Here is a 112,808-nt window from a genome sequence, read left to right as displayed (position 1 = left end):
GTTGACAATTGTTTCCAAAAATGTGCAAGTTTCTCACAGCAAGACTCTGTAATTCTACTTTATCTTATAAAATACTGTCATAATAGTCTTTTAATGCATCTCTAATGAGCTCACACTGACCCTTGAGGCACATTTCATCTCTAATAAACCTGAAATACACCTATAGGGACTCATATCTTTGCTGTGACATTTGTATAATATCCTTCTAAAAATTTCAGCTGGATTGTTTCAACACAGTCCTCCTCCAGTGCCACATGTGATGCCCTCTGAATGCGTGGGGGGCGCTCTTGCTCTTCCATGGAGGCGTGGAGCAGAGGAGGGCGCACGTTGGTGAGCGTCTGGTGAGGTGGGGGGGTTCTTCTTCGGCGTTTGAAAGGAGGCAGAATAGAGCGCCAGGGAGTCCAGAGGTCCGAGTCGGGGGGCCCCTGAAACTCCGAGAGAAGGAGGAGTAGAGGAGGTGCTGAAAGGGACTCGATACCGCCCCCCCCGAAAAAGCCTGGAAGAACTGCGCTCCGTCAGTGCGCCCTGCCTGCCAGTCGGAGGATGGGGATTTTTTTTCCATTCATCCACGTCCCCTTTTTCCCTCCTCCTCCTCTCAAACAAGCCAGTCGGTCTGTCAATGTGCTGCGAGCATTAGGGCAAGTCAAACCAGTGGGATTTTGAGGCGGAGAGACGGATGAGATAACGAATGAAGCGCTCTGCTCTGGCCGAGGAACGACGCGTCTGTCCTGCTCTCCAAATGATGCGCTGCATCAGATAGGCGTCAATTTCCACCAGAGACTGATGCTCACAAGTCGCATCTTATTTTTTTTTTAATCACTCCACAAGTTTCGCGTCGGCCTTTGTGCCACATTCTGAGAGTGGGGATGCTTTTCTAGCTCTTTGGTTTGTTTCTCGCAGTTTTCTTTGAATTGATTCTTGGACTTCTTATCGATTTGGATCCTGATTTGTTTTTTTTTCTTTTTTTTTTAATTTTCAACGAATCCGTCACTGAAGGATTTGCGGATTTACAACCTGTGTTTTACAAAGAGGAGAATACGGATTGTAATGCGCACTGACTGAGCCCACCGAGCATCAACATGTCTTTATGAGGATGGAGCTGTGGACATGAGTGACATCTTTTCCATTTTAAACGCTTTACCTTAACAGTTTTTTGGCCTCATCTCGATTGTTTCTTTCCAACAGACTGACAATATTTCCTCTCAGCGCAGCCTGACATGTTGGAAGGTAGATCTGCTTGCGAGAAAACAAGGTAATGGGAGAGAAATCACACAGAGTCGGCTCAGAGAACAAGGGAACATTGTTCGGAAAAAGACAATTAGGGCGCACCGAAAGGCAACAGAAATAGCTCCTGGGTGGCGATAAATTTTCAGAAAATTCGATTGAGTGGAGTTATATTTGAGCCGAGGAGCGCTGCTTTGGAAAATCGAGGACTAATGACAAATTAATGGGAAAGTCATGGGATTGGCACTGAAATAGTACGACCGTGGACGCGCAGAAAAACCGTCGTTTTTGGAGACCCAGACGCACGGATTGAACAAGTTTCTCCTGCACGTTTCAGAGTCTGCTTTTTTCGGTTTGATCCAGCGCAATTTGCTGAATCGTGGATCCATGAGGTTGAATACTACAGCAGGCTCTCCCTTCACACTTTGACTGCCTCTACCTAGAGCCTGATCGGGGCTGTAGTCGCACATCCATTGTTTTGAGAGTCGCCTTACAAGCATTGAAAACACAGAAAATATCGCCCTTTTCTGTTAAATGGGGCTGCACGTGCTGGGTGTCAGGGTTGAAATGGCGTGTCGAGGGAGTGGGAATGGATTGGGGATCCTGCTGATATTCTTACTGGATTTACTGGGGACGGCGGCCAGCAATATGGAGCCCATCTACTGGAATTCCCTGAACGAAAGGTAAGAGCAGTTAATTTTTTTTTTTACTGGTTGCTTCATTGCAGGTTTGAACTTGAAGTTTCAGCCCACGCAGGAGCAAAAAAACTGATCGAATAATTAGTTTAATTGCACGTTTGAAATATGGCATGCAACTTGAGCTGGGAAGAGGGGATTTGGGTACTATTTAAAGAATCCAAGTATCTCCAAGTGTCTGGTAGGAATGCAACATGACAGAAAGCACCATAAAGTTCAATAAAGGCACACATCGGCACAGAGTACAGGCCTGCCACTGACACAGCCCCCTTTTTATTTCTATTTTGCCAATTTGTTGTATTTTCTTCCCCCAAAAAATCACATAATTCCATCCTTACTGTTTACAATCTAATATAAACAACATAATTTGATCAGTGCATCCACTCTGAGCTGGAACAGGCTGCTCCGTCTCACAGCTGTTCTGAATTTGTCACCCTCACGTTGATTATTGAGGATAATCCAGCTGCAGTTCGTCTTATTGGTAAAGTCCCTGTAAACTGGAACACATAGAAGCAGTGTGTGTAGGATAATAAAGACGTGTGTGTGTGTGTGTGTGTGAGATGCTCTAATTGCTGTTGCTGGATGACCTTGATTAAAGTCTAGGCCCCGGCCCGCAGGCCTCTCGAACACCCCCGTCTGCCCACCCGGCCACGCTCATTTGCATTTTTTTCTTTCCTCTGGAGAAGGTGTCAGGCATTAGCTGAGGAAATGTCATTTTAAACACCTCTCGGCCGTCCGGCCTTAACGACCGACACCACTTTTCTCACACCTCTGCCAATTTCCCAGTGTCTGAATAGACGCCCGGTGGCGGTGACGGGAGGGGGGTTTGGAGAATAACAAGGCGGCCTGTATGGAGGTGACACCAGGCTTCAATTCTGCACAGTCCTCACTACATTTCTGGGGACAAACTGGGACAATGTTATTTTCAGCTAATAAATACACTGTAAAAATAAAGTACTTAAAAAGTTAGTGTCCGGACTGACTTAAAAAATTTAAGTTGAGTGAATTTTGAAAGACAAATTAGGGCCATTTCAAATTGATTCAAAGCAAACAAACTTCTATAGTCAAATAATTTGATTAAATTCAGTTGTACTCAAACATGTTCAATAAGTTTAAAATATTAACTTTAACTAACGATTCTTAAGTTACAGTGATGCATTCAACTGTCAAAATAAACTATTTCTTTTAACTTAAAAAAGTTAGTGTTTAGGCCGACTTAACATATTAAGTTGACTGCATTTAGTAAGACAAGTTGAGGTAATTTTGTAATGATTCAAAACAATTAAACTTTCTAGTCAAAACTTGATTTTAATTCATTTGAATTTGAGAAAATGTGTTCAATAGGTTGAGGATATTAAATTCATCAACTCTTGATTCACACTGACATGTTCGCTGTGAAAATTTGTGTTAACTTAAAACAAGTTTTATGCGCAGGCTGTCTTTAAAATTTTAAGTTGTCTGAATTTTGAAAAGACAAGTTGAGGTGATTTTGTAATGGTTCAAAGCAAGATCAAGTTATACTTGAAAAAAACATGTCAAATAAGTTTAAAATATTAAGATGAACCATCAAGTCTTCATGAGCATCGCAAACTTAAGTGTTATGAAAATAAATAAATCAACTTGATTTAACCAAACTTGTATATTTACATTAAGTTAATGAGAAAAGATTAGTTATCTCCACTAAATTCTTCTGTTTTTTAACAGTATAGTATATGTAGGCCACCAGGCTATCAGCTTGGTCCAGAGGAGCTGTCATTTCTTGTAAACTTGCCAACATTACTCACTTTATGATACAAAAAACATACAAAAGCAAATTCACTTAGGCTTCCTTTAGGCAGTCTACCAAACCTTGCCACCCCCAGCTCACACCCATGCCAGGAGCTTTTTCATAGACTAACAGGTTTTTAATGCGTCCATGTGCTGTGGGCTACGGCCTGCCCGGTTTCTCCCCTCTCTCCACAGATGTGACTGTGCGTGGGCCCCCGCAGTGGAGCCAGGCATGAAGCTCTTAATGAGGGCTTTTTGTCAGCAGTGGGTGGATTCACCCAACAGGGGAGTAGAGTTGGACACGGGAGGGTAATTTTCACTGAGAAGCTAACAGCCCGGGCTTTTGAGGCCTTACAGGTGATTCCACGCCATTGTCTGTTAATGGAGTTTAGTGTTAGGTGGGTGTCAGGGCTTAGAGTGAATGGGCCTGGCTGGCAATTAGAGGGGTGGTGGCTTTGACGCCAGACTCCATATTCATTTCCACAGATTTGCTCACTCATATATTCAAAATACAAAGCCTATTGTATACTATGAGGCTTATTCGTGAAGCTTACTATTCATAGTTAATCAGCTTAGTCATTCCTCCTGTTTATTTTCTTGGCCCTTTTACACTCTTTCCATGTACTTGCTTCTCCCCGGTCTCTACATGACAAGAACACTACTTTAGTTTCAGCTGCCTCGGGGCAAAATAGGTTTTGGCCCTGGGCTGAAATATGTTAAGAGGCCCTGCTCGGCCAAATAGCACGCATCTTCCAAGGACAAAGTCCGGAGCCCACACACATCTGGTTTGTACTCCTGAAATGAGGCGAAAAGTAAGCAGAAGCAGCAGTGTGTATCAATCAGGTGCAGCCTGAGCGCATGTATGGTTCACATCTCGTCTGTGTAGCAAATGGACTGTCACGTTGTTAACCTCTAGACCTCTGCTGGATGTGCTGCTTTGAAGTCCAGACCGTCCACCTGCAGCTTCCCTCCTTCACCTCTCCTCCCATCTTCCTTTCCGCCTCTGTGAGCAATCTCCAGCTCCTTCTCCTCTTCCTCGCCCTCTCTTTCACACCTCTCACCCGCTTTCTGCCTCTGTCTCCAATACCATCCATCTTCCGTCCTTGTCCATCTCCTGTCACTTTTCCGTCCGTCTCTATCTCTTCCTCGCCAGCCCTCCCTCCTCCAGTGCAGTGACCAGACGTAGCAAATTGGAAACATGTGTCGCATCCAGCCACTAATTATAGCGCTAGAGCAGCCATTGACGCACTCAAAGATGTGTTAGGAGTGACAGAGGTGAAGGAGGAACCAGGATGCACATGTCTCAGACTCTACCACCCGATTAATTCCTGGTACACAGTATAAACAAAATTATCTGGCTGCTGTAACTTAGAAATTATTTAAATTATTAATTAAACCACAGATTATTTTTACAATTAATCGTGTAGTCGAGCAATTCTCAACCTTTTTGAGCCGCGACCCCCAATAATAATAAGGTTGGTGTTCTCGCCCCCCGCCCCTCATTGCTTTGACTCTTACAAAACACAAAATTAAATCTCTTCTAGAGTAAATTATATTACTTTAACAGGCGATGTAAATTAAAAACGATTCCCCAGTCTAAATTATAGCCCTCATTTCCCATCATGCTTGCTGGACTGAGTAGTTTAATTTAGCTATTGTAGGTTACACAATGAAAATTTTGTTTTTTGCTGATGTTGTTCAGAACATGGTCGTTTATACTGGTAATTGTCATTTTAGTGTTGGTTTATAGTTTTAACCATTAGTGAGGTGACTGCTAAATTTCTTAAAGCTGTATTTGTTTGTGTTTGCATGTTTTTGAATACTATTCCCTAACGTTGAATGTCTCTAGGGGACTGATGTCACTGAGAGCTGCTTCCTGGTTCTCATTCCCTGCTGCTTGCTACAATATCTTATTTCATCTTATTTACCAAAACTATCTGGCGACCACCAGAAATTATCTTGCAACCCCCTCGGGGGTCTCATCCCAAGGTTGAGAACCACTAGTTTAGCTTACAAAATGTCAAAAAAGTGTGAAAAATTCTCATCACAATTTCCCAGAGCCCAAAGTGTTCTCTTCAAATGCTTTTTTTTGTTCAATCAACAGTCCAAAACTGAAAGACTCTTCATTTACTGTCATAAACGACAAAGAAAAGCAGCAAATTGTCACATTTAAGAAGCTGGAACATGCAAACGTGTGACATTTTTGATTGACTGAAATGATGAATCGATTATCAAAATCGTTGGCAATTTCCTTTTGATTGACAATTCGCTGCAGCTCTTTAAGTTACAGTAAAGTATAGTATCAAAATTGCTTACGGCCATCAAGCACTGCATCCGCCCTTTTATTGACTGCCCCATCAGTTGAAATTACTCTGGCCCCGGCAAGAAAGAGAATAGACAGAGTTGTACGGGGAGGAATATAAACAGAGACAGGTGCCAGAAGGTGAATGAGAAACAGAAGGAACGGCGGCGAGAGCAGAGTGGGGGTAGAGACAGTCCTAACCCTAAGTAAATCAATACCAGTTAAGTCTCAAGTGCCAATACAGGTTCTGCTCGAGGAAGAGAGAACTGAACCAGAACGATCACCTTGGGAAGAGCTTCCCCCCTCAGACATACATTATCCTTATCTCAGCATCTCCTATTATCGGCCTTACACGGACGCCCTAATGAAAGATCGAATCTTACATTACTGCTCCAGAGTTTGGGGGTCGGGTGGGAGTGGGAGTGGGTGCTGGGGATGGCGGGGCAGGCGACCCACACATACACGCACGCACACTGGGGATCAAAGAGGTCACACTGATGGACACACACGCAGAAAATGAATTCAAGTAAAACGAATGTTGGCTTTGGTCACTCTTCTGATCACAGCATATGGAGTTTTGTAGTCCTTGGCGCTTTTGCAAGTTTGATTTCAGCGTCTGTTCTTAAGGCCAAGACCTCCCGTTCACCCCTCCCTCTACTCGCTCTCCCTCTCCCTCTTTTCCTCTCTTCCCATACTTTTAGTAAACGGCTGTAGATTATTGTAAACGGCTGCAGAGGGTGGGCGTCTCCTCGCTCGGCGCTCCCGGTGACTTGTAATACAACTATTCCCCCTAAGATCCACATTAAAATTTAATCCCCCCTTCCCGTTTCTCAATAATTCATTAATCGCCGGCTAATTGGCGCCGGATAAAAGACTAGCTAACTAGGCTAAGTGTTTCAAGTACAAAAAACCAGAGAAAAGACTCAAAAAAAAAAAAAATCACTGGAAATCTTCTTTGGCGAGGGTATTCTGGGACCGAGCGCGGAGAGTGGAATAAGTGTTAGTGGGTCAAACGGGGTGTCATATCAAAGAAGCAGCATTCCAACACCCATTTATTGATCGTTTGCATGTTCAAAACTCCACACCCGGTTTCACACACACACACACACACCCCGCAAAAATCCACCCGTAGGTTTCCCATTCATGAATAATTCATGCATGAACCGAGGCTTTTCTGGGCTGTGTGGATAAGTAAGCAGGAGCCTGGTAAGCCTACACGCATCCTTAGGCTAAATGATTAGAGAATATCCACTGGGTACTTATTTTTTTAGATTTATTTTAGGAAACAAGAGAAGGAATGTAGTGGAGAAAAGAAAAGAAAGGGTGAATACGAACCATATTGCTCAAGCTGCCTGTTAAAGCAAGCAGGCAGGAGCTCTCTTTCTCTTCCGACCTCCCTTTCCCTTGGTGAAAAAGAGGAGTGTGTGTAAGTTTACGAGCTGAGAGCAACAGGAGCTGTGAAAAGAGGTTTCAGCTGATGTGGCAGAATGGAAAGGCCAGGGGAAGGAGAAGAAGTAGAAGAAGAAGAAGAAGAAGAAGGCAGCCAATCTGGCCAGAGGCTGAAATCCTTTTCTTTCGTTTTTTCTTTGGGCATCGTAGGCAGGCGGGCAGATGGAGACACAAGTACGCAGTCGGGCTGTGTGAATACAGACATGTGAACAGACAGATGTGTTCTGAACAGATGCCTGCACATGTAAATGACCCTCAGGGGGCTCGACCTCCCCTCCCATCTATGTCGGACATGTGTGTAAAGACCATGTGTGGTCTTAATGTATCTGTTTTTTTTCCAGAGGTGTGAAGTAGCGAATGGGGTTGGGTATTATTTGGACTTTAACGATTGCGATCCATTGATTTTGGTTCTTAATTTTTTTGAGAGCCTTCTTTTATGCAATACCAGTGCTAAACGATACTTTTACACAACATGATCCACATTAATGGATAGATTTTTCATTGTTAAGTAACATTCGAATCCTTTGAAGTGTAATACAGTGACATTTTAGACTTGGCTTGGCATTTACGGTAGCCACTAGCTAACAGAAGGCTACCTTTTCTTGCTGCTGGAGCCACATAGACAGAGTGCTGCTGTAATGTTAACTAGGCACATTTGGTGATGTGTCTTTAATACTCTTACCATAGGGCAGCCATTCAATTGACAGCACTGGCATCTAGATCCTAAATCAGGCACCATAATCTGCGTTCACGTGCAGATTGCTGGGTTTTGTTACCCAATCCTCGTCCCTCCTGCCCTCTTCACAGCAGATTTGTGTGAAACACTAGTTATCATGGATACATGCTACCAGTGGAAACAATGAATTAGACTAATGTTAGCAAGATAACCATAAGAACGGAGGTCTCTTGTGGTTTCTATAATATTTTGGGGGTTTACTTAGGTTACATTACTGTGATAATCCGTCCTTGTAAAGGAGTTTGTTGCATGGCATTTGCTAAATTTAGGTGATTGTTACAACTCACACAATTTGTGATATTCACCTGCTAGTCAAGCAACTTAGCAACAGCTGAGTAGGTTAACTGACAATAATGCTGTTTTAAAGGCACAATATGTAAATTCTGCTGCTATGGGGTCTGTCACTTTAAAATGATAACATAAAATGCAGTTTGATGAAGTAGTGTGGGATCATGTAATTTTTCTGACAACTTTTAACTTTTACCCCCTACATATACACACATACGTACTTTATGCTTATTAGTTTTTCCAAACGAGCTTGTAATAAGACCAATTTCTACCTAAATGGATTGGACAATAACACATAAAAAAAAAAAATTATTCGTCAGTACTTATCACACATGACAGACATAATAAGACAAAACAGAGTGAGACTCTACGACGGGGAAAAGGTTTAGTTAACTTTGCAGAGAAACAGCTGGTATTAATATCTTTCAGATGTCTACTTTTTACGGGTATATTTTGAGTACATCTCAGAGCTTGTACTTTTTCACTTTTACTTGTTGTTGAATCACTACTTTTACTTTTTTTTTCTTCTTTTCTTTTTTACACAAGTATCTGTACTTCTACTCGAGTAAAGAATGCGTGTACTTTTGCTGTCTCTGTTTTTGTTATATGTGCGAGTGAGCATTAGACATGCAGCCACAATGAAGACCATACACATGGGATGGCAGATGCACACCCACATATACACACACACACACACACACACACACACACACACACACACACACACACACACACAGGAGAGAGGTGAGGAAATTGGCAGGCGTCACGGACTGTTGTTCCACTCGGAATTCATTCATTATTTTATCACTCGATTATAAGTTTATTTGGCAGGGGCAGTGCACATTCATCAACATCATAACAGCCATAAAGCGGTGTTGTAAATATGCTGGGGTTAGCTAAAGAACTAATTTACTTCCCCAGTCCCGGGGGCTTTAGAAGTGACTTTGGGATTTTGGTAATTGTTAAAAGTGCTGATGATTAGGATGAAGGAGATTAAAAGCGTGTGGCTGGCTGAGCTAGTTCACAATGTTGGAACACATGCAGGAACAAGCAACTTTTCTTCCCTGGAAACACATGTATACACCGCACACACTCACACATCCACAATGGTGGTGGTGGTAACAGTAATCCAGGCCGTAGGTCTGACGGGGTCACATGTGTCCCAGCATCACTGGGCAGATTGCCCTGGGTGGCTGAACCCGGAGCCCCTTAGCAAAGCCAGCCAACACACACACATACACACACCCACACACACACTTGCCTCTCATTAGCTTGCTTCACAGCACACCCTGCCTAAGCAGGATCATCCAATCCTCCTGGCAGCATTTGGACTGGGCCAGGTCAATCCTCCTCCCCCCGGGTGACACAGAGAAGCGGACTGGTGGGATGAGAAGCCAGTCTGAAAGTGTGTGAGGCCAGAGGGGGGTGCAATGTCAAGGCAACCTCTGTCACACCGTTCATCACCTTCTCTATCCTTACTTTAACTCACGTTTCAGTCTCTTAGTTCTTTCCCTCCCTCCCCCTCCTCGTCTGTCATCCCTCCATCCTCCCCTCCTCCTTGATCTTTAGTTTTGTTTAGGCTGAGTATCACGAGACTCCTTGCTCTGCTGCTGCTCCACACATCTCCACAACATCGGGTCGGGCTCGTATTGCAGCAGCTACTGAGGCTCCGGCATCATTCCAGATAAACGGGATAGCAGCAGGAGGGAGTTGATGCTGTTGTCATTTCGTGTTTGTGTGTGCGTGTGTGTAGATTCTGGTTTGTGATGGAGGACGTGCTGGCATGTGTGTGTTTGTGCTATGAATACTAAATTGTGTGTTAAGATCTCCAAGCTCTAAGCTGTTCTGATGTATGCCACGAGCACTTGCACTGCAAAAAGTCTCTGTCTGATCTTTTCTTTTTCTTTTGTCTGTAATTGAGTTGTAAAGCCTTATTTTCTCAAAACAAATGAAAGAATCTGCCAGTGCAGTGGGACTGTTCAGAATCCGAATTGCCTCTTCCTAAGTACCGCCCCCTTTTGCTCTGCGCTCCAATAACAGTTGAGCATGCTTGATTAACAGCAAAACCCCAGTCAACTTTCTCCTTTCCTGATTCCTGTACTTCAGATATGCTGTATGCTATAGGCTTGTGTGTTGAAAAGAAAACCAAATTTTGAAGCTGGTTAAAAGATGTCTCTGGGGGACCTGTAAAAACTAAGGTTCACAAAACACTAGCTAACATGCTAACGATTAATGTAAATTAGCTAGTGTTTTGCGTTTTGCATGAGCTAATTTGTCCCAGCAGCCATCTTCAAAAGCTGTTTTTTTTTTCATAGCATATAGCATATCTGAGTACAGGAAATAGCGAAGGAAAAGGTTGATCAGTGTTAAATAACTTTGACCGAGGTACCACTACTAAGCTTGCTCAACTGTTATTGGAGCACAGATAAAAAAGGGGCAGGACTTCTGGTCAATTCCATATTCCATGTTCATATTATTTCAATTAAAACAAATCAGCTTGCCTCAAGTATTTTCTACATTTGCAGTTATCCCAATGCAGCAGCCTGCATTATCCTTACTAGACAGTCAGGTGTGGAAAATTCTTTAAGGGGTTGATTTCTGCTGGAAAATAAGTTGAAATGTTCTTAAAGTTTGGGCAGATTTTTGAAGAAAGTAAAAACTGTTAAGTGACAGTTCACCCCAAAGTCAAAAGTACATATTTTTCTCCTTACCTGCGGTGTGGTTTGTCCATCTAGATTGTTTTGGTGTGAGCTGCCAACTTTTGTCCATAGAGATGTTTGCCTTCTCTCCAGTATAATGGAACTAGATGGCACTCGGCTTGTGCCAGAAAATCATCTGAGAAAGTCAACAGCAATGTCTCTTTCCGGAAATCATTTTCATCACTTTCACAAGAAACAATTTTTGTATCATCAAAAGAAAGTAGTTCCTACTACTTTTTTTTTTTTAAATCAATTTGAGCCCCACAAGCAGAGTGCCAACTACTTCCATTAAATTTGAGACAAGGCAGACATCTCTGCCACAGATATCTTTAAAACTTGACACTCACACCAAAACAAAGATGGATAAATAGCACTATATATTTATTTTTGATTTGGGGGGTGAACCATCCCTTTAAGAGATTGAAATCACTCGATTTGATGGAGGTCTTTTGCAGTGCATGTGTGTGTTGTTAGGTCTTTTCACACCTGCCCTCCCCTCAAGCAGTGTCGAGGTGGAGTCCTCCTTTGCATGCAGTCCTACACATCATTATGCAGAACTTGTAAAATGCAAAACAAAAGACAAATGTTTTGTCCTCTTATCTGCAAGTCACTCCCTCAGCAGCCAGACTTCACTCCAGTGTCAGCCTCTTTGCGTCCCGTCACTTTCATCAGCCCTGAAACTCCATCACTCTCTTCTCGTCGTCTGCCTGTGAACGTCAGAGCGGCGCTTTGATTGGATGCTGGCCCAAAATGATTTTGTAACTGAATGTTAAAGAGACGGAGAGTGTGTGTCTCTACACAAGAGAGACAAATGAGCTGGTTGCTGGTGGACAGCTGTGCCTTGTCACAGCTGAAGTTTTGGCAAACATCTTGCGACCGATATGAGCAGAGAGGGCAGAAAATAGAAGAAGTGGGTGTTGTCAGGGTGAGATGAGGGGAAGATGGAGGAGACGGGAGGAGAGCAGGGAGCTGGCAGGGTCGGAGAAGGACACAAAAAGCGTGAAAGACAGTGAGGGAAGGCGAGTTAAGAGGGAGATGGATGGTTTGGGAGTGCAGCCCGGGTTGACAGTGGTACTGGCTGACGTGACACATCCCAGACAGGGAGAGTGACTGATGATCTATAGGTCACCACCATGACTAGCTGCTTCCTGCTCGCATACAACCGAGCCGGCCCCTCATTCCTCATTACTGACACGTCCCATAATATTTATCCCTGTGAAGTCCGGCATGAAACCCGGTAAGCTTTAAAGGAATTCATTGACTTTTTTGGGTAGAATGAGCTCTTTGATCAACTTAGCGTGGAGCGATTAAGATAGTGGCAGCTGTTTCCACTCTCTGTATTTACCACAGTTCAAATGATAAGATGAGATGCAGCTTTAACTTCACACACACACACACAGTATGCAGGAATCACAGAGGCAGAAATGATGCCAAATGCCTCGTAGCAGACCAGTGTGTTGATAGACTTAATTTGCCAAAAGCTAAATCAATGCCTTTAAAAGAAAGCTCCACTGTTCTACTGTATAATCAATATTTGAAGTTCATTGCACTCCAGGATGAAGTGTTGTAATTTACATTTGGTCGGTGAACCCACCTTTTCTCGCCTACTTTCTCTTCAGTTTCTGATTTTCTGGATTTCACACTGTAAAAACTCAAAATTTCAAAAAGTTTCAAAAGATGTACCACCTAAAAAGGTTGCTGTTGCTTAGATAATTTTCTTTTCTTCTTTGGATAAACTTCAATCTTTGAGTTTTTAGACACCAATCAAATCTGAAAACTCAAGTTGTTGGGTAAACTCATTAAAGTGAAAGTGAATAATACTTAACGATTTAAAGCGACTACAAGGAACTTTCATATTGTGTTAATATGAAGGATACAAGCAGTAGTCTTTCCACAGTAATATCCACAAAATATAATGTTAAAAATTAAAAAGGATCTAAAAAAAAAAAAAACTCTCCTCCTACTTCTTTTTAATTGACTAATATGCTTCACACTTTAACCTTGCCTTGGAAAATGTAAACAGGCTCATTTCATCAGAGAATCTGACCTGGTGGCAGCCATTAGTAATATCTATATAGAGATAACCAGTCTTCTTGCAGATGGTCCTGTTTGCTTCTGTCAGTCATATAGGGGCATCAGTTATAAATTGAGACTATTTCCTTACCAGTTCAAAACTCTTTTTAGTAGCTTTAATATTCTCCAAATGCAATCACCACCACCCACTTCCAAGCACCCAAATAATTACAATTAGTTTTTCATTTTATCAAGTTGTTTTTTACAGTGCATAGAGAATCATCAGTTGTGTTGTTTGTCGGTGAAATGAGGGACAATAATACAGTTAGTGGAAGTTCCTCTGAGGCATCCTTCTTATTCAGAAGTCAACTTTTCTTTTGGTCCGTTGAGGCTCCAGTCAAACGGTGTCTCTGGCTCATCTTTGATGGATTTCATTCTGTGCGATTCTCAGTGAGTCTAGGAGTCCTTGCTCTTTGATTGTGCAAAATACACTCCAAAACCTGACGTTTTCCTGCATGCTTTTTCCTTTTCATTGTGCTCCATTGTAACTGAGGTGCAACACAGTCTCTTTAAGTCATGTCGGGAATAACAAAAACACACCGTCAAACGTCGAAATGGACCTCGAGATGCAAGGCACACAGCCGGTAGCTGCTTGTGCAAGTGATGAAGTAGTTACAGGTGGCGTTTTCTTTAAATATCTCATTTTGCATTTATATTTTTGGCATAAGAAAGCTGTTATCCAGAGATTTGCCGAAACACACAGAGCCGCAAAAGTAAGCATACATGAATCACTGTGCCTGCAAGGAGCCTGCTAACAAAGCAGAGCAACTATTCACTGCTCGAGTACAAAAAGATACATGGCTTTTATTTGTGTGGGGGCTGGTTGGAGGGGGTGTGGATCCTCCTGGCTGTTGCAGTAGATGTTCGGTCTCTTGTGTGGGAGATGTGGAGACCTGTTACTCCAAAGCATCTTAGCTTTAAGATAATCTTTACCCATTGACTTACAATGGGTCAGCGATGATCCCTCATGCTAAGAGGCTTTGGTGGGGGAACCCTGGTCTGCACTGCCCCGCTGCAATAACAACCAGTCATCTTGAAACTTGGCTCACTCATAAACAAACACATTTATTACCCCATATGAGCACAGGCCTACTTCTCTACCTCAGATCTTTTGTAATGTTCTCCATCACAGGCTCCCAGCACCTTGATTATTTTTCCAGGCTTCACGCTTTCTTCTCCTCAGATGCTCGTGTGTGTGTGCGCACATATGCATAGTTCTAATTAGGAGGTAAAAGACCGTACAGCGAGCGTGGTCCATCTGGCTTTGGCATTAGCCCATCATTCTTACAGTCTATGGGGGAAACTGACCTTGGCTAGCTGTGCAGGGAAAAATCATGCTCCATTTCCTGGGTTCTGCATTAAATACAATTTAAGTAGGATTGACGTTAAAAATGTGAGATTAAGATGAAAATGTAAGATAAAGATTAATTCATTTTTGGATGCAGAGGGTTTGAGCTTCATGTGGGGTAGTGTAGCTGCTCTCAGTTTGCAGAGATCAGATATGGAAGGTGGCATAAATTGCTTTTGTAATTTAAAAACCTCTCACTTGTGGGTGAGCGCAAGAAACAGTTTGTGTCAAGGTTTTCTGCTTCTATGTTTCACTGATGTTGAGAAAAGAACAGAAACTGTGAAAGCAACAGAGTTCACAATATAGCCTATATTAATTTCAGTCTCACATTACCCTCAGAACATTATTCTCTTAAGGGAGCACTTCAACATTTTGGGAAATAAGCTCAGTTGCTTTTTTTGCTGAGAGTTAAGATAGATGAGAAGATCAATAGCACTCTCATGTCTTTGCATTAAATCTGGAGCTGGAACTAGGAGGCATTTGTCTTAGCTTCGCATAAAGACTGGAAGCAGAGGGAAACGGTTAACCTGACTCCTTCAGTTCTTTAAAAATCCACCTACGAGCACCTAAACCTCAGTAAATAATATTACACAGTTTACTCTTCACTGCCTATTGTGGCCAGAGAAGACTTGTGTGGTTGAAAATTAGCAAACTAATTTAGGCTACTGTCTAAAGTTTGCTACCATAGGCTAATGGTCATATCAGACTAAGGAAAGCTGTAGCAGCAAAAACTGTGAGTGTGTGGAAATGAGCAAAGATGCATTTTGTAGCGCCATGTCATTGTTCTGATGGGGACATTGTTTCAAAATCCCAATCCCAATAGTCCAAAAAATGTCCCACTGAACAGCTGCTCTCATATGTAACTAACAAGACTTAGCTGAACCCAAATCGTGATCTTTTTCTGAATTTAATCAAGTAGTTTTGGTGCCTAAGCCTCACCAAACTGTGACCCTTTCACAATGTTAACCACACCAAATGTCACCTGAATTTGTCCTTTCTCGCACATCCAATATATGGCAATATTATGCCAAAAAACTCCAGGGAGAGAGAGTATTTTGGGAACAGCAGGCCCTCAGAGTCACTGGCTTTTGTTTTTGAGATAACAGGTTGTTGGACAAATGGGTTTTCTGTCCAATGGGACATTTTTCTGACGATTGGGGTTTCGGAATAATGGTCTGTCAGAATAATGGACAGTCCCCTATTTTGTTGCTAATGAATTTAACTTTTCATTTGCAAGAGAAAGAATGTGCCATTTTTTTTTTCTTTTTAAAAGTTATATAATCTCACATTGACAGGTTATATTGTTCTCTTTGGACTGAGACAATCCAGACTCCTGGGTTTATGAACCTTTTTTTTTTCAAACCTGCATTGGATAAACTCAAAAATACATGGTTGTCAAACTCAAACAAGGCTTGTTTCTCCCATTTCCTGAAACGCCGACGTTTTGCCGATAAAACCTGAAGCGATGATTTAAGGCCAAAGTACAAAAGTAAACTAGCTGACTGCCTCCAAATGGTCGTTTTTTTTTGCAGCATAAGGAGAGCAGCTCAATGCTTTGTTGTCTAGGACAAGTAACTCTAACAAGATCCATCTTGTGTAGAAAGAGCGCTGGAGTGGATTGTTGTTGCCCCGTCCACATGCCATCATCTGATACCCCGGCGCTGGCTATAATACACAACTCTGAGCTGCTTTTTAGTGGTTTTACCCTCCTTTACTCTCGTTCTCTTTGTCCTCGTGTCTTGCAGTCAGCGTTAACACACACCAGCATTCGTATACACGCAGCCAGGCATGCATGCACACAGTGGAGAGCTTGTATACACACACATACACACACATACTCATGCATGCACAGATGAAAAATGTTATTGCTCTCGGTGCTGGAAAAAGTCCAAGTGGAAGGGTTGAGTTTCTTCAGAGGTACCCCCACCAGCCCCCCCCCCCCCCTTTCTCCGTCAGTAGCATATCCCTCACTCCTTCCTTCCTTCCATCCCTCCTTCACTTCACCCTCCTCTCTCTGCTGCTCCCCGTGAACAAAAGAGCTCTCCCCCCTGCACACAGCACTTCCACTGAAAGCCCTCACACACACTCGGCTCTCCGGCTTCGCACTCTCCCACACGCACTCTTACCCCTCTCGTCGTCTGTAAAACCAGTCCACTTCTCCACACTAATCCCCCCTTCATTTCTTTTGTCTTTTCTTTCACTTTGTCTCTCGCTGCCTGGCTCACCACCAGTGTAAATTTCCTTCTCTGCATATCCGAGCCGTTATCGTGTTACAGCTAGTTGGCAGACAGTAAAATTTATTCCCTCCTTTTTTAAAATTGCTCTCTCCCTTTTTTCCCTTTTTGTCTCTCTTCGTCTTTGTGGGTGGTTTTTGATGTGTAGTCTCTGTTTCTCCTCATTCGCTCATCACCGTCAAGCAGTAAATAGGTCCTCTGTAGTGAAGACAGGATGAATAATCATGATTGCCTATCACTGCGGTGTCAAAGTAATTTGGGAGCAACTGTGAACCAGAGCTCAGCCTGCACACACACATACACACAGACGTACATGCATGAGCAGATGTACCACTCCCTCAACATTCTCATGAAATCAGGAAGCCATTCCCTCATTAGCTATCCCATCTTCTAACCTCCACTCCAAAAAAAAAAAAATCTTTCTGTCTTTCTCCCTTATTCTTTATCAGTCTTGTTCTCTATTGGAGTGCAGCTGTATTGCAGGTCCCCAGCCACAGGAGGGGGGAAAAAAACAGATGGAGCGCCCTCCTTTCTTCTTTTCTTTCTTTCATCCTTCCTTTCTTTCTTTCTTCCCTCCTTCCCCACAAAGAAAATCAAGCCAGAAGAATGCTGGTGTGCGCAGGGTGGGGGGAAAAAGGGGAGGTGAGGGGGGGTGGGTGGGACAAAAGCCTTCCTTTTCGACAGTCTCTTCTCTTGTGTTCTTTCGTTTTCAGTTGATGGATTGGTGGCACGGCTGTGGGTCACTGTGCCGAACATGTGCAGTCCTGTACCTTGTGTGTGTGCATGCATATTTGCATGTGAAGTTTATTGCAGTTACGTGCTGGTTGGGCTTTAAAAAGTAAGGATGACCAGGGGCGGTAGTAACACTTTTCGTTTGAGCTTCAGTCACCCAGTCCTTGTTTGCGCTAGATTTCTCAAACTTTGATACATGGTACCTACATGTGTCTGCTACAAACAAAACTCTAAATAAAACCCTTACTAAGTCCCGCCTCTTTTTCCTCTGCGCTCCAATGACAGTTAAACAGGCTTAGTACTATGGTCAACTTTCTCCCTATACTAGTCTGTGCACTTAAATATGCTATATGCTAAGCTAGTCTATGTTGTAAAGAAAACCGAAGTTTAAAAACAGTTGAAAGATGTTGCAGGCAATGCAGAAAGTCTCATAATTGTAATGAAGTGTTGTTATAACTATTCCCATCCCGAGCCGCCATTACACAGATAACTATTTTAGCATGTGGTGCTTGAAGGTTTAAAGAAATTGCTAATTTAGATTATGTAAGGCCAACCATTGTATCTACAATACAATAAATACTGGTCAAAAAGAATCTTGATAAAAAATCTTATTTTTTTGGTTGTAAAATCCACAAAGTTGTTCACAGAGACATGCCTGCCGTGAGCTCAAGAAAGGAAATGGGAGTGTAATATATTGATGATATCACTGCAGTGCTGCTGCAGGGATGATATATATTTTGTAGGCAAACTTGAAAGTTTTAAGTCATGAGTCATCTCTCATTTAGCCACATGTTAGTTTGTAAGACACATAAAAACTTAACAAAATTCACAAATGGGGTATTTACTGAAATATTTATGTTGAAGAACAAAACATACAAATGTTTTAAGCTTGTGTGAACCACAGACTTTATTTCAGGCAAATAATGAAAAACCCGTTTGACTTCAAGACAAGGGAACTGGAAGTGCTAATATGCTAACTATTTCTGGGTTTTTGGATTCATTCGTGCAGCACTCTTTTAGTAAAACTGTCAATGTTATAACTTACCTAGTGTTACAACACTCCCAGGTCTCCCCTACTTGCGTTTATCCTTGCTAGCTAACTCACACAGCTGCTGTTTGTACTGGTTTTCCCATTCTGTGTGTTTTCAGTAAAGCCACTGGTCACAGTTAGGCCCAGCCCATCTGGAGCCTTTAGTCCTGGGTGGCCGTTATATTAGATATGTGTGTGGTGCGTGTGTACACAGCTGAGCACTGCAACACGTCCAGCCTCTGAGGTGTGTGTGTTCTGGCACTTGGTTAATAACACGCATTATCTGATTTCTTAAAGCCTTAATATAGCCACTGCAGAGAGGCCAAACAATGCCACTATCGTGCATAAGTGCTGTAATTCAGCTGTATTTTTTATGTTATCTCCTTTTAATCAAAACCTCTGCTTTCTCCTTATGTTTCTTCTTAAATGTAATCACTCTTGTGATGGGCGAGCTAACTCTATTATGGTGGTACTTAGCTAGAACAAAAGAATTCACTCAAGGTCTTGTTTAAGTGCTCATGATGCCCTTGCATGCTGAATAGAGCTGAGTTTTATGTGTGTGTGCACTTTGCTTGTGTGTGATTGTGTGGATGTCAGGCATGCGTCATGCGTGGGTGCGTGCGCTTGTGTACATGCCCTGCGTGGGTTTGCGTGTACCCCTCCTCCCCTCCCTCCCTCTCTGCGCTGCTTACAACCCCCCACCGCCCCTCCATCGCCACATTAAGCATTATTTGCAAAACAACACAATCATGTGAGACAAAGCAAGGTTTCTGGGCGAGCATGAAAAGGGAGAGTGAAAACAACAGAAACTGGCCTGTACCACTTGACCCTATCGAGGGGGGGGCGATGAGGTGGTGATGAGGTGGTGTGGAGGAGTGGGGGGGGGGGGGGGGGGGGGTGTTGTAAGCCAGGGGGGAGATAATCCCTCCAGTCATGGCGGCCCCCGTGTGCTCAGCTCTAACGTGGCGCGCTAGGCTGTCAATCACTCAACAAAGCTGTCTGTAAGGGGATTATGAACCCGCGGACCCTCCCTCCTCTCCCTCACCCCTCTCTTTTTCTCCTCCCATTGCCTTTTCCCCTCTCTTCTTTTTCTCCCCATTCATTTCCCCCTCTTTCTCCTGGGCCATCTCTTTGCATCCCGCCCCTGTTTTTCCACCTTCAAACCTGCCTGTCAGTCCCCTTGTCCACTGTCCCCACACAACAAAGTGTGTCTTTTTCTCCCAGCACACATTTTGCTTTGCTGTCTGAAGCTTAGTTTATCTTCAGCTTTCCATCCGTCCTCCCTCTGTCCTCCGTAAGCCCTGTTTCTCTCTCTCTAAAGCCCCCCTCGCTCTTTCTCTATCTCTTCGTCCCACCCGTGCGTTATTGCTCACCTAGACAAGAGACAGGTGTTTGTGTGTGTGTGTGTGTGTGTGTGTCTGTTTTTAGGTGGTGACAGGTGTCCAATACTCTGAGACTGAGGAAATCAGCCTTGCACCTATCACGCAAAAGAAAGAACTGGAAAACCAAGGACAGATGAGCACAAGTTCAAATAATCAGCTTATTCTCTAACTTTTATTGTCACGTAGAAACAAATCTACCGCACAAGGGAAATGTGGCAAATAAACTTGTAAGGGTTCCAAAAGAAGCATCTTTGAATTATTATTACACTCAACAAAAATATAAATACAACACTTCTGTTTTTGCTCACAGTTTTCATGATGTTGCAGTAAAAAGTCTCAGATTTCTTTCATTCACACAAAAGGTTTATTTCTGGCAAATTTTGCCAACAACTTTCCTAAAATCTGTGAGCAGCTCTCCTTTGCCAAAGATAATCCATCGTCCTGACAGGTGTGGAGTATAGTGTAGAGATGCTGATTACACAGCAGGATCATTGCACAGGTGTGCCTTGGATTGATCACAATAAAAGTGCAGTCTAATGGCCTTTTCATTGTCACTTTTTTTGGTCAAATGTGCAACGCTGATTTGCACTTCCATTTTGTAATGATAAAAACTTGACACTTCCTGATTTGCAGCTTCATAATATAAGCATTTAAATAATTAGGACATTTCAATGTGAAGGATTTATAGGAAATGAAAATGTTTATTCACTGTTTTTTAGTTGCTTGACTCAAGATAACTGCATCATCAGTTAAAAGACATACCTTCAAGCAGGTAGCCTTGTAATGGATATGCAAATCCCTGCCATGCAGTGAGTCAAAAATTCATTTTTTCCCCCCAGGAGGGTAAAGTCATGACCCACTCTACTCTGCCTCTGATTGGCTTATCCTGATATTCTTGACCTAACACCAACCAATCACTCCTTGTGCCAACGAAGGCAACAAGTACTAGTCTATCAGAGGTGGAGCAGGGCAAGCCATGACCTTACCCTCCTGGGCAAAGAAATTGGATTGGGGTGGTTTAGGCATGAAGACTGATTGGTTAGGTTTAGGGTAAATTTAACAGGGTAAGAAGATCAGGGGCAAAGTAATGACTTGCCCTAACTTTGCCCTCCTGGGGAAAAAATGCTTTGTGTAGCCCTGGATGCTTTTGTTGGTTAGGTTGGCTTGGTTTAGGCATGAGGAGTGATTGGTTAGGCTTCCCCTCCTTGGGGAAAGAAAAAAAAATGTATTTGCATGTAAAATAGCCATAGTTGAGTGCCATTTTAGAGTGTCCTTTTATTTTGACCAGCCCAAGACCCACTTGTGCAATAACCCTGCCGTTTAATCAGCATCTCTGTATGCCACACCTGTCGGGTCGATGGATTATCTTGACAATGCAGAAGCGCTCAGCATTTCAGCTTGACAAAACAAAACACCTACATTTTCCCCTGCAAACTTGACTCACACCTTTTTTCTTCAAACTCTCTTTCCTTTTTGTTGCCTGTGCGCCCTCAAAACACACATGCACCAAGCTGTCGTCTGGCTAAATGTCACCGCTCCCATAAATGTGATGAATAGCTCACAGTGCTATCTTATCTCCCTTTTCTTAACCAGGCTGTTTTAAACCCAACCAATGCTTCCATCAGCTCCTGCAGGTGGTGACAGAAGCCCCTCCTTCTGCTCCCGTGGTCACCCTCCATTAAATCCTCGTTTTTCCTCATGGACTATCTCTCCATCTACTCGTCTGTTAAATGTCTGTTTAGCTTAAACGTCTGTCAGTGCTCAGACGAGCTTTCACTCTTCACCTCCTTTAACCGGTTTCCCCACCTGTGGTCCTGTTTTATCATCTCACTGTTGTTTTTAACATCACTATCTCTCTCCTCGTTTCCTTGCTCGGTGATAATCTGACCGGTTTGCCCAGTAGGTCACATTAACTGGTTAATCTGCCCCAATCCTACAAATAATCTCACTGCTTTAATCCAACATCCAGCAGTTGGCCCTGCGTCGGAGAAATAAAGATTTGTGTTTCTGTTGGCAGTGAAAAAGAGATTGAAGGGTCAAGGTTTTTACAGATTCACAGCAACTTTTAATTAAAGTTCTGAAAGGGCTCCCATTTTTAGGTCAGTTAAAGGTTTAGTTTTAGCCTTTTTTTTAATAGAAGTTATTTCTTTGTATAAAAAGTATACTTCATTCCTTTTTTTTGTTTTATCTCTGTATTTTGGCAGAAAAGTAATTTTTAGTGTTTTTATTTTATATTTTCTCAGGCAAAAGTCTAGATTTTTTTTCTTTGGAAGTTTTTAGATTTGATTTACTTTTTCAATACCACATTTTAAAACCTTATTTTAGTTGATCCAAAACTGTGTTTCATGGCTAGATTTAGACATCCTGTTAACAATAATAACCCTGAAGGAGATTATGATGCAAAGAGACTTCAATTTAAAAAAAAAAAAAACATTGATGGAGAGATGCTGAGATTTAGCAGCCATTCATTTCAGCATTAGGAGAGTTAGACACGTCAACGATGAAGAGTGAAACTGAGTGAGAGGGGAGACAAGGGAGACAGAGAGAGGGAGAGACTTAATGTGGGTGACAGGGTTGTTATCTAGCAGGCGGCTGATGGTTTTAACAGCTGTATTATCTTGCGTATCTTATATTGGATTAAGCTTCATTCTCTTACATGCATCGCTCTCTGATTGACGCTCTGATTAAAGACATCCACTGGCAGAGACGCAGAGACAGACAGAGATGAGGAAGATGGGCGAGGAAGGGAGAGGGGGAAGTTGAGGGGGAAAAAGGGGGGGGAGACGGTGAGGAGCATTGCTTGAATTGGGCCAGTACCCATTAATACGGAGTACTGGCAAAGTACTACTGGATGCACAAAGGTGCTCATTAGTGCAGTATTCTAATGCTCATATTTGGCTGTAAAGACCTTATTTTCAGTATTGTAGTCAAGAGCGCCTAAACTCAGATTAAATCATGACCAAGACCAGAGTGTATCAAGACCAAGACTTTGAGGGTTTGAGGCACTGCTTCTGTATTTGGGTACATTTCACAATTTCAGCTGTTACAGTCTGTCTAAAACTGTTTGACATGGTGACAGTTGTCTCACTTAGTGCTTCTTTGCAGAATAAGAATTATTTTTGCAGAGAAATACTTTGTGGTTTAGAAAGCTGAATTATATTACAAAAGATTTGGCTGGCAAGGCTGTGTAAAAAGGCAGAGACCTTCAAAATACGGTCTTGAGTACTACAGAACTATTAATTTTATTTAAGTACAGTACCACCAGTGAAGCCCATTTAACTTGACAACAGATACGTCATGCATTTCCTATAGACGACTCATAGCAGAAGGCTTCCAACCTTTTAAAGTAAAGCAGAAGGAAACACCAGTTTGCACTGGCAGTAACTTTACACAGTATTCAAGTACAGAAGTACTGATATCTGAGACTTCTAGAAAACTTCAGCCGCTTGTTTGAGTGGATGATAGTCATGGGTTGGTCAGCCGTGCTACCAAGCAGGACCACAGCAACATGGCTGTCCTCTGCTGCAGTAGATCGTAGTGGAAACATTCATGGCTTGGCGTGGTTTGGTGCAATTAAAATGGGTTAACCCCAAACCCATGGAAAAATAATATAAGCATCGGCCAAAATAGGCCCATTTCCTGCTCAAACAAGCCACGAGAGGTGAGAGGCGAGAGGTGACCGGAGGTGTGAGGTACAATATGTGGTCTCTCTGCTGGATCAGAGCTTAGATTTCTCCCAAATCCTCCAGCCATAAACATTATGGACAGAGCCCAGCAGGTAATTTGTGCACATGAAGCACTACTAGAGTTTTGTATCACGTATTAGCAATTCATACCCTCAAATGAATAATTCTTGCACATAATTCGTAATTCGCTGCATGTGTATGCTATTCAGGCACCTGGTTAAGAGCACCGGCTGCTTTTTTTTTAACTTCAGTTCGAGCACTGATGAAGAGCAAAGACGAGAGATGGAGAGGTGAACAGAAAAAGAGAGGTGGGGGCGGTAGAGAGGGAGAAAAGAGGGTTAAGAATAAAGATGGAAGAAAAAAAAGGTAAAAGATGAGAATGTGTCATACCTCTTATTAGAAACTGTGACTCTGATCTATTTGGTCTCATCTCACACCTCCGCCTTTGCACGTCACTTTTCTACCTCTCACTTCTTTTCTTACCCGCTCTCCTCTCCCCCCTTCTCTCCCCCGCTTTCTCTTTGTCACACTTGTATCTATCTCTCGCTATTTCTCACTCTTTTCTCTTTCTTTTCATACCCTGCAGTCTCTCACCAGCAAAAAACTTCTCATGCTCAGTTTGGTGTGCAAGCCTGTCAAGCTTGCTTTGAATACACACACACACACACACACACACACACACACACACACAGCAGCATATACTCGTATAACTCTAGCATACAGCCAAGGGAATAATAGAATCAAGGAATACTCTGAGATAAAGCGGAGAAGGGGGGCGAATAAAAGGATAAAGCAGACTGAGAGGGATAGAGAGCTTCATATTATTAATTTAGCTGGAGAAAGAGAAAGAGAGGGAATTTCTTTCAATCCCTCCCCCTACACCGCTGCTTCCATAGAGCTCTATAGTGGCACACAATGGAGAGATTGGAGCAGGAGGGGGGGAGAGAAACAGAGAGGTAGAGATAATCCATCCTGCTGTATAAACCTCCGAGTTTAACTGTTTCATAGCAGCGGCTTTTATTCCTCCGTGATCATGCTTCTCCATCTAATTTCCGTCCATCTTTTCTTTCGCTACCTTTCATTTGCTTTATCTTTTTTTGCCCTCCTTCTTCATCTCCATCCCTCCATCCCTCCCGTAGCTCCTCCATCTACCTCTCTGTGGGCTCTCTCCCTAATCCCTCCAACATTTCTTCCAGACCTATAGACGAGAATAAACCTGCCCACACCCAGCCAACCATGTGTGTGTGTGTCTGTGTGTGAGCAGAAACACACATACACACACTCACACATGGCTCTTTGTGTCCTATACACTTAGAAATAAAGATGCTAACTAGAACCATGGAGGTTCTTCCGCTGGTCCCTATAGGAAAACCCCTGTTGGTTCCTGGTCTGGAATCTATCCACCTTATGCTGACAGGGATTTCTACTGAGAACTATTTTTAATCCAAGGGTTTTATCTAGAACCCACCCATGGACTTCTACCATGAACAGAGATTTCATCCAGAACCCAAGGATTTCAACATCCTTGAAAAGTTCTTTCTTCCAAAAACGGTTCTTCAGAAGCAAATGGATCCAGATAGAACATCAGCCCTTTTGTAACCCTTATTTCTAAGAGCGTATATGCATGCATCACATGTATGATTTTGGTGTGCGGTTGCAAGTGTATGTTCGCAGTTGGCAGCCCACTTGAATTTGGCAGAATATCTCCTCATCTGGCACAGGAAGAAGGGAGGGCGTCCCATAGCGAGGGATTACACCGACTTACACACACACACATACACACATTTATTGGCACATATTTGCACATTAAGAAATGCAAAGCCCCGCGCTTTCAGCCACACACAGACTTATTTGGGGGTGGCTCACTCATTCAGACAGTGGGATATCAGTTTCTCTAAATTTATTAGCAAGTATTATGAGCTGAAAAAGTTTCAAGAGACGCTCAGTCCTTCAGAAGGGAAAATATAAACCCACAAAAGGTGGTGTACATCACTCCTCCAGGCTTAATGTGTTGCAGAAAGAGTAAATATTTTTATCCACATGCAGAGAGAAGTCGACACTTCTTTATGTTGCCATAAACCGAGCTGTCTCGGCAGGATGTGTCTGGCGTTGTGAAGCAGCTTTCTAGCCTCCCTGCCCAACAAGAAGCGAAATGCCAATGAAATGCATTTCTGTAATGGGCCTGCTGACAGTGCAGCAGCTACATGCACCGGGAGGAAATAGTCTCCAGAAGCCTGTTACTGTAAAGTGTTTCTTTGTCTCCGAAGAGAGATGGAGGGAGCTGGTGGGAGGGAGGAGGGCTGCAGGGGAGGGGGAGCTAGATCCAGCCCTTTGTATGAACCTGATTGATAGGTGTGTCTGACCTTTAGCACCTCTTGAGAAATCCTACAAGTCATTCTCTCACCTTATATTTAGTCCCCCTCCGTATCTGCTTCACACACACGCACACACACACTTTCAGACAGGCTCTGGATGGAAACCTAATTCTGTCTTTTCTTTCTCTCCTTTTCAAAAACCTCCCAATTACAGCCACTCCATTTTCCACCTCCCTTCCTCTCTCCTTCTCCCCCCTCCCTCCTTTCTTAACGAGCAATCTCGTTAATGTCAGAGCGCCTCTTTCTCTCTCTCTCTCTCTTATTCTTTCTCTCATTCAGGCTTTTGGCCCATACAGAGAAAGAGAAAGATGAAGAAGTAGAGATGGAGAAATCAGAGCTCCGCAGAAAGAACAAGTGCTGGATGAGAGAGGGGTCGAGGGGAAGGCGAGGCGAGGCAGGGTGCGGGCACGGAGAAGCCAGAGTCTCCATAATAATGGCCAGACAAGTGTGTGAGATTACCGCCCTGGTTTCAGGGGGGACATAATTATATGCTGCACAGGCTGTCAGAAAGAACGAGATGAGGGGGGCTGTATTTAGTGATGCACCAGTGAGAGATTGGTGAGGCGAGGGCGATGACTAAATCTGCACCACAGCCTGCGCGGTTCCAGACCTGTGTGTGTGTGTGTGTGTGTATGTTCGCAGGATGAGTAATGTTAAGCCATTGAAAGCTGTAAATTATTCAGAGGCTTCATGCATGGAAACATTATAATTCCGTGTCTGAGTGTGAATTACCCTCCGTTTTACCCCCAGGCACATATCTCACTCTAGCCCCAAGGCCTCATGGGAGATTAAAGGAAGTAAATACTATGGAAGCTGGACCAGCATATAAACCACATGGAGTGGCCAGATATCCCAGTGGGATGTGGCACCTCAACTGTCCTCTGAATGGACTTGGTTTGAGTCCATGTCACTGCTGCTCACTGTACGCTCTAACCGAGAAGAAATGACCATATTAAAACCAGGCCCTTCTGGTGATTGGATGGGTGGTTAAAGCCTGGGCTTCCCGCAGAGTAAAGGCTGGAGAGGTTTCCAATTCATCCACTTCAATTACTGCAGGGTCTACATACTGGGATGTTATTTACTGTCCGTGCCTCTCCTCACATCTTCCTTATTTGGACTCCTTTAGTTAGTAAAAGCTCTCGAATGAAAAATTTAGTCTGGGATGCAGCAACAAAGATTCTTTTCAGCTAAGATTAGTTCTACTCAGAGTTTAGCTAAACTAGGATTAGAAGAACAATTAAAAATTAATCTCAGTTGAGTAAAATCTGTATATAGACGCTTGCTCAAAAAATTGAGTCCTGTTACCTTGTACGTGTAAAAGAGGGGGGAAACTTTTAGCTGCTCTGTAAGCTAACAAAGCCAACAAAATGCTGCAAAATGCTAGCTAGCTAAAGAGTTACCAAAACGCAGTATTGTGTAATAGCTAGCTAAAAAGTTTTTTTTTTAATTACATTGTTTGCTAGCTAGCTAAAAAGTAAAGAAAACCCTACATTGTTTAATAGCTAGCTAAAAAGCAAAGAAAAGACATATTGTTTGGTAGCTGAGTAAAAAAAAAGTTAGTTAGGCTACTCATGATGGTTGGTCAGAGGCTTTAATTTCTCCTCTATTTAGAAAAGCTTGTTGGCTTAATTATCAATTGGAGTGAAAACAAAGAGAGGCATCATAAAAGTCAGCTGAGTTGAGTCCGTCCCTTAACTTTCTTTGAGGAATTTGATTATTTTTCTCAATCCATCTAAAATGAATCAGTGTTCAAATATGAGTTTTGGTCTAAGAATAAAATTAATTCTAGGTTTAGAATAAAAAGTAAATTGAGGTAGGTTTAAATTTAATCTTTATTAATTTTAAGATAGTTTAAAAGTTTGGTGAAGCATAATTTAAAGTTAAGCCATGATTTAATCAGGTTTAAAAATTAATCCTTGATGGTGCAACCCAGGCTTAGTGTTTTAATTTTTGGATCCATCACGGCTAGTATCAGACACCTCAAACTGTTAATTCTGTGGATTATCTGTTTAGCTCCAATGTATTGGGTACTGATTCTGCAAAGAGATCTTGAATTTTAAATGCTTCCGAAATGCTCCGAGCATCACAAATGAAATTCTAAAAGTTCATCTCCTTGAAGCATGAAGTCCTACAACACAATAAAACTCCAAATAATGAATATGCATCTGCCCAAATAAGTTGTCTGTGCTGTTGACAAAATCTTCTTATTAGTTGAATTTATCGTGTTCTGAAACAGTGAAAAACTGTCCATGCATAATGATGGTTTATCTAACTACAGTAACTTAAACTTGAATGATAAATAATTCATGAAGTTACTGTTGTTGTGCCACATGGGTGACTGCTCACAGCACCTCACTCACTTTAGAGATATCATCATTATCACATCGATCCTGCTGCTGTATGGCAGCTACAGGTATTTAATGAACTCAGATGAAAGACTGGTATAAACAGCTATAAGCAACAAGCAAAACTTCAATGGCTCTTTTAACATTGTGGCAAAACCCGAATTACATTTAGTGGTGCAAGGAGACATTGGTCTCATTAATCTAACCTGTTAAAGGCAACTGCAGTCGCATTAATAGTCGTGATTTATGGACTTTTTGTAACACTTTCAATGAAGGTCATATCTATAATGCATTATAATCACATTCATAAGACATTACAATATATTTATTAGCCTTTATAAAAAGTATCATAAGGAGTAGACACGCGTTATAAGTTCAGTATTCATAATGGTTTGCCAAAACGACAGAAGAATCTCAGTCCTGGGTGACACAGCTCATTATAACTACCATCACTTCAGCCAGTTACAAAGACCCATAGTCAGTTGCTCTAATGCATTATAATAGATTATAAACTCTTAACTTTCTGAAATGGAATACTGTCATGTAAGCGTTAATAATACACTAGCATGACTTTGTGAGCGTTACGTGAAGTGACCATGCCGTATAAAATATTAGCAATTATATGGTGTTATAAGACATTATTTCATTTCGTCCTTTGTGCTGTATAATGTTTATGGACCAATATTAGTAAAATATGGAAAAACCTCAGATGCTCTGATGTGAGACTTTGTCCTGTGTGCAGAGTTCTAACTATATTTTCATGCAGAAGTGATTCAGAAGTCATTGAAGCTTCTTTGTATTTGATGTGAGATTTGTTCAGACAGCGTCAGAGTGCGAGACAGAGCCTGAGAGCTGGTGTCTCACACCAAAAGGGTGACAGTTAGCATCCCTGGGCTAACCGTTCCTCGCTCAGCAAGCTGGAGCAGGCTAATGCTAGTCAGTTACAGTGGCACTTCAAGGCAGCTGGGACAGTGAGAATACACAGTTTATGCAATGTATCATATTTATAGAATTGTCACTTGTCTTATTAAATGTCTGAAGCTATGCCTCTTTTGTGAAGCAGTTTATAATCCAGCACAGCGGGGTATTTAAAAGTGGATGATGCAACACAGCTAAGAAGCTATGTTAGATTTTTCTCCACTTTGTCCACACTTCCTTCAAGGTAATCTTCACAAAAAAAAAAGAAGTTTATATATTATACATATTAACTGCTGACTTTATTGCAGGCAACTAACCAAAAGCTCACTCAGAAAACCCATTAACTGATTGGGGAAGCGGAAGTTCTAGTATGCTAATTCATTTCCAGGTTTTAGGACTCATTTTTCCTGCACTGTATTGGGCTTTTATTCAAAATCATAGCAGCACAGCATCATAGTGTGCTCACAAAGTCAGCTGTGAAAGGGGATATAAGGTTGATGGTGGATTTCTAGATTTTTCATTGAGCCTATACTATACTTTTGTAATGTTAGTGCTACTGTGTTCACTTGCAGATAGTGATAAGTACAGTTTTATGGCCGTTCATTTGGAGCTGTCTAAATACGCTGTGGGAAATGGACTGGAGCAAACCATTAACTTATGCTGACATGACAAGGAGAGCAAATATGGGTTCACCAAAGATTTAAATTGCAACACAAGATATTAAACATCACTGACTGGTAATATATAGCAAAATGCTCCTTTAATCTGCAGCTGGTACTTTGTCTTTTTGCCCTCTTCTGACTGTATTGTCACATTAAAGCCTTTTTTTCTCACAAGTCTCCTCACATGCAGCTGACAGGAAGTGAAGTTTGGGAGAAGCCGGGTTGGAGTTGTAGGATGTGTGTGTGTGTGGGTTGGGGAGTGTTGGGTGTGAGTGGGAGGTGAACTAGCATGCAGCATTAGTTCTGCTTGAGCTGATGTGTTAATTAGCCAGCCGGGTGCATAGATAATTAATGAGAATCATGATTAATGACTGTACAGTATGCATGGCTAAGGCGGAACGCAACTCACTGATAAGGCGGAAGGAGGAGGAGGATCACTGGCTATTCACCCTCTGCTGAGTGCCCGGCGTGTGTGTGTGTCTCTGCGTGTGTTTGCTTGTAAGTGTTTGCACATGCGAGTTTGTGTATCTGACCGGTGTGTGTGTGTGTGTGTGATGCCAGGCATGGGCGTTGATGCCAGTATGAGTTAGCAGGCATGGCAGTGGGTAGGCCTAATAACAGACTGCAGCAGGTCAGGGGGGCATTTAACACTTCTAAACACACTGGCAGAGCTGCCCACTGTTGCCAGAAGAGAAGAAGGACCTCACACACAGATCAACAGCAGAGTGAAGGACAACAAAATTGATCTGTCGTTGTTCAGCATTCTATCTTGGGCTGACTGTTTTTTTAATTCTTTCAGACTGCAAAAACTGCCCTTCCTGTCTGTAGTCAAGTCCTCCAAGCCTTGAAAGTTATAAAATCTTTGAGATATTTCAAATGGTTTCCAATAAAAATCAACTTGTTCTGCTTAAAGTCTCAGTTTTCTAGAGCAACAACTGTTTCAAAATACATACACTAAAATAAAGTGATAGAAATATTCTTACACTGTAAAAATAAAGTTTTTGTTTTAACTTAAAAAAAATTGTGTATGTATTTTTTGTAATGATTAAAAAAAACTTTTCTAATCAAATAAACTTGATATCATTTCAGATATATTTGAGAAAACATGTTAAATGAGCTCAATACATTCAGTTAAACAAACAACTCCTCAACTTAGTAAATAAATTTGATTTCCTTTGACATTTTCTCAGTTTGATAAGTCTGTTAATATGGTTATCAAGTCTTTAAAAACTAAATTAAATGAGTTGACTGAACTCCATTTAAATTAATTCAACTCATCATGTCAAGTCAAAAGAAAGATATTTTAAGTGTGATAAGCCTGAATAAATAAAACTTGCATATGTAAATAGTTAATTAGAAAAGATTAGTTGACTCAACTAAATTCCTTTATGATTTTTTACAGTGTAGTGCACTGGCAGAAAGTTCAAGGACCCAGTTTAGAGAGAAATTACTCAATAAAATAGATATTCTTTGGCAGTGGAAGAGGTTTTTTTTTTACTTCCAAAAACCACAAAATGTAAAAAGGAAAAAAAAAACTGTTTGAAATGAAAATGTTAAATCCATATGCTGATAAAGTGTGTAATTTGATTATTTATTTTGTCCAAAGAAAGATTGATGCTTTGAACTAACAATAGTTATCCTACTTATCAGACGATCACTCCAGTTCAAAATCTGTTTCAGGTGACTGAGTGGTGAATTAAAAGAAAAGAACATGCAGCAGTTTTGATAAGGAATGAATCCTTCATTGATTACTTATTAAGGAAAATTATTAAGGAAAAACATTTGGTGGTTTTAGCTTCTCAAATGAGATTTAAACGTTCCTCTGTTTTATGTCACTATAAATGTATTATCCTTGGTTGGTTGGTCAAAATGAGCAATCTGAAGATATCAAATTGGCAGGAATTGCAACGAGCATTTCTGACATTTCATAACATTCCATAACTTAAATAATACTTAGTTAATATATATTTTTTTGAAGCAACACAGAGTCCTTGTGTTTTGAAAAAAACTATCCTTGAAGTGCAGATCTCAGGTTTGCGAGGCCATAGCACAATTTCCCCTCTGAGGAGATAAAATATTACACAGTTTAATCTGATAGCATAAAATGAGTTTGTACATTAAGCCGTCTTAAATTCCTTGCCTGTGTGGGGTCAGACTAGATAACTAAATGAAATTAACTTCAGATAGCATTCTTGTGATTCTTACTGAGTTTTGAGACTGAATTGAGTTGAACTTATGTCACCAGCACATGGTTTAGTTTCCATCTGTGCCATATTAAGTATGGATAATAAGATAAATGTGTTTTTGGCAGAGAGGAGCATCCACGAAACAGCAAACATGACAGTCTGAGATGAGTAAGAATGCACAGAACAAACAAAAAATCAAGCAACAACACCAGATGACGCCCACTGTTTATCTGCAATTTGTTCACTATGAATACTAACTCGGCGGTGACATCAGTGCCCGTGGCAAGAGGTGGTTTGACCGCTGACCGCACGCACAATCAAGGCCTTGACCTCTCATTGGTGCAACCTGCAACTTATGATACAATCTCACCCAATGAGACCGAGGCTTGGGAACAAGCTGGGAGCGGGAGGGGGGGGTTAGAGGGGCAACATACCACTGCTCACCCTGTGTGTGTGTGTCTGTGTGAGTGTGTTAATCTGCTTTGTCTGGCAGGATGCACCATCAGCACTCAAGCGTGACCCTTAACCTCTAACCTCAAATAAGGGAGGACAGGGTGTGGAGACACCCCCCCTCCCCGACACCCATTATCAGAGAGCTGGAGCATTTTAGATCTGTGGCATGCAGATGGAGAGGAACAATGTTTAACACTAGTAGTTATTACTAGAACTGCTGTAAGCTGTAACTCTCACATCTCTTATGATAAATACCAAATAAAGAATTTAATTCTGTTATTCTGATGAAATAACACCAAAATGTACATTTTGATTGTATATATTCACAACAGCATTTTTCTGGAGGGTAATAATTTGAGAGCTCTAACACAAAAATTCAGTGAATTGATGGTGCTAAGACAAAATGTGTTACAAATGTCCCCTGTCTCCCCTAATGTATGTTCCCCAATTATTCAATTATTCTGCAGATTACGAAAATTTGGTCTAATTATTTGCATTTTAATGTAGGCAAATTAATGGAACTCAAGACTACTTATTAAATCTCATTTACAGAGACAATGATAGTAACCAGAATGCATCTCCAACTGCATAATTGCAAAAAGTAACAATATAACAGCAGTTCATATGCGTACTACATTTTAGGGGAAATAGAGACACTTCCAGGAAAAATCAGGTACCAGCAGCATTGCCAGAATGTCTTTTTACACCTGAGTCTAAATAGGCATGTGGCAGCTATTTGGCTATTCACAATGACCCCCTCATTAGGGCAAATGCTGTTTGCACTTGGGTTGTGCAAGTGTGGCTATTTACACCTGCGTGTATGTAGCCTGGCATGACAGAGACGAGCACTGAGATGTCTGTAGCCAACAATACTATTTGCACCTGAGGTGTAAATAGCCAGTTCATCCACTACATTAATCCAACACAACAGTTTATCAAGGGATTTGTGGATTATTTTTTGGAATTGTCTGCCTTATTTTAGCTGCATAGTGTTACAGCTGATGCAATTTGCACCCACGTTGGAATAGCCAATGTAGCTATTTACACCCTGGTGTATATAGTGTAGCATGGCAGAGACAAGCACACAGGTGTCTGGAGCCAACAGTGCCATTTGTATCCGGTGTTAAATAGTAAATTTATCCACCACATTCATCCACGCATTCACCCACTACCACCGCTTATCAATGGTGGATGTGTCGCTCTTTATAGCGAAAATAAAGGAGCTGCATGTGAATAGCCTACTAGCTGCTGTGAGCCTATTTGTACCCAGGCACTCCTGATTTTACTTAAACATTACTTCAAAAGTTATTCCACTTATAAATTTGAAAATGGTCAAAATGGCCACATTGTCCATTCCAGTGTTTTAAGGCTGTTTGTGTATGTGGCTTTGAGTGGGGAGGGGGTGGTAAAAAGCGAGGTTGAGGAGGATGGAGGAGATGAGAAGCGAGAGAAGAGGAAGAGACATGAAGAACAGTGTGTAGTGTACTTTCTTCTCTCGCTTCTGATGAGGAGACAAATAGCTATTGTCATCTAAGAGATGCTGGAAAAAGCGGCTCGCGCTCACGCTCCCTTTGTCTCCGGGCTCTGTGTTTGAGAAGAGATGACAAAGGCCATTTTCATGCTCTGCGTCTATCTCTGTCACCTCCTCCTCCTCCTCTTTCTCTCCTCTCACTTTTAAACCTCTGTCCTCCAGGCTGCCCTCCTCTCCTTTCTTCCCTCTCTCTCTCACGCTGAGCCTGCCATCTCTTTAGTCATGCCTTAGTCCTTTCCTTTCTTTTTCGCTTTCTCCTTGCTATGTCACCGCGTCCTTGCCTTCAACCCCTTCGCTTCTTCTTCATCTCCCTCCCATCCATTCATCTCTCCTCCTCGCCTTCCCTCCATCCGTCCTTTCACCTGCCACGCTCCTCTGCCGGGGGTCGGCTAATTATTCCTCACTCATCTTTTTTCCATCTCTCCCTTCATTTTCTGACACACACACCTGTAACCCAGCAGGACACCTCATACTCTTTCATCCATCCCTTCTTCTGCACTGTAAAAATAAAATGTGCTCTCTGGGCCGGCTTAAATTTTTAAGTTGACTGAATTTGAATAGACAAGTTGAGGTCATTTTGTAATGAGTCAGTTCAAATAAACTTTTCTGGCTAAATAAACGCATGTTACTGATTGGACAAGCCGGGCTAGCTGGTTCCCCCTGCCTTCAGTCTCTATGCTAGCTAAGCTAATTATGTTCTAGCTGTAGTTTCATATTTAGCATAGAGACATGAGTGTTGTATCAATCTTTTTATCTAACTATGGCCAAGAAAGAAAAGACTTAAGCGTATTCACACAAAGATATTTTCAGTTTTGGACAAGCCAGGTTAAATGCTTCACCTGCTTCTAGTTTTTATGCTAAGCTAAGCTGGTCATCTCCTAGCTGGAGCTTCATATTTTGTTTAAAGAGATGGGAAGTGTATCAATCTTTTTATCCAAACTTTTAAATCAAATAAGTGTATTTCCCCCATCCATTATTTAATGTAAAGATATTCATATTTTTCTCCCAAACTAACATTGCAAACAAATTTGATTCCCCTCTACTTTTTCCCAGTTTGAAGAGTCAGTTCCTCATTTCACACAAAGAACTTAAGCTCTGTATTAGAGACACACAACACGTTTTCATATTTGTTTTCTTCAAACTATAAAAAAGCAGGTTCTCGGTAGAATTTTAACTCTCAAACAATGCATGCTGGGAAGTCCACTAACATGCCGTTCATGTGTCTTTAGATACTTAAATAAATACCAGAAATTTTAAGTTTAATTAACTTGTTTGGTTTTAAATTTATTTCTTTTAGCATTTATTTGACCAGACAGCTTGTAGACAGAAAAGGGAGCTGTAAGTTTAAATTCTTGAACTGATTTTTGTCACGTTCATCAGTATGACTGAAGAGTTGTTAATATTCAAGTATAATATTCAATATGTTCAAGTTAATATCTTAAGCTCGTTGAACATGTTTTTCCAAGTACAACTGAGCTCACATAATATTACATTTATTTGACAGTTTGGGAATCACTGAGCGAGGACACAGTTAGCTTTACTCAGCAAAAACACTGGAAACGGGGGAAAACGGCTAACCTGGCCCCATCCCAAGTTCAAACATTTGCCTTTCCCTTAAGCTCAAAATGAACATGTCATATCTTGTTTGTTTAATCTGCATAAAAACTGAAGTGTGAAAATTACAAGTTGTCTCTGCTGGTTGCCTGACAACCTCACGGTGTCAACAAGACACCAGGAAGTCGCTGCTTAAGCGGATTTTATCATTGGACAAGCTAGGATAACTGGTTCCCCCTGCCTCAGGTTTTTCAGCTAAGCTAAGCTAGTTGTCTCCAAGTTGTAGCATCATATTTATCATAAAGATGTGAGATTAGTTGATTCTAAATCCTGTAAAATCCTGTAAGATTTTTTTTTTACAGTGTGTTCCCTCGTCTGCATGTTTTTCCCCCCTGAAAAAAAATTTCAGCCTATTTTTCACTCTTGCACAAACTTACATAAGTGCTGAACTCTCCGTGTTTTTCTCTAATTCCAGGTTTGCTCTCCTTTTCCTGTTCTCATTCTGTTTTTCCTCTCCCGTATCTGATGTTGCACCTGTTTATGCGCCTGCTGCCTCTCATTCTCGCCATCTTCCTCGCACTTTTAGCTGTCAATCAGCGAGTCACTGAGGTTCCTTTTTTCTGCCAAGAACATAAACATGCACCCAATTTGAACCAGTTGCACTCAATCCAATTTCTCTCTTTGAAGAAAAGGAGAGTGTTGCAATCCAGAGATTTGGGTGGCTGGAGAGGGAGATGTTCGTGGAAAAGCAGATAGGAGGAAAAACTGTTTCTCTTTTCCTTCTCTTCCTTCGTTTCACTCTCTCATTGTCAGCGGTGGTCTCTCCGGAGTTCCCACGAAACAAAGGGAGGAATAAAACAGTATTTTTAGACCCTTTCATTTTTCATTACCATAATGATTCGGGCTTTGTAGAATCTTTTCATGTATATTTGACTGTGTGTGTGTGTGTTTATGTTTGTGTGTGCTCAACAGGGTGTGCAGGGTGTTTCTTTTGCTTGCACCGCCGCTCTCCCCACACGGGAGCCCAGAGGTTGAAAAAGGGAGCACGCACACATGCACACACACCCTGCAAATCAGTCATACTCATCCCCAGCCGTGCCTCCTGTCTATTTATTCCTCGATTCATCCGATTCTTTATTTATTTTACACGCTGCTTCCTAATGCAAATAGGTTTGTCTGCTCCCTGCCGAACTGTGGGAGCAGCATGGGACCCGGCGTGTGTGTTTCCCTGTGTGTGTGTGTGCGTGCAAGCGAGTAAGTGAATCCGTGTGCGTGTGGGAGGATGGGTGAGAGTTTATATGTGTGTGTGTTTGTGTGTGTGTGTGCGTCTGTGGGACCCAGTGAGTAATAGAGCCAAAGTCCTTATCTGTCACCAGAGAGCTGCCTGGCTCTCTCTCAGCTGTCAATCATCCAGCCCTAGAGACAAACACTCCGCTTCAAACACTATGAGAGGCAGGGAGAGACGGAGGATGAGGGATGGATGAGGTAAAAAGAGAGCAGGGAGGGAGGGAGGGGAGAGAAGGAGCAGGGAAGAGAAGAAAAAGAGTGAAAGAAAGAGGAAGGAGTGCAGGTGTGGAGGGACAGGAGGAAAGTGAAGGACAAAAGGATAGAAGTTGTGATAAAAGTGGGGGAGAAGGAGGGGATTGGAAGGTGGAGGGTGTGTGTGGGGGGGTTGTTATTTCAACACCTCTGTTGTGTGTTCTTCAGGCCCCGCAGGTAAACGGGGAATGGAACTTTAAAACACTTCACCTGCATGAATTAGACAGGCCCCTTGAAAATACCCGGGCGACTTTTGAAAAAGCCACTCTTTAGAAAGTAAAGTGGGAGAAAAGTGGTGAGGTACGCGCACGGACGTGCTCAAGCACACACCCACACACACTCTTGCACAAACACACACACACACACACATTCTGCCAAAGCTATCAGCACTGAAATATTGGCATGACACACTTCAATATCCTGACGGGAGTGAATAGGATTTTTGATGACCTGGAGGCTTTCTCTTTCAGCATGTTTGTGTGCAGGCATGTGTGTGTGTATGTGTGATTGCACTTATGTGTGTCGGTAGCCCTACACTACACCCTGTCTGTCCTACTTTCGTGGACACATCCCTCCCTACCCCCCCCCCTCCCCAACTGGCTGCTCGGACGCTCTGCTCATGCAGTGGGCTAACTGTTGATTTTACCGCGGGGCTCCACAACCCCTGGGTCGAGCCGGGACTGCCGCTCCAGCGCTTTCTCCTAAGCCCTTAAAGCTTCCTTCAGCCGAGAACGGGAGGAGGAGGAAGAGGAGGAGGATGAGGAGGAGGTGTTTGGGTGGTGGTGGTGAGGGGTGGGGTGGCTGGAGAGCCAAAGAGGAGGGGGGGGAAAAAAAACAGAGGGAGCAGCAAAGGGTTTGAGCCCCAAATCGCTTCAAGATGCGTTCCACTGGAGTCAGAGTAGCTCAGATTCTGGGAGTTGGGTAGCGCTGCTCGCAGCCTGTGGGGAAACCGAATGGATGCCAGGTTCCCATTTCAAATGGTGGATTAAGCACTGCTGCAGATACACAAGGCCGCTGTTGGGATACATATAACAAACACGCACATATCATTGGACTTGTATACTTCTGAAGACCTTTTTTGGAGTATAATAATTCCCCCAGCATAAACTAACCTCATCCTTAACCTAAACATATAGATATTGGTAATTTAAAGCTGCGATATATAATATTTCTGCGTTAAAATGTATAAACATGCTAGACATATGTAATATATTTTGTTGTTGTGTACTCATTTATCCCAAATGTGCAACAAACTCAAAGAAATCTTATTTAATGTTGCTTTTCCGACCAGCTGTTGCCAGCTAGTTGCAATAACTTTCAGTAAAACACAGGATTGGTTAGAAGGTGAGGAGGAAAGTTTGCAGATGTGTCTAATTATAACATGAAAAAAACTTAAATACATTACCTCATCCATGAGCAAGATTTCTTCTTCAGTCATGTCAGATTCACTGTTAAACAACAACTCCCATGATCCAGTGTTACTTACTGATGTCATCAAATATGTGTTTTGCTATTGTTTTAATATGGGTGAGACCCCTAGCAGCAGAACTTATTGTGTATTTAAGATTTAGCAATAAAAAAAAATGAGGACAGAACAAAATAACCTGAAATGTCCCCACTTAAAGAAATAGTTCAACATTTTGGGGAGATACACTTATTTGCATTCTTGCTGAGAGCTAGATGAGAAGATCAAAACCATTGTCATGCCCTGGAAAAGGGGGGAACATTTGAATACCAGAGCCCCTAAAACTCACAAACTGTAATTACTTTCATTTGCATAAAAACTGAAGTGTTAAAAGTTGTGGTTTCAGAAGAGGTTATTTGAGTGTTGGACTTTCTGCTGGTTGCCTGACAACCTCATGCTGACAAGAAGACGCCAGGGAGTCGCTGCCTCAGCAGATTCTTTCAACTCTGGACAAGCCAGGCTAACTGGTTCCCTCTTCCTTCAGTCTTTATGCTAAGCTAAGCTACTCTTGTCCTCAGTGTAGCTTGAAATTTAGCATAGAATTTTAGCATAGCATTACTTTTCAAGGTAAGGTTGACACACAAATAAACTTAGAGTGTGTGCTCTTTTGCTCACACTCTCAGCAGCTTGGTTTAAAAAAAAAAGTGTCCCAGGGGCCCTGCATTCTTGGTGGCCCCTAGGGACCCCCTATGGATTACACTGCTCTCCTGACACCGTGGCCTGACTGAGCTTAAGTTGAGTCGCATGTAGCTAAAGTTTCAGACTCCCTGCACCCTGTGGCCTCTCCGGAGCAAAGTTGAGCCTCACACACACACACTACTGGCCCGCTCAGGTCACTGATGGGGGAGAGTGGGGGACCCTCCGGAGAACGCCTACATGCATGAACGCATGTGGATGCACTCAAACACACATACAGGGAGAGATCTGGAATTGTAGGTGACCCACACTGTGGCAGGTCAGCGTCTCACCTCACTCCTTCACTCCCAGAGGGACGGCTCTTGGATGGTTCTTTCTTTCTTTCTGTGTGTGTGTGTGTGTGTGTGTGTGTGTGTGTGTGTGTGTGAGGCATAAAGAATGAGAATGAGAGCCACTGCACGCATTATAACCTTCATTCCTCCAGAGCCCTGGGTGACCTAATTAAATTAGTGAGGTGGTTGGAGGGAACGAGTCGAAGCTCAAAGACTTTTCACACACCCGACATAAACACCAGCTGCCATCATCCATGTATGTGTGTGTGTATATATGTCATCATAAGCTATATACTTACACACACTAAAGACCTCACTGGGAGTTTTAGGGGGTCTATAGCATGAGTGTGTGTCTCAGGAGTCTCCTTCAGCCTCTGTTGAGGGGTTCACATATGTAGGTGTATCCATTTGTGAACTTGGGGGTGGGGGCTCTCAATCTCTTCCTCTTTCTCACACACACACACGCACAGAGCTGTCAGGGCCGTGGTGCTCTATCACCACACACCTACACTAGACCACCTTAATGGGACCAATCCAGACTGCTGCAAATCATCCCGAGTACATGCTGAAAAACGGGAGGAAAGAGGGGGAGGAGGTGGGAGGAAAACAGGCAGCAGGAAGAACTGGTGGTCAGAGACGGTTCAGGAGTGAGGACAGAAAAAAGAAGAGGTGAGGGATACTGTAGCCATGAGGAGGGACGTCAAAAGTATGATTTTATAGGTTCGTATGATCGCCCCAGAGGAACGGTTTGCTTTCACTGTGGAACAATTCCCACCACTGTGGCTTCATGGCTGCTGGTTAGTGCATGTCATCATGTTCATTTTCAGACGGAAGCATGAAATACTGCCCACGTTAACCGACACTGTTGAAAAATGACAAAATATTCACAGAGAGAAACAATGTGCCACAATTTAGCCCTCAACGGTTTTTGACACGAGGAACAGAACAGACAATATTTTGATAATTGATTAAAGGTCCCGTATGGAAGATTTATGTAATATCCCTAAAAAAATAACCATTTTAGAATGAGCCACATATCTACAGAGTATGTTCCACACAGGCTGCCATGTTGCATCGCCACGTTTCTACAGTAGCCCAGAACGGACAAACCAAACACTGGCTTTAGACAGATTTTTTTGTGAGAGTTTTGCATCCACCCTAGATTTCCACTCTTGGAAGGCACCGTTTTTGCAATCTGCAAAGTCAACGCTAGATGCCTTGAAACCTTACATACTGGACCTTTAAATGGAAAAGGGAAAAAGGACTTGCATTTGGTTGCTCCAGTTTCTAAAATGTGAGGCTTCCCTGCGTGACATCATTGTAAATGAAATATCTTAAAGATCAAATATGAAATCTTTAGTTTGGACAGAAAAAAATTGCCATTTGAAGACACTAAATTGAACTCTAGGACATTTGATAATATTTTCTGAGATTTTATTGACTAAAAGATTAAAATAACCAACAGATCAATCAATAAATAAGATAATCATTATTTATAGTCGCAAGCAGTGGAGATCTCCAATTTTTTTCCCCCCCAGAGAGATTAAGTCTTCCTTTATGGATACTTTTTAAGATAAATAAACCATATAATGGTACAGTAAGCGATTCTGAAAGATCATGTCTTCAAATACTGATGTTTTAGGAAGGAGACTCAATGATCAACTACCTTACTGATCTCTGATTTGCCAAGGTCTCCCACACTGGCTAGATTTTCTAAATCCTGTCAAAAACAGAGCGAAGAGGGGGAAGCAGAAGTCTAGTTTTCTCTCAGACCACTTGAATTACATTATACTTAAAGGTTATGATGGAACTTTTGCCCAGTGACACCAAAAAGAAACTACCTACCCCGGCTTTAATGAAAAATGTATTTGACAAAGGTAAAAACAAAGCTGTTTCTTATTGACTCATAAAAAGTTGATGTTTTGGAGATACATGGGTTTCAGAGGACAGGGACAGCCTTTATTTAATCAGGTCCCATCTCACAGAGACGTGTGTACATGGAAAAACACTTCAAGATACTGAAGAAAAATGCAAACAAGTGTTAGAATATTGTAAAAGTGGCAATACAAACCATAACACAAAGCAGAACATTAATAATAAACTAAGTAAAAATAGACATCACTCAGTTAAAGGAAGTACATTTAAAAAAGGATGTTCCTAAAAAGCCCCAGGGTACCATACTGTGGATTTTAAAGTGCATTGTAAATGAACATACAATTATTGCACAGTTTGTTTTTTTTAGTCACATTTTCCTGCCTAATATTTATATCTGCTTGTTTTTGCATTATTCAATTTCAGCTCCGCTAAAGTGTTTTTGAACAAACTAAAATCAAAGAAAAGCTGCAAGCAAGCGAGGTGACATATGGTTTGGCTGGAGAGAAGAGGAAGATGGGAACGAAGGAAGGTGTAGAGAGGTGGAGGAGTGAGAAATAGAGCAAGGAGAGGTAGGCTTGGTGAGACGCAAGAGATTGAATATGGAGCGGCGTCTAGAACTCACTTCTAGCGACTGTTTGGAGGAGTCAAAAGAAGCCGCGAACAAAAGCTCTGAGCTGGAGATGCAGGAGCAGAAACATGAAGAACAAAAAAAACAGGAACAAGGATGCAAATGAGAAAGAGATGAGGCGAAAGAGAGAGGGAGATGTTTGCTTGAGAAAAGTTTCTGTTGACCTGAATATAGCTGCGTTTGTTCAAAGAGGAGAAGAAGAAGTCTTTCTCCACAGTTGGTTAGTTAGTTGTAGTTTCTCTTCATGGTGCAGCTACAAGTTTCAACTTAATGCGATACGCTCATCTGCTGCATTGTATCATATGGAATGTATTGAACACGGCAGGAGCGAAGCAACAAGGGAGATGAAGGGTGTGTGTGTGTGTGTGTGTGTGTTTATGGGAGAGACAAACAGTGTGTGTCTCTGCGTGTGTGTACAAGCTCTTTGCAAATGCCAAGGCATCCAGCGTGCCTCCATCCCGCGTCTCCGTGGTTATGCTGGGTGTGATATGTACTGGATGTGACACCGACGCTGCAGCATTCTGGACCGCCTCCGGACAGGACGGCGAGTGTGTGTGTGTGTGTGTGTGTGTGAAAGTGTGAGAGAGTGTGTGTGTGTGTGTGTGTGATGACAAGGACGCTGTTACCTTCAAAGTCCCATGATGCCAACTAACTATTCAAACAAGGCTCTGCATCCCTACCTGCTGACTGCCACCTCCCTTCTCTCTGTTTCTCCCTCATCATCGGTGTCCCTCTGTCATTCTCTCCTCCACCTCCTCTTCTCCTCTCATCCCTCTCTCCTTCCCTCCCTCTCTCGCCATATGGAAGCTATTACTGCCGTTGTCGTTTCTCACCACCAACATTCCTGAGGGCTTTCCAGCGCTCACCGACTTTACATCAACCTTGTGCTCCTCTCCGTGTTCACACTGCTCTTCATAGTTGGCTTATCTCTCCTTCGTTCTCTCCTCTGTTTCTATTTAACTCTTTAACATCCACTCTTCCCATTTTCATTTCCATATATGTGACTTATAAAGCTATAACATAAAATAAAATATTTCTGCGTTTAAATGTCTAAAAACAGTAGACATTTGTTATATATTTTGTTGGGTTGTGTACACTCATCACAAATGTTTCAAAGATAGATAGATAGTTTTTTATCAGCTGTGGTGGTTTTTGAAAATTGCTTTTTATTGTTTTAATATGAGAGCATCAGAATCTTGCAGCAGAATTTACATGCAGTAAATTGCATTAAGGAGGCAACATAACAAACCGAAAGCCCAACAATATGATTATTGTGAATATGATTATTTAATCAAATTTTGCCAGGTTAGCATTAATTGTAAGTTTGTGTTTGCCTGATTAACATAAACCCAGTGTGCATCTCCTCTTAGCTCTGTTTTGGTCTCCACCACCTCCTGAGGGAAATATGTTTGTCCCTCTCCTGTGAAAATCACTTGTCTCCAAATTTGATTATTCTGAATTTTTCGATAAAACTGAAGGAGTGAGTGCTCTTTTACCAGCCATATTCACCAGCTAGTTGTAACTTTCATGCCTGCCGTTTGGCGCTGTGCAGGTAGTTGGTTTATTAGAGGTTTTTCACTAAAAACAGCTTGCTGGGACTGTAAATGAGGTTAATGGGAGCAGAGTTTGTGAGCTACAAAACCAAAAGGATGAGTTAAAAGATGTTAAAAGGCTCTTCGGAGCTGAAGAGAAGTGCAGAGTTGTGAATCATTCTCTGTGGGTTCATCATACAAGTGACCCTTTTCATATTATGAATTTTATCCATTGTCTATATTAAAAGTATTAACTGGTTCAGATTTGAGGTTGAAAAAAATCTTATATCATTGACATTATAGAAGCTCTTCATTGGTGGTATAGTATATACGGTGATATATGCAGAGGTCCTCTGGAACTTTTGTTTGTTTGTAGTTTTTGTAGATGAATGAAATTATCTTTGGTACTATTTTCTTCCAACTGGTGCTAACGTAGCATTAGGTCTTCATGGTTCTTCATTAGTTCTTCTCTGCTGCAACTTGATTGGATGCTGTTGGACTGGTTCAAACAAAGTAGATATAGGGAATTAAGTGTCAACTTGCTGGGAATGAACAGTTGGTTCAGGAAATGAAGGGAAATGAATTCAGTCAAGGCGCCCATTACTTTCAAACCCAAGATTGTTCATTAAAATGCTCTTTTATGACTGCACCATTCCATTCATGTTTTGTGCATCATTTTACACACATTTTCCCCCTAAATTCAGCCCCATCTTTGGTATCTTTGGAAACTTTTGCATTTCCAGTAGAATTTAAAATAAAGTTCTGTAGGGTTGAGCAAAGTTTGGCTGCACAGCATGAGTTTGCGCTGACTGACCCACCTGTCGGACCGTAGGGTTGAAGAGAAGCTTGTCTTGCGATACACCAAAAAGTCGATTCAAATTTGCTGTTTTCATCCACCCTTTTCTAACTAAATGGATAATAACTTAGAAAACAAAAGTTCTTGGCAGGGAACCAGCTTGTAACTTTCTTCCTCCCTCTTCCTCTCCTCTCAAACTCACATCCATTCCACTATTTCATCCATAATAGAAATGTTCAGAGGTATCTGGGCCATGCCTTCTAGAGAGACTCAAACACTCATCAATTTATATTATAGCTCTCTTCTTTCCCCCTCTCTGTCTCTTCCTTACCCCTCTCTGTCTCCCCCGATCTCGTGCAAATGTATCTCTATCTCTCTCCAGCTCTATACACACAGTCAAAGACCACTTTCTGCAGCTCTTCTCCAGGGTATATGGTTCTTTAATGAAGACAGTAATAATGATTATGGATATTTTAAAACGGTCTGTCTGCCCTGTGCGCTGATACAGGCAGAAGCTGCCTTGTCTGCTTGCACAAGGTCCTGTCAGATGATGCCGGATTTCAAATAACTAAATTATGATCATTGATTATTAATCGCAAGAACAGTTAGGATGACAAATATTGTGTCACAGATAATACAGGAATTAAATTATTTCCTTGAACTTAAGTGTTACGTAAAGATACAGTGGGGATCTAAGCTACCTTTAATGAACAATTTAATACTCTCAGACTGAAATAAATATATAAAAACATGAATATAGTAATATTTCCTGGGATGACCTCACACACTCATACAGCTGCAGATGATAATAACATTTTTTGATGCAAGGCCTTGGGTTCAACTCGCAAAATGGGCTTCAAACAGGCTTGTAGCAGCATTGAAAACGCCCTTTTCGGGTTTTACAGAAGCGATCAAAGATGAGGTCAAGATAAAAGAACACAACATGAGTAAAATTTAAAAGCTCCTGAATCTTTTATTGTAAACCTATCAGATGGAGCAGCAGGCAGAAGATGTGGGTGAGACGTGCCGAGCACAACAGGTCAAAGTGATGGAGCTGCTGTTCGTACAAACACTGTGTCAGACAGATTGTGCATTAGGTGAATTCATGTTTTATATACTCCCCACCATATGTTTTACATTATATATAGCTGGTGTTTCTGTGCTGTGCAGCATACAGCGGCACTGATTGCTACAGCAGAACAGTGGAAAATGATAGCCACTGCACTCCCTTCTCTGTGTGGGCGCTCTGCACAAACCTCCATCCTAGCAAGTGATTTAATCCAGCGCTGAGGCTTGAAATAATATTTTTCTTAAGGTAGGTAAAACAGTCTGTCAGTGGAGTGAGATAATTTTACATTTCCAAAACTCTTGAATCATTTGCTTCATGCTAGCAGAGGTGGCAAAAGTAGACTCAAGTAGAAGTAAGAAAGGGGAGAGAAGTCTGGTAAAAGTAAAATTATTTATTCAACTTCTTTACTCAACTAAAAGTGAAAAAGTACTGGCTCTGAAATGTACTCCAAGTATAAAAGTAAAAATTAGCCCTCTGAAGGACAATTATACCAGCTGTTTCTATGCAAAGCTAACTGAACCTCAGCTTTTCTCCTCAGTGGAGACGCTCTCTTTGTCATTTCCGTCTTGTTACATTTTTTGTGTTTTGTCTTTTACATCTTTTTTTCATCTTTTTCATTGTTTTTGTCTTGTGACGTCTTTTGCTCTGTTTTTGACTTGTTACATTTTATCTTTTGTACATCTTTTACATGTTACATCATTTTTAAGTAGTTTTTGTCTCATTATGTCTTTTGCTGTGTTTTTACCTTGTTTTGTTGTCTTGTTTGTTTTGTACATATTTTTCATTTTGTGACATCTTTTTTGCCTGTTTTGTCTTGTTAAGTCTTTTACATGTTTTTAATCTTGTTACATCTTCTTCATCATTTTTGTCTTATTATATATTTCATTGTGTTTTTGTCTTCTATGTCTTTTTTTGTCTTGTAACATCTTTTATATTGTTTCCATCTCGTTGGCTTTGTCATGCGTGATATGCACTAATGGATATGCCAGGGAATCATAATTTCTCTACATTATTGATATTTGTTGTTGAGAAGACAACACACAGTGATGCTAAATAAAAATAATCAATACTTCCCCTTGAATGCATTAAAACTGAAGTAATATGCCTGTTTTTAAAATGCAGGGAGTAGAAAGTACAGATATCTGTGTTAAAATGTAGGGAATTAAAGTGACAAGATCTCAGAATTATATTTAAGTAAAGTACAGATACCTAAAAAATCAGTTTAAGTACAGTAATGAAATATTTGTATTACTTCCCACCTTTGAATTCTAGAAGAGTTATTTTTTTTATTCATTCAATATTTAAGCACTGAAGGGGAATTCATTGTAGCAAATGAATGTGTGTTAGAATAAAGGTGATTATGGTGCAGAATTGGCTGAAATTTTGACTTCAAAAGTGTGGTTTAAAGATTCCATGTGGGCTTTAAATGACATGCTCAGAATGGACGTTTTCCGCTGTGTGTGTGTGTGTGTTTTCTCATTGTGGCATTCTTTGGAAAGCACCTCTCTAGTAAATGAGACCCAGTGGATTTACTTTAGACAGCTACTAGATGGCCTGCAGGTGTTGCAGCTCAGCGGGTGTGTGTGCGTGCACGCTTGTCCTATAGAGTGTGTGTTCCTCCCGTTGCCGATCGGTTTGCTACTCTTTTAGTGTGCACGCTCCCCCGCCGCGCGTCTGACAGTGTGTGTACATTAAAAGAGGGGGGGAGCACTCACGGCCCCTGTGTGTGTGATTACGCTGTGTATACCATGAGATTAGTGCAGACAGCTTTATGCGCAGGGCCCGTCATAAATCTCCGCCGCCACAGAACCGAACACCGCCATCGTTTATTATTCCCTAATAGATCGGTCCTTTGCTGTCTCTCCTCGGCTTCCCGCTCGCACCAGGTTGTGGTTAGCTCAAGGACAAACCCCCGCCCGCCTCAGAGGACGATGGAGGTCAAAGTTGATGTGGAGTTTCGAGTAAATCTGCCACGCTGATTTCATTTTCGTTTATTTCGTGCTCTCCGCCAACTTCATTGTTCTTCCCGCTCCCTTTTTTTTCTTCATGCTCCTTCTGTCTGTTTTTTTGCACTTGAATTTATTTTTTCCACATTGTGTTCTGCTGCAATCTGTCCAACTTCTTGCTCTCTCTTTGTCCTTATGTGTTTGTTTTGATGCTTTATCACTTTGAATCCCACCTCTCTCTTTTGTCTCACGCCTGCTTTTCTCCAGTTCGGCATTTTTGTGTTTTTTGGATTTTTCTCTCACGGACTCAGTGCTCGCACTTGTCTGCCCTCCCTCACCCAGCCTCCACTTCATATTCTCATGTTCGCACAGACATACACTCACACAGACACACACGCTCCCTTGTCTCCCCCCCCGCCCGCCGCTGGCTGCACCTGTGTGCCCGGCTTTGGTCCGGACACGGCTCGGGTTGCCGCTGTGGAATCTGGGAAATGTTTGAGCTGTCCGATACGCCGCCCAAAGCAGGTACAGCAGCAGACAACATGAGGATGGACAAGAGAAAAGATAGAAACACACACACACATGAAGCTCACAAAAAGAGTACACACAGCATCCAGGATGCCACTGCTGGCGTTCCCTTGCATAAATGATGCACTGTAAAAGTAAAAAAAAAAAAAAAAAAAAACACCTGCGAAAACTCAAAATTTTAAGGCAACTTACTTCAGTAGATGTTTGAGTTTTGAGCCCAACTCAAACTTTTAAGTTTTGAAAAACTAAACCAACTAATAATGTCTTGTTGAGATAATTTATTCTTCTTATTTAGATTAACTCAAATCCTTGAGTTTTGGAAACACATAAAATTTGTATTTCAAAAATTGCAGAGTAAACACATTGAGGTGAAAGTAAATAAGTTACAAGAATAAGTTTTAGTTCCTCAAATGTAAGGATTTCTTGTGTTTGTGATTTCTATATTAGAGTCTTTGGGGTTTGTATTGTTTTTTTGACAAAAGAAACAATTTGAAGATGTTACTGCAGGCTTTGGGAAATTGTTATGTGCATTTTTCACAGTTTAATCAATAATGAAAATAATTGTTATTCACAGCCCTCGATATGAGCACACTACCATCTCACAGTCGTGTAAAATTGAAAAACTTTGTGTACCCAACTGCGCTGAAAGAGTGGGAGCGAGTGGAGTAGGTGGGGGAGTGGTGGAGGGTGAAGGCAGGAGGTGTAAGAGGTCGGAGGGGGAGGTCAGGGAGACTGACACTTGAGTCTTCTCAGCTCAGCTTGGAGGTCGCGGCGGGGCGATGCTTGGGTTGAGAAAATGATGTTTCTGCCCTCATAAAAGAGCTGCGCAGAAGAAAAGAGAGGAAAGCTTGCCCCCTTTCCACCCTCCTCTTGCTCCCTCCATCCCTCTTCTTCCTCCCCCTCCTCTTTCTCCTCTGCCACTCCCCCCCCAGTGTCACCTCTGGCCCACTCCAACCCCCCACGCCATGTTTCAAAGTGTGGCCACATGAATGGCTCTATTGTTAACGGCTGAGAAAAAGGGAAGGGGAGAGAGGGAGAGAGTGGACAGAAGAAGAGATGAGGGAGAGGAGAAAAAAAAAACAGACACTCTCAGAAACAGAGAGAGTGTCTGTGGTTAGAAAGGGAAGAGTAAAGGGAAAATGTAATGTTGCTCAGGGCTGTGTCTGAATGGGATGATTTATTTAGATGTGGTCACAGATGAACTCCATAAAGCTGTTTATAAGTTCACCTCACTTCACTCTCCCCCTGCTCCTGTCTGCACTTCTCCCCTGGATGTGTGTTTCACAGTGTCTCAGCATCATCTCTGACTGCGAGATTCACAAGGCTTACAAACCGTCCTGCACTTTTAGACTGGACTTTTATGGTGGATTTAATACATCCAGTTACTTGGGCTGTTGCAGTGATGGAATTTCCCCAGCGCTCTATGCGGCATCAGTGTCAGTCTTTCGTTTGTTTGGTTTGCTAGTAACGCTAAGTGTAACATTATCTGTGCATCTCATCTCACTGCCCTTTGGGCACCTTTATGGTCTGGGCAAGCTAACTATTAGCTGCCAGTCATACTTAACATAACATTGCAAATGAATTCTTGCAGTTTGACCATTTCTTTGCAGTATAAACTTTCACAGAAAGAAAATGTTCACACCATCCAACTACTCTCATTATTTAGTTGCTTCAAATGAGCCTTAATGTTCACACAGTTTCTCTTGACTGTCCCTCAATACTAGAACATTGGTCCAACATCGTCCCAGCCTCTGGCAGTAGCCACATTAGCCGCTTAACATAGAAATGTCGAGTTCAGTGGGTTAACCAACAAAATGAACAGTAAAACAACATAAAGCATGGCAAAATCTACAGTCACGTATCAATCAAAAACTATACAGGCCTTCAGATGGCTCATTAATTTATTTCTTTAAGCATTGATTCATTCATTTAACACGTGTTGAAGTGTAAAACAAGAAGGAGATAACTAAAAAAAAGATTAACATTGAGGTTGCTGCATTCGCTCTTGATCCCCTGTGGTCAGCTTGTCAATGATGCAGTATTTCAAAATTGTGGTTATTGTAACAGCCTTACCATTTACAGAGAAAACACCGTATGTGAGAGATTGTATATCACCTTACTCGCTGTTTGAATGCAGTCCAGGTTTGTTGACACTGAGGACGTCACAGGGAGGAGAGGGAAAGTGTGAATTCCGAGATAAATACACACTATTTTTCTCGCTCTACCACATGATTAGATTGGGACAAGGTCTCCCAACCCATTCTGTTTACAGTGCACACACACACTATCATTCACTCACACACACTAGGTTAACTGGGGTTAACTCTGCAAATCTGACACCTTGAACATGGAGCCTATCAGAAAATTGAGTTCTGTTGCAGAAATGTGCTGGAATCCACTGTCATCTTTCCTTCTTCACTCCTTTCCACCTTCTCTTTATTCTTCTTCTTTTTTTTTGTCTTTTCTCCCTCCTCTCATTATATTTTAACTCTCCTTCTGTGGAGTGGTTCCCCTTTGTCTCTGTGTTTCCTTTCTGCTTGTTCACCACATTTCTTTGTTGTTGCTACATACCTTCCCTGACATGTTCAATATTTTTTTTCCACTCCCCTCCCTCCCTCTTTTCCCTCTCACTTCACTGATTTCTCCCTCTTTCTTTCTCTCTTTTTCGAGCACTGCACCTGCCCGGTGGCATTTTACCTTAACACTCATACCATCCTCAGAGTGTGTGTATGTGTGTTTGCTCTGCCATTCTGCAATGCAGCTCGACTGTGACTCAGGGTACCATCAGATACCACTCACAGAATGCGTCATGCAGGAAGCAAAAGGTGCTTGTTTTTAGAAGAGTGTGTGTGCATGTGTGTCAGTATGTGTGTGCGCGTGTGTGTGTTTCAGTGCTCATGTTTAGGGAAAACTAAACTTGTGTGTTTGGATGTGGGTGGATGTGTTTGGGCAAACCTTTTGTGTTTAGCAGGAGGGCATTTGTATCTGAATGTGAGTGTGTGTGTGCTGAATAGATTTTTCTGTTTAGACGTTGCAGCAGAAGCCTCAGGAACCACCGCCATGTTTACAGTTCATACTCTATAAATGGTGTGAGTTCATGTGCTCGCTTGTCTGAGACCGACAGGAAGGTGAAATATGCGTGTGTGTGTGTGTGTGTGTGTGTGTGTGTGTGTGTACGTGATGAGTGAAGCTGAGTGCCTACCTCTCCAGTCTAAGTGTTGCCTGATAACCCCGAGTGACCTGGGTAATGAGAAGTGGAACAGTGGCTTCCCAGCAGGCCTCTGGGCCTGCCTCAGCTTAAAGCTCCTCCGTCGTTCAGCCTGTTTTCTGGAGTTCCCCTCCGGTGTGTGCCAGCAGCCGAACGCACCAACAGATAAAGCTTACATCTCAATTTACAGCGAGTGTGAGGCTGTTAGCTCGCAGTGCTAAGAGGTAGATTTAGCCTGCATGGAAGGAGAGGATGTGGTCAGAGAGGTGCAGGCACAACAGACACTCACGAAACCCCTCCGTCTCTTCTTACAGAGCTTTTTCATAGCAGCCATATTGACATTTTGAAATAGTAAGCACAGGTGTTACAGATGACGCTAGTTAAGGTTTAACACCAAATCAATATAGCTGCCATCATGGAGGTCCACAGAAGCGATAATTTGTCCTGCATTACATTATTATGTTCCTTTTAGAAAACAAGTACAGTCTTGTTCAGCAGTACTAAAATTAAATCTGGCTGATACTCACCTAGCCAAACTTTGCTGCATGTAAGCCTGCTAAACATCAACATGTTAGCATTGTTACTGTTAGCATGATAGCATGCTGATGTTATCACTTAGCCCAAAGCACTACTGTGCTTAATGGTACAGTCCAGTTGGACAGGGAAGTCGGAATTTCCCATTCCCATTTCAGTTGGAATGCCCCTGAAGACAGTTAGTCAGAGGAACCCCACCAACCCCGAGGTCAAAATTCATCACTGTTTAATAGCACTTCTGTCTTTTGTGTCTCATTAAATCAGTCATGCACACAGTACTGTCCAGCTTCAATCTGCGAACATGTTGCCGTGGGGTTTGTATGTGCAAAATACAACGTAATCTGTTTTAATCAAACACAACAAATGTGCTCATGGATACATTCATGTTTGTTTTCTGACATGCACTGGAACACGGTCAGCACTGGTGTGATGTCATTCCTAGCTCCAGCTTCCAGCTTCCGACATCCGACGTAATTGGAACGCAGTTACACAACATTATATAGTATGCATAATAAACATCAATGTGTAGTATTATCATTGTTAGCCTGTTAGCATGTTGACTACATTCAGCTGAAAGCAGCAAGTACAGATTCACAGAGCTGCTACTGAGGCTGGAGACTCATTGTTTTGTTGAGTCTTATTTAGGACAGTAGCTCTAAAACTGTGTGGCAAGCTGCCTTGGGGAGTTGTAGCTTGTAGGGGGACATCCATGGCCAGGTGTAAAAATGTGGAGCCAAAAGTTGAATGAATCTGATTGATGCAGGAACAAAAACAAGGCTGATCTGATACTAATAAGGCTTGAGCTTCAGCAAAATGAAGCTCATCTTTCTCTCATGTTTACTGTCAGTAATGTGGGAGAGCTTAATATCTTTTATGACTAAAAATGTGCAATTTGGCAAGTTTGATTTGCCTTTTTAAAGGAGCATTCCATCGATTTTACACTCAAGGCTCAGTTTATTTCTCATGGTTAGTGCCGCACAGGCTGTGAATACAGTTTAACAGATTTTGTGGCTCTAGAGGGAGGTTTATAAAGTCTAAAATGAAGTCTGATGATGTCATAGTGATGTCATTGAGGTTATCTCAGCTTGTGCTTGGAGACCTCAATATTTTAATGGAAAGCCTGTGTTAAAACTGGGGGAATGGTGTTTTACAGATGGGGACATTTAGCAGGCACTGAGGGTCTAACTAAAATGCTATAAAGTTGCATTATGGGAAAAGGTCCGCACAAGGGACTAAAAGCCACAATATTCTGAGTGTTATGTTGAAAAATCTGTATCTTGCAAGTCCCTCAAATTTATGGAATTGCAATATCAATTTTCTGTGGTAACATTTTAATTTGCAGAAGTATAACTAATGTGAAAAGAAACATAATATTTCTCAAAATGAAGTCATTTCCCTTTCATTACTATTTAATACTGTAAATAATTAATTGGCATGGGGCCTGAAAGAAAATAGCAGTTGTTCATTGGACAAATGAGAGTATAATTTATTGCTAATGTGACATTATTAGGATTTATTTATTCTTTTTAACAATGCAGTTATGCAATACAATTCTAGTTCTCTTCATGCTTTGTGATCCTGTATTGTTTATTTTTTAATGGTCAAACAGTTGTCTGACAGCAGAACAGAGAGAATAATTAAGCAGGTTTGAGTGCTGTGACTCCCAAGCGTTCATGTGGATTAGTTGGAAACAGAAACAATGTCTGAGTCAGAGGTAACAAAAAAATGGGCTTCTTAACATTACAGGCATTTGCTTCCTCCCACTTCCACATCAAAGTGTCACTTAAAATTCTGTGAGAACGCTAGCAGAAGAGAAAATCCAGCAAATCTCCTCCTCCTTTTTATCTTTTGCTACTATAAACATTTTCCTCCGTCCTGTCACTGGTGACATTTGTTTTAACCAGAGATAAAGTCACTATACATGGACATACTTTCAGTTTTCCCACTATTAGCCAGCCATGTTAGCATGGAGCATTAAAGTCATTACAAGCCTCAGGAGCTAAGCTGATAATTCATAGTATTTGGCCTTATCAGCTTTAGATTGCCCTGTTCTGTGAGGGGAATGACACAGTCTGAGTCATTTGTTGAGTTTATGCCCTTCTGACTGCTGTGTTTCATCTTTCCTGGAAAGTCCTTTACTACTGGACTGCAGTAGTAAATTTAAGATGTGCAATTGTTACATATTGCTCCTTTAAAATCAATTTCTATGTTAAGTATTTCCTGAAAACCTACTCGGTGTTTACTTCAGGAAAGGCATTTAACAACATCAAAACGACAATACATCAATGCTTTTCACTGAAAGCCATCGTAAAATTACAATGATGGCGATAATAAACCATACTCAAGTATATTTTTGTTGAATGTAGGCAAAGTGTTGCATTAAAATCACTTCAGGCTGCATGTTTTCCATATATGACAGGTGTCAAATCATCAGTCAGGATATAAACAAACAGACTGCACATCATTCATATCGGAAGTGGATGACAGGCTGACATCAAAACAGCTAATTAGCAAACTAATTAACTGTACATACCTGAGATTTGGCATGGCAGCTTCATTCTGCTGATCTGTGGCGATAGCTGTCTGCCTGTTTCTTCCTCTTTGGACATGCTTCAGTTCTCACTTCCAAATATAAGAGCTGAGGGAAAAAAAAGAAAATGAGTTATGCGATAAAATTAGTATTGCAAAGAAAAAAACAACAACACATTTTTGCTGCTGCTTTTCTGTTATTTAAAGCATTTCACCTTCATTTCTCATGCACATTCAAGATTTTTTTGTTCACTTTCCAGTTTTATTTCTTCGATATTTTTCATTTTGAATTCGATGTAGCCTCGAGCAAACTCCAGTGTTTTATTTTAAAGACAATATTGTTCCTTCTCCTACACTTGTGAGCTCATGAAGTTTGGTCCTGCATACATTTGACTACTTAAGAATAAGTTTAGTTTCAAAATGTACAAGATTTTGATCACTCAAAAATATCTCTGAGCCGAAAGATGTTTCTGCGTGGTAGTTCACAAGAAAGAAAACACAAATGAAAGCTTTTGTTAATAACTAAATCTTGTTTTGGTTTATAGTAGAAATATGTAATATATTTATCATATTAAATCACTAAATGACCATAATATGCCATCAGACAATAAGTAAATATACTAAATCTTCTCCGACAGCAATCCTCCAGGCAGCATGTTCCCTTTTGAAATTTCCATTCCAAGCTGCTGGAATGTCTGTTTTTGTTTTCACATTTATTAGAGTTAAATTAATGCCGAATGTTCACTGAATGCGTGAATGTCTGTTTATGAGTCATAAGAAATCACTGATAATCTTTTAGAAGGAGTAAATGCTTGCAACGGTCAAATTGAGCAATATGTTAATGGAGTCTGGCAGGGACTGAATTCCAGCCCTAGAGTGTGTATTTTTGAATTTTGTTTTAAGGATAAAAGGCTTAGCTTTTGCTTATTGCTTGTCATTGTCCAAATATAATGTTGTGCTCATCTTGCACTTACTTTTTGGACTGCAGTACTCATTTTTTAACGCCAGGGTCTTACGTATTGTTCCTCTAAGATAAGTGTTTTTTTCCATGAGGATCATCAACTGGTGGTTGTATTTCCCTTTTTTCTTCCACCGTCTCATATGTGGTCAACAGGGGATTGTGTAAGCTTGCATGGTAAAAATTTATTTGTGCAGTTGAGTGCACAGCAGTTGCTCTGTAAAGGCACCTGTTCCCAGTAAATGGAGAGAAAATAAGAAAGAAGTAGAAGAAATAAGAGAGGCAAAGGACCCATCTGTTGCTCATTCAGCAGCAAGGACAGGTGGCTCTAAACTGGTTTATATTGCTGTTGAAAGAAGCAAAAGACTTTAATTAATGAATCTCTGCCTTTCTCTCTCTCCCCTGGCTTCTTTCTTTCTTTCTGTTTTCTTGCCTTTTCTTCTCCAGGTTCAGGGACGATAAGGGCTACGTCCTTTACCCTCAGATCGGGGACCGGCTGGACCTCATCTGCCCTCCGCTGGACACAGCCAGGTCCACGCCAGAGTACGAGTTCTACAAGCTCTACCTCGTGTCGTCGCGGGAGCAGGCGGACCGCTGCGAGGTGACCGGGCCCCCAAACATCGTGCTGACCTGCGATGAGCCCACCCGCGAGCGTCGCTTCACCATCAAGTTCCAGGAGTTCTCGCCCAACCTCTGGGGCCACGAGTTCAAGAGCATGCACGACTACTACATCATCGGTGAGTCGAGGAAGCAGAACGAACACTGGGAGATTAGGGGGTGGTGTGTGTGTGTGTGTGTGTGTCTGCGTCTGTGTGGGCATGTGTGTGTTGAGCTTTATTGCAGTGTGTGTGGGGGGTGATGGGGGAGTTGTTATGATTGCATGGCTGATTTCTGATTGTGCCTGAGTGTGTTTGTTTATTTCAGTGATGATGGCGATGATTGGGCGGGTGTGTTTAGAGTAATTAGGTTTGAGAATTGTGTGTGTGATCTGGTCTGCGGGTGGATACAGTAGAGGACGTACACTGCAAAAAATGACCAGGCGAGTTTGTCCTTCTCAGGATATTTTAGGTTATTTTCTCCATCGCACATTAAAAAAAAGATAAAAGGATTTAGTGAAATCAAATAATCTTTCTCTATTAACTTCATGCAAATATTTAATTTTGTTGTGTTTAGTTTCAGAGTACTTCAGAATTTATTATTGTGAGTTCATCTCAAGAGTTTTTGGTTCACCTTAATATCTTGATCTTACTGAACGTTTTTTCAAGTACTACTGAATTAAATATCGAGTTTATTTGACTGGAAAAGTTTGTTTTGACTTTGACTGTCATGTTAATTTTTATTTAATTTAATCAACTTAACATTTTTAAAGCAGCCTGTACACCAACTTTTTAAATTTTAAATAAATACTTTATTTTTACAGTGTATGTTTGTTTGTAAGCTTTCTCAAATACAACTGAATTCATGTAAAGTTTATTTGAGTTTTTAAAGTTTGAGTTTTAAAAAGTTTTTAAAAATTACCTAAACTTGTCTTTTCAAATTCAGTGAACTTAAAATTTTCAGGCTACCTGGGTGTTTTTAAGTTAAGTTTGTTTTTTTTTTTTGTTTTTTTTACATTGTTGTAACTTTTGACTTATTTGACTTACTTACTTTCAACACACTTCAGGTAATGTCTCTTTTTTCTCTCTATCCTTTTCATTTTTTGCAGTGTGTCCCTGGATTTGTCCTTCTTGTGTGGGATTTTGTGTTTAGTGAAGTATGGTTACACTGACACAAGATTGTGTGTGTGCGTGTGTGTGTGTGTTTTTCTGTCATTGCTATGTCTTTGTCCTGCTAGGCTGCTGTGCTGGCCCCGGGCCTGTTTATTGTTACTGCCAGCCTCACAGTGACCACAAATGGCGAAGCACAGTTTGTTTTGGTTTATTCAGAAGGTTTGTTTGGAGTTAGGCTGTGTGAAGACCTGATGAGGTCATCAAGGCAAGCCGGGCCAAGCGTGTGTATCGGACGGAACAATCTACAAGTAAAGGTCGTGTCAACCGAAACCTGTGGGTTGTTTTTAAATGCAGACCAAGAGCCAGGAGCATTCAGCAGCGCTCACAACCAGAGCGCACGCACTCATGCACACACTGTCGCGCACACACAAGTTTCCAATACAAACACGAGCACTGTAAAAACACCTCAGGAGTGTGTGCAGGATAGACAAAGAGAGAGACCCCGTTCGATTCCCACAGCTCTCCTCCCACGCACCTGCGAGCTCTATTCACTCAGGTGTGCAAATGCTCTTTTCACTTCTTTTCATCTGCGGATGGGAAAAAAAAAAGAAAAAAACCTAAAAAAAAGGTGGAACGAGTGGAGCCAGGAGGAGGAAGAGGAAGCTGGGACAGAGATGGAGAGACAGAAAGAAACAAAGAGAATAATATAAGATCTCTGGAAATCTGTGAAGTCCCTCATGTCTCTTTGTGTTCTGTATTTGTTCGCCGGTTTCAGGTGCGCTCGCGTTTTTTTTGCTATCAGTCCTCGTACCTGGCGTGTTTGTGGAGAGAGGTGAGGCACTGGGTATGTTTCTCCTGCACCATGCATTATCATTATCAACATATAAGTATTTCTCTCAGATTAGATATGAAGGGCTGAGATAGCATGCAGTGGTGCAGTAAGCCACCATGTATGTACTGTGTGTGTGTGTATGTGTGCGTGTATGTGTGTGTGTAACAGTGCAGCCAGGGACCCAATGATACAGGAATGTTGGCCTGATAAGTATGAAAATTAATGCAATCTGATACCTGCTGATACCCGATTCAGTGACTGACAGATGTTGAACAGCAGAACCTGGACAGCCACATCAAATATGGCTGTAAGACACTGAAACTTAGAAGACACGCTGACGGTCTCGATGTAAAATCAACCATAATTCACACAATAACATTAACTAACTGATCAAGGCAGTGGTAGACTAACAACTCAAATGTTTGAGGTAAAATGACTGTTTTCATCTATGTAGTTTGGTTGGTTTGGAGAGAGCGATATTTGGCGTAGTAACTGCAGTTTCCTGTTGGAAAAGACTGTCTGACGGGGAGGTAAAGCAGTGAAAGCACTATAAATATCTACTGTAGGTAGTACACTGACTATCAATAAGTACCTTATGCAACCCCAAAATTAAATAATCCGAACTATCCCATTAAAGTGCTGTGTGGTGTAGTATAGTGGAGATTTATCAAATGATAATGGATCTATCTCTACAGAACATTTGATTTCATTGGTGTAGTGTAATGCACTATATCTTTTAAAGTCCACTATGCACTCAGTGTACACAAAACTTTCACAAAACTTCTATATAAACAGACAGAGTTATAAATATTTAAGGTTGCCCGATTTTGGTGTTGCCCATATTCAGAATTTACACTACCTAAACCTAAAGGAAAAAACAAGAGTGTTTGCATCGAAGTATGGAAATCCACTATTGGGCATTCATAATTTAGAGATACAGTACAGATAGGTTACTTGTGTAACACAAAACTTTGGTAAAAGTATAGGTAGTGATTCAACTTCTTTACATAGTAAAAATTAAAAAGAAAAGGCTAAAAGAATAAAAGAAATTGCCTGCTGAAGGACATTTCTAACAGCTGTTTCTGTGCGAAGCTAATTAAACCTCACTTTTTCTCCATGGCTGAGTCTCCCTTTCTTGTCTGTTTCATCATTTTAAGTTTTTTAACATAGTTTTTGTCTCGTTACGTCTGTTGAATGCGATATGCACTGATGGATACACATAGAAACTGTATTTTCTGTGTGTTATTGCCCCATCCATTTAGGTTGAAATCCATCTTGTTTTAAAAATAAGGAGTTGAAAGTACACATATTTGTCTAAAAACGTAGGTAGTAAAATTAAAAAGCTGTCAGAAAACTACTGAAAACTACTTAAGCACAATAGCAAAGTATTTGCACCTCTAAAGCTAAGTGTATGTGATTGTTTTTTCGTGTCTTTTGCGTGTTATGTGCCAAGTCAACAGGTAATCAGCAGCATGACGACATATCACCATAAGATCTCAACTGTCTTAGTTTATTTCCATAAGATATTCAGTGACCTGGGGTCTCATCGTACATGATTGCACAGATGCTGATTATGCCGTGAACACAGTCGACTGCTTATCGTACATAAAGCAAGTGCCCAGTGCTGAACTTCCATCAATAAATAATAGATATTTGTCTTGAACCTGAATTTTGTAAAAAAAAAAAAAGTAAAAACAGTCATTACACTCTTTGCATGGCTGAAAAGATCTCAGCAAAGGACCAAATGTGGCCCACGGTTTCCATTTTGCCCACCTCTCTTCTTCTGTACTCCCACCTGGCAACTGGAGTGTCCAGAGATAGAAACACCTTTATCTCCACACACACAGCCCAGACTGATCGATTGACAGCTCCAGCCCCAATCAATGATGGCTGCAACACAAGGTCACACACACACACACACTCTTTCGCACACACACACGTGAAGCAACTCACATTTGAAGAGTTGAGGAGACGGGGGAGTAGCTGATCGTGGAGAGCATTTGGTTCTGATAACTTATTGATAACGTCAACAGATAGCTTGTGTATAGCGTGCAGTGTGTCTTTGATCATGTGCTCTTAATGAAGAATTATATTTCGCGCTTCTGTGTACTTAATGAGGTTGTGAAATAATTAATAACTTTTAATCCTGCTGCTCATTTAGAGCCACATGCCGTATCTCCTGTAGCTTGTGTGTGCTAACTGTTTCTATAGGGGGGATTTCATGCATACTGGACCCTGAATTTAGTTACAGTAAACGTACAATGTGTTTGTGCATGTGTGCGAGGGCACCAATGTATGCGCAAGCCTCAGGGAAATCTTGTTTTAATTAACCTATAGCATAGCGTGATTTAATTTTGCGCGCTGCAGACCATGCAGGCACACACACAAAGTGTATGTGGAGCGGGTGGATGGTGGAACGGCAGGAGGAAAAGAAGGCAGCGGAGGTTAATTTCAAAGTTAAACCCATTACAGATTACCAGTAACTTGCTTAAAGTCCACTGGGTAATCAGGTTCTTTTGCAGTTTGCCCCTTTGGTGCACAGGGAATGAAAACTTTACACTGTACACACACTTACACACTTTACACTCTTTGTTTTAACTCAAAAATTTTAGGGTCTGGGCTGCCTTAAAATTTTAAGCTTCACTAAATCTGAAAAGACAATTTATGCTTATAAATCAATAGTAAAATATACTGTATATATTTGACTACAGATAATTATGTATAAATTGTAGATATTAATTCAGTTGTACTTGAGAAAACATGTTCTTAAGATATTAAGTTGAACCAATAATTCTTTAGTAACACTGAAACATTGCAAATAAATTTGATTTCCATTCGCATTTTATCAGTTTAATGCTAATATGCTGATCATGTTTCTTTATAAACTTAATTTATTGACTTGATTGAACATCTGTACAGTACATTCAACTCATCTTTTCGAGTTAGTACTCACGTATAAACTCATGTTTATAAATTCTGAAGTGTTCTGAACTAGAAATGTCTGTCCTAGAAATTTTGAGTTTAAATACTTTGAATAAAAAACGTTAACATTTATATGAAGTTAATGAGAAAAGATTAGTCAACTCCACTAAACTTGATATTAAGTCAGTTCAGTGAGCGTAAGATGAGGTTGAACCATCAACATTAAAGTCACACTGATGAAGAAAACAAGTGACCATGACCTATCTGCTGTAGTAGAGACACACAGCAACTTTTCATCATGTATGTTACCTTCAAACTATAAAAACAGAAGAGTTTTAACTCTAAAACAATGCATGTTGGGAAGTCTGATAATATGCTGATATGTGTCTTTAGAAACTTAATGTAATGAGTTGATTAAACTCTGCACAGTGCATTCATTTGACTCATCATTTCAAGTCACAAGACTTCAAGATAGATGAACTCATGTTTGTAAGATTGTAAGTTTTATAAATAATAAATACTAGAAATTTTAACTTTGATTAACTTGAATAAATAAACTTGTATACACATTGAGTTACTTTGAGTCAGTGAGAAATTCCTGTATCTTTTTTTTTACAGTATAGGATTTCATCTCCGCATCATGATTTGTGTTACCATTGATCATTTCTAGAGAAAATAATATCTTTGTCTTGAGGAAATCTAGCAAGATCCAAAGTTTCCTTTGTTTTCACTGCCACTAATGCAGCACAGATGCCACTGTTTTGTAATCAGATTACATGAATCCCATTAAATGTAATTCTTCACTTCCGTATCCTGTGGCGAGGACAGAAAGATGGGGAAAATTGATTAGTTATACTCATTGATTGATGTTTTCATTCATAACATGAGGTCAGGGTTTATGTAAACCCATTTCTCAGTCACAGTCTCTCTCTCTCTCTCTCTGTGTTTTGTCTGTCTCTCTCTCTCAGTCTCTCCACCCTTTAGTTTCTCCTCTCTCCTTTCTTTCACCATTCAGATCCCACCACACACACGCACACACACAGACATGCTCAGTACATCAACCCAAACCGCAGATCAAGCCTTTCACTGCTTTTAATGAATCCTTTGAAAGCAGGCGCCAGGGCCTTGTATAACACACAGTCCTCGCATGCATGCACACACACACACACACACACACACACACACACACACACACACACACACACACACACTCACACACATTCACAATCAGAGTGCGGTCTTGATGACGTGTCTTTCTTAATGAGAACTGTTGGAGGAAACCATCTCCAGGCAGCTGATCTGGTTTACGACTTAAAGGACAGCGTACACATGAAGTTGCTTTTAAAACTGGTCAAGCATCGGCTGATTTTAAAGGGACAGTTTGGATTATATAAGATGGGTTGTATGATGTACAAATGAGTGTCAGTGTATGCTACATTTAGAATATTTTCACCGCTTTATCTTGCCATCAGTCAGCCTTTTCTGACAGGAAACTGCACTTATTTAAGCCAAATATTGGTCTCTCTAAACCAACCAGACTCCATTGGAAAAATCTGTCATTTTACCTTGCAGAAGATGGGAGCTTCTGGTCTACCACTACCTCGATCATTTAGTTTGTTTGTGTTATTGTGTGATTTCTGTGATTTAAAAGTTTCGTTCGGATTCACACAAGTCACACAATAACACAAACTAACTAACCAATCGAGGCAGCGGGAGACCAGCAACTCCCACGTTCTGTGAGGTAAAATTACGATTTCGCCTGTGGAGTTTGGTTAATTTGGAGAGAACTATATTTGGTCATAACAGCAGGTTCTGCTCAGAAAAGGCTGTCTGGTGGCAAGGTAATTCATACAACCTCATGTCAAATAATCTGAACTATACCCTTAAAGGGTTATTTCACCCAAATTAGAAACAAAAACATCTTTTTTCACTTACTCCCTGTGATATGAAGCTAAGCAGATAGTTTTAGTGTCATTTGCTCTGGTTTTGAGATATTTAATTATTATAAATCAGCAGTAGCAGCATCTCCAGAAACAATGTCCTTGTTACTCTGGATAATCCTCAGAGCTCATTGCTTTTATCTGAAGAAATAGTCCCAATAAAAATTTCAAAACAAAATGACTGTAAGTGTTATTAAATTATGCTTGAACATATTTTTCTATAATTTTCTAATATTAATCATGCTAAGTTAATGGTCCAAGGTGGTAAACGCCACCCAGCTTTACAAGTAATAGACCTGGCTAGCAGTCAAACTGATGTCTTTTTCTCTGGAGATTGAGTGATGGAAGTGAAGGCTGGAAAGAGGCAGAGAGAGTGAGTCACAACAGGGAGGAGGGAGGAGGGAGGATGTGGTGAGAGAATGCGAGACAGTAAAGAGATGCATGTGCAGGAATGAGGGAAAGGAAATGGGGGGGGAAAAGAGAAAGAGAAAAGTGAGAAAGATAGATAGAAGAAGATGACAACAGACACAGACAGGTCTGTCTGTGTGCATGTGGCTGATGTGAATGGGATGTGAGTGTCGGTTGACACACAGACACGGCAACTCATCTGCGGGGTGACACTGAAACAACGCGGTCACTTTCAATCACCGCTGCTGCTCTCTGGGGAATGGGACACACACACACACATATGCACATGAATGAATCCACACACATACACCCACGTCCATGTTTGAACACAGCAGCAGTGAATGATTGCAGGCTCACAGTCAACATACATATGACCTCATATGTAAGTGATCTCCTTCACTCTCAGTCTCTTTCTCTCACAAACACACTCTTAGAGATAAGGGTTCTGAAGGAGTTATCCCTGAAGGCCTGAGGTTCTACCTGGAGCCTTTTGCTTTGTGAAGAACCCTTGCTTGAAGAAATGGGTTTTTTGTAAGACTAAGGCTCCCATTAAGAACCCTTTTCATCCAAAAAACCCTTTTTGGAGAAAAGAGTTCTTCAGGGATTGTTGAAAACTCTTTCATCAAGGGTTTTTTATACCATAATATAAAAGGATTCTCAGTAGAACCTCCAGTGGATTCTAGACAACACTCTTGGAGAATAAAAGTGTTCTCGGTAGAACACTAAATAAAACTCTTGGAATATAAAAGGGTTCTTCATAGAAACCCCTGGATGGGTTCTTGTTGACGCCCTTAGGAAGTGGAGAGGAATGCTTTTTATCCAAAGAACCCTTTTTAGAAGGGTTTCATCAAGGGTTTGTCAAAGGATCCTTGCACCGTAGTATAAAAAGGTTTCTCAGTAGGACCTTCTGGGTGGGTTCTTGTTAGCACCCTTAGAAGCTGGAAAGGTTCTGGATAGAACCCCCACAGAGTGTATCGGAACCACTGCATCATAGAAGGGTTCTCTGTAGAACCGCTCTGTAGGGGGTTCTGCGTGCAACAACAACTCTCTGAAAGAAGTGATACCTTTATGAACAGCTCTATCAGGAATCAGTAAGGGATCTCATATGCAGAGAAGCTGATGAACCCTTTGTGGTTCTAGTTAGCACCTTTACTTCTAAGAGTGCACACACATGCACACGCACACGCACAGACAGACATCAGTTATTTTCCTCAGTGCTCGCACTAACATATGCATGCTCACATCACCATACACAGGGGCTTTCTCATAAATATATGCACTCACACACACATCGGCACACAAGTGGGCTTGCGGCTGTAAACACACACAAAATCGTCTGAAAATAGCCACACACACATACCCAGAAAGACACACGCACAAGGATTGGTCAGATCTGTTGTGCTGAATGGGTCAGTCGCTGTGGGACTGCAGAGCTGTTGTTGTTGCCTACAGAGACAGATGGCAGTGTGTATGCGTGAAAAAAACAGTTCTGAAATTGTGTGTCCGTGTTCTGCGGGACTATGCGGCATGTGCAGGTATGTATATGTGGCACGGACATGAAGGCACTTTTCTGCATTGTGTGTGTGTGCGCGCGCGTGTGTGTACGTGAATGACTCCCAGCGGTGTGTTTAGGGAGCAGGGCCCCCGGGGCTTTGCGGAGAGCCCGGTGCTTGCCGTCGCACAATGGCAGAGATAAACAACCCCCCACTAATATGAATAATAGAAGAGCTGACTGGAGCATGAACACCTAGAAAAATAAATCTGTGTGCTTGTGCATGTTTGCATGTGTGTGTCTCTGAGTAAGTTTATGAGTTTTGGGACGAAGTTAATGGTGTGGTGGTGCGTGTGTGTTTAGTCATTTGCATACCGCGGCGTCTTAGTCTCTTTTCTGCAAACTTTATTTTCTCTTGGTATTGTTTTTCTCTTCTCTGTCTCTCTGTTTATCTTTGTTGTCCATCCATCTGTCTCTTTTTCCTCTTCACTGGAAAAAATCATACAGGAATTAAATGAGTCAACTAATCTTTTCTCATTAACAAAGCATAAATGTTTAAGTTCTTTTTATTCAAGTTAATTAAACTTAAAATTTCTTGTGCTTATTTTCAAAACAATGCAGAACTTGTAAACATGAGTTTTTCTTATTCAAAATGATGTACTCTACAGAGTTCAGTCAACTCATCAAATTATGTGTTTTTTTAAGAAACATAATCAGCAACTCAGCAGACGTTTCAAACTGAGAAAATGTGAAGGAAATCAAATTTGTTTGTTCATCAGTCTGACTGAAGAGTTGTTGGTTCAACTTAATATCTTACCTTTATTGAAAGATTTTATCTCAAACACACCTGAATTAATATCAGGTTTATTTAACTAGAAAAGTTGTTTTTAACATAAATATCTTAAGCTTATTGAACATGTTTTCTTAAAGAATTAATATCAAATTTATTTGACTAGTAAAGTTTATTTGTTTTGAATCATTACAGTGTCCAGTGTCATATTTTGTGTGTGTATATTTAGATGAATTTCTGTGTAACCTTTTCGGTCTCTAACAGCAAGTTCTGGTCGGTGTCTCTGGGTGGGGCTACGTGTGTGTGTGTGGTCTAATTGTTGGACAGCACGGGGGCCGGCGCAGCGCGTGCAGACAGCAATGTCGAAGTGTTCAATAATGCAGAGGTACTCACTGGTTTATTTATCAGGGTTAAGCTGAAATAAATGACACAGAATCCAGATGGGGGAGAGGGAGGAGGAAAAGAAAAAGAGAGGCAGATGAAGGGAGAGAAAGATGGGGAACGACAGCGAGACGGAGGGTGAAATAGAGGAGAGAGAAGAGACAATGGAGGAGAGGAAGCGGAGAGAAACACCGCACTGCAGCCTAAATGAGCTGCACCTCTCCGCCACTCTGCGTTAGTTTATGATTCCCCATGTGCATACGTGCGTGGCTGTCTGTGTGAGTGTGTGTGTATTGTTTGTGTGCAGGCAACACAACTTTGTTTGCAACTGCGGCGAGGAGAGAAGAAGTGAGGGATTGAAGGGAAAGGTGGGTGGGTGGGAGGGAAGGAGGGATGGAAAGCAGCTGGGTGGAAGAGGTGCGGAATCCAGGGACTCTGAGAAATCTATATCTGCTGAATATTTGATCAAGTTTAAGCCCTCTGATTTGCGCCTCCTGCTAGGCTCTAAAGCAAGCACACACACAGGGGAGAGAAGAGGAAGAGCTGCGGGAAGGAGGGAGAGAAGAGGAGGGTGAAAGAGGGAGAAACGATGACCACAGTGAGGGCCTCAGGGCTCGGGTAGGGGCTGTTTTATACAGATGAATTCCATTGGAATCAAAATGCCTGTGCAGCACTACAGTAAATGCCCCACCTGACACAGATAAACTTAAATACCTGCTGGAAAAGTAGTCATACATCTCATGTAACATTAAGAGCATTATACTCCCTCATTATTTTAATGGTGTTTAATGCTTTGAAACCTTAACAAGTGCCTCCTTTTTGTGCACTAGCTAGAAAATGACATACCCAAAAATAAAATAGTCACTGTTCTTGAACTCCTGGTCACTTCTGAAAGGTGTCTCTTTGGAGTTTTCTATTTAACAGTCAAAACGAGTCCAAGTGATACTAAAACAAATTTCCCACATGCACAGGCATGGTAAAAATGTCAGTTCTTTTTTTACTGCTGCACTCCTGTTACAAAATAAGCAACTGCCGTTGCAGTGATGGTGTGATATTAACATGTTTCACACAGATAGAATATTGAGAATATATATAGTTGTGTGAGTATTTAACCAGATGCCATTTCAAATGCGATAACAACCCTTCCCACCCATATTAAAATGGCTGCATTAAAATGTCTAAAAATGACAAGACATATGTTATACACTTGGAGTTGTACACTTATTTTTTTCCCCCAAATGTTTCCAACAATGTTCAAAGTCAGAGAAATCCTTAACTTTAGTCAAGATAAGGTTCCATTCCATTGCATCTTAGTACAGACCCTTTTTCTGTTCCAACGTTTTTCATTCCAATGTTTTTTGAGGGCGGGGGTTAGGTGGAGGTTTAAAAGAATAGGACTCTCCAGGACTGTGAGGGTTATCTGGGACCAGACTGGCTGACAGTCACTCAATGGGTGGACGATCTTTCTACAAGTGCCAACAACACTTGAACTGTTTCCTCCACGTTTTTGTCTCTAACAAAGTTAGCTAATGTGCTAAAAGAGTTAGCATTAAGAGAGAGATCACCTACTCTTAGGGTGGGCAAAACCTGTACGCACATAACATTATCCATACATCCTACAACAGACAATACTTTGTTTCACCTTACCTGAGAGGAAGTGGATGCGACAGACATGAGCATCTTTGATGATTGCATCAGTCCAGCCCTGCATTAATCCATGCATTGAACAGAGTTGCCTTTGATATTTTTTGACTGGCAGTGGCACTTTGGTACGCAATAAAACTTCAATTTAAAGTCATCACTCCTTAGATTCTGGCACCCAACAACACATTTTACTTCTACTCGAGTTAATCTGTGTTTGCCTCCAGTTTTTGACGTTGACACTGTAATAGTCTATAACTTTCACAGAAACAAGGGATACATCTGCCTGAGTCACGTCAGATTCTCATCGGCTATGGTGTTTGTTTAACAGTGAAGACAACAACTCCCATGATTACATGGTACTTCACAACGTCCTCAAACTATGTCTTTTTTTATTGTTTGGAGTTAGAAAGCAGCAGAAATTCTATACTCTGTGTTTAAGGGCATGATCATTCAGTTTTAGTTCATTTCATCTTTGAGAAGAAACCAGAAATCCCACACAGCGTCAGTCACTTGAATTAGTTTTATTTAATTATCACATTTTTATTCATTCATATTCATTCATTAGGTAATCTTCAACAGAAGTCTTATGTAGTATTCTTGATGAAGGTTTAGGAACTTTAGGAACAACATTTTAACTAAATGAATTGTAAACTGGCTGTTGGTCTTACACCATTATTCCCGATGACCTTTGCTTTTAACCTGTTAATTTTCTTAATTACAAATTGCAAACACACATCTGCAGACCAGGTCCTCCCCAGCCCGTCTCGACCACCATGATTTTTACACCAGTAAAAACTGTGTTACCCATTTTTCAACTTCAAGTGTGTTAAGGCTCTCACATCTGTTGTGGTCCTCGGGGGACGCGGCTCGAGTTCGCTCCGAGCCAGCCCCTGACAACTATTTTGAGGTGGACCTGAGACTGCTTTTCTAGCCCGCAACACATTTTTCACACTCCACTAAACACATCGAATTCTTAGGGCGAACAGCTTCAGTTAAACTCTCATGTGTGAAAATAGCCTCAAATAAAGTGCAAAAGTGGAAAATGGAATAGAATGGGCCAGCAGGGGTTTGGTGCAACGGATCCGACTAATATCCCCTCTCGAGATAAAGTTTATCTGCATCTCTCAGCGGATAAGAGAGAGTGGAGAGTAGAAAAGACGACTCTATTTAAAAGGATGGTAGTCAAGTCAAGTGTTTTAAATGATTAAGGCTGGGATTCCCTCGAGCTTTACTGTATGCATCTTCATTATATGCATGAGGGCATGTACACATACTTAAATACAGTGGACAGATCAGTGAAAAACCACTGTAAACATGCAACATACTCTATATTGACACCTTTAATGTGGGATACAAATGAGGCCAAGGCATTTCTGGTAAAGATAATAGGGCAGAGGAGCGGGGCGGGAATGAGCTGATGTAAAGTGACACTGGGAGAGAGCGAGGGATATTTGGGCAGGAAAAAAAAGAAGAGAGGGAGAAGAGAAAGGGGAGGTAAAAGATGAAAAAAAGATGTGTGCTGAGTGTGAGTAAGAGAAAGTGACAGATCGCCTGGCCGATTTAGGTCAGCAATCAGAGCCGCGCTACTGTCTGCGAGATTGGCTGTGTGTGTGTGTGTGTGTGTGTGGGCGGACGGAGGGGGCCTTTGTGGGCATTGGTGTGTGCTTGCGTGATGTTTGTGTGTCTGTCTGTTTTTTAGGAAGGCTGGCCGTGTAGTTTTAGAGTTTTTGTGTGTGTGTGCGATTGTGTTGGTGGGTTGGGGGTTGATTGCGTGAGTGAGTGTGAATACGTCGCTCCTGTTAAAGGTCAGACAAGAAGAATCCCTCCCTAATTGGATTGGGCCTGGTTAACATTGTATGATTCATTTAACCTTCCTACACTGTCTGTCTGTCTCACACACACACACACACACACATACGCAAACTTTTCTCGTTGCCCATCGCAGCTTGACAGACAAAGGCATCATTGTTGTTGCAGCCTTCTGCCGAGGAACCTTTTGCAGAAGGATGTGTTTCCTGGCAATCAGATGTGGGGGTGTTTAAAACAAGCACACCTCTCAGCTGACCTCTGCCATCAGGAGAAGGCATTAGCCTACTAATATAGCTTTGATTTAGTGGCCAAGTTCACACAAACATGACCCCTGATCAACATAATGAACACATTCACACAGACAGATGCGCAACCCCACACACACACAGACATGGTGTGTGTTTACTTACACACACGGGCAAACTTTCTGTTGAAACTTTTCACCATAAACCATCTGTCTTCCCTTTTCACTGAGGTTTGGCAATTTAGGAAAATATGCTCATTTTATTTATTTCTGAGAGTGGATGAAAAATGGCTGGAGTAAGGGCATGGTTAGCCTAGCTTAGCATAAAGACACAATGTATGTGTATGTATTTGAAAAGTGAGATGAGATATCTGAAGTCAGGCTCAGTGTTTAGCCTAGCTTGGGACATTTACACTATGTATTTGGAATTATATTTGAAAAGTAAAAAGAGATAGCTGAAGTTAAGTTTGATGTTTAGCTTAGCCATCATATCCATCAAATACCCACCATAGATACACCTAACAGTTATAGCGCAGTAAAGTTAGTGAGCACAAGTATTGGTTTTGGTCTTGGACATGATGGTAGAGGTTAGAGAATGTTTCTTATATCCATTGTTTCCAGTCATCATGCTAAGCTAGGCTACTAAAAGTAAGATGAAAAAATAGAGTTAGGCTGTTTAGGCTATCTTAGCATGAAGACAGGGTCAAACAACTAGCTTGACTCTGTCCAAACTGAAAAAAATACCGCTGCCAATGAATTTACTGGTTTGCTTGAATGAATAGAAATGTAAAAGCAGCTGTTTGTGATTCAAAGGGGAGTTAGATTTTGAAGATATTTTTTGGCTAGCAACAGTTTATCCATTTGCCTAGCATTTATCGCATGCTATATTGCTAGATGCAGTTAGTGCAGTACATGTTTTGTGGGTCCAAGTCATTGTTTTGCACATTGCAAGTAAGTCTCAAGTCCTGAGTGAGCTCCTAAGTCTCAAGTCATAAAGTTTTAGTTTAGTCCTAAACAAGTCAGTGAGTTTCCAATCTTATTGATTTACCCGTTAAACTAAAGTTAGCTAAGCATTAGCTCGCTAAGTAATAGTAGCTTTGACTTACAGTTCATTGAGCCTAAAGTCATCAAATTTATGATTCAGGATTGACTTGAGTCCAAGACATGTGAGAGTCCACACTTCTGTGAGCTCGGCTAACCACAGCCTGACTCCAACTCTGTATTTAATGCATCGACATGAAATTCTTGTCAATCTCTCCGTCTAACTTTGAGAAAGAAAACAAATGAGTGTTTTCCATAGTGTTGAACTATTCTTTCAAGAGAAAGAAATCACACTGACGTTGCTGGTGCTTTTTATGGGACTAGTTTGTTTACAAGTAACAGCCATGATCTCTGCCATGTGTGAGGAAGATTAGGGTGTTTTTGGAGTCGGCAGCTGCTCAGTAGAAGAAGAAGACGGAGAGGAAGAGGAGGAGCAGGAGGAGGAATAGTGAGAGAAAGAGTAAATTACAGGGAAACAGACGAGCCGGAATAATTTGAGCATGCAGAAGAAGAAGAAGAAGAAGAGGAATGGAGGGAAGCAGAGGAAGGGCTGGCTGTGGACGCGGGCTGATGAAAGAGGATTTCTGCGCGCTGCGAGGAGACAGTAGAAGAAGAAGACAGTGTTGACACTCAGTGGAGCAAGAGGGCCCACGGCTCAAAGACACAAGGACAAACAATCAGCTGCAAATCCTTTTTAACCACCATTTAAGCGGCCCTAATTACCCCAAAAAACTCCACAAAGAACATCATTATCACTCAGCGCTCGTGCACATATAGTGTGCGTGCGTGCACGTGTACTCCACTTGTTTATTGAAGGGAGATTCATTAGCGGACTGGCTGTTTACTTGTTCTTGACTAATCGTCATTGTTGTGAGATACTTTGGGTGCATTTCACAAATACAACAACGCATTTTCAGCAATTTTTTACCCCCGCCTCTCGCCATCTGAGCCCAAATCCTTCCCACTACACCCACACACACTCAAACACACATACACAGGCACTCTCCACCTTTATTGGCTGGAGGATCTCTCTCTCAGCCTGGCTTATTTTTACTCTGGGGTCAACTCCAGCCAAAAAAGCTTAATTTGATGCATGTTGTCCGCTCTTGAGAGCCAAGGGTTTTGATAATCGTTTAGAATGCGCAAAACGTCTGAGCCAAAAGAGTTGGGAAGTGCAACAGGCGCTGGAACTAATGGTTCTGATGTTGTCATGGTCTATGTAAGTCTGCATGACGTGCTGCGGGGGCCAGACGGGGCGAGGCTCGACGGTCGCAAATCAGCGGCAGGGTTTTTCGGCGTCTTGAATGTCACAGGGAGCGGTGGAGCGCTGAGTAAGTGATACAGTGAAGAGTTTCAGATGAAGACTGCTTCGAGTAGTCCCTGTAGTTCTAATATTAATCCTCTGTATTCCCTCTGGGGGGGGGTTATCGCCCATATTAGTCCCACACATCTGCTGCTGCTGTATGTGCTGATTATATATTGATGAGGAGGGAGGGGGGGTGGATAATTGAATACCCTCATCATGGAGGGGAGCGCTTGGTCTCGTTTCTCCACTTCAGACTACGTCAAGTGGGTGGGGGAAGGTGGAGCTTCACTTCTGTGTGTGTGTGTGTGTGTGTGTGTGTGTGTGTGTGTACCCTTTTGTCCGCCTGTGCCCACCCCCGGCTCCAGCTTTAGATCCAGGCCCTAACCGCAGCTCCAGCCCTGCTAACCACTGGTTTAATATATGCAATTAAGAAGCTAATTAGAGTAATTAATTCAGCCAGGGCCAAGGCCCAGCCTGGCCCCTATTCACAGCTTTGGAACTGCCATAATCTCCCCCTCCCTTCACACACACACACACACACACACAAACCACACAAAGAATAACACACACTCAGACACCGCTATGCCCTCATTATGAGCAGGGTCTTTGTTGGCTGTGTGTGTGCGGTGCCAGAGAAGTCGGAGATGAAGAAAAGGGTGTAAATAAAGACAGAGAAAAAGTGAGGCAGTCAGTTCGGCATAATGAGTGAAAACAGTGAACTAATTCATTGGCACCTCCAGCCTCGCTCCGTTGCTCTCTTGGTGACGCCGCGAGAGAGAAGAAGAGGGCCCCGTTGTGGCGAATGGCGTCTTACCTCATCTGCAGCAACAGTTCTGCTGTCATTGCTCTCTGGAAGCCGGCCGGCTGGGAGGAAAGACAAGGTTTAATGGAGAATGGCCGGCCTGTTTTATTGGTTTAACCTTTATTTATCCAGGTTTGTCCCTTTTGAAGATTTAAGAACTGTTTTTATGAGGCTGACCTTGCCAAGAAAGCACTATTACATTATTGCAGGTCCATTTCAAATTATTTGAAGCTTTAATTAAGAATAAGGTCCTGTTTTTTCTTTTATTTCACAATATAACAAGACGAACGGGGTAGTTTGTTAGTCTTTAGTGATTCATACGCACGCCATAAACCTTTTGATAGCCTGCATTTGGCTCGGCTCGCGCTGTACAGAAAGAAGAGAGTAAGTAATACCAGGTTTGTTATTTTTGGAGCGTGATTAGGAAATGTGTGATGAATTGAAGATTAGAGGAGCGGGACAGATTTACGGCACTTGAAGCACGCCGTTTAAATGGATTACTGATAAAGTAATCGAAGAAGTTTTGGCGGGAAGAAAAAGGTCGCACAACCCCACAAATATGGCAGATTAGTCATAGTTTATTTAGGGCTGGTTTGTTGTATGAGATACTAACACGATTCTGTCTATTTGTTGGGATTTGTACTACCTTTTTTATGACGGAGTACTCCTGTGGAACTGATATTTTTAGCTAAGTACCCCTCATTGAAGACATTGACGTTGAAGTGCACTCTTTTTGCTCCCGGAGTGTAGAGAGTACATCACACATATCAATCCTTCCACCAGCAAATCAGTTCCTGTTATGTGAGATTTTGTCAGTCAGTGTTTGAGTGGAAAATGTCTCCCATCTGCCATGTTTTGGCATGTTGTGGCAGCTTTTTTTTTTTTAAACCCAGGCCTTTAAAAGAGCTGCTAGCAGTCCTCGGGGGTAAGAGTAGTGGGCTTGTGATCCCATAGGAGGTGGGTGTGTGCTGTCAGTGCTGTGCGTGAATGGCACATTTAAAATATGAATTAGCCCAAACTGTTTTTACACCACAACCTCGACACTTGACCCTGTTAAAAGTTTCACTCAGGTGGGGAAACTCTCTTGCCCTCCTCCGCAACTCCGTCTAATTCTCCCGTTTCTGTCATTCCGCATGTCTGTCACTCTGTCTCCAGCTCTCTCTCTCTCTGCACCGCACACTCTTTTAGATGCTCTCTCCCCTCGTTCAGTTCCCCGCTGTAAGCTGGAGACAGCGCGAAAAAGTGAGCGGTGAAGAGATACATGCATTCCTTTTGCTATCAGATCAAGCAGAATAATGACTTTTCCCACTTGCAAATTTCACATGCATGAGTTAAAAGATGAAATCAGAAAATGGAAACTTTTGCTGTAGGTGACCAGATCAGGATATAATGATAAATCTGAATCATCAAAACATGGTGGAAAAAGTACACTTAATGATAACATTAGGTTTAAAGTACTTAAGATTCTTAAAGCATAAAGAAAAAAGCGTAAAACTGAAATTTTAGTATTAGGACCAAAAAATCTGAGGAGGGAGATTCTTTTTTATTTTGCCTTTTGAGAATAAACTCGAAAAGTCGAGAATGGAGTCAAGCTGTTGAAATCGAGAGAGTCGAGAGTAAAGTCGAAATGTCAAGAATAAAATCGTAATATTGAAATGTCAGAATTAAGGTCAGAGGTCAGATATAAAGTTGAAAAGTTGAGAAAAAAGCTGAAATGTTGAGAATAATTAGAGGAAAGTCGAAATGTTGAAAGAAAAGGTGAAAAGTTGAGAATAAATTCAAAATGTCAGAGTTGAAATGTTAGAATAGCGCCCAAATGTCGTTGAGAGAGTTGAGAATAAAGTTGATAATAAAGCTGATATGTTGAAAATAAAATTGAGATGTTGAGAATAAAACTGAAATGATTAGAATGGTATTTCAGCTTTATACTTGAAATTTTGACTTTATTCGCAAAATCCTCTCCTTATGCCTGGCCCTAATACTTTTTTGGTGCCATTTAATATCCCTCTTTTTAAACTGTGTGTGAATGAGATTGTGTTCAGCAGGTTGAAAGAGATACAAGCATCCAACCTGCTTAAGTGTCCTTGAGCGAGACGGTGAGTCCTTATCAGCAAAATAAAAGCCCAATAATCAACAAAGCATCATGTTATCATTCCTGCATTCTGCAGATGTTTTTAATCTTCATGGTGAGCGGGCAGGTTGGTTCAGGTCAGTATCTCCCTCAGGACGCTTCGATTGGATCAAACCATGTGAATTGTTGCTTATTCAGGTTGTCTACATGTATGAGCAATGTGATACTTTTTAATGCAACCATTTAATTAAATTACAGGCCAACTTTGCAATAAAACGAAACAGCAAATGTGAAAATATAGGCACACAGGCATACTGTTCTGAATTAAAGAACTTTGTCCAAATGCAGTTATTCACAAAACCTTGTATATATATATATATATATATATATATATATATATATATATATATATATATATATACATGTATATATATAAGGCCTTTGATTAGTCAATTGATTGATTAGTTGTTAGAAAGAAAATTAGTTGCCAATTGTTTTGATAATCGTTTTAGTCATTTTTCGACTAAAAATATAATTTGTAAGCAAATTTGTTTGACATTTGCAGCTTCTACCTTCTTAAATGGGAACATTTACATATATTCTCTTTCATGTGTGATAAGTAAATAGTAAATGAAGAGTCTTTGAGTTTTGACGCGTCTGTGAAATTAACAGAACATTGTGCAAACACTAAAAAAATGTAATACTTTACATCTTGCAGCATAAAGCGGCTAACTTAACAGACCACCCAGGTCAGGAATGATCTCGATCCATTTCCATTGACATTTTATAGATTAAATTGATAAAGTGTCAAAATAATCTGCAGATTAACTGATACAACAGTAATCATTAGCTGCAGCCCTTAACACATACCCATAAAACATTTGTGACATATAGAAGTGTTCTGCTGAACTTTGTAAGAGTCAAAGTTGCTGCACAGGCTTGTTTTACACACTTGTTTTTATCTACTTTGACAGACTTGGTGCTGTATAGTTTACTTTGGCAGGGTGAGAATGATCTTATCAAGCTAATAAAGCTTGTTGAACTTGAAAACTAAGGTGACAGAAAGAGACAGACAGATATCTCTCAGCTGTAGGATAAAATGAACTCCACATCAAACAAGAATGCAAACAAACCTCGGGACAGCACCGAGAGAAAGAGAGAAACCTCGTGCTAATGAGCACACACGCGGCCGCGCACACAGGTTTTTCCAGTCCGGCATGCACCAGAAGACATCCGTGGATGATTTCACTTAAGCAAACGAGACCAGGAGATTAGACGCTAAAACACACATTTGGGGAGGTAGACGCAGACACACACACAACCCCAAGACACACTCGTGACGCGCAAATAAGATTTAAGACGCACATAAACGCGCTTCAGAACTGACGACAGACTGACACATACGGAGTGCGCATACACCCACATTTCTGAAAAGCGGAGATGGGCACGAACACACACACAGTTAAAACAGACAGACTGCCATACAGCTAAGCACACAGCTTCTAGCAGGCTGCTTTAATCACAGAGAGCTAAACAAACACAACTGTCATCACTCTTTCTCCCACTGTTGCACACATATAGAAACGCACACATTGAGTTTACATGCACACACGCACACACACACAAACAGTATATAATTGCCCTATGCTTTCTGCTGTCCATCATCTTCCCCTTCATATCTCACCCTTCTTCTTTCCACTTTCCCTCTCTCCAATCTCTCCCTGGAGCAGTATGCAGGCACAGATGTCAAGATGTATTATTTTCGGCTGGCTGGCTCCCATGTTCTGTACATGTGTGTGTGTGTGTGTGTGTGTACGTGTGTGTGTGTGTGTGTGTTTCTCCTTCTTTCCTCTTTTGGAAACAAGAGTAACAGTGGGGGGTGGTGTGGAAGATGGAGGGGGTTGTACTGGTAAAAGATTAGTCAAACATTTCTGAATTCCAGTGTATATGTCTATATAGGCTACGACACAAAGAGCGCGCACACACACACAAACGTACCAGTCAGTATTCAAGTATTACAGTCATGGTTCAAGGACATTTAAGGCAAGCATACGCACACACTGCTGCATTGTATTGAGTCTGTGTTGATCCATTAGAAGGACCTCCATGCTCGTCAGGATTGTGTAATAGCAGAGTCTTGGCTGGTGCATTTAAACACTAAAACTGAGCCAGGTTTAAAGTGCTTCTGTGTGTGTGTGTGTGTGTGTGTGAGTGTACACAGTGTCTACAGCCTGTGACATAGCCGCTGGTTGAAAGAATGGCATGCAATGAAAGAACTTAACTTGAGGGAGAAAGAAAAGAGAGACTGTTTTCAATGTCTCCAGTGTTTCTTGATCTATGAGTTGGGGCCTTGAAATAGATGGTGGCAGTGGCCCCTGACATGAAATTAAGTAATGATGGTAATAGTAAAACTAAGAGTAATAGAATTATAATAGTAGTGGTAGTTAAAATGTGTCAGCACTCTTTTTTCTTTTTCTTTTTTTTTAAAGGCTTTGGAAAATACGATTTTGACTTTAAAACATATGTACTTTAACTAAAATTTAAATGTTCAGATTTGACTACATAATGAACACTACAGGGAATCTACAGAATGAGGTAAAAACAAGAAGTAGTGGAGCCACACTTTAACAGATCCTCTTTATGTGAAGACAGTTGAGTTTTAACTTTGGAGCAAATGGTTAATTATTCTGGAAGTCACTTCAGAACTTGAGCTCCTGAAGCTACAAGGTGCAGGAGCTGCAGGGGTTAAAGGTGAGGTGAGTGATTCTACAGAAACAGTTGATTGTTGAGTCTCATTGTTTTGTTGAGGGGCTCAGACTAAACCACCAAACTGAAGCATAAGACACAGCAACAACTATAAACCACAATGGTTAACATCGAGGAACTTTTTTACATGTCATTACCCAGTTCTCTCGACTCATTCTCTGTCATCTCTCTAATTTTACTACCCAATAAAGGTATAAATTGCCCAAATAAGGTCCAATAATTTCTAAGCCTATTTTCTCCTGTTAGCTTGCTAATCAAAAACACGACTTTGAAAATAGCTACTTTAGCTCTTGGAAAATGTAGCATCTACATGTAGTACTCAACAAGGTTTAACACTGCTTCTACAGCTACTACACAGTAGTAATGCACACATGACTTGATTTGAACAGCACATTCATATTAATAAAGTTGTGTCATACAAAAGAACCACAAACCTGTCTTATAAAGCAGTGTTTGACTTAGGGTTGAGACCCAAAATGGGTCATGAACCAGTTTGTTCTGGGTCACCAGTAGCAATAATAAATAGTAAAATCCATACTTATGCAAACAGTTGATCTGCTCCCATTTGCCCTGTTAAAGCTACAAACTACAAACTAATCTTTTCCTGTATCTGTATCAAATTAAAAGCCCTAAATTACTATTATTAACATTAAACTGAACAAATTGGATTATTTCTGTTATTTTGTGTACTTTTTAAATTCCTGGTTTGTTCTTGATCAGTTTATGAATGTAGATGTTATGGCAATTCATGATTTATGAAAGTTTTGGTTCCAGGGAGACACCAGATTTCTCTTTTGTGGGTCTTGAACCTGAATAGTTTGGACCCCTGAGAACCCCTGATATAAACTGATAAGATCTCAACCAGTACAGAAGGCAGTGGGCATTTAGCTCCACTTCACCTGACCGAGGTGACCCAGCGAGAAAACATGTTTTTTAGTAATTTGGGTGGACTGACCTTTTTAAAAAGTACACAACAGAAACTGCACTCTGTGCCATCATTATACACGACCTCGCCCCCGCAAAATCAAACAAGATTTGTTTCTGGTTCTTGCTCCGTGTCTGCCACTAGATCGAGACCTTACATTTTCCCAGCCTTTGAGTACAATCTATTTTCCTATATCTGGCCCTGCAGCAGGAGACTGCAGCCAAGAGTTTTAGCAGCCGAGCTTAATGATGTGTAATGTAGATTAGCCCTCTGTTGTCAAGTATTTTAGCTAAATCTTAAATAAAGTTTTCCTTAATGGCAAATCCAATTGTTCCAAAGGTCTTTCCTATAGGTCCAATCAGGCTTGTGCAGTGGGCAGGGCTTTAACACTTTATCACCATAGAGAGGGGACGACAGGAACAATTAGTTCTGTGTGTTGGTGTGTGTTTGTGTGTGTGTGTGTTGCAACAGGAGATGAGAGGCCCTTACAGGTATGCATGTTTATTAGATGGTGGACCTCAAAGCTGCACTCGGGCTCATTAAAATGTTTGATTGTGTTGGCGTTTATGCACGCGTTCTTCTTTGAGCGCATCATTTATCACACACACACGCAAACAAACACGCACATTTTCCAGCGGCTGGCGGTTTTTGTCCTTTCTGAGCTCTCGTGGAGTTCATTAAAAGCCTTAATTAGACTGACAGTTATGTGTAATTACAGTCTTTAAGATGTACAGCTCCTCTGCAGGCCCACTCCTTCACTGCCTCCTTTCAAAAGTCATTGTCTGAAGGGAGAAACTCAGTGTTCATACATGTGTTTGTGTGTATTTAGAAGACCTAACCTCCTGTAAGTTCTGCCTCTTTGACATTTGCCATTAATATCGCCCAGAAAGGAGTGACATTTATGAGGCCCTTTTCTCTCTAACGGCTCCTGCCTCCCATGGACTCCTGCCTTTTCCCATCTTTCTCTCGCATTCTCCGCCTCCTCCTCCTTCACACCCTTCTGCTTTCCCTTCTTCTTAATTTAGAAACCCCTCCCCTCTCCCCGCCGCCATCTTCGCACTTGCTTTTGCTATCTTTCTCTCCTGCTACATGTCACAGATCGCTGTCACGTTCCTCCCTTCAGACCGTTGACCCACTTCCCTCTTTTTTGCATTGTTCCTAGCCTCCTGTTTCACCAGACGTTTGTCCTTCAGTCGAGCAACTTTCTCCCCTTCCTGTTCCCCCTGCTCTGCCAATTTTCTATTTTACCAAAAGCAGCGTAACCTACATATCAAACCCAAAAGCAAGAAATAGGCCCGGCATTATTTGACCGCCCGTCCTTCAGAGAGGTTTTATATAATCTCAGAATTACTTGGCCTGTGATGTTTCAACATGATGGTGTGTTTTTTTAGGTTATCTTTAGATTTTTATGTGATTGATGTTATTAAAAATGGATATTAGCCAGTGCTGGATGGACATGATGAAGTTCAAAGTGTTGTTTCAAATGTGTTTTTGTCAGGCGTAACATTTCAAGGGATCCTGAGATTTGTTTTGATTTTAGATGAAATAGAAAGACGCAAAATAGTATCATAAAGTATCAGCCATTAAATTAACCTAAAAATAGCCATAATAGCCATTAAAGGGATAGTTTGGATTATTTGAAGTGGAATGAAGTAGTATGAAGTACTTATTGATAGTCAGTGTATTTGCAACTGTAGGTGCACCCCAGTTTGGAGAAGCAGACAGGAGCTCCAGCACAGAAGCTAAACAATGTACTGCAGTGGACAGGGGCAGCGACTAAAGGTATTTTAGCTGCTTATAAAAATGTCAACCTAGAAAAACAATATCCATTACACTGTACACTATATTTAGAATATATTTTTTCATAAGCTAAAGATCTCTCTCCAACCAGCCAAACTGCATTGGCAGTATTAGTTATTTTACCTCTCAGAAGACGGGAGTTGTTGGTGTACCTCTGCTCAGTCTGTTTTTTTGTTCATATTACTGTGAGACATCTGTGTTTTAACAGGTTTGTTCGGAGTCACTGAAGTCACACAATAACACTAACTAACTAACAGATCAAGGCAGCAACAGAGACAAAATGACTGATTTTGCCTCTGGAGTTTAGTTGGGTTGAAGAGAGCAATACTTGGCTTATATAATACCAGTTTCCCATCAGAAAGGGCTGTCTGACAGCAAAGTGAAGCAGTGAAAATATAGCTTACACTTAGACTGATATTGATTGTTTTAGGTGGATCTTCTTTTAAGTGACTAAAATACCTTTTGTTGCCAACCCTGTCCACAGTAGTACATTGCTTAGCTTCTGTGCAGGTGCTACTGTCTACTTCTCCAAACTGGGGGTGTGCTATCCAGAATCTACTGTGAGTAATGCAGTGACGATCGATAAGTACCTCATATACCACCACATCGAATTATCCCTTTAATAACCATGAGGGTCAAACTGTAAGCTAAGCGCTCCCAAAATTGTATCGTGCCAATTGTTCAGCAACATCTCTATTGTCTAAAAGTCACCATGAGCTACAAAGTTGACTCAAAGTCACTTACATTAAGGAAATCTGTCAGTGAGTGTCCCAGAGGGAAGTTTGGGCTTCAGATACATACGCTTTTTCGAGAGTTGTTTTTCTAGTCAAAGGGTTTGTACCCCATGGCAGAGCAGAACGCATGCAGCGAGGGTCGCCTCCTCCGCGTCTTCGGCATGTTCGTGGCGAGGTGCCAACGCTGTAATCCTGCAATGACAGACAATGTCACAGCTAGGCTCTGCCTGAGAGGAAGCCCCTTACAAAGAGGGGGGACGGCAGGAAGGCTGGAAACATAAAGGCAATAATTGAAAGGAGAGGGAGAGGGAAATGTTGGAGAGGAGGGAAAGCAAGAGCTACTGGAGGAGAGAGCGATTGCTGCAACAGACGGCTGTTTTTTTTTTCCCCTCCTCTCCCCCTGTGATGAAAGTATGACAAAGTGACAGGAGACGTGGAACTGCGAGTTAGGTGTAGTTGTCTCCTGTTTTCCTCTTCGCTGCACAGAATTCATGCTTAAATTGAGACAGTAAATCAGGCTAATGTGAGACTGAGAGCTTTTATTTAGTGATTGTGTGCTCACACAGGTGTGTCGATGTGCAATTCCCCTGTGTGTGTGTGTGTGTGTGTGTGTGTGCGAATATATGGGTGGAGACTGGGAGGGGAGGGCTTTGGGGGTGACTTTCTGACCCAAAAAAGACAACAGGATGAGTGATGGAGGCATTAATGTAAGAGACGGCGAGGGAGACATCCCCCCAGTACTATTAGTCACGACTGTGGTGTCCTGTTACCTGTGTTGAGTCTCTCCCCGTCTGACTGGGTTTGCAACAGGTGTATGTGTGTGTGTGTGTGTGTGTGTGTAATAGGGGCCGCCCTGATGAAAACACAATGAGCCAGACCCTGATCTACACAGAACTAACTAACTTACATGTGTCTTGGGTGATCTGATCATCATCATCATGATTTGTTGGCTGCTGTTTGTAAGCACACCAGAAAGATAGTTTAGATTATTGAGTCTCTTTCCCAGGACGTCAAATACTTACATTTTGGGCTGGTAAAGCACAGAAAAATAACGAGAAGATAAGAAGATAGGGGCGAAGGGCGCCGTGTCTCTGTGGAAGCATCCTCCACCACACACTTGGAGAGAGTCCACATATTGCTTTTTGGTAAAATTCTACACAGTTTGCCTTTAACTATGAGCATGATGCACACTTTTACTTTTTCTGACAGTGTGAAAAATCAGATGTTTCACACATTACAGATGACAAGACAAGTATTAATGACAGAGTCAGAGAAAGTGAAAGTTTGCCTCTCTTTTCTACTCCTCACAGCAACACACTGTTTTTACAAGGAAATAAACAGCTTCATGTGTCGCATTTAATGCAGAATTTACAAGAAGGTCCAAATGATTAAGAATTTGTTTCAGGCAGTATTCGTCAAAATTTATAAAGCTTCTCCTCATTCAACAACTCTCAAAACTGTGCAAAATTCTAAGGGAGTCTGGGGATATTGCGGTCACTAGTGTGTTCACAAAGAACCGTGGCAGGTAAGACGGCCCAAACATGTCATTTGCATTACAGTGAACCAAATTATATTCTTACAAGACATCGGTTGAGCAGAGGACCCTTCAGTGTGGTTCAGGACACATTCCCACACACCGAAAGACAGTGCTACAACCAAGGCCTCCTCCAAATGTGGTCTGAACAGATCTGAAATACGTCTCGGACACATTCACATTGAGAAATATATAGAAAATTTGCTGTTATCAAATTAATCTTTAGTTTTGTTTATTGTGCGTTTTGTCTGTGCAAATGAATTACACTCCTCATAGGGAGGTGGAGAGAGAGTCTTTAGCTATAACTGTACAAAAGCATACAAAAAGTCCAATCACATTATTTACACAATATTATCATATGTGTATTATTAACACAATATCAATATTTCATTTTTAAAATCTATCTATCTTCCAACAAGTATCACAACACCCCTAATTCACACCTGTAGTTAGAGCCGTGCACCAAGAGATCAAGATGTGATGGAAATTTACCATGACGTGTTTACAGTTGAGACATATGACAAATATAATTTAGTTTTCATCAAAATCACGATTGTTGATCATAAGATGATCAAATCTTCAGTCTAAATGTCAGGAGATGTCGAGTGTTTCACTGTGTATTGAAGCCTGCTTTGTTTACTCCACAAATCTGATGTCTCATTTCCTCTTCTGCACATCCAGATCATTACACTGCATGTGTCTTCTTCCTCAGCCTTCCGAGATTATTAAGATACACGAGCGGAGACTTCTTAGAGTTCCTCCGTTCAACGGAAAGAAAAGAAAAGGAGAAAGGGAGGAGAAGGAGGGGAAAGAGGGAGTGAGTGATGGACTTGGCTGGTTTAACCCAGATCCAGGCAGCCGCAGGAGGAGTGGACAACCGGAGGTGTTTCGTTTTTATTCTGGGAGCGACTTGGGAATAAGAAAGGCTGGGAAAAAGAAAAAAAAAACATGAGCACAGAGCAGGAGAGACAGTGAGAGGGAACGACGAGGCTGGCGCTGACCCATTTCTCCAGGCCTCCAATCTAGTGTCTGATATAATGCAGAGCGGCTACCCACACACACACACAAACCTTAAGACGGACACATGCCGCCAGACACCAGCAGACAAGGACACACGCGGACGCGCACGCACACTCTGGGGTCTGCAGGCAGCCAGATTCCCCGCGATATCCAGTGTTACTTCAAATCCGGCGTCACCTCAGCCACCACTGGAAAATATCACATTGAGACATTCAAACGCGACCATGAACTCACCGGCCCGCTCAGCCTCGTCTCTTTCTGCCCCGCCGGCGACACGGGCTGTGTTTAAAAAAAAAAAGGCTTCGCTTTTAAAAGCCTTTAAAAAAAAATCAGTGCTGTAGAAGTCACTCAGGGATTCACTGATAAGTATTCATTAAGTATTGATAAGTAGTCATTGAAGTATTCATTCAATATGCATGGAGGTCCACTCAGAGGTGCACTTGACAGGCGTTGCAGGGTTGGCAGTTTCTTGCAGGTTTGTGGGAGTTAACGGATAGATACTCGCCACACGCACACGCACAGAGAAGCACGCAGAATGCCCTCGCTGCCCCGGGACGGGAACATTGACCCAGTTGTAAGGAACATTGGTCGTGACTGTCCTACATGACTAGCACTTTACTGACGTTACACAAGGCTCATCCACCCAGCCACTAGGCCTCTTTTTAATGGCCCTGCTCCCTCTTTTCTTTTGCTTTTTTTTTTTTTTCTGCCTTGCTTTGTGCCTGCCAGTCTTTCTTTTGGTCCATTATGCACGTCTATGCTCTGGCGGTCACATTTATTTGGCGTGGATTATTTTCCGAATTGGGCAGTCTGACTTATTACATTTGCTCATCCACGATTTGTTTCTAGTCATTTAATTAACAAGAGGGAATGGAAGAATCGGCCTTCTGTGTTTATGCCTACTGATGACCTTATTTATGCCTCCACCCCCCTCTTTCTGTGACAGTAATAATGACCCCCATCACCCCCCTCATGGCCCTATATATATCTCTTATAGACGCCATAAGCAGCTTTAGGAGGTTGTGCGTAGATTGTTTATTGATGCACAGAGACACAGTGACATAGTGTGTTAACGTTGCAGCCGACAGCCATCATTAACCCGCTGTGCATTAAATCGGCTTATGACGTGGATGATCTATCATACGCACACACAATGATGTACGTAAACATGCATGACCTTTGCATATATACATGAAACATTTAGACATATGAGAATAAAGTCAGGTAATACATACATGCAACATGACAGTACCCAGCTGGATTATCAGGAAGGTAGCGCTGTCTAATACAATGGTTCTCAACCAGAGGGTCAGGACCCCTGGGGGCGTCACAAGGTCATTTCCAGGGGTCATCAGATGGTTAAAAAATATTGTGGCAAGCGGAATGGAATGAGATCTAGGAAGTAGCTCTCAGCAATGTCAGCCCCATAACAGCGTTCAACATAAGGGACAAGTACTCAAGATTAGAAGATGCAGCTGGGATACAGAAATTTCAAAGCATCTTACTGAAAAAGAATTTTCCCAACCCAAAGTAATAAAATTAAATTTAATGAAATAAACTAAAAAAAGAAAAAAAAGTTTTGTCAACCTATAATTTTTAGTTGAAACAATTTTCTTGCTGACAATTTAGTGGTCACACTTGAAAATATTAGCAATTATTCACTTTCACTTCAATGCGTTTGATTTAATTTCATTTTTGAAAAACAATTTGCTGATGTTTCTAAAACTCATAGATGTAATTTAATTTTATTTTCATTTATCTAAAGGAGAAAAATAAATTAGCCAAACAAAAGATTAGTGGTAAAAGTTTTTCAAAGCTTAATTGTTTGAGTTGGGCTTAAAACTCAAAAGTCTATTGCAGGAAGTTGCCTTGAAATTTCTCATCGCTGATGGTTTAAACTAGCACAAAAATGAAAATTACAACGTAAACCACCACGTTCTGAACAGACCCAGCACCAACAAAAAGTAGCATCTGCATTTTTCTAACATAAAATAGCAAATTTAACAAACTACTCATGCAAGCATGATGGGAAATGAGGGTATTTGAGGCTGGGGAGTGGCTTTCACATTACATCTTTAGGTGGGTCACCTGAAAGTCCAGCAGCAGCACCATCTACTGAGAAGCACACTTCACTAGCATTTCCAACAGAACCCTGAGCTCCAACCAAGCTTTGTAAACATCACCCAGACTTTTTGTAAGAGTTGCAAGCATGAGCCTGATTATTTATGGGGGGTGGGCATGATACGGATTTAGTTAAAGTCAAACAATGTGACAGAAAACAGCTCCATTTTTTCAGGCTTCCAACTCTGTTTTTTTTACTCACTGCCTCGGAGCTCAACCATAAAATGGCAGCGGATCTGTCACAAGCAATCAGACTCCCGCTCAGCACTGCGCGTGCATGTGTGCGTTTGTCAGATGTAGAGATCAGGTGTGTTCCTCACTCCAGTCCTCCTGTTTGGAGCTCTGATGGGCGGCGGGAGGAGGCGTGGGGGGGTTTGAGGCTGCCGCTGTGCTGTGGCCCAGTTTGTTGTGTGTGTTTTGGTGCGGGAGGTTAATACGATGTGATTCTGAGTCGCCCACCCTCCAAGCGCACGGGACATCGAAAGACGGAGAGACAGTGGGAGGGAAGGGCTGGAGGAGAGGCGGGTGATTGTAATAGAACAGGATGGATGGAAAGCGAATAACTGCTGAGAATTAAAATGTCATCGAGCACAGAGGAGAGATCAAGCGCACGCAAGCAAAGACACTGAGATCATTTTCCCCTGGTGGATTGTGTGTGTGTGTGTGTATGTGTGTGTGTGTGTGTGCGCGGGTGGTGTGTATGAGTCTGGGTATAAAGGTAATGGTGTCTCCTCTGTGGCATGTGTGAAATCGGGGGTTTGCGTGAGATTCTTCTCTGTGAATTAACGTGTGTCTTTTTGGTCAGCATGTGAGACATCATGTGAGTTCAACCTGTGACCATGACTTGGCTTCCAATGTTGGCCTGTCCAGGTCCCATCGCCTCTGATCCTCTCTCACACAAACACAGGCTAAAATGACACAGACTGCATCAGGATGTTTACTTTTATACACATTTATACAAGAACTGTAGGTGAGACCAAAACATTTTTTGGCAAGTTACAAGTCTTTGCACTGAAGTCCCAATTTTGACTTTTAACTATTACACAAGTCCTAATGCGCTCTTCAGCAAATTTAAGGCTTTGTAACAGCAGAACCCTGTTTTAATGCTCTTTGTGCAGCTTCAAATGTCAAATGAAGTTAGAAGTTGTTGCATTTTTAATTTTCAACTTGCAGTTTTTGCATATTGCAGTTGACTCCTCCTAAGTCCTGCCCCTTTTGCTCTGTGCTCCAATGACATTTGAGCAAGATCGGAGCCCTTTTCTAATAATAGATGTAGATTAGCTAGCTAATTGGCTTGTGATTGCTAATGTTAGCTAACTGACAATGTGACCATAAGATAAATTTGTTTTTCTTTTCATATACATACATTTATTTTCATAAACAAACCTAGAACATAGCATATCTAAGTACATTGGTATCAATTTCTCCAACTGGAGCTCAGTAACGTAATGTTAGTTCTTCATGGTTCTCTCCTGCAACTTGATTGGTTGCTGATGCATTGATTCAGACAAAGTAGATCTGGGGAATTTAGTGTTGACTTGCTGGGAGTGAAAAGAATTAAGTGTCCGAAATTAAGTTTTTGACTCACCGGACAAATATATTTATTGGCCAAAATGTATTAATGTGAGGTATGATTTTAGTATTTAATTGTTAAAAAAAATATAAATCACCATTGCTGTAGTAAAAGAACAACTGTTTTAAACAACCTCAATGACCAATGGAGTATACATTTCTGAGTTTAAGGGGTGTACTTGAATGCATTTTGAAGTCCTTTTTGGTGCATAGCACTCTGCTGGTCAAAGCAGTGTAGGTCTCTTAGTTTAAGAGGTGCACCTGAATGCACCATGAAGTCCCTGTCCCTGTGTGTGTGTGTGTGTGCGCATGTTTGTGTTTGACAGCAGAGGACAAAAGCAGCGTGCTCGTAAATGAAACCAAAACACGGACGACACACTCAGGATAGTTTTTTATTACATTACTATTTTGGTGCAAACATTTACCCACAGGAATGGCGGATATCCTTCTGAGATTCACCTGCCAAGCAGAAAGTCTACTCATATTTGAGCCCTGGCAGATGTTCATTTCAGACCCTGATAGCTGATGCAGGAAATGAAGGGAAAATAATTTATTCATGGCACACTTTCTAATAACATATTTTTTTCATCTTTGAGCTTGGGGGAAGGTAGAAAGTATTTTCAAGTCAGAGGGACAAAGTTCAAGTGAAGTCACAGGTTACTGGTGTTAAAATCCAAGGCGAGTTGCAAGTTTCTTTGCAAGTTGCAAGTCAAGTCCACACCTCTAACAAGTGCAAATGTCATACTTGACAAATTGTCGTACTCATTACAGAATACAAACAATGGAGAGTTCTCATCAGAAAATCAGCTAATTTGGTTGCCAGCATGAGAAATATGACTTTAATTTGTTCATGCACATTAGGTAGAAAAGTAATTTGATTTATCTTACCCTTTCAGTATTGCATGGGTCAGATAAAACACGTCCTCTTTGTTCAACCAACAAATTAGATTTTTAAACAGTAATTAGTAACCATAGTAACCAAAGTATCCTTAAATGGCATATTTTGGTATCCTGGTAACTAGATGAATCTGCTGTGCTCATGTTAATTTGCTCTGGCAGATACGTCTGGTCCCTCATCAGACAGGATTCCACCAGCCTTGGGTACCGTCGCACCAATCACAGCTGTTTATTTAATATGGAGTGACTTCTGCATGATGATTGACAGACTGTCACTGGTCTCAATTTGAAAAGCTGCGCTGCTTTGATTGGCTGTCAGCAGGTCCGTCCAGTGTAATGCCTCGGGCTCCCGAAACTCGATCAAATTGTCAAACTGGGCAGTTCTGATCAAACGTGCATCAGGATTCTGTTGCTGCATTGCCTATTTCTTTCAAAAACATATTTTAGTGTACTGTTTAGCTTTAATAGAAGAAAGACTGCAATCAGGCGGCCGCCATTCCGTGCCCGCAAAATAAGCATTGCTACGTCACATGTTTCGTTGCTCTGACTGGCTGTAGGTCTATCCAATTCCACCCCCTGGAAATCCTAAAACGAACTGAGAGATTCCAGACTAATTCACATTTGCAAGTCAGTCTGGAGATGCCAGGCTAACATATTCTTTACACTCAAGCTCAACACATTGCAGTTGACACAAGAGATACTTTGGCCACAATTTGATCATAAATATGAAAAAGCAGGTTCTTTCTACATTTAAGAGCCAACATTTTGACAACAACAAGTCTTTATCAGCGCAAATCTCTTCCCACTCTCACATTACCTTGTGTGACAAACATATACTTGTCCTGTCTCCAAACCACACACATACCATCATGTCATTGTGCAACGTAGATGCCTGCAAACATGCAGACGTCTTTGTGTTGTCCTTGTTTGTAGCTGGTCCCATTTATGGATCAAGTGCTACCACAACACAGTCAACAGTGGGCCTTTGTCTGCAACAATAGAACAAAAAACCTGCACTCTTTGCAGGAAAAAAAAGTTTGGAAAACCTCATGCTATGTTGGAAGTAATGGTGTGTTGTGTACTTGGAGGTGGAATGTGAAAATAATACTCGGCTGGTGTGTTTTTGCGAGGGGGAGCTAAAATAATGCCCGTTCTGTTTCAGTACACAACTTAATGCCTTTTCCCCTCCTCGCCGCGGCGGCGAGGTAATGGCTTGTGATAGCTTCGTTAATGCGTCATAGCCAGGTTATAAAAGCGCCATAGGAGATTTATGAAGACGTTTTTAGTTACAGGAAATTTCGATGGCGAGATCCAGGATTTTTTTGGAGGCAGCTAGGACGTGTGGAGAAGGAGAAGCAGAGAGAGAATGAATCCTTCAGCTCCGCCTCGTGGGAGAGGGGATCAGGTTATATGCTCTTCATCATCTAGATGACACACATGGAGCTCATAGAGCCTCTGGAGAGTGAGGCCTACAAATTTAAACAGGAAGGCAACTGTAAATCCCACCCCCAAGTCCCCTCTGCACCCACACACTCACACACACACACACACACATCCCAGTCCACCCAAGTGACAAACTTAGTTTCGTGGTTGTTTTGGGGGAATGTGTTCCAAAAGCCAAACAACTGGAACTAAAAGGAGGATTTTAAAGGCAAAGCTGCTGTGAAGCAACACATTGGTTTTAGGTTGATTTTACACAGATGGGAACATTTTGCGCACACACTGACACAAACACACACACACTGACACACACAGTCAAACCACTGCAGCCTTAGCAAGCACCAGTGTCCCCGGAGCTACACGAAACACCCACTTGTGCTTGTGTCTTTCACGTTACATTTGCATTCGTGATTACTGCGCTCTTGAACCTGACACACTCATGACGCGGCTAACACGCTATCACACACCAGAGGCTAGCGGGGGCGCCAGCGTTCTCGAGAAACATGAGACAGCAGGAGCGAGCGGGGCGAGCTTTGTTCCTCCCCGGCCCTCGTTTGCTTGTTTATTCATTCCGTTTGTTGTTTAATCTGCTCTTTTGCTGCACGCTACGTTCCCATTTTTGCTCCCTTTAATCTAGCTTTCATCAGGAAAGATGTTCCCACTTCACGCTCAAACCATGTGTGAGTAATGTGTTTGTGTGTGGTACAGTAGCTAGCTTGGACTGTTGCAATAGCTTGGCCACACATACAGTATTTATGCACAACAGCGGTACTTAGACAGCTACACCTTCATCTCTTCGATCATAAAAAACCTACAACTTGGCATAAGTGACATTAATCTGCCTTGGGGCCCCAGGAAAAAATCGACCTGTATGCCCTTCTTGCCTCCCCCTGCCTCACAGTGTGTCATATATCCTGTCATCTACTAGTATAACATATTAAATACTATACTATACTAAAATACTGCTCTTTTAGGTCACTTTAAGTTGCTTGCTCACAGCCTGAAGGTTTACAAACAGTAGTTTGCAATTTTGCCCAACTTAAGATTTAGTGACAATGAGCCAGTTATAGCCTCTTATCTTTTTAATTGATACCATATTTTACTGGTGGATATATTGAACAATTTTGAACTTTCAGGGCCCTGGCGTTTGTGAGACCCTTGGGTCTGTTTGATAATCCAGCCTTGGATTCAGCAGTGCATTTTGGGTTTAAACGCCCCAAAAAGCCCTGTTTCCATTTCCTGAGAAGACATATTGCACCAAAAAAGCTGGAAAAGCATATTGCACTAAAAGCAGGAGACAGAAATATATGAAATGAGGCAATATAGCAGCACTTCTTGTGACTTTTGAGCAAAGTGAAGTGTGAGTGGTGTCCCAAAGTAGGCAGGAGGACGTGATGGAAATAACAACATCAGCATGTACACAAATTCACATTGCTCACATAGGAGCAAGTGTTTTGCTGCGGGAGGCCTGCTGTCACTCAGCATGTGTGGAATATATAACCAGCGCTGCAAAACTCGCCACATGAGGGGGGAGGAATAGAGTGGGAGGGCAAACACTGAGGTCTGGGCTGCGTCTTAATGCAAATGAAGTAGCTTTGCATAGTCCACTGCAGTCGATATAGAGTTGAACGCATGTCGGACTTAGGGTTGAAGTCCATGAATGAATTAACCATGCACTGTAAAAAACAAAATTTAGTGGAATCAACTGATCTTTCTCATTAACTTATAAATGTACATATCTTATTTATTCAAGTCAATTAACCTTAAAAGTTCTTGTATTTATTTTCAGAACACTTGAGATTAATAAATGTACTGTACAGAGATCACTCAACTCATTGAAGAGAAATCAACTTTATTTGTCATATTTGTCACTGTGACTGAGGAGTTCAACTTAATAAGTTAGTTTACTGAACATGTTTTCTCAAGTACAACTGAATTTATATAAAGTTTGTGTTGAATTACAAAATTACATTTATTTTTTCAGTCAACTTAAAATTTGTGCTATTTATTTTCAGGACACTTAAGAACTTGAAATCTTTTGACTTGAAATGATGAGTTTAATCAACTCATTAAATTAAGTTTCTTAACAGGAAGAAGAAAGTAGCAGACTTGTCAAACTAAGAAAATGCTGAAAGAAATCAAATGTTGTTGTTGGTTGAACTATTGAACATGTTAAACATATTAATATCAAGTTTATTTGATGAGAAAAGTTTGTTTTAAATCATGACAAAATTACCTCAACTTATCTTTACAAATTCACTCAATTTAAATTTTTTAGGCAGCCTGAAACACTAACTTTTTAAAGTTTTTTAAGTTTGTTTATTTCTACAGTGTTGAGATGTGATTCCTATGGAGTCCACTTTTTTACGTAACATTGGTCCAACTTCAGCAGTGTTAATGGAGGCAGAGGAGAAGCTTGGCCCAGCACTGACCTTGGTAATAACAAGAGAGACACAGAGAAAGACTCTCATCCACTCTGTGATCTTTTCTATGGACTAGATACACACTCCCTCCCTCACCCGGACTGCCTGCCTGGCTGCCTGCCTCCTTGTGTGCACAGCCGCGGCGCTGTGCAGCCTGATTGAGGTTGACTGCAGTATTATTTCATTAATTAAGTTTTTCCACTTCCTCCGCCTCTCCCTCCTGTCTTCCTGTCGAATGAGGGTGGCGGAGCGACGCCCTTCCTCTCCTCTGTCCTCTGGCGCTTCACATCCCCACCATCACTGCTGATCATTGTCTCAATTACTCATCTCTCCTCTCCCTCCCCTGTCTCCCACTTTCTCCCGCGCCGTTCTTCCTCCTTTCTCCTCTTATCTCATCCCAAATTGTTCTACACACTCCTCCCCGCTCCCTCTGTCCTCCCCAAAGTGAGGTGGGAAAGATTTCCACATCTCTCCATCTTTCCCGCTCTCATCTCTGTCTGTCATCAGGATTTCACAGATGTTCTGTGATTATTTCTACCTTGATTTGGCGATATCTTTTTTCTCCCATCATGCGCAAGGAAAATTTTCAGCATTTTCAGCCAAGATTGGATTCGGGAGGTTGGAGGGGTGGCAATATTTTCAATCCAAGGACAAAGCATTGCTCTGATCTCTTTGTTCGCTTTGTTCCTGTGAAATTGACATTCACAGAAATAGTGGCACCTGTAACACGTCTAATGGATTTAAGAGGATTTGTCGTAATACAGTTCACTGTTTTAACAAAAATTGCCTCTGTTATATTTGTGACCTGTTGATTACGATGTAAAAAAATAACTTGCATTTGCAAAATCACATTTGTGGAGGCTCTCCTGGTTCAATTTGCTCTCAGTGTCTGTCTCTCCTGATGTCTCCCTCTTCTTTGTATCCATTACCGCTCCACTTTTCCATAATGGAGACATTAGAGTCTTTTACCTCTCCGCTATCTATCATGTCATTTAAACTCTTTCCTTACTTTCTGTTTTTAACTTCTCTACTTTTTCCTCTGTTCCATCACTCTTTCTATGAATCTTGTCTTCCTCCCTTCCTCCTCCTCCCTGTGTCCACTGGGCTCTGGGTCATCTCTATCGTCTCACATAGTCTCCTGTCCCCATCATATCACCCAACAGCTTGTCACAGGCAATCAGTCTCCCTGCCTCGCTTCCCTGCGTGGCCTCCTCCTCCTCCCCCCCTTTCCTCGCCCTCGTCTTCCTCACCTCCCTCGTCTTCCGTCACCTTCTTGTCCTCCTTCGCGTGTCAGGAGTTATTACTCTCAGAAATCATAGTCCTCCACCCTCCCCTCTCTCTCAGACCAGTTGAGGGTATTTACTCCAGCCTCCATCCATTCCTCTAATCAGAGCTGCTACACTGTTGTTGCCCTACGGCCCGTCTTTATCTCACTCTGTGCCCCCTGCTCTGGGATGTAGTGGAGGGTAAAACAATGTTTTCCTGCCTTAAGATAATTAAGATAGATTATACATTTTAAATCATTCATTACATCATTTAATAATTTAGTTTTCTACACTACGCCTCTGGACAAGAATAAGCAATTAATAAAAAAATAAACACTATTATAAATAAATTATTATAAATAAATGTGATTTAGTGCAGCTGCATTCGATTAGATTGTTAAATTATTACATCTGTGTGCATAATTCAATACAAAATTCTATTTAGCACGGAATCTGAGGGCCTGACATTTTCATCAACTTATAATAGAACAAGACCCACATAGAAAGAGAAAAGATTATAATATTTGTATGTAGTCACTGTCAAACAGATGCAGATGGAGAAAAATACTGCAAATTATAGATACAATTTTTTCTTTATGTTCCATAATATACAAAATGAATGCATGTGGGTTGCTGTTCTGTGTATATTTCACTTTGTCCCTCTGGATTAGATACTCAGTGACTATAATTGAATCTTTATGTCCATTAAGTGTCCACTTTGCTATGCTTTAATATGATTTTAGAGAGTGATTCTATTATATTTGTTTGAATCCTACATAACAGTCTCTTTAACTCTTAAATGGTTGGAAAATCTGATTTATTTGAAGTTATGAAATCAAATAGAGTTTATCAAATGGTGCAGAAAGAGACACCTTCTTTTTATTTTTTGTGTTGTGTATCTTGTTCCAGAGATGGGCAGAATTTCTGTTTTTGATTATTCTCTAACTGACGTTTGACAGGGGTGAAAAAATCAAATGCAACTTGTAACAAGAAACTTTGGAGTGGAGTAAACAATGTCAAAATCTGGTTTATGGCTGTACCACGTTTGAAACAAGCTTTCTGCTTAACAGTTTAATGTGCTCTTGGGGTGGTCTGATTTCTTGAGTTGGGAAGTCATTCCAACTTCAGCGTGTTCATGAGCTTTTAAGTTGTGATGTGGAAACAACGTGGATGCTGCATCAGTACATTCCCTAAAACCACTAGAATATATTGCTTTACCTTTTTCCAATTATTCCGACACCACATGAATGCAGGGTAACTTCATCACTCAGGTCTTTTGCGTTTATAGGGCTGGTCCCACATTGCTCACGGTAGTTCCATAATCAAGTTCATTCTAAAAATCTGAATGTTCTGCATTTTGTACAAATTCAGGATGTATTTTCCTGTATTTTGAAAATACAAAATACATGTATTACCAGTGCCAGAAAATGTATTTTATTTTGATACATTTATTTGATTTGAATATGTTTCATTCAAGACACCGGGCCTCATGCAAGAACATTTTTGCATTTTATCTATCCTATTTTTTTCTGTGAGGTTTGCTCGTGCGAGCGTTCCAAGTTGGACTCGCTAAACTCTCTTAGTGCGCAAGCCTGTCATAAGTGTCTTGTTTTAACTTGATGAATGCCACCTGTTCAGGGTTATTGGCAAGTTTCATTCACCAAAATGTTAACCAAGAGTAAACAAAAGATTTTCACACCACTGAATCTGAGATTCCTTTGAGTATCTGCAAATAATGTTCAAAACATGTTGCTACAAGCTGGATGTGACATCTGAGCAGCCAAAGATATAAAAAACTATTATCCATTGAAACAATTAAGCCACTGATGAAACCAGAGCTCTACTTAATTTGTCACACTCCACTCATCTCCATTTATTTGAACTTCATTAAAATAAATTACATTTTCCTCCTACATTACACAGAAAAAATACTATGATTTAAAACGATTTGCTAACACAACAAATAGTAAAAAGAGAAACCCAGGGAACATGGAAACTTTCAAAGTACTGTATTTAAACCTTCTTTATATATATATCCCCTCATCCATCCCTGTCTGCTGGCTTTCCCACCATACTGCTGTTCGCCTTGACCTCCGCCTGCTTCTCTCCTCCTCTGCTTTCACACTCTGCGTCCTGCAGGGACGGAGGGAGAGAGAGAGAGGGAGGTGTTAGAAGTAAAGCTGCCTCTTTTTCACACCTCCCTTTCTGCTTCTCTCTCTCACCGGAGCCATCCGCCATCCCTCCCTTTCTGCTTCGCTTCAGACAGGCTAATCTATACCCTGAAGCCAAGTGGCGGGGGGAAAATTATTTTTTATATTTCTTTAAGGAGGCAAGGTGAGGGTTAGCCCAGGGCCTATAACAGGGAAAATAAGGATAGACGGCTGGTGTGGGATGATGTGTGCAGGAGGGGGGTTGGTGGAAGGAGGAAGAATATATTTACTACTACTATTTTTTTTTTTTTTTGCACATCAGTGCCTCTATTAAGTTAAACTTTAAAGCCAAAAATAGGTTGAAGATCTCAAAATGAGAACTGTTTTTCAAATCTGGTCGACAGGCTGACATTTTGTGTACAAAACTTATTGCTGCTCAGTCACTTTAAAGGCCTTTCTCATATCTTCACCCCTAAAGTCCTCTTTCTATCCACCTTTCTTTTGTCAAGCAGAAAAAAAACAGTATCACAAATCACAAATTAGCCTCCATACTTGTCACATTCCTTGAGCCAGGTTATGACAAATGGGGGTTCATCCAAGGTGCTTTACAACCAGGAACTCCTGTATTCTGTGAGGTAGAATTACTGATATTGCCTGTGGAGTCTGGTTTATTTGGTGAGAGCAATATTTGGTTTATGTAACAGTGGCTTCCCGTCACAAAAGGCTGTCAGACGGCCAAATATTCAGACTATAGTGTTGAACTGATATTGATTTTTTTTTTTTAGGTGGGTCTTGTTTAAGTAGCTAAAATACATTTTGTTGCCGACTCTGTCCACAGCAGTACATTGTTCAGCTTTTATGCTTTTCCCTTCACTGCTTCTCCAAACTGGTGCCGTGCCGGCTGACATACAGATGTTCTATATATCACAAATCACAAATTAGCCTTGTAAAGCCCCTCGCGCAACTTTTGATTTATATTGACCTGAGTTTATTAAATTACTTCCCTTTTTAAGTAAATCTCCTGTGTGTATGTACCCTACTTGTCACACTCCTTGAGCCAATTTTTGACAACTGGGGGCTCGCCCAGGTGCTTTACAAATCTGTATAGCATACACGATTAGGTAAAAGGAAAAACTCTGCCTAAAAATCTCTAAAAATTGACGTCTCTCCTCTTACATAATCTCTCCTTCTCACATCTCGTTCCCTCCACTTTTACTGCTTGATTCCTCCATCCTGATTCTGTGTGTGTGTGTGTTCCCTCCTCCTCCTCCAGCCGCTGTGACCTGCAAACCAGTGATCTTTAATGCATTCACTGACATGCTTTATGTAAGAAGAAGTGTTAGAGTGTTGCAGGGATTCATGCTCATGCACTCTCTTGCCTGTGCACTCTGTCAGCACTGCTTGACCCTCTTTGGCCTCCTTCCTGGCAGCAGTAGAAAGAAACGTGTTCGATTCCAGAGCAGGTTAGCATTGCTAAATTTGAAAATTCAACCCTGTTTTTCTGCTGTTTTGATTGAATTGTTGGCAGATTTTCAGTGTAAATAAAGCTTTAATAGCTCACAAATCCTTCAATTGCCTGTATTAACGCATCAGTCTCTCAATTTTAAATCAAAAAGTCTCTTTAATTCGCATAATCAAAACATAAGCTAATAGTAATTGGAGCTTTAACTCATTCATCACGGTCTGTTTTCTAACCAATCTGGTCCAGTGTTTTGTGTCTCAGGGGCTTCATTTTATTTCGCATGTGCCCTTGATTGGATTACCATCCTTTTTTTCCCCATCAGTCTCTAAATTACCCCCCTCTCCTGCTATTTCTCCAGCCCTAGCAGCAATTGTAGTTGACTGAAAGCGGTTGAGTCCATGCGGCGCGGCGGGGGTGTTAATGAATTCCAGCGGACTGCTAAATGAGGACTTATTAAAGTGCTGCCGCCTCGTAGTTTGACATTTCAGAGCTTCTGGTGGAGTTTTAAATCGCTGCCTCTGCAAATGTCACTCGCTGACTCTCTGGAACGGCTGACCATATGAATAGAAGCTATTGTTGGCGTGTGCTGTAGATTGAGAGTGTGAATTTGTGTGGCTTTAACGGATGGATTTTCACTGTGTGTGTGTGTGTGTGCGTGTTTGTGCGTGTATACCACCCTGCTACTTTGCTAATTGTGTGATTTTTTTTTTTTGTTTCTGTCCCTCCAGCTACGTCAGATGGGACACGCCAAGGCCTGGATAGCATGAGAGGTGGAGTGTGTGCCACGCAAGGCATGAAGGTGGTGCTGAAAGTGGGGCAGAGTAAGTTTTCCCACCTCTCTCTTCCAACATTGTTATCTCTCTCACACACGCATACACACACAGAGTTGTGTTGCTATATTTGCGGGGACCTGTCATTGACATAATGCATTTCCTAGCACCTTATCCAAACCCTACCCATCACAGCTCAGCGCCTAACTCTAACCCTTACCCCAACCCAACCCTAACTCATATCATAACCCTAAACCCAAGTCTTAAAGGAATAGTTCTGATTATTTGATGTAGGATTTACAGGAGACGCTGGTTGACACTCAGCTGAGAGGAGTACCTGCACAGACCGCTCTACTTTGCCATTAGATATTATTTTCTGGCGGGAAACTGCTGTTATGTAAGCCAAATAGTGTTCTCTCCAAACTAGCCAAACACCATAGGCGAAATCAGTAATTTAATCCTGCAGAATACGGGAGTAGCTTGTCTACCGCTGCCTCCATCTGTTAGTTTGTTTGTGTTATTGTGTGATTTCAGTGAATCTCAACTAACCTTTTAAAACAACAAAGTCACACAGATTAGATTAAATGACTGATTTTGCCTGTGGAGTTTGGTTGATTTGGAAAGAGTGGTTTTCAGACAAGGCCGTCTGACAGCAGTGTAAAGTGGTGAAAATATTCCTACCATGGCACACACTTAAACCCGTATCGATTTTTTTAAGGTGGACCTTTTTAATTGGCTAAAATACATTCTTGCTGCTAAGCCTGTTCACAGTAGCACAATGCTTAGCTGCCGTGTTGTTGGCCCTCTCCGCTGCTATTGATAAGTACCTCATATAACCCTACATCAAATAATCTGAACTATCCTTTAACCCTCAAACTTGTGGGGTCCAGCATTTTGGTCCCCACAAAGCTGGTTGGTCCCAACAAGTAGAGTGGGCTCATGGGTTTTGAACCTTGCGATTGTAGTAAAACAAGCCCACAAACACACACACACACATACGTGAGCTCTCCCATATGTCCAACTCCTGGAGTCCACCACACATGGGCTCTTTTTCACACACTCCCTCGCTCATAACACACACGTTGTTATTCATGCATCGCACACAATCTCTCACTTAACACACAGTGTGACTAACGCACATTGGCTCCAGTCCACCGCATCGCACATCATCTCCCATCTGTACAGTACACATTCATTACAGCACCTTATCTGACACACACCCTCTTCTACTTTTAAACCAGCTCTCTCGTCTTCCTCTTTCTTACACACACACACAAAATGTGCACTCACACACACACACACACACACACGTACATCACCTTTTTGTGTGTGTGTGTGTTCTCGCTGAGCGTATTAGGTCTCGTTAAGTGGTGAGAACAGCGGAGAAGTGTGGGATCAGTCAGCTCTAATGAGCCCTGTTGACTCCCCTCTCACTCTGCCTTTTAACTACCACTGACTCATGCTGGACACACGCACTCACACACACAAACTTAAACTCTCATATCCCTGTGCGGGATATACATTACAGGCATCAACATTAGCTCACCCGCGCACGGACATGAATGGTACAGGTGTACGGGTGCAGACGACCAAACTGAAGGGTCCTTGCAGGCACATGTACACACCAGAACACACACATTTCCCCACACAGCAGAGCTGCCAGCTAACGCGTGATAACAAAATGACTCCATTCAGTGTTAAAGTACACAGTCAGTGATTTTTAATGACTCGAAGCAGCACACACTCCTAATTTGTTTGGAAAATATTCCCCGGTAATGACCCTCACATGCAGACTTTTCAGAAAAAAAACAGCGGAAAAAAAGGCCCATTTAAGCATTTTCACTGACCTGAGCATTCCTACACATAATAGGCACCTGTCCTTCACACGACCCCCCTCACACACACACACACACACACGCTCGCTTATTTCTGTTTCTTTAGCCTATCCTGTGTTATCGGTTCCTGTGTATTGTAGGTGCTCTTCATCAAAGAACCAAGTGGCGCTGCTGTGGCTCTATCAACCCGTAACATCAGCACAGTCAGCGCAGCTCAATAGAAACACACCACACACACTTTCTTTCCCCTGGCTTTTTCGCCACATTGGCGATGGCAATGCTACCTTCATCGCACACACGTACACCCCTCCGCCATCTCTACACTCTTGAAAATAAAGGTTCCAAAAAGCTTATTCCTGCAGGGCTAAGGTTCTTATCAAAACCATTTATAACATCACAAATGACGTTGCACGGATATACTGTTTGTAGGGCTGTCAACAACTTGTCAAGGGTTCTTTGTACCATAATATAAAAGGTTTGGCTGGAACAGCCTGGGTGGGTTCTAGATAAAACCTTTGGAATACAAAAAACTTCTGAGTCGTTTCTTGTTAGCACGCAGAAGGTGGAAAGGTTCTTAATTGAACCTTTAATATGGAGTTTTGTGCGACTTCACACATGGGTCTGAGTATAATCCCTTTCAACCCTGTGTTGAGTTCTGAAAGGGTTCTAAGTGTAACCTTTATAAAATGGTTGTATCAGGAGCCAAAAAGGGTTCCTCCATAAGGACAAGCCAAAGAACCCTTTGTAACTACAGTTAGAACCTTTTTTTCTAAGAGTGTACACAACTCTGTGAAGTTTGAAGATACACACATACACACACACATCTTTATACTTGCCATCTTTGTATGTCCCTGTTTCATTTTCCAGCATTTTTTTCTTTCCTCCTCTGTCCTTCCTTCACGTCTTTTCTATTCCCTCTGCAATTTGCCTTTTTTTTCTTTTTTTAACCCCTTTTCATTCAAGCAACATTGCTCGCTTCCTTTTCAAATTCCCCTTTTCCCCGTCCTCATCACTTCCCTTTCATTTTGCATGCCAGCCGTCTCTCCTTACAACTCTCCCTCTCTGTTATTTTCACTCTTTCCCTCTGTCTTCCTCTGTCTTTCTGTCTTATCTGCTATGTGGCTGAAAGGTCACGTCCGTGTTGTTTGTCGTCTAAATAAGCGGCATGCCGCTTCATGGTGATCTCTGATGAGATATGGCGCTCTGCTTCGCTCTGAGGAGCACACACACACACTTGCAAAAAACTCACACTTGCACCTTTGCCCCACACACATACATTGACCTGTCTTCTCTTATTTTATTCTTTATCTATCTTGCTTGCTCTCTGTCTCTGTCACACACACACACACACACACACACACACACACTCACACACATATATAGCGTAAACCTTCCTCCACTAGCCCCTGCTGACCACACAGCACTTTCTATTGATCCAGACAGCACCGCCCCTAACTTCTGTTTGGTTGACTGTCATGAGGGAGCTGCCAGCCAATAGCTGCACACCTCTCTAAATGTCAGTATGTATAGGTTGACGGCTGTGTGTGCGCACACACACATACACACACACATTCACCGGTTTGTATATTGATGTGATGCATTGTGTGTCTTTGTGGATTTATTGTATGGTTTCTCACATAGGCACCTTATGGTCATATCAATTTTGCTCTCCCCTGCTGCTACAATGACCAATATCAGACTTTCTTTTTAAAGGGACATTTCACTCATAAATTGAAATTATATTTCTTTCCTCTGGCCTGTTGTACTATTTATCCACCTAGATTGTTTTGGTGTGAGTTGCTGAGTTTTAGAGATACCGGCCATAAAGATGTCTGCCTTCTAACTATTTCCTTTCCACTAGAAATTCCAGTAGATATGTTTCTACTGTGGAAATAAAGTAGTTCTGTTAGATTCTAATGTAGAAAGAAAATAGTTCCAATAAATTCTACTGCAGAAAGAACGTACTTTTGGTAACTGCTATTGTAGAGAGAAAATAGTTCTGCTAGATTATAATGTAGAAAGACAGTGGGTCCAGTAAATTCTATCAGAAAAGTAGTTCTGGTAGATTCTATTGTAGAAATAAAGTATCTTGAAGTAACCACATCTTGTCTTGAGTAACTGGGTCAATATATCTTGAAAGAGACGCTGGTGTTGAATTTTTCAAATTAATTTTCTGGCGCTTTGAGCACGACAAGCTGAGTGCCATGAAGTTCCATTGTATTTGAGAGTGAATTTGAGTCAATTTTGGGGTGAACTATCCCTTTAAAATGTTGTACAAACTGCAGAGCTGAATAATCATATCCCAGTAAAAATTCTTGCAGCCTACTGTTGGCCAGATGGCTCAGAAGCGAGCGAAATTGGTATTTTCTGAACCATGTCTTTCAGCGGTGAGGAGTGGCACTCCTACAATAGCCGCATCTGTGCGTGTGTTCGCATGTGTGTGAGTGCGTTTGCATGTGTCACATAAACGCACTTTAATGCCATCACCATTACTGAGGGCTTGCTAGACAGATGGCCTGATTTAGCGACTACAGATTACAAGCCGTTATGGCCTTGTGTAAATTCACTCTGGCCAAAACAACATGCAGCCTCTCTTTAGTTTCCCATTCAAACAAATGGAAAAGTGCTCATGCACGGCACATGGAGGCCCAATCAATATGTGCGCTCCTATAATGGGAGTGGAAGGGAGGGAAGCCTTTATTAAAGCTCTTGTATCTCTATTCCTCTCTCTGGCTGGCTCTCTGTTTGCTAATGTCACTTATTGGTTCCAGTTCGGAGAGCCTTGGCTGTCGTTGCAGTTAGAGGCTCATACTCCACCCTTTTTTTCCCTCCACAGGCCCATATGGGTTGCCTCCGAAGAAGGAGCCGCCAGCGGGACGCACCACCAACAGAAACCCAGGTAAGCAGGAGACCAAATGGAGATAATCCTCAGCGGATCCATCCATAAAATGGATGGATCCGCTGAGGGAATAAGCAAAGACTGGTAGATAAAAAGAAAAGCAGCGGGGAGAGGGAGGGAGAAGGCGACAGATGGAGAATGTGCAGCGGTGACATCTGTGGATCTCTCTATTTAATTCCATATCTTTCTCTCTCCTCTCTCTATCCCTCTCCTCCTCGTCTCTGCGCCCGGCCCCTCCGAGCTAAGTGCTGCAGGCGGGGAATGGATGGCTAATAGCTACCTTGGGAGAAGGACAAGAAAAAGAGAGGGAGGAAGAAAGAGGCAGGAGGAGAAAGAGGAGAGAGGGCAGCAGGAGAGAGGGCCAGACCGGCGGCGACATTTCAGAGAATTATTATTGTCATTAGTTTAGGTGGCCTGGATTTCCGTCTAGAGAGAGAAAAGAAGGAAGGAAAGAAATGAGAATTACGGAAAGATGAGGGGAGAGAGGAGAAGAGACATAAGGGAGTGATGGAACAGAGTGGGGAGAAGTGGGAGGCATATAAGGAGGAGAAAGAGAAGAATAATTGAAAAGCAAAGAGGAGAAGGGAATAGAACTACACTTTTAGAAATAAGGATTTCCAAGGGGGTTCTACCTGGTGGGCTGAGGTTCTACCCAGAACTATTTGCTTTTGAAGTATTCTTTTTTGAAGAAAGGGTTCAGTAGGGTTTTTTGCACGACTGAATGTTCCATCAAGAACCCTTTTCATCCAAAGATTCAAGGGGATTCTTGGAAGAACCCCTTTGATGGATTCTAGATAAAAAAAAACCCTTGGAATGTAGAGGCGTTCACGGTAGAACCCCAGGATGTGTTCTAGATGAAATCATTTGAGTATAAAAGAGTTCTTGGTGGAACCTCCTGGGTTGGTTCTAGATAAAACCCGTAGAAGATCCTGTACAGAACCCTAGAGAAGGCTGCTGAATTGAAGAATTCTTTCATCAAGGCTTCTTTGTACCTTAATATAAAAGGGTTCTCAGTAGAACCCCCTGGGTGGGTTCTAGATAAAACCCTTTGAATACAGAGGGGAGTCTTGCTGGAACCCTCTTGGTGGGTTCTTGTTAGCACCCTGAGAGGGTGAAAAGATTTTGGGTGGAGACTGGTACACCATAGAAGGGTTCTCTGTAGTACCTCTCATAGGGGGTTCTGGGTGAAACCTTTTGTAGATGGTTCCCCCTCTGAAAGGGTTCCAGGTAATGCCTTTATAATTTTTTCTAGGAACCAAAAGGGTTCTCCTGTGGGGAGAAGCCAAAGGAGCCTTTATGGTTCTATCTTGCCCCTTTATTTCTAAGAGTGTAGGAGACGGAAATGTGGAGGAGAGAGAACATCAGTTGTGTTCATGTTCTTTCTTTTTTTGTGGTGAATCTGTGTACTATACCAAAGGTGTGAATTGGGGTGTTCACACATTGTCCAATCACTTGTCCATACCTCACATAGGTGTGAACTGCATGTGTGAAGTAAGCAACAATAGTATGTATTGGTTTTTTTTTACTAGAATGAGAGAAATAACACAGGACACACTACAGGAGTGATTTACATCACACACATAATGAGGGATTTTACACATTTTTGACTCTCACATGAAGACATATTAGCACGCATGTATCTGAAATGATTGTTTTGACTCCTGACACGACAGTTGTGCCAGAATTTCTAATGCTGGTGTGAATACACTCAAACTCGTCGCAGCTAATAACTGGAATATTGCGGGTTATTCACAGTCGCTCATTTTGTCTGTTTGTTCAAACCTGATCCTCTCCAGGGATGTAAACAAATACATCAGGATATGAACAGATAATCCCTCTCTGGACAGATATGCATGGCATCTGAATTTTTTGAGACACAATTTGCTGCGAACTACACACAGAGTCATAAATCAAAACACACACACTGCTAACTCAGTCTTTATAATGCTGGCAGGTTCTCAGATTTGCCCAAATGCAAACAAATAACCCCGTAGGCTTAAGACATAGAGTTGTAGATGGTTTTAGATTCAATATTCAGAAATTCAGCGAGGTTCATTCTCAGTAACTTTTCACCTGATGAGTTGAGCAGTGCAGGATAAAACTGACTGTTGTGGCTCGGGTATTATTTTTACCTCATAATCTCATACCGAAGCCTGGCACTGTGCGCGACTTGACAGTAATAAAACAATAATATAAATGGCAGTAGATAATGATTTTTAACAGCTTCCACCCACTTCCAGTGTAAACCTGAATACAGGTATTTGTGTGAAATAAACAGATATAGGTACAGATTTGATAGTGTCTTTCAGGTGTGTCACATATGCAGGTGTTACGAGTGTTTTCACACCGGCACTCTCACTTCCCCCATACTTTTTTTCCTGAGATACTCAAAGATAAAACCAAATTCAAACCTGTAAATACGTCAGTTCAGAGAATGAGTTCCCCCATACATGAAATCCTGTTGGTTGAGTTAGATGGGCCATCCAGCCAATCACAGCCATGGGTAGATAAAAGAGTTGAAGTGCAGCACGTGTGTGTTCAAAAACAGCAATGACTTTTAGTGTCATGCTTTTCACAAAACATAAAGACTTTTTTCCCCTTATATTACCCATAATACACTGATGATACATTATCTAATCACACTTTTAAGACCATATAAAATATACAGGCCACAGGTTAAAGCTGGATGGACTTCTTTCTTCTAGCTGAAAAATGTCAGCTACCATTAGCTTGCATTAAAATTGCTGGTTTAATGACTAATGACGTTAGCTGACACATCCATAACAACATAATGTTACAAAAATAATTCTCCATGACTAGCTAGTTAAATGCATAATATGTCAATTCTGCCACTATGGGATCAAACTATGAAACAAAAACAAAAGGCGTTGTTTTGTTTGATGATGTCATTAAGTGGTATGAAAGTTGTTTTCTTCATTTTAAAACAACCTTCATATCTGATGAAAATCTATCTGACATGACTCGCAAAATTATTAAAGTTTTATTCATGTTAGGTTAGTCAGTGTCCAACATATCTTGTGTTTTCTCAGAAGTTATAATAATGAGCAACTAGCTGGCAATGGCTAAGAGGGATCATACGGTTACCTTGAAGAATGCTGTAAACGTGGGATAATTTAAACAGAAGACTCGTATGTCAAGCGTTTTTAGACATTTTACGTGGAAATGTTAGAAATTACAGCTTTAAATAGCTGTGTCTTACTGTGTTATGAACACTGGTGATTATAATGTCTTGGGGTGGAGGGTGTGGTGCTACAATGTTGATTTAAAACTCATTATTATTTGAATACGGGCTTTGTGGCACTCATGTCTCACCACTGGAACCCAGAAACTTTTAAAATCTATTATTTTGCATAACACCTACATGACACTATGACTTGTTATTTCAATCTAAATTTCAACTCCTGTTCCAGTGTTAATGGCACTATTGCTATGATTCTATTCACCTGTTTTTCTGCTCATTTTGAGCTTGTGCAATAAAAAACAAGGTGAGTGAAACCACCAGAAATACTTTTTTATTTCAAAGTTATTGAAAAAGATGGAAACAGAATTTTCTAATACACTGTCTCTGCATCTTCTGTTGTGAAACAAGGTATTCAGGCATTCATGCCATGCTGTCACTCAGTTAGAAACCAAACTGAAAAACACAGAATAGATGAGCAAGGGTGTCAAGAGTGTATGCAACCGCAAAGTCCCTGGTGCAACATCAAGCCCCCGCTGTATCACCACAGCGGCTGATAAAACACTGCTTCATAAAAGACTCAGAGTTACTGGTGCTCCATTAATTATGTAATCTTTTCACATCCTCTTAAATGTATTCATATAAAGGTTGTTCATGGAAACACACACATTCACACTTCATTTTTGACAAAATTCTGACATTAAACAGTTGAAAAAATGTAGAAAAAAATGATATAAGACCAACTACCTCCTGGAATGTGAACTTTACTGAAGAATTAGAAGGGAAAGGACGTCTGGTTCACAAACAGGGCTAGGACTATGTTATCACCTCGACCTGTTTTTTCATTCCTGACCTGTTGCATGTCTCTCTCCAAGGTGAAACTCACTAACGAAATAAAAAATAGGGAGTCAAGGGGCGAGGAATGTGTCAAAGTCTGAACTTGTGTGATTAAAAAAAAAGCGAACACAGGAGGGAGTAAGGAGTGGAAAATAGGGGGAGCGAGAGGAGAATGCGGAGGAGGAGAGGTGAGGGAAGAGGATATAATAAAGAGAGCCGGTGAAAGGCGGCGATCATAATGGAGATGGAGAATGAGGGATGTTGGGTTAATGGAGGGAGGAAGAAAAGCGGGCGGAGGAGAAGGGAGTGTAATCGACGTCCGGCATTAGCGCTTTGCTCCCAGTCAGTCCAGCGCGACGGGGGGCCTTTAGCAGCAGGGGGATGAGGTGTGTTAGCATGGATTTGCCTGCATGGTTGTGTATGTCTGTATCTTAGTGTGCATTTGTGTTGCAAAGGCGCTGAGCTCAGAGCAAGGTAGGTCATTACGGCTACAATAACCTGAAGGTAGCGAGAGCCACGGAGCGAGGGAGGGCGAGGAAGCGGAGGAGACAGACAGCGAGAAAAGAAAGGGGATGTGTGCCAAGAATAATGATAGACCTATCCAAAGGCTCTATATAGCAGCGACTCGCATTACCGGCCTTAACCAGTTCGCCACACACATTCACACGGTCCGGTGCCAGAGCCGTAGCCCCCCCCTTCTTCAGCTCTATAAACATACACACACAGAGATGCACACACTCATACACGCATCCAGACCATCATCCACCTGCTGAGTTCTGACCCGACCTCCTGCGGAGAGAACTGTGAGCTCGGAGGCTGTGAAGATCTTAGGTTTCGGGCAGACACACAACAGACAGAGGGAGCAATCGTCTGACAAACAGAGAGATAGCGTGACAGACGGTTTGATAAACAGACAGACAGATAAAAAGACAGACAGACAGGCAGGAAGGCCAGCAGGCAGGCAGGCAGTGAGGCGGAGTGTGTGGTCTGGTGGTAGGAGCAGAGCGGGGAGGTGCTCTTCATGTGGCTGGCTGTAATGCTAAGTAAATACAGTTGTTAAGGTTAGGGAAATAGAGTGTGTTACCTTGATACACACTGCGGCTTAGCCAGGCTGTCCACAAGAGTATAGACTGTACAGTTCTCTCAGACTCACACTGAGTCAATGGACACCCCTCCACATTTTATAAGCACTGCTGTCCACTTCACTGCATCAATAAAGAGACCACATATAAGAGATTTGCTGCATACTTACTGCATTCCACTGGGTTAAGTCTCTGCAGCCTTCACTACCCTCTTAGAAATAAAGGCACTAAATAGAACCATTAAGGGTTCCTCAGCCTGTCCCTATAGGAGAACCCTTTTTGGCTCTTGCTAGAGCCTTTTACTAAGGTTCCAATCAGAACAGAGTCATAGAGTTCTACCTAAAACCCAACAAAATCTGTGAATTGTTCCTCCCAGAACTCCCTATAGGCCATTTTCCACCAAGTTAGCAATGGCTCTTGAAGCAGTTCCACTCAAGATTCTTGGAACCTTGGTGCTATCTAGCGAACCAACCCTTGTGACCTCCAGTTTTGAGCAGGAGGAACCAACTTTTTGGGTCCTGAACCTATTTATTTTTGTGGAAATGGTCAGAACGGTTCAGAATTAGGTTCTTGAACCAGGGTGGAGTTGGTACCATGTTTGTGGAAAAGGGCCCTATGAGAGGTTATAAACCAAGCCCTTCTCTTTCTCTCTTGGTAATTGATCCACACAGAACCCACTCTGGGAACCTTTCCACCTTCCAAGTCTGGAGATATACTTAGTTTTCAACCATGTGTTTGTGTTCACATAGCATTAATTTAGGATGTTCACAACCATCGCTTCAAATGGATGCAGAATACACAAGGCAGCCATGATGCATATGCAAATGCATAGTTAAAAGCAAGCATGTATGGTCTAAGGATGCTAACGAGAACCAGAATGTTTTACCAAGAAGCCTTTTATATCATGCTACAAAGAATTCTTGATGAACTCTTGACAAAGAGTTCTTCAATGATATCAACAACCCTTGAATAACTATTTCTTCCAAAAAGGGTTCGTTGGAAGAAAACGTTTCTTAATGGAACCCTTAGTCTTACAAAGAACTTTTTGATGAACCCTTTCTTCAATAAAGGGTTCTTTAGAAGCAAATGGTTCTGGGTAGAACCTCAGCCCATTGGGAAGAACTCTTTCGGAGCCCTTATTTTCTAAGAGTGCAGAGCTAAACCAGCACCATTACTCATGTTATTGTGGTACAGAGCCATAAGGATTGGTATGTTTATTTAAAAGCTCATGAAAACACAAATTGTGAAAGCAAGCTGTGTTATTGCTCTGCTATATTCCTGATGATTAATATGCTTACATAAATCAAAGGGAAACACTGAGAGCAGCTTGTGATACTGTGGATATTGGAGTAAGATTGTTCTATGATTTGTTACAGGCGGCGCAGGGAACTCCACCCAGTCTCGAGGACCCAACAGCTTCGGAAGTGAAGGCGGGGGTGAGAATGGGCCCCTGCAACCCTCCAACATTGCCCTCATTGCCGGCGCCGCCGGAGGCTCTGCCTTCCTCCTGCTGGTGACCGCCGTGATCTGCGTGGTTTGCTACAGACGGCGGCACGCCAAGCACTCGGACACCCACCACCCTCCGCTGTCGCTGTCATCGCTCACCAGCCCCAAGCGGGGAGGGGGCGGGGGCATCTCCAGCTCCAACAACAACGGCTCAGAGCCCAGTGACATCATCATCCCACTGCGGACGTCGGACTCCGCCTACTGCCCGCACTACGAGAAGGTGAGCGGAGACTACGGACACCCTGTCTACATCGTCCAGGAGATGCCGCCTCAGAGCCCGGCCAACATCTATTACAAAGTATGAGACGGCTGGTGCTCCGGCCGACTGGACACATCCACCTCCCTCTAACCATTACCAACCAACCCCCCTGCTCCAAATGAAGCCACAGCAAAGCTCGCCATCACAACTCCGACCCTGAACCCCTCAATACTACCAGTATTGTCCCATGGACCCCCCACTCACTGCCCCGTGAGCCCGGCCACAGTTGTGTCTCTAGCTGAATAAACCACCCCACCCCATCCTCACACAACTGGGCCACCAAGTGTGCGTTAAGGGCGATGTTGTATCGTACATAGCCCTTTTTAACAAGGCCCTCACGAGTGGGCGAGAGCTTCTGAGTACCCCCTTCTTGCTAACTCAGAGCTAAACGAGCCCCACCCTTGCTGAATTGAAGAGTCGTCCCCGCCAGTATATGTGTGTGTGTGTGCGGAAACACACTTTTTTCTAGGAGGATGGACATGGCGTTGGGACTTGAGATGTTTTACAAAAGAAAAAAAAAGAGAGAAAGGAAAGGACTTAAAAAACTACACCCCTGATCCCACTTAGCACCGGAGAACTCTGATTCCCAGAGGCCATACCTGCCTAAGCTCACCGCCCCGCCCCCTCAGAGCTCCATCAGCCAACCAGAGACCGGCCCCTGCCACTAACTCACCAATAGGATTCTAGTTTGTTTGTGTTTGTTTCTCCTGAGAAAACATGGGGGCCTTGGACTCACCCAATCAGCAAGCCCCGGGCAGCGGTCACATGACCAAGGCCCAAGGCCTGAGGAGGTCTGACCAATCGGTGACACTCAGAATCTTGTATATTTTAATAATGCGTGTGTGTGACCGTGCGAGTGTGCATACGACTTGGATAATAATTATGGCGCTGCTGCTGCTCCACATTAGACGTGTGCGTGCAGTTAGTGTGCTTCAGTACAGCAAGTTTGCATATGAGTTTGCATATGCGTGCGTGGGGTTTAGTTTGTGTGTGCGTGTGTGCGCTTTGTGTGTGAGTGACTGTGCGTATGCGTGCGTTCTTTAGACTTGTCTTAAATACCAAAACACAAAATAGTGAGCGAATATCAAAAAAGTGAGATTTTTTATCGCTATCAACACTTATAGATTATATATATGAATATCCAGTAAATAATTTCTAGATGTTTTTTTCTGTTTTCTATTGTTTTATTATTTCTACCCACTCTGTTAAACTACACTTCTGTTGCTAGAACATTTTTTATCTGCTGTTTTTGTTTTTCACAACTTAGAATGACCTTGTTTCCTTCCTTTTTTCCCTTTTTGCGTTGTATATTAATTTAATCCCTTTTTTAATTTTCCCGGCGAACAGAGGTTGTGTCTCTCTTCCTCTCTTCCCTCCCTCATTCACTCCCTCCTTCCCTCCCTCCTCCCCCCTCTTACCCACCCCCCCTCTAGGGTCTCTGAACTCTGTGTATATTTTTATAGCTCCTTGTACTATGCTGTAGTTTTGAAGTTTAGACCTCGTTTGTGGAAGTGTTGAGGTAGAACCATCTATGAAAGTTTTTTTTTCATACGCTTTTTTTGAAAACGCAGAAGTGAAAAGAAGTGAGGGGCGGAGGCGGGGGGGATCGGTGATGGTGATGGTGGGGAAGGGGGGCGAGAGGGGATGAAATGAAAAAGAAGAATAAAGGAAAAGAACAGGGCGAGAGAGAGTGCTGTCTGGGGAGGAGGAATAAAGCGGCATCTGAATGCAGAACTTTAAAAAAGAGAGAAAGAGAGGAAGGGAGGGAGGGGGGGCGAGGAAAGAAAAGACTGCGAAGGAATTGCACACTAAAGAAAAAAAGAAGCTGAGGGGAGGGGAGGATGGGAGCAGCAGGAGTGAGAGATGAAGGATCCCAAGGAAGGAAGGAAGGAAGGAAGGATGGAGAGAGCAGACGAAAGAGTGGCTGGCGAAGGAGAGAAACCTTTTCTTTGAACGGAGGGTCTGAGCCTCCTAAAACGGAGGTGACGGACCAACAGCCAAAAAAACAAAAACAAAAAAAAAAAAAACGGATTTCGGAGCAGTTGAACTTTAACCACGGAAAAAGGAGAGATCATCACACACTGTCTCTCTCTCTCTCACACACACACACACACCGTGTCACATGTTACGTTAACATGAGGTGGCACATTTCAGATTTGCTCCTCTTTTCCGCCAAAATTTGTGTTGAAATGCATCTCTGTGTATCACACGCACACGCACTCATTAACTGCGGACACACACCAGAGAAATCCCTCGGGCAGTCAGTACACTCTGTTTCTCTCCGTTTGACACACACACACACACACACACACACACACATACACACCCTCCCACACAACCCACCACAAATTTCACACCTTTTAATGACTGTCACAAATGCCTACTGATTGCATTGAGTGACATACATTCACTCTCGCTCCTGCTTGCAAAGACATTCACACACACACAGACACACACACACACACATTTTCACCCACACTCGACAAAAAATGCTGATTGCTTTCATATGACTCTGTATTTCTGTGATTAAGACTAACCCGATGGACATGGGAGGGATGAAAAGAGCGCTTGTGTGCGATGTGTTTTCTCCTCTCTTTCACACACACACACAGACACACACACATTTACGCAAACACGCTAGTGCCCAGCACCTCGACCTAGAGGGCAATAACACAACGCTGTGTTCTGAGGTGCAATATGTTCACATGTGCATACTAAAAAAAAAAAAAAGCTGTTTTGTGTTGCTCAAACATGTTTATGGCTTATGTGTAAACTGGGTGGCAGTGGAGAGCTTACGCTTTTATTTCTTTTCCACACACACGCACACACACTTAAGGCCTCCAGTGATGTAGCCATGTTTCCTGTGTGAAGCCAGTGTTAAATCTGGACCTTACATTTCTCAACTGTGTTTTTGTATCAGTATCTAACATCATTATAATGAGATATCTTTCATAAAAGTGTCACATTCGTCCGAAATGACTTTGTTCAACACTTTGCTGATGATATGTTTTTCTACCATGATGAGTTTGGATTGTATTTGACTGTATCGAAATTGATTTCAAAGATGAAATGAGAGGAGAACACCTCAAATTCTTCTTTTTGTACAACTACCGACTTGTGTTTTTTATGTATGCTGTTAAGTCTATGTCTATTTAAACATGCTCAGAGTACCTAAAATATCCTCCAAGCCAAATGAAGTGTCTGTTTCTCTCTCTTCAAAAATAACTTCTGCGACTCTTTTTGGAGCACTCCAAATCCAAAATGACAGTATTTTTGTTTCAAAAATGGCTGCTGCCGCAATGGGGTGAACAAATCTTCCCGGACTTTACGGCGTCGACTCTGACTGAAAGAAGCCACTGCCCTGTTTTCAGTCCATTTCGCTCCCTCTTCCCACCTCCCTCTCAGCAGAATGTCAAGTATCTCTTGGACTCAAAGTTTTTTTTTTTTTTTCTTTTTTTTATTGTTTGATTTTCATGTCGATGTTATTTCAAAGTTGTGTCTCTGGCTCTCACTGTTTGTGTTTGACTGGTCGACTCAACGTGTTGGCTTTTCTAAAATCCCACGGACACAGCCACTGGTTGTCATGTTGAAAAGAGAAAGAAGAAAGTGCTGTTTCTATGGAACGGGGCAGAGAGAGAAAGAGAAAAAAAAAAAAGCAAAGCAGCCACCGCCGAGCT

At 41.7% G+C, this 112,808-nt stretch overlaps 1 protein-coding gene across 1 annotated transcript; it reads left to right on the top strand.

Annotated features, from left to right (window-relative positions):
* Positions 1-378: 378 nt before the first annotated feature.
* efnb3b (ephrin-B3b) lies at positions 379-112,324 on the top strand. Its single transcript, XM_084711682.1, has 5 exons — positions 379-1,907; positions 55,692-55,981; positions 97,473-97,565; positions 102,186-102,248; positions 108,743-112,324. Exons 1-5 carry the CDS (start codon positions 1,759-1,761, stop codon positions 109,174-109,176), a joined length of 1,029 nt encoding a protein of 342 aa, XP_084567808.1. The 5' UTR covers positions 379-1,758; the 3' UTR covers positions 109,177-112,324.
* Positions 112,325-112,808: the final 484 nt, after the last annotated feature.

This window comes from Lutjanus erythropterus, chromosome 23 (assembly GCF_056507025.1).
Source record: "Lutjanus erythropterus isolate fLutEry1 chromosome 23, fLutEry1.hap2, whole genome shotgun sequence".
Lineage (NCBI taxonomy): Eukaryota > Metazoa > Chordata > Actinopteri > Lutjaniformes > Lutjanidae > Lutjanus > Lutjanus erythropterus.
This window is presented reverse-complemented; position numbering and strand designations above follow the sequence as displayed.

What these genes read in the sequence shown, in the direction of transcription:
- efnb3b (XM_084711682.1), top strand. Translation starts at nt 1,759, where the DNA reads ATGGGGCTGCACGTGCTGGGTGTCAGGGTTGAAATGGCGTGTCGAGGG. An exon ending in GGTGCTGAAAGTGGGGCAGA is followed by an intron (nt 97,566 to 102,185) that starts GTAAGTTTTCCC and finishes TTCCCTCCACAG; the next exon opens with GCCCATATGGGTTGCCTCCG. An exon ending in CACCACCAACAGAAACCCAG is followed by an intron (nt 102,249 to 108,742) that starts GTAAGCAGGAGA and finishes GATTTGTTACAG; the next exon opens with GCGGCGCAGGGAACTCCACC.